We start from the raw sequence: 121,316 nt of genomic DNA on the forward strand, positions 1-121,316 counted from the left end.
TTTAATTCAAATTTCATTCTATTTAAATTCAATAGATTAAAAATTTTTTCTTTTTTTTTTTTTTTTATTTAATCATTTTTGCTTATATCTTAAGCATTACTATTATTTAACATTTATACAAATTTATATTATTAAATGATATTTGTTTGAATAAAATTGATTATATTAAAATATTTCTTTTTTTTTTTTCAAACTTAAAAAAATTAAAAAATTTGCAACATTTTGTTAAATTGTTTAATTTTAGAATGATTAAAAAAAATGAAACTGTAATCATTTATGAATGAATGATAAATGTAAGAATGAAATGATAATTTGATTAGCAAAAAAAAAAAAAAAAATACACAGCAAATAATTTATCAAATACCACAACTATTCATTTATCTTAAATAATTACTTTCACTTTTCTTTTTTTCTTTTTTAATTTACAATAAAACTAGTTTTTTAAGAGAAGTTTAAGTCTCTTCAATGCTATTTATACTTTCATTTATCGTTTCTTTTTTTTTTAGAAAAAAATTGTTTTTCATTTATATGAAGCAGTTAGTTGGTCATTGCATTTGTTTACTTATTACTTTAACTAGTTCTATAATTGTAATTAATTGTACATAACAAAAATGATTAATGATAAGATAAGACGAAGAATACTGAAGATGAAATTACTGATAACAATAGGTTAGTGATAATTAGTTGTAGTGCAAGTTATTGACTATTTGTAAATTTTAGCAATTTAGCAATAGTTATTAATTAATAGTTTAGTTAATTTTGTATGAATTTTAACATTAAAAAAAAAAAAGTTTATTTATCCAAAAAAAAAAAGAAATAAAAAATTAAAATTAAAAAAATTATATAAATTACAGAAATGAGTATTGATGTAGATGCTTTAACAAGTGCTGCTCGACTTGCTATGGATCGAGCATACTGTCCGTATAGCAAATTTACTGTTGGTGCTGCTTTATTAACCAAAGATGGTAAAATAATCACAGGAGGTATTTTAATTTTCTTTTCTCTGTTACTTAATGTTAAATAAAAAAAAAAAAAAAATTGATTAAAATTGCTAATTAAATTTTTTAATTATAAATATTTTTTATGTTAAAAAAACAAACACTCAACTTATTTATTAATTGTAAATAATAAAAATGAATAATTCTTATCTTTTAATCAATCAGCTATTATGTAATCTTTTTTTTTTTTTTTTTTTAAAAAAAAAAGATAAAATTATAGGAAATGTCGAGAATGCATCTTATGGTGGAACAATATGTGCGGAACGGAGTGCAGTAACACGTGCGGTAGCTGAAGGTTATCGTGAATTTCAAGCAGTTGCAGTTTGCGCAACACCAGCTGAGCCTACTGCTCCTTGCGGACTTTGTCGACAATTTCTTATTGAATTTGGTGACATGAAGGTGATAAATCTTTTTTTCTTTCTTTTTTTTTTTTTTTTTTTTTTTTCATCTTCTAATTTTAATTCAAACATATGAGCTCAATTGTTATGCGCATATAATAACATTTAATCAAATATGATTATTATTAATTCTTAATAATAATAATAATAATAATTCATAATAATAATAAGTAATAAATAATAATAATAATTCCTAATAATGATAATAAATAATAATAATAATTCCTAATAATAATAGTAATAATAAATAATAATAATAATTCCTAATAATAATAGTAATAATAAATAATAATAATAATTCCTAATAATAATAGTAATAATAAATAATAATAATAATTCCTAATAATAATAGTAATAATAAATAATAATAATAATTCCTAATAATAATATTAATAATAATTCCTAATGAAATATTCATGCAGATTCATTAATTAATATTTTTCAGGTAATAATGATATCATCAACTTCCAATAAACGAATAGAAATGCAACTTTCACAGCTAATACCACTATCATTTACAACAAAAGATTTGATACATTAAAATGTAATTACATTTTTGTTTTATTTCATTTTCATCTTTAACAAATAAATGAGAGCTTTTTTCTCATAATGTTCCAAATTTATCAAAATTTATTATTCAAAATCATAAAGTAATATCATATCAGATCATATCAGATTAGATCAGATCAGATCAGATCATGTCACCTTATGTCATATCATTAAAAATTTTCTGCAGGTAAAATGGTTCTGGAAGAATTGCGCCAAAAAAAAAAAAAAAAAAAGAGAAAAAAGAGCGAAAATTTCTCACAAATTATCTGTTCATGTTTAAATTTATCTTCCTAAACTATCAGTGATTCTTTTCCATATGTAAACAATTCTATCTACATAATTTCTTGCAAATTTTTAGCAATTTTTCGAAATTTAAATTAATCAACAATTGATAATGTTTTTCATTTATTTTAATAATTTCAATGAATAAATAATTTAATCATTATAATGTCGTCTGTTGTTCAAATGACTTCATAATAATTTTACTTTTTACATTTTACTGTTTACATCAATTTTTTTTTTTTTTTTTTGACATTTTACTGTTTCACTTTTTTTTTTTTTTTTTTTCAATTTCAATTAATTTTAAATCAAACATTTATTCTTACTGAAGTAAATTAAACCTGTTTTGAAAACAAAAATTGAATTAATACCATTTCTTGCATTTTATCTCTTTTTTTATTTTTTTGCAAAAACCAATGAAAATAATATCAAAATATAAACAATGTATAGTTTATCAATTCATTAATCTAAAAGCAAAAGTATCTTTATGAATTTTATTATATTCAAATTAAATTTAAAAATTATTATCACGAATAATACTCTTTCATTAATATTCATATGATTTCACTATATATAACACTTATTTGCTATAATAATCGTAATAAAATCCTAAATTTCGATTAGATTTACATTAGAATTTGGGACAATCAATAGTTCAACAAACTTCAAAGAATTATTATCAAATGACTATCAAAAATAATTATACCTCTAAATACAATTATTATTAATATCAAATCTTTATTTTAAAAATTTAAAAAAAAAAAAAATTGTCATTTAAAAACATCAATGCTAAAAAAATTTGTTGCACAGTTTAACTTTTTGAAATAAATTATTGCAATTTTAAGTTTCATTTTTTAACAAATTTTTCAGAAACTCATTTTATAAGCATTTGCGATTTTAAAATTAATCTTTGAAAAAAAAAAAAAACATTTTGTAACATATTTAAAACTAAATGCAATGCATTCAAATAAGAGATAGATATATAAAAAAGAAGTTGTAAATAAAATTTTGACGCCATTTATTTCTTTTTTTTTCTTTTCTTACTTTTAATAATTTTATGTTTGATTTCTTTGACATTTATTACTTATTAATTAAGCTTATTGTTTATCAGAATGTTTTTTTAACTATTTTATAAATATTCTAAATTACTTTTACAACCACAAAACAAATCTATCAATTTAGATATTTACTATTGTTTTTTTACAAAAAGTTCACTTTGCATTTATACTTCATTTTTAAAATCTCATACGATTCCTCTAACTTTAATTAATATTTTTTCACATATTTAAAGAAATAAATACCTGGTAGAAATATTCCTTTCCAAATTACAATATCATACGATTCCTCTAACTGTAATTAATATTTTTTCACATATTTAAAGAAATAAATACCTGGTAGAAATATTCCTTTCCAAATTTCAATATTTTAAAAATATCTTATCTTTTAAATGATTTTTTATCATTTTAAAATCACTTTTATACTATCAAATCTTTCCATTCTTCTATTTCATTACGATGCAATCAATATACATACAATATTTGATCATTTTCACGATTAAAATATTAGTTGGTTGATCAATTATTTGATTAACTAATTGTTGTCACAGCTGCAAAGACACATAAAAAAGAAAATAATCGTTTTTTTTTTTTTTTTCTTTTTTCTCTTCCTTTCCTAAAAAAATTATCTTTTTTACTTTCTCCTCAAATATTTGATTATTCTCTTTTTCCCTTTTTAATTTTTTCCCTTTTCTAATATTTCAAAAGATATTTCAGTTCAGGTTGGAAAATTTTCTTTCTTCATGTAATCTTCTCATTAATACAAACTACACTTTTTTTTTTTTCCTCCATTCTTTTTTAAATATTTATGAAAAAAACTTCTAGAATTTGAAATAATAATAAATTTTCAATTACACTAGAGATGAATTAATAATGATCAGTTTTGTTTTTTTATACCGGAAATTTCTTAATAACATTGTCAGAAGAAAAAAATAACGAATTATAAATACTAAATTATGAGATATAATTTCTTTTTTTTTTTTTTTTTTAACAAAAGTAATCAACCTCTATCATAATAATCCGTTTTTTCATTAATAATTTGATCCAATCTGTACTCCAAAAAAAAAAATCAATGAATATGTATTTGAGGACAACAAAAAATGACACTGAATAGAATAGAGAGTATGTGTCGATAATTTAATATTGTCAATTAAATTCATGTAAACAATTCTTTTATAAACAGTAAATAAAAATTTGAACAGTATTGAAAGAAAAAAAAAAAAAAAGAGAAAAGAAAAAAGAAAACAAATTATGCTTAACAATACTAATTTAATCACAATTATGCACTGAGTTTTTTATTTTTATTCTAGTATTGTAGTACTTTTCTACCTATTTATCCTTTTACTATATTTTAATTTTATAACAGCAAAAAGAGGTAGCAAAGATTAAGAAAAAATGTAAACAATATATGCTAAACAAAGAAGAGAAAGAAAAAGTTTTTGAAAAAAAAAAAAGAAATTATTTATTGAAAGAGTAATTTTACATTGAGAGCATTTTTTTTTTTTTATTATGGGCTTCACAAATTTAATAAAATTTTTCACTAACAGTAATAATAATAATAATAAAAATCAGAATAGTTTATCAATATAACATACTTTTTTTTTTTTTTTTAACTTTACTTTAATTTAAAAAAAAAAATTCAATATAACACATGCATACATACAGACACGTACGTAAACACACACACACACACACACACACACACACACACATACATACATACATACATATACATATGAAGGGATAATACTAGAAAATAACATCCCTAAGTCTGTATAAAATGCCTATGCATAATGATACTTGATGACTAAAGCTTTTCGTATAACTTATTTTGTTTATTTTTTGATTGTAAATCATTGAGAATCACTCAGTAAACAGAACAGATCAAAATTATCTTAACAGTTAGCTTTACTAAAAAAGAAAAATCAACATACAATCATATAGAAAGACACATACACATTTGGATTTCCTCATTTGTCGTACTTTTCTTTTTTCTTTTTTTTTTTTTGATTATCAAATTTTGAAAGAAACGATCTCTTGCTACCTTGCTCTTTTTTATATGACAAATAAATGCTCAACTAAAATGTTTCCATAAATTTTATAATGCTAAATTACTGGCAATGATAAAAAATGACAGTAATAATAGTGATAGTAATGAAGTAAATATTAATAACTAAATAATATAATTCATATAACATGTATAATTTTGTATTTACAAAAGAAGAGAGAGAACGAAATTATGCTACTTCTTTTTTTTCTAAACATCACTAAAAAAGAAAACAATATTCAATAAAGAAAAAAAAAAAATCCACTTTTATCGTTCAAGAAAAGATAATAATATTTTTGTTGCATCAAAAAAAAAAAAAAAAAAAAAAAAACTAAATAAGAAAATTATGCTATTAAATTGTCTGGCATAGCTGCTCGGCAAGGTAACAAGAAAGCTCGAACAGTGAGATAGAGGAGAATAAAATGAATGATGAAAAGAGGAGAATTTAAAAGTCCCATTCATTCTTTACAAATCACATCATATTCCGTAAGATGTTCTACGAAAAAGTGATAGGTCAAGAATTTTTAAAGCTAATTATAATCTAACCAAATTAAAATCATTCATCAACTATCAAGACAAATTTATTTGAAGAAGTTATTAAACAAATGAACTTTTGTACCTGTACATCGAGTGAAGATGAAGAAGCAAAACAAAACAAAGAAAAATGACAGTACAAAGTAAGGGAAAACCAATGTTTGGAAAAAATAACGATTAGATATATCGATTCAATAATATTCCTGGATGAATTTTCCACAATGCTTCACAGAAATGTTTATCATAAGTAACTTTAGTATTTCTTATTTTCGTCCAGCTTTTTCCATATAAAAATACAAACTTTACTTATTCCAATCTGAAATCAAAACTTCTTTATGTGCAATATTTAATTTAGCATTCTTTCATGATATAATCAAATTTTCCCTTCCTTCTTGTAATCAAGCGCTTCCATATAACCATACCATTTTTATTCCACTCAGTCAATCGTACTTTTATTGTTAAATGTATCCAGATAATCGATGACAGCTTTATAACAGAAAGCATATTGTTCCTAAAACAATAAAGTATCACCGTCAATAATTTGTACTGCTTAATTTTGACTTCTATTTTAAAAGAAATCTTCATAGATTCAAGAAATTGCGATAAATAGTGTTATGGTATTTTTGCATTATTATCCCAATCAACCATATTTTGCCAGATAATACTTCAAAAAAAAAAAAAGAATGGAGCATAAAAATTGCTGTAATAAGCTTTCACTCTTGCTTTAAAAAAGTAGATAAAATTCATAATCAGGGTTTTCAAAAAAAAAAAAAAAAAAACATACAAAGTTTGTGAACATAAGTGGTCGCTTTTGCTGCAAACTTCGAACAGTTTGAAATACATCGATACGATTTTCTGCTTTAAGTCTTTCAAGCAATAATGACACACAACAGTAAAGACCCGTTTTTAATGATCCATCTCTTGAATGAAATGAAAAAAAAAATAACAATTGAAACATTCTAATTATTGGAACAATTTATTTATTATTAAAATCTATCGAACTAGTGAGTAAACAATTAAGCAAGAAATTTGACACAGACAAGAATTTATCTTCTGAATTATCAAAAATAAAGCATCGATAAAAAAAAAAAACCTTGAATGCAGTATAATTGGACCTGCTTCTTGATGATCACTTTGTAAGGAAAGCACTCGACTTATTAAATCAATTATTGATTCAGTTGATTCGGGCAGTACTTTGTCTGCTGGCCAACATAAGTAAGCATACTGTATTATTTCGCGATATGTTTTTTCCTGGAAAGATTTGTTTCCTTTTTCCTTTTTTTTTGTCGTAAATGACGAAGATTTTAATTCGAAAAATTTTAACAAATTTTTGAGACAGCGATTTTCTCAATACCAAAAAAGAAAACATAAATTTATTGAAGACAAATTTTTAAAAAAAATCCAAATGTTAAAGCTATTAGAAACACATAAAAAAATATATAGGTAGAATCAATACTATTCAAAAACTTGGATTTGGTTAATGATAACAGCTTTGAAAACTTCAAGAAAATTGCGAAAAAAGAAAAATGCGAACTTTTGTAAATTTGTATGTAAACTTTCTAAGTGCAAATGTTGAGAACAATTCTTCTCCAATTAGTTTGATTGATACTTCACCATCGCGTCCGAAAGTTTTTATACATCCTACTTCACTCGGCCAATACTAAAATTTGAAACACATTAAAAAAAAAGAAAAAAAAAAAAAAAAAAGGCGCAAAGATTTGTTTTATTCCTTTCTCAACTTCCAAACTGTTTATACTTCAAGAGCATTTTCATTAAAATAAATCCAAACAATGGATAACTTACTTTTTCAGCTGGCATAAATTCAGATTCAGATGACAACATCACAACAGCTCGTGAATTTTGCTCACCAATCATACACCAAAAATCATAACATGTTTGCTCATCTAATGGATCCTGAGCTAGGATATATGGATAAAAATAACCCTGAAATCAGTAATAAACATTTGCACAATACATAAAAACTATATCTTCTTTATAGTGGTAAAGGAATACAAAATAAAAAAAAAAAAAACAAATGTTTGAAATTTCTCGAACTTACCACCTTTACGATAGTCACACATACTTTCACCACTTAAGTCTTACTTAAAATTGTTCGAAAATCATAAAACACAGTAACCTTAACTAAAGAAGCATTAATATAAGTTGAATCGTTAACACTTCCAATAATAACTGGCAAAACGATACGGCAATGATCGAATGGAACAGCATTCTCAACACGATTTTTTCTTAAATTCTCTGGTTTGTGCGCAAAATTACATGTTCGCCGTGGTTCAAGTGTACGCTCCAGTCGCTAAATAAATTAAAAATGAAATCTATAACTTTTTGCAAAGTAGGTTGTCAAACAATAGTTTTCACAAATCTTATAATTTTATACTTTCTAATTTTCCTTATTTAATTCTACATTTGTAATATAAAGTATAACTTTTTTTATAACACATTTTTCTTTCTTTAAAATATATTTATAATACCAAGCATAACCTATTACAATCATGATCAACATTGCTGATTAATTATAGCATGTTGAATGAATGTTACCGATCTAGAAATTCGATGCAAATCCAAATACCTTATATTCAGCTTGCATTGCAGTTGGTACTTTCTCGGTAATACAGGTATCATTGTTAACCTGGTGCAACTTTTGAGTTGGTCGTTTTAAAACAGCAGTAAATGCTGATCGATTAGTTGACGATTGATGTTCACGAAGCTGTGGCTCATTTAATTTACGATAATGTTCACGAAATTGACTCACTTCAATATCAGTTTCTCCAAACATATACCATTCAGCTAATGCTTTGTAAATAAAAAGATACTGCTCCTAAAATATATTTTCTTTTTATCCATGAGAAAAATCAAAAGTATTTCGACAAAAATTTTATCATTCTCATTATTTACTATATTTAATGATGTAGAAAAAAAAAAAAAAAAAAAAGGTGCAAAATTTGTTGAATAATAAAGCAATAAAAATAAAAAAATATATATTCTTAACTCTAGCAAACATTTAGAAAATATTACAATGTAATTAATAGCAAATAGAAACTTACAGCATTCTGAACCATAGTATTTCGTTGCTTTCTCATTTCTGACACAAAACCAAACACATCTGCTTTACCTTCCTCTATACATTGATCTAATAAACTATCAATTGCAATAAAAGTACCTGTACGACCAACACCAGCACTGCAATAACATATTTAGCTTGTTATGATTTTTTAAAACATCAAAGAATTTCTAAGCTCAAATATGAAATGAATTATAATATGAAATGATAATGTAATCTATGATATAATACCATATATGATTAGACTGCTCTTTTGTAATTATAATCAGACAAAAACAAATGTTTCTAATTTAATATACCTGCAATGAACAACAACAGGACCATGGATATAATTATCCAATTTACGCAATTTTGATAAAAAGCGTAGCAAACCAGTGGTACATTCAGGTGCTTGTAAATCATTCCATGAGGTATAGTGATATTGTACAACATGACGAACTTCTGTAAATAATATTTTCTTTTTCTTTTTTTTTTTATATTCCTAACAAGAATCATTTCTTCGTTGATAAAATCTGTAAACTGACAATTTTTCAAGAACACAAATATGATCGGTTAAATGTGATGTAAAAAAAAAAAAAAAAAAAAAAAAACAACAATAAAAACTTTTGTATTGAATTATAGAACGTCACCAAAAACATTTTGTAAAAAATTGCCTGATTTCATAGAGAAAACAATCTAAACTACCTGGAGTTTTAGTAACAAATTCCGTTTCTGCATGAATATCATTCAATTGTGTATTACTATAGCTACATCGTGAATTTCTTTTTGAATTCGAAGATACTTCATTAAGAATAGAATCAACTGAACCATGCGTTGATGATGAACGAGACCTGAAAATTTCAGTCAATAACAATAAAGAAATAAAAAAAAAGTGATGACTTGCAAAATAATTGATAGTCTACAGTTATCTTTAAACTAGAGTAATTCATTAAAATAGCTAGCTTACTTCATATTCACAATAACTGCAGAAGGATCGGCAACTGTATCACCAGTTATACTTGGAATTTCATATGAAATGATCGCAGGACTACCAGAGAGAGAACCATTTGCTACCGTTGGTTGAATACGACGTACTTCAAAATTGCGTATAGCATAATCAGAATAGTAAATCGAATCAACTGGACGAACTTCTAATTTATCATATGCTTTTGGCCCATCATCTGGCCAGTATTTCGCACATTGACACTAAAATTAACAAAACTATTAGACACATTTTTGTTTGATACAGTAAGCAATCAATCGTATACTAAGCTTTAGAATTCTGAACTAAGCTTTAAAATTCTGAAATGTAACAAATTTTAGAAAACATTGAAAAATTCAAAATTTGAAAAAAAAAAAAAAAATAATGAAATCACAAACTCGATTTCTTTCGTAGAGATTAGCAACCATGACTATAACTCGTACTTTATGCTCCCAAATCATACGCCAAAAATCATCCGTACTAGCATCTAGCGGACCTTGCGATGCAATGAACATTTTGCGACCTCTGTATCCCTAAAAAAAAAAGAAAAAAAAATAAGTGAAAACAAAACTTAGCAAATTGGTTTACACATGAAGAATAATATGTCATTTTTAAACAAAAGAAAAACACAACATCACAATCTAATGCAACACTGATAATTGTATTTTATTTTTTTTACAACAACTCAGTATGATTAAATAAATTAAAATATCATGAAAAGACTAACTAGCTGTGTCAACAAAACGCAAAAAATTACACTAAAAATAAAATTAACAAAACAGTTAGAGAAAAAAGAAAAATGAAATAAGAATTGATTAGTACTAGCATGGTAACCTTGACAAAATTAGCGTTGATATAATCAGTTGATGGATCATTTCCAATAATTGGTAATTTGACACGTGTAGCATCGAATGCCTTTACATCATTGTAACGATTTTTATGGGCATTCTCGAGACGTTCCGAAGCACTCGATTCCATTGAACGATAATTTGGCAAAGCCTATAGAAAAAAAAAAAAAAAAAAAAGAAATACTAAATAATATGAAAATGATAGAAAGATGGAATGCAAATAAAGAAAGGAGAAAAGAACTGTTAAGAGTAATAGAAAACAAACTGATATTATAACAAGTGATAAGATCATATTTCCCAAATAATTTTATAAAAAAGCGTAGAAAAAAAAAAAAAAAAAAAATAGTCAAACTATATTAAACATACATCAAATTCAGAGATGCATAAGTAATTGCTATCACGACGTCGAATAGTATATTCTTCGGGTAGATCATCAACGAGTGTTGCATGAAAATGAGGCTTTAGAAGTATACGATCCTTACTCATCGGACATAATTGCTTTATCATCCCACGTCTTAAAGCGTAACAGAGTGAAAGAAAAATAAAATAAATAAAAATAAGAAAACAATTTTCTGCCGTATCATTAAATATTCCTAACATAAAGTTCCATATAAGCATCCTCATATTGCAAATTTATAAAATAATAGTAATTGTTGTTTATTACAAAATTCAAAGATATCATTAGTGACGAATTATGATCACGGAAGTTCAATCATATATGTGAACTACTAGCTTAAAGATAATTTTCATAGAAATAAAGTTACAAACTGTACACATCAAAAAACGTTTCAAATATGTCATATTTAAAAGCATCAAAGTGAAGAAAATACCTGTGCAAAATATAGGTAACAAATGAAGAGACTAGCATGATGAATAAAACCAAAGAAAGCACGCTGAACAGTACTGTCATCCATGATTGGGCCCATTGCTCTGCAATTAATTATTTTAGCAATCATTCATTAACAGATCAATTGTTTTTGAGGAAAAAATCACCCCTTTTAATTTCGAAAAATTAATATGGATGACTAATGTCGACAAAAACTGAAGTTATACAACTTCTATTTTATTTTTTCTTACAATGCTACCGTTGACAGTATCAAAAGTATTTAATTATTTCTAAAATCTTCAGTATTAAACCTATTAATTTCTGTTATTGGAAGCAGTAGTCAAAGTTCAAATTTAACCAATAGAATTCAGAGATAATGATTTCTTACTTAATTAAAACTAAGCTAAGGAACAAATCATCGCTCAATTCTCTAAGAAATTTTACTTATAAACAATGCATTTAAAATATATACCATCAAAAGCTTCCAAGATTACAGGTTTAAAATATCCGCTAAAGCCATATGCTGGACCACTAACAATTAACTGCCGTGATGGTCGAAAATGACGTGGAAGTTCCGAATTCTCACGATAACTAAACCAACGACTTCGATCCAAAAATCTTTTTTCTATGTTCTGATGCAATCGCCTCCTAAAAAAAAAAAAATTACTGATCTATATCATAAAAATACAAATACTATTTAATGTATATACTAAATTTTACATACCACTCAATGATAAATAAAAAATTATAAGCAGAAAATTTAAGTCTAAGTAGAAACAAAAAAAAAAAAAAAAAAAAAAGAAATAATGATGTGTTTTATGCAACAATAATTGTCAAGTATAAGGAAAAAAAAAAAAAAAAAAAGCAACTTTATAAATTGAAGACATGAAATTTACCGTTTTCTTTTTATGAAAAAAAGATCATTATGTCGAAATGAATCACTACGTGAAGCATAATCACGATCAACACGTGCAATTAAGAAACCCGTATATTTTAGACCAGGCTTCAATGCTGGATCCTCCGGTCGATGACGACTCAAATATCTATAAATGGCTATGCAGAAAAAAAAAAAAAAAAAAACATTTTGATAAATATTTTGCTCATAAATATTATTAATGTGGAAGTTGAATAATTTTAGTAAGAATTAACAGAAAAAAAAGCAAAACATTTCCAAAATTTACAACGTTTTTATTGGAAAAGAAGAGATTAGAGGATTGATAAATGTTATCATTATTACAATTTCTATTATATGACATACAAAACATTGCAGGGTTCTACACCAGCTGTAGTATTACCATCACCAATAAGTGTTCTTTTCGGATACTGCATATAACTTTCTGCGATATATGCAAAGTAACGTTTTTGTTTCGTTTCCTGAAATTTTTTTTTAAAGTTTTTCTTTATACGATTATTTCCTCCACATGTTGCTCATAGATATTATCATATAAATTTTTTTTTGAATACTTTAAGCAAAAATTAACAGAAAGATAGCAAAAAAACATATTTCCGAATTTAAAAGAAGAGATTGGAGGATTGCTTATATTTCATCCGAAAAAAGTTTAAATATGTATCACAATCTTGCAATCACTTGACCTAAACAAGCTGCTAGAAACAACTAGGAAAAACCTACACTAAAGACAGAAAAGAAAAAAAAAAATAATCGTATATTAGTAATACTAAAGTACAGTGATGTATTAAAACTACGAAAAAAAAAGTAGACAAATTACTTGTTTTAGCTGTTCACTCTGTAAATTATTGCCCATTGCTTTCAGGAATGTGTCAACAATAAGTGAATCAGGTGCCGGCAAACTCTCAATAACAACATCTGGTGCAAGCGGAACAATTGCAACGTAGTAACATCTATAAAATGAGAATGGGAAAATTTACTCAGATTTGTTAAAATTTATTGCAAAGTTAAAAATAGCTGCTTGAAGGCTTCCATGTCTTTTTTGCATAAAGAAAAATCGCTCTAAAATTAAACAAATAAAATAATTTAAAGAGCAAAGTATATATATACATACCAAAATTAGTATAATGGATAAAATTTTGCATAAAAGCTAGTTCTAGTTTTCATTTATTAATATTTCATTTCGATGAGATGTGAAATTACTAAAAATTGAATAACAGCAAACTGAAATGTCTAAAATATCATAGTCATTTATGAATTAAAAATCACTTACGCTACAGGGCCGTTAACTTCATCCGGTTCGCTATTAAATGTCAAACCAAATACTGTCCCATTTTGCGACATTGAAGCTGGAGCATCGACGGCATCAGGTTGCGCAAAATCTGTTATACATTGCTCAGAAAATGTTGCATTTTCACTTCGACCAGCTCCATTCTCAGCCCATACGAATGCAGTATAATTTCGATTCGGCTGTAAGTTAAATATTTGGAATGAAATCCTAAAAAACTTTCAAATTATGAACTCCAGATATTCCCAAAAATTTAGTAAAGGCAAAAAAAAAAAAGCCTGGCTCAAAAAAAAAAATTTTATTAATGTAACTAATTTTTTTTTTTTTTTTAAACAATCTGTTAATTAAGATTTTATTCCCAAATTATATGCATAAAAAACAAAAAAAAATTGAATACTTTTAATGGTCCAAAACGACATGAATAAAAATCTGCAATAGCATCAGCACTCGTATAGCTACTATCATTATTATTGTAATTAGCACACTGATTTTTCTCTTCTGCTGGAAAATCATCATTTGATAAAATTCCACCGGGCGAAACATGTCGTATTTGACCTCGTACTGTTACCTGTTAAAATGTGATATTCAAACAAATTTTCAACATTTCCACTATTTAAACTAAGATAATATGATGTAGCTACAGGAAAGATGATTTTATTCAATATGAAAATCGATATAAACATACGTAATATTTAGTGATACGTCCATTTGGTGTTTTCGGTGGCATCCATTCAACTTCACAGTACAAACCACCCTGAAGATTGAGAATACGTATTTCACCCAGTGTTGGTGGTTCTGGAGCTAAAATACACAGAGAAAAAAAAAAGTGATATTGTAAAAATTTATCAAATTTAAAAAATGAAACTGAGATAACTTTAGATGCTATATACGATGGTTTTTTTTTTTTTTTTTCTATCCATCTTTTACTGTTAGTTAAGAGAAAGTACTGTAAGAATTAAAATTATAAAATTTTTTTCTGTAAATTTCAATGAAGGATATGACTTTCTTTTTTTTTTTTAAACTAGTGTGAATAAATTACAGTTGACATTTTCCAATCAAAAAAATTGATAACTTTTAATATGTCAAGTTTTATAGCTTAAAATATTCTCATCACATATTAATCACACGAATGCATTCATTTCTAATATTTCACTAAAATTACCGCTTTCAGATGTTGTAAAATGTTCGGTTATTTTGAATGGTTCATTTTGACCATCAAACACTGATATGAATAATGTATACGGCGTTGCTGGTAACAATTCTCCAATGACCACACCAGATTTTGCATTTATATCTGACCATACCTCTACTCCATCTGTTCGTCGCATTAATCTACAATATCATTAAAAGACTTATACTAATTTATTTTAAAATTTTACTTAGTTGAACAATTTCAATAAAATAAATTCCAATTAGATTTTCATTCAGTGCAAAAAATGCAATAATATCTTTTCTACTTTCACTTTAACATGCCTTTTTTTTTTCTTTGAAAGATTTAACAGTTGATAAATAAGGAAAAGATCTACTTGAAATCAATCTTTAACATTGGTCCATCATCTTGCGCATCCCATCGAATTTCCGCATGAGTTGCATTTGTTCTCACTGTCACATTTTGGATGATTCGTGGTGCTAGAAAAAAGTATAAAATGAAATTACTTACTGAAATGCATCATATTGATCAACAAATTTGCATACATGCAACACAACAAAAATCATGCAAATGATAACATAACATGCACATATCAGAAGATAAAAAAAAATTATAAATATCAAAAATCTGCTAGGAATGAAATTCTAAATTCTAAAATTTTAATCACAAATTCTGATAATAATTGTTGGAACAATGATATATTAATGCTAGACGTACGTTGTATAATGAATTTCAATTATAAAATTTCATATAAGAGTTTTGCTACAGTGGTGAATTCACTTCTGAATAAGCCCACTGAACAGATGACTGATAAATTCTTTTCCATAGGATATGTTAGATGAAATAATTGTTTTAAAAATGTCAACCAAAAACGCATTCCAGTATCTGCTTGACTTTTAGTATTCGAATAATTTATATCACCTATCTTTAGACTTGCATAGTTATAGAAAGCTTTTTAAGAATAACAATTTTTCAAGAATAACTAAAAATAAATAAATTACAGCCCTACATTTCGTTGAAGTTGATCGAAAACTTGAAAAGTGATAAAAAAAAAGAAAAGAAAGAAAGAAAGAAAAGATCCGCAAAACCAATTTAGCTATCACAATGAAAAAGACATAATAAATTTCCTATTTCTTGTACTATGAACTACTTCATCTGGCCCACATCGAATTGCTTTTTTTCTAATACATTGAATCTAAATTACCGTAAAATTGAAATCCACAAACCAAATAGCATGCATTAGAGAAGTCATAAAGTGATATTACATGCTAAATGTCCTACTAACTCACTTTTCTCCTCAATTTTCTTGGCTTTTCGTCGTTCAGCAAGCAGATCGAGAAATTTCAGTTTGGTGGATGAATAATCTCCAGTGGGAAGACTACCTTGATCTAGGATATTTAACAGATAATTTCCTCCGAACTAATTTCAGAATTCAACAAATTCCTCCTCATTGAAATGTCATCACGACAAACTTTTTTCCAGACTTCTTCCCAGTAAAAACTTTTGAAATTTTTAGTGATCAAGAAAAAACTCAACTGATCTTTTATTAAATTAAACGCACTTTACTTTTTCCGCATCTACATTATAAACAAAATAATTTGTAAGGGAAGAAAAATTAAACCCATTTTTTTAAGCATGGGTTTAATGATATTTTTCTTCTTAATATGTACTCAATTCAAACATTTATGATATCAAAATCTCTATCAAAAGGGTGGTTTGTAACAATGAAATTGAATGAATGTCATCAAAAACACCAAATGGACGTATCACCAAATGCTACATATATTTCTACAATTATACAACTACATCGACATTTGAAGAAAAAGATATTTGCAATTAAAATTAAGATTCTTTCTAAAATCCTATTTCTTCAATCTTATCTCATTACTTGACGATGCTGGTCCTGCACCTAAAATCTAGAACAATTTTTAAAATAAATGTCAAAATTAAAAATGAGAGGAAAATTATAAAGTGTAACTAAAATTATTCCTGAACATCTCTATCCCAATGAATTTGACTGGATATTTCGAATATAACAAATCCCATATTTCACAACAAATATGACTTATTTTTAGACAACATTGCATAAACTTAAAATCTGTCAACAATAAAATCAATCGATAAATAAATGATGAAACTGATCGTACCTTTAACGAAAAAATTGATCGTATGATTGGTGTTGATTTCGTGTTTACCGTTTGTTTTCACGTGACAAAGATATGTTCCGCTATCACTATATTGTGCATTCTTAATTTCCAGTGACCAGCAACGTGGTGGTTCAATGCCATCGGTGAAAACTTCATCGTATGGTGTATTGGTTGGTTCACGTATGATTGATGAATTTTGTATAAAATCCACCTAAAAATCCAATTTTTCCTCTCCTTACATTTGTAAAAACAAAATTAAAGGTCGCCAGATTAATCAACAATTTTTGCAAATTTTTAAGAACCGCATTTTCTATTTAGTATTATTAATCATCTATTCGCAAATATTCATTTAACTAATATATGAAAGCATTTCGAATGGATCACCCAACGATCTACATAAAACTATATTTCAGATATGTAATTCAAGAAAATCGAAAATCTTGCATCTAAAACATAGATCATGAAAAATTTTCCATAAATATTATTAACTATATGCTTCTCACAATATAATGAAAATGTTAAAGTTAGAAACAAAATTATGATAGTAAAATTTTGCGATATTTTTAAAATTAAATATAGCAAAAGATATTGAGGACACACTCCATCATCATCAATAAATGATCTCGGATCCATATTGATACAACAAAATAAACTGGCATCTGTGCCTTGATAAACAGAATCGGATGGAAGCGCCCGTCCCTGTACCATTAATTCTCCTGCAACTACTCCATTTCCAAAATTTAGGAATAATTAATCAATCACAAATAATTTTAAGAAATTTTTAAGGAAAAAAATGTATTTCAGAAAATAGAGCACATGTATGAGCTGTATGTTAGGAAATCAAAAAAGCTCTAATTAAACGATTAAAGTAAGCCCATTGTTCTCTTTTTATTTATATTAAATTCCTTATAATTTATCCTTAACATTATCATTTATCAATTTCGCTATCTCATATTATTTCCAGCATTGTAGCAATGTTATAATTTCAAATGAAAGCAGCAAATTCCAGAACAGATTAAATTTATTAATTCTTATGGAAAAATAAAAACATACTTCGATCACATTTGAAGGGAAGTAATTCAATAGCTCCTTCTAATCTCCACGGATCAAACATTGGAGGACAAACACAAATCCCCTGTAATGTACAGTGCTAAAAATTTAAAGAATAGTAATGTAAGTAAGTTCAATCTCGTATGAATGTAAATATCAATTTCCAAAAATCATTACTAATTCCTGAAAAGTTACTATCAGTTACAGACAATGAACAAGTATCAATGATAACAAAACTTGGATACAATGCATGTTCTTCTCCTAATCTTATTTCAGCTAGATTTTTTGATATTTCTGTGAAATGTACTGACAAACAATCTAAATGAAGCTAAGATCGAAAATAATTTCATTTCATTTCAAATCCCCATATTCATTTATGCATAAAGTTTGCTCTCAAATCTTCTTCACACTATCCATCGATTGATCAGAAATGCCTTTCTAATTAGTGATATTCAATGAACGAAATTAAATAAAACCACTTGACTTCGATTAACTCTAAGAATATGGAGATAACTCGAAACATCTCGAACATCTATAAGTCATTGGTGAAATAAGTCAGAATGACAGTAAGTCTTAATTTCAATAACGATTTCGGATTAAGTTCATCAACAAAAAGTAACTATCACAACTTATTAGTCTCGGATAAAAACAGCGAATTTAGCGCAAAAATTCATTTCCAAATATTTTCAAAAAACAATAATGATAGAAGAAACTAAATGATAAACAACTTTTACGAAACAAGTTCCGGTTTTAAACTTGCTCTTCTGGAATGTAAAATTCAACTATCTAATCGATTCATCAAACCATTAGAACTCAAGGTCAACATTCGGCAAATTGGTAAATTGAGCAATGTATTTGCTTTGAAATAATTAAGATTAAAACGTTCAGTTTCCGGTCATGAAATTTCAAAGTGTACTAATTTAGTAAAAATAGTTAGATCAGTAAAAGAAAACCGATATCTCTAACAGAATATAAGGAATGTTGCAGAATCCTTTGGGAGAGATAAGAATTTCAAACTAAATAAAAGGTTTTCTTTTTCATATTTTTCAAAAAGAAAAAAATGCCCATCCCTCAAATTACAATTTAAATTTTTAGAAAAGGCTGTAATTACATATAATTTATTAAAAATTATATGCAAATAAATTTATTTGTGAAGCATAACACCATAGCAATTATAACCACAACCATAAATGAACCATAAACCGGATGTTAAAATTTTTTACATTTATTCAGAATAATTTATATTTCTCAAGAAACAGATTTTCCACCGTATATATATTCAGTTTTTTTTTTTTTTTCACAACAAGGATCATGCGACCGTCTCATCTCACATACTGATCAAATTAAGTAAAAATAAAAATTTCAAAAAAAAAAAAATAGTTCTGAAAATGAGTAAAATAAAAATATAACAAACCATATGACAAGCAGGTTCCGGTAGTAGATACCTATCTCTGTAATCATCACTCATCGACATGCAATAATCATCCTGCCTGCCAGCACGGCATGACACCGGAATTGCTAAAATAAGCTGTAAGTTAAATCAATATCTATTCTAGAAATCCAAAAGATGAAAATATACTAGTAGTTCCTCGTTAGAATGAATATATAAAACAACATAACGTGTTATTCGATTTATCATTTAGAATAAAAAAATCTTTGCAAACAATTAGATTAGATAAAACTAAATCATATATGGTAAGCTACGAGATTCTTCACTAAATTGGTAACAATTGATAAAAAAATTTGGAAAAAAACCCACATGCCGGACAACTTGCTGGACAAAGACAAGATTTGTAACCATTTGAATCAGTAACGCATTTACCACCATATGCACAATCATTGATTGAATCTTCACATTCTGGTATCTCTGAAACATTTCTTTTGAAAAAAACTACTAAATTTCCATTATGGTTATCCTGAGAGAAAAACGAAAGACAATTTAATTTTGGTGATATGTTTGTTATAAAATTAAATTTTTTTAAAACAAATTAAAAAACAAAAGATGTTATAAAACAAAAGATGGAATAAAAATTTACTCAATTCGCTGGGTGTTTTAGGTTGTGGTTTAAGACGTGTTACACTAATATTCTCCGAATACCATATGCTTTTATCATTCATATTATCATTCTTATCACTGTTTACCATTCGTCTTACACCAAATTGCTGTAAAAATTTTATCAAATTTTTTTTTATTATTCTTACCATATATTTAATTTACAAAATTCCTAATACTAATTATTTATTAGAGTGATTCAAAAAGTGATTATTTTATCGTTCCAGATTATTACATTATCTTGTTGATTTTTCTTCTCATTTCAAATCTACTTCTTGAAATAAAAATTTATGACAACAAAGCTAAAAATAAACAATCATACTTTTGTAGCCCTAAGAAGAAGAAATATCAGAGTAGACCACCAAAGCCACTGTGTTGTTTTTCCAGTCATTGTTGGCTTCCAACAGATCATTATTGGGAACAGTTGCTTGTTGTATTATAATGAGGGATCACCAAACGGATCTCTCGTGATATCCGATGATAATCATTCCCTTTTACAGAAGTATACATTGCCAGCCAGAAAATACTGGGTACACACCAAACAACGGCTTTCTCCAAAATATCACAGAGCTTATCTAAAAAATTTCAGTACAGATTATTATCATTAATGTTATCACAAATTGCAATTACAATAAATAATCATTAGGGGAAGAATTATATTTGAATAAGAATCAAAAAAGTGATAAAAGTATGATAGCATAGAATGCCATATGTTGAGATTTAACAATGCAAAATTTCAATTCCACTTCTAACCAATAAGTCAATCCATTTTTTTTATCCAAATCAAAAATTATAATAACTGTTAACAGCTATACTTTTAGCAAATGCAAAATAAAGTTCAAAATATTATCAATAAAAATTAAATTTATATTCTTAATTATCCACTTTTTATATGCTAAATATAGCAAAACATGCTGTAAACAATTACCAGTACATTAATAATAACCTATTGATAACAAATTGATTACTGTTATTATTATCATATTCGTATCAGTAATTTTATCTCACCAATTTTAAAAATTGAAATTTGTTATATGAAGCATGAAAATAAACCATAATATGCTAAAATGCCTAAAGGAATACTTGTAATGAATAAGTCAGTTTGTAAGCAAATGCTCCTTATATTTAATTTAGATAATCTAATTTCCTTCAAATTTTCCGCTTTGTTTCACTTTTGGCAAACCAATGAGACAAATTCATAAAAATGAAACAATGTTTGAAGTACATTCACTCACACACACACACACACACACATTATATTATTTATAATTTTACTCAATTCTATTTCAAATATAACTTTATATATGCTAATTATTCATTTGCTTATATTAAAAACATTGATGCATTGCTATTTAATTATGATTTTTGTAAAAATGGACAATTCATTAAGTAAGCATGAAAATAAGAAAAATGGAAATGAAAAAGCGAAAAAGATTCATCGTAAAGTGTTCAGTTGAAATTAGTCAACACGAGCTAAACCACACAATCCTCCTCACTCATTGCAATCAGTCATTTCAGTCATTCCATCTGTCCAATAATACATCGATCCGTCTTGGTCATTTCACTCCGTTTCCCAATAATACATCGATCCGCTACGGTCATTTCATCCCGCCTGCCCAATAATACACCGATCCGTCTCCCAATAATACATCGATCCGTCACGGTCATTTCATTCCGTTTCCCAATAATACATCGATCCGCCCCGGTCATTTCATCCCGTCTGCCCAATAATACATCGATCCGTCTTGGTCATTTCACTCCGTTTCCCAATAATACATCGATCCGCCACGGTCATTTCATTCCGTCTCCCAATAATACATCGATCCGTCTTGGTCATTTCACTCCGTTTCCCAATAATACATCGATCCGCCACGGTCATTTCATCCCGTCTGCCCAATAATACATCGATCCGTCCTGGTCATTTCATTCCGTCTCCCAATAATACATCGATCCGTCTTGGTCATTTCATTCCGTCTCCCAATAATACATCGATCCGTCTTGGTCATTTCACTCCGTTTCCCAATAATACATCGATCCGCCACGGTCATTTCATCCCGTCTGCCCAATAATACATCGATCCGTCTTGGTCATTTCACTCCGTCTCCCAATAATACATCGATCCGTCTTGGTCATTTCACTCCGTCTCCCAATAATACATCGATCCGTCTTGGTCATTTCATTCCGTCTCCCAATAATACATCGATCCGTCTTGGTCATTTCATTCCGTCTCCCAATAATACATCGATCCGTCTTGGTCATTTCATTCCGTCTCCCAATAATACATCGATCCGTCTTGGTCATTTCATTCCGTCTCCCAGTAATACATCGATCCGTCTTGGTCATTTCATTCCGTCTCCCAATAATACATCGATCCGTCTTGGTCATTTCATTCCGTCTCCCAATAATACACCGATCCGTCTTGGTCATTTCACTCCGTTTCCCAATAATACATCGATCCGCCACGGTCATTTCATCCCGTCTGCCCAATAATACATCGATCCGTCTTGGTCATTTCACTCCGTCTCCCAATAATACATCGATCCGTCTTGGTCATTTCACTCCGTTTCCCAATAATACATCGATCCGTCTTGGTCATTTCACTCCGTCTCCCAATAATACATCGATCCGTCTTGGTCATTTCATTCCGTCTGTCCAATAATTACATCGATCCGTCCTGGTCATCTATAATGTCGACCAGATTGACCGATCATCGATTACACCATATGACCCCGTAGCAGATGCGATAGAACGAAAAGCAACAAAATGAAAATGAGAGAAATGGAAAGAATAAGGCCTAAAATCAGGCTAAAGGAGAGAGAGAGAGAGAGAGAGAGAGAGAGGGAGAGAGGGAGAAGAGTCTATGAAGAAGAGAAGAAGTAAAACAATAATAGTAATGGAGAATATTTCATGAAAATCAGAGAAATGAAAGAAAGTTATAATAAGAGTAAAAGAGATATTCTATTAGGCTTCTTTTTCATGAAAAGGGAACAAATGGATGTTGCAGTTAATTAGGCCCAAATGAAATGATTAGCTATTATTATTATAAAATACTCCCTTCTTTCTCTCTCCCTCTCTCTCTTCCTACCCTCTCTCTCTCTCTCTCTCTCTTTAAAATGCTTTCTGAAGGCTATTAAAATCCTTCTCCCTTTGTAACTAACTATTCCTATTTTATAGTCACAAAAATTAGCATTTAATCTAGTCGTATCATATTTCTACTTAATAATTTCATTCCTTCTTCACTCTTCCACCCACAAATTTTTAATTCAATAATCAATTAAAATTAAAAATGCTACCTTTTATTCAAATCATTCCTAAAATGATCTGAATAAGTTTAATCATTCCTAAAATTGATCTGAATAAAGTTTAATCATTCCTAAAATTGATCTGAATAAAGTTTAATCATTCCTAAAATTGATCTGAATAAAGTTTAATCATTCCTAAAATTGATCTGAATAAAGTTTAATCATTCCTAAAATTGATCTGAATAAAGTTTAATCATTCCTAAAATTGATCTTAATAAAGTTTAATCATTCCTAAAATTGATCTAAATAAAGTTTAATCATTCCTAAAATTAATTGGATAAGTTTTAATTATAACAGAATAATTAACTCGTTTCTTCATCATTGGATCATTTCCGATAAAATATCAATGAGTCATCATTGTATCGTAGTTTCTATGGATGATGCGGTAGTGTCATCTCTTCAAAAAAAAAAAAAAAATATAAATAATGCAATGATGATAGAAGGAACGATCATTTCCGCTCCATACGAACCTTTTTTGCATTCTTCAATTTTTCGTATAAAATTTTCTCTTCTATTTCACTCCATCAATGGCTATCCTATAACCCTCCCTCTTCTACCTCTTTCCTTTTTCCTCTCTCTCTTTTTTTTTTTTTTTTTTTTTTTTTTTTTTTAATTTCTTCATTTCTATTTAAACCACCTTTTCACTTAATTTTAACATAACTTCCCAAACAACTTTCAATTTCCGGTAATATAAACATGCTATATAACAGTGTTATATATAAAAAGTTTTCATTTTACATCTAAAATTTTCTCACTTCCTTTCTCGATTACTTCATTTTCATTTTATAATTTTTATTAATTTTTCTTTTTTTCTTTTTTTAAGACAGAAATTTCATGGTGACGTATGCATTCTTTCTTACAAATGTTTGAATGGATGGATGGATGACCTTTGAGAGAGTAATAAGAAAATTTGATGTGAAAGAAGAGAAAGCAGCAAATTGATGTATTTGTGAAAAGCAATTTCAAACTAAAACGAAACATTCATCCATGTTTTAAAAAAAAAAAAAAAAAAGGAAAAAAAAAAAGGAAAAGCCTATTATATCGATGCTAACAAAGCTAAACAGACATAAAACTAAAAGAAATTGAGAGGAAAAGGAAGCAAATAAACTAATATATTACACCAAAAGATGAATTCATAAATTACAATAGTGTCTAGTGGAAATTGCCATCCTTATTTTTCCGCAAAATTCTTGAATAAAAATGGATAACTTTATAAAACGAATTGTTTCCGCTACCGCATACATTGCTTTCCTCCGCAATAGCTTCCGTCATTAAAAAAAAAAAAAAAAAAAACTATCAAAACTCTAATATCATTTCCATACTAAAATATAATCAAAAATTGTATGTGAAACAAACAAACAAAAAGAGAAAAGTAAAAAATTTATTAAAATTAAAAAAAAAAAAAAATTTCAACCTAAGAAATGCTTAATATAATATTTTCAACACAAACGATTCATCATTCTGCTTTTACTACATAATCTTATAGTAGTATTTTTAGCAATTTAAAAAGTACCAAAATTAATTTTCATCTTTGGGTGTTTGTTTTTTTTCAAATATTATCAGTTAACATTGATAAAATGGTAGAGAGATAAACAAAAAAATCAATAATTCAGCTATGCATAAATAAATATTCAAATTGAATAATAATTATTGATAATAAGCATATCAAATGAAGATAACAAAACAGTTAGTTTGTTAGTTAAACTAATAGGAGGAAAAGCGTGGGTGGTTGCTATAGGCGTGGGCGGAAACGATGAGAGAGAGAGAGAGAGAGAGGGAGAGAGAGAGAAAGAGAGGTTAGATACGGTTAGAAAGAATTTCGCTGTCGTTGTTGCACCATTGATTTTAATATCAACCTAACCTAATGAAATGAGAATTTTTGCTCCAAACAGGATCACACATACACACACACACACACACACACACATACACATACATACATACACATACATACATACACATACATACACACACACACACACACATACATACATACGTACATACATACATACACATACATACAGATGGATATGATGAGTGCAAGCAATCCACTTACCCATCCACCTACCCACCCACCCACCCAACAATACTTGTTTGTTTCAATGGCCATTGGTGCAAATGGGACGTTGGAATTTTTCGTTTTTTTTTTTTCTCGATGAAATGGATGTGAAAACGATGAGAATGCGCTCTTTTTCCAGAAATTACTTCCTTTCCTGTATGAACATTTTTAGTATTAACAATTATAGTGATAAATTAATGATTATAATGATAAGCAATAGTGATAAATGATAAATGATAAGAGATATTGATTATGTTGTTATTATTATTATTATTGAAAATGGTACAAAGTACAAAACATTAATGTGATAGGTTTTGCCTATACTATTAAGTGTTAATAACAACATCAACCTCTCTCTCTCTCCCTCCCTCTCTCTCTCTCTCTCCCTCTCTCTCTCTCCCTCCCTCTCTCTCTCTCTTTGTACATTCTTGATGGTATTTCATTTATAAAAATACTGCCAAAATAATTAAGTGACATATTGATAAGAAATAGAAATGAAGAGTAATTTGAGTTAAAGTTATCAAAAAAAAGGTGTTAATTTCACAAACACACATACACACACATACACACATGTACACATACAGACACACACACACACATACACACACACACACACACATACACACACATACATACATACACATGCACACACACACACCTGTAAATATGTATAAAGCATGATTTGAGGACAGAAGACAGGTGGAAAGGATGAAAAAAGTGGGAAATACTGAAAAGAGAGAAGAGCCGGTTCTTTTCTCATTTCAATTTGCAATCGCACAAACTACTACTGACAACAATGCGTGTATGTATGTGCATGTATGTATGTGCATGTGTGTATGTGTATGTGTGTATGTGTATGTGTGTATGTGCATGTGTGTATGTGTATGTGTGTATGTGTATGTGTGTATGTGCATGTGTGTATGTGCATGTGTGTGTGTGTATGTGTGTATGTGTATGTGTGTATGTGCATGTATGTATGTGCATGTGTGTGTGTGCATGTGTGTATGTGTATGTGTGTATGTGTATGTGTATGTATGTATGTGCATGTACATATATGAATGATATTAATATGTGGTAGTAATATATTTTTATTGATAATAAAGATTTGAAAAAATATTATTTGTTTACTTTGTCGTTTTAATTTTAAATTATATTTAAAAAAAAAAAAATGGTAAAAGTGATGTGACATACAGAATTTCATTGGAAGAGAAATAATTTTAAAATATATTCAAAAGATACATTTTCATTTCATATTTACTGCAACATTCTATTCTCACATATAATTCATATGAGCATTTATCGAATGAATCAAATGATATCGTAATGACATGCCGATCAATCGATTAATTGATTAATCGATTAATTGATCAATCGATCAGTCAAATTAGCTAATAATTTTATCAAATTTCTTGATCTAAAGATAACTGATAATAATAGAAAAGAGATTTGTTGAGTAAAAATGATTTTGCAATGAGAATACAGTGAAACGAAATGATATTAATGTAAGAGAAATATGAAATATTGATAATATCGAATAATGGAAATGATAAAATGATAAAAAAGTATTAACAAATATGCAACAATTTTTGTATTATTCTATAAATATTATAAAATTTAACTAATAGTTGTTAATTTAAATTACTGAACTTTACTATTTAATTATTAATTAAAATTATAGAACTTTACTATTAATTAAAAATTAAAATGCAAACAATTAAAAATTTCCAAAATTACCAGAAAAAATCAATTGGCATTCAGTATTTGTTAATTAACTTTGCTAGTGATGCTAGTATACGAATAATCAATTCAGTGATAATAGAAATCCGGAATAAATTTTTCCGGAATAAATCATAAATTACATAGTTAAAATATTTGTATTCACATCTGTAAAAATTGAATAATTTTAATCACAATTTGTTTAACTATTTATATATAAATGATAATCATCAAATACATAATGAATGCAAAATATATTTAATCGAAAATGAAAATAAAAAAAAAAAAAAAAAAAAAACAAAATTATTATTTGTTAATTCATTTTAACATAATCGTAATAATAATAAAAAAAAAGCAAAAAAAAAAACGATGAATTTTGAACATTTAATAATGAATATACAAAATACATAATAAGAATAATGAAAATAATTCTCAGTCGTGACTTTAATCATTTCATTCAAAATTTATTGTTGAAATAAAGTAAAAAAAAAAAAAAAAAGACCACTATGAAGTATGATACTATTTCAGTGAAGAAGTTTATAAACATATCGTAGAATAATAATAATAATAATAATAATAATAATAACAATAATAATATCAATAATAACGATAAACAATAATAACAACTGAGAACAATAATAAATAAGAGTAATAATAATATTAATAACAATAATGATAAACAACAATAATAATAATAATAATAAGAGAATAAATGATAGTAGTAGTAGTGACACTAATAATGACAAGTAGCACTTCAAATATGTGTTACTTAGAAGAGAGTAATAATAGTAATATATTTCAGGTAAATAACTCTTCTCATTGTGATTTTTATTTGCATAGAACTTAATGTATACTTTACTTCAACAAAAGGTCAAACAATGATAACAAGAAAGTGGTAAGAAGTTGTCCACAACAAAATGTATATAAATATAAATAAAATTTTTACACTAAACGATACGAAAATTTTATTTTAATATATCTAATTTGTTGCTAACTAACTCAACATAACTAAAGTGAATAATTGTGATGCAAACGATACAACTAATATTTTCACTTCTATTTTTGTTATGTGTTATCGAAGGACAATTTTTTGGTGGTTGTGGATTTAGTATGATGCATGGATGTGGTGGTATGATTTAAATTATTTATTAATTAGTTGTATTAAATGACCAAACATTAAATCTTTTAAATAATTTGACTAAAGTAATAAAAATAAAAATATATACTACAATAATATTTAAATTTAACAATGTTAATTTATTATTTATAAAAGAATGATACAAATAAATCTGTTTATATTTATCTATTTATGGAAATTACTTTTTTTTTTTTAATATAAATGAATTGTTATGATTTAAATGTTCTCTTCTTGTTACATTGCCCAAAATTAAATTTAGGTTATGGTTACGGTTATGGTTATGGATACGGTTATGGGAATTACGGTGCAATTGGTGGTTATGGAGGTTACGGTGGCATCGGTGGCTATGGTTTATCTGGTATGGGAATGGGCGGTTATGGTATGGGTTGCTGCGGAATTGGCAGCTTCTATGGATGAAAGTAAACCTCAACTATATTCATATTTCTTTTAGCATCAACAATATAGTCAGGTTAATCACCATTAAAATTGATCACTCCCCAGTTGATTGACAATGTCAAAGAGAAATCAATCAATCAATCAATCAATCAATCAATCAATCAATCAATCAATCAATCAAATCAACAAAATTAAATGTAATGCTAATACAACAGGGGAAACCCTATTACGTATCATTTTGTTATTATCACTCATATCTATATTGCTCTAGTAAAATAAGATAAAAGATGTTAATTGATCAATCTATCTGATAATATCTATATGATCTACAAATTGGTCTGCAAATTAGAGAATTTACCTATCATATAAACAAAATAGATGTACATATACATCTAACTCTACGATATGTTAGCTAACCATAGATTAATAATGTAAGCCTTCAAAAATGATCTATAAATGTTGAGCTATTTTCAACAAACATTAACAAATAACAAATGATTTATTTAACGCTTAACTATTAACTCCCATAACAACATATCATACATAAGCATACATAAGGAAGAAATCAAACAGGTGAGCTATTGTTATTCCATGGTATTATTGATAGTGTAGGTGTACATAGTAGATTGCTATGTGCTACGATGAATTTTGAAAACTGTATGCCTAGAAGTAAATTTTATTAAAATAGTAAAATATGAGCGAGAAAGGGTAAAATGGAAATATTTCTTACCTCCAACTGTGATTTTATTTATTTAGCATTAAAATGTCGCTTTTAACAATTTTTGCATCGACTAGTTCTTGTTCAACTATATGGAGAGTGTAAATAAATTCATAATTTTGGTAAAAATAATTAATAGATCATTAGGAGAAATAACATGGCAGAAACTCATACTAATTGGTAACTAATGACACTACCATGTTTGACACACAAAAATATGAATCTTAATCCTCAAATGTTAACTCTATGAAAATTTGCAAAAAAAAAAAAAAAAAAAAAAAAAAAAGATATCGTTATTTGTTCTTTCATATTTGCTTAACATTTGAACTAATAATGAGTGTAAAACATAACAAAAGTAATGATGAGAATATAGCATACAGCATTTATAAGAATGTGGCACCCAAGAAACCAACTTTTTAACCATAATATAATAATTAATGGTGAAAAGCTAGTGATTCCTTTGTAACCAAAGTGATATGGTCCATGAGTAATTCAAAACAGCGAGAATTTCTAAGGAAGTGATTTAAACTGCAGTCAAAAAAAAAAAAAAAGGTATATAAAAATACCTTTTTTAAAATATTTGGTAGAGCGAAAATCATTGCACTTAAAACAGTGCAAAGGCGATAGGAAATGCATGGTAGAAGGAAAAATGCATAAAAAATGTAAGATAAATAGGCACTGAATGAATTGCATACAGAGTTATACAATTTCCCTTTAAAAAAAAAAAAAAAAAAAAAGGAAAAAAAAAAAAAGAATCATCTCATCAATTCTAAACTCTTCAATCTACAGAGTAAATAAGACTAAGTGCCTAAAAAGAATCACAACCGATTAACAGAAGCTGTGTTTCATAATAATTTTAAAGCAATTCCAATTAGAGGTTATAAATTATAATGCTCTACACGTTACAACAATATGATCAACCATTTTTCTTATTATTTCTAAATCATTTTAATACACAATTTAATAATATGTATTATAAGTGAAAGAAAAGGAGTAGCAAATAAATGAATAAAACACTGATTTAATCATCTTCGGTGATACTAGTCGATAACTGTATCCTCAGTGGTCTTTCTTTCCTTCGCGAAATCGTACCATCGCCGGGTTTTATAACGTTATCTTTGAATCTTAATGAACGTTTCTCCTTCTCTGTTAACTGCCGCACTTGCTCATAAGCTAATCTAAAATTTCAAAGAAAATTAAGAAAAAAAAAAGTATTATATCTTCAAAGATGTCAAAAAGTAACAACCAAACAACTTGATTTCAGTTTGTTCTCTCTTTCTTTCTCTCTGTCTTTGTTGATTGAATTGTAGCCATCTTTTCCATGCGACATATACGATGTTACAAAATCACAATGAAAATATTTAGATTGAATCTGATACTAGGCAAAATGCCTATTACTAAGATACCAATTACAACTATAAAATTTTAGAGCTATAAATTTAAGGATAGTAAGATTTTATACTTAAGGACTAGAAGAAAAAAATACAAAAATCTCACTTGAAATAGATGAGTTTCCCATTAAATGTTCCGTTAGATGGTGCTTCACCATTTGTAAAACTAACGTTTTCATATAAATCAACTCTATCCTTCGTATATGGCCACTTACTCCAAGCAGTTGTTGGAAATGCCTATAAAAATAACTTTTCTAAATTATGAAAAATGAAATTTAGATGATTTTTTTTTTAGTTTTTAAATTGCATAAAAGATAGCAACTTAACACTTTCAATTGTTAAAATAGTGATTAGTTGATTTTACATCTTTCATTTATTATTGCAAACTAGGTGCTAGTCAGATGATAGCTGATATAAGCAGAGAATGACAACTTATGGAATATTTTTTACCTCTGACAGTTGAATCTGATCAAATGGTACACGATAGTGAAAGGAGATCTGTTCTTTAAGTGCTGCTACCTGATTCTGCTTATCTACTGGTATCATTAGTTCAACCAAAGATGTTACTTCTGGCACTGATGATTTCCAACGTCTCACCATCACTGGATAAGATGCTGATGTATGCATTTTTGCTCGTGCAACTTCTTCATCTACAAAAAAAAAAAAAAAAATGCTGCACTGCACTGTATCACATATACTGAAATGTCTTAAAAGTTTATGTAAGTTCAAGTAAGTCAAAAAAAAAAAAAGTTTAATGTTTATTACATGAAATGTGTTTAACCTGAGAGAAATTGCAAATACAAATTTTTGTTCCAATCGTGACCACGTCTGCCGAGCTGGTCACCCAGAAACAATACTGGTGCTCCGCCACCAACAATCACTTCTCGTAATCGTAATCTTTGAAATAACAATAACATTATATGATATAAAAAAAGATATAAGAAAGATAACTTCATTAATAAACTATGAATTGTTGTCTGTTTGTCTATCATTACAGCATTATAAGATTAAACAGCTATATGATAAGTACTAAAATTGATGTTATGATTTCATGATTTATTTTCAAAAAATTTATTTGTGGTACAGTTAAAATTAATGCAAGACACGATTCAATAAACAAAATGGAATAATAATAATAATAGCAAATCTGTCATATATTTTTATAAGCCATATATAAGACAAATGATAGGAAGATTAATGGAATGAAATGATCAGTTTTTACTGGTTTATCTGATCTACCACTTACTGGTTGAGGTCGTATTTTGTAGCATACACCTTTTTCATCTGTTCCTGACAACGCATCAATAATGTACGTATTTGCATATCAACAGTAGTTGGAATACTGAACAATGTAGGCCACTTATCTAACTGAAATTCAAGTAAGATTTTGCTTTTTGTTTAAATAATATTCATGAATATGAATAATGCACACTGATGAAATTATTCTGAAAAACTCACATCAGCGTTTTCACGATCAAACCTGATAATCCGCATCAATTTTTCATTCTCTTTCAACGGCGAACGCAACTTCACCGACAGCTACAACACATTTTCTTTGACTTTGTTTAACTTTCCAAAAAAAAAAAAAAAAAAACTTCAGCTTAAAAAATTAAAAAAAATATCGAAAAGAGAAATATTCCCACATTTCAGCTTGAGTTCAGTTTTTCTTTCATATCAAGGATTTTGGATCTCCACAAGATAGGATAAACAGGAACCAGCATAAAATGAAGATGGATTATAATAACATATCAACAATAGATGTGCTACATTCAACATCAGATAGGTTTAACTTGATAGTTCCGCCCTCCCCTACCCACCCCAAAACCCTATGACCTTTATTTTAACAGTAGCAAATATTAAATTTAATTCATGTCATACTTTTTGAACAGCATAGTAAGCGTCATGAATAGTTTCCGTTTCGTTAATAATGCTTTCATAACCATCAGCGTCATCAGTACTGTAATGTTTGAGGACAACAAATTCATTCATATCAACTCCAATTACAGCTGATAACCATTGCTTCATGTGAATAACTAACTGTCGATCGTCTACATCTACTTCAACATCTAAACAGATAACATTACGATGAAACAATTGCTCCAAAGCATTAGTTTTATTCCAAATCGAATAATGTAGCTCTTGATTAATAATAATAACAACTATAGATAAGTCAATAATCAGATGTTAAAAATGGTTAAAGATCATGCTCTTTTTTTATTAAGAATCTATTAAAAACAAACACAAATTCTCAGCATTTCAAGCTAACCGTTGAGTGATTTCACTCGTGATTTTCCACGAATGATAATATCAAAACTAGATTGTGTTGTTCCGGAAATATATGTATGTGTGCCACCCACAAGTGTATCACCAGAGGAGCTTGCAATACTTGCTTCAACTTCTACTGTACTCTCCATTTCAAATAACCGTTTTTGTTCGGAAGCTGCCATGACTGCATCATACGTTCGCTGAAATAAAAGAACACAAGGAACCATTAAAATTTCCAAAATGAAATGATTCGAACTAAAGTTCCCGGAAAATCTCTCTAAAGAAAAGTTCAAATGAATGCAAAAATTAAATAGCAACAAAAGATTACTTCATAACGGCTTATTCGATCAACGGCGGAATCCCTAGCAGTAACATCAGCGGTATCATCACTATCAGATACAACCGGTGATACCATCGGAGTACATGCTGTGCTTACAGATTCCATATCACCATCACCGTCCTTAATTTTCATATTCAATAATACCTAAGAAAATAAATTATCGAAATTTGATCAAATATTATAGAATGCCTCATACGAATAAGCAAACTAATGCATATGTTCACCAAAATGAAATGATTCCTATTTCCACAAAAACTAAAGTATCTAAAAAATCTCTTTGTATAGAAATTCAAGGGATGCAAAAACTGATGAATTTATCATCAGAACTTCTAAAAATGTAAACAACTATATTCTATATATAGTTCTATCATCGGAAGACCACTTTACTGAAACATCCGTAGTCTAGCATTCATGGCCACTGTTATCTTCCTTATCACGAAACATAAAAAGTCATGCAAAGACTAATATGCTTTTAATCTAACTTATCTAAAAATGAATTATAAAAAACCAAAAACTTTTATGCCTTCATCTAAAAATGATAAATAAACTGTTCCATTGCAAAACAATACTGTGAAAGCAATTACTTACCAAGCACGGACTATTATTATCCTCCTCGGAAATTACCGATGACAAATGACTACTAGCCATTGAGGGAGTTGTCTGCTTCATTGTAAGCGTTTCTGGTATACCTGAAGCGGGAACACTACGTAGATCAATAACTGCTGAACAAGATCCTGATGTTGTCGTATTTGTATCAGCAGGCATACTACCTATCGGAGTTGTTGAACGACTGACATCATGCGAAAGTGATGGAATAATTCCAGCTTGTATATAATCATCTAAATTCATTCATTTCAATAGCTAATATAATATAAAATATATTAACTAAAAACAAAGATGCAAAATATAAAAGCGCATTTTATTTCAAAATAACTCTTTTCAGCTACTATGAAGGAAAAGAAAAATATAACAGAATTATGTAACATATATCTATGCTCCCCTCATCCAAAAAAAAAAAATGAATAAACGAAAATAACATACCTGGTGTTGGAAGACTTATTGTCAATATTTTTGCATGATTTCTTCTTTCTAAAAGTGCAAACATCTTTGACTTATCAAAGTCGATTTTTCGATCTTCATCCGTTGAATAACCACTCCCACCAACATCCACATACAACTGAATATTGAATGTTAGTAAAAAGTGGTAACAGTTTGCCCTTATAGATATAAAACTCTTGGTAATTTCATGTGCTTACTTTGACATTTGTGATATTAAGCAGAGCTTGTGCACAGGTAAAACTGTCATCATCAAGCAAAACCATTGTCGGTGATGCAGCAATTCCTTTATCAATTACCAAACGCATGTTGTCGGTTTTATCACCACAAATATGAAAAATCTAAAAATTTACTCTTCATCATATTGTAGAATTTCTGACAAAATTAATTATAAAAAACAACAAGAGTATATATTAACAAAGAGTATTAACGATCAAGTATAAAACAATGATACTTGATACCTGTCCCAATTTCTGCTTTATCATACTCATTGTTTCATTATCGTGATATTGCATTTGAAATGATGGCAGAAAGGTTCCATTTTCAATATTAAGTGCAATTAATTTTACTGTGCCAACTGATTCATCGTCATAAATATGATAAAACTGTTGTGCCTCAGACGGTTTAACATCTAACAGAAAATATACAATCGGGCGGTATAAACTCTTTACGGAACATCCAGGATATACTTCTTCCAATGTCTGGAAAAAAATTTTTTTTTGCTTATTATTATGATAAGCTTCCTAATTTGTTTCCTTCTTACTACATTCTCCTTAACTGCACAGCTTATTTATTCTCCAAAAAATTATTCAAATAAAGCTAAGAAGATATGTCAAAAGCAATAGCAATTATTTGCACAAGTGATAAGAATACTTATTTAGCATTTTGTGATAATAACCTTTTGCATTTCATTTTCTGTGAATGAACGTATAATTGAATAAGTGAAATCTTTGCACAACAGCAGCCGAACGTCAGAAACTGAAACAGAAGTCTTAGCACAAAATGCCTTAAGAATTGCATCGTAAATTTCGGATAATTTCGTTGTGTATGGAAATTTCATTGCTTCCGTTAGATTAGCAACATCTGGTATAATATGAGCTCCATTGAACATTATGTTAACCTGAAATTGAAACACATCTGTGCACCTTAACACTGATATAAATTCACAGTTTTTATAATACTTGCAGCATTTATAATTATCTGATCTACGAATTTGTATCATAATAGAGCAGTTAAACAGAGACGAACATATAAAACAGTTATAGTTTATCAATTTTACCGAAACAAGCGACTCTTTGTATTGTTTTTCTCGAAGTTTCTCTTCTTCTAGCTCCTCAAATCGCCTCAAACGCTCCAGAAGATGGTCCGCTAATTCACCAGTTTTTATAAATCTTGCATTTCGCTTACGATCAATCTGGAAAAAATCTATCTTATAAAATTTTCGGTTAAGAACTGATTGTTCGGTCTTGCTCATAACAAAAATGTTAAACAAAATTAATCATTCCTAAATTTCCAATTCTTCAGATATTAAAAAGAAGACAAAAACAAAACCTGTCTATACATCAACATATAAGCATTTGTATTTCCCGATGACCAACCACCACAAGAACCACCAAATGTACGATGTATATCTTCAATTGAAGCAGGAGTTACGTTACTGTCATTAAAGCAAAACCATTTATCTTGATCCATGTTCCTTAAAAAAATAGATAAAATGATGAGTTATTACTTGAAAATTATCATTATTCCATCAGCTAAAATATTTCATTCGTCATAATCGAGATAACTGCACAATATAAGTATTAGAATAACGATAAAAGGATAATATCACTAAAACAGATATTATTAAATCCCCGTAACCCGAATATTAATGCTGATCTACAATCATCTCATAAGAATCATAATGCAAAAAAGACAGAAATTAATGCAAATATTTGCTTCGCTGTCCAAGAAAATACTTCCCTTTAACGAATATCATTATTCCAAACAGCAGAACTATAAAACCCTAAAACTCACTTGATATATGCGAAATAATGGCCTCCTGAAGCACTCCCTTGATGTACCATAACCGAAAATAATTCATAGAGAAATGGACCATCTCTTTTAAGTAACATATCAACTTCTTGTTCGTCCAAATGACCATTATTCTGTTCCGCACGAGATACTAAGTAATTAAGACACAGTAATATATTAAAACATATCAATTATAAATAATTAAAATAGAAGAAAAAAAAAGACATTCTATAAAAAATATGTTATGTAACAGGCTGACAACTGTCCATAACTAGCATGAAAACCGCAACGTGAGGAGCACTAAATGGCTGAAGATTTCTAACAATGAATTCATAACTTCTCGACTCTTTCAAAAACTATTACCATAATCAGATAAATTTGGTTTTGATGTTGTTGGCTCATCTTTTTTCCTGCAACAATCAAAATGTGAAGAAACTTTCAATGACAATTATGTTAAACATAACATTATTACATAATAGCATAAATAACAGACATTTAAATGACTTGGTCCCATAACTAATAAGTTGAAACAGAAATAAAAAAAAACCTTGACACTGAGACTGCTGATGCCCAACTGATCTTCTTCGGTGGCTCACTTTTCGTTGCATCGTAAACGAATTCATTCAAATTTAGTAATGCTGGGAAGGTCATTCTAAAACAACTTGATAGGAAATTGCGGAATTAAGAGGTTAACATAAAAAATATAAACAGTCACCAAGACAACGGTATAGGGAAAAATAAATAAACGTACTTGTCGTTTAATTTGATACGATGAAGTGTATTGCAATCAAAATCAAAACGTTTAAGCTGGATTGACAGCAAATAGGGAAATTTTATTATTCGCAAACCCTATAACGGATTCCATAACGAATTTATGAATCAATAATACAAAAAACAGAAAGATATAATGCTACTATTACTTCGGTACAATTTTTTAGCTAGTACAGGCTCGGTTCAATATCATACACTATTGCTAGATGAAACAAGAAGGAAAAAAAAAACATGTAATTCATAGGAAAATAGCATGCTGGTAGGATGAAAGATCCTAAATGAAGAAATAAATTCATGAAAGAACAATCTATCACAACTAAGCTGTTAAAAGAATGTAGATAAAGAAATGAGACCACATGGATTACTTCATTTTATCATTACTAATTTCTCATTTTCAAAAGTTTAAATTCTTCCAAAACATTTAATGGATTACTGCTAATAGCTACTAAATCAATGTAATTGGTCGAAATTTTTTATGCACTTCGACTACTTCGGAATCAATAACTTTCTTGACATCTTACCTTTAACGCATTTTGCTTCCTTCTGCACCCTTCACAATAATACTGATTACTTCCTTCCAGCACTTCAGGTTTGATGAAAGCATGAAGTGCCTCTTCCTGCAAATATTTAATGAAGCAAATAATTAGATAAAAATGAGTCACGTAAAACTTACCACACTTTTGAAGGCATCAGTGGCACCAAATTGTTTCACTGCTAATGGCAAATCCAGAAATTCATCCTGCTTGATATTTTCCTTTTGACAGAAAAGACATTTGACAAAATCCTCCATATTACCCCTATAAAATCGATTATGTCTCAAAATTATTATTATGAAGTTTCAGATCTTCGAATCAAAGAACACAAGATATTCCGATGTTATTACCACACCTTTGACCGTATGATTACCTGTATAGTTCCTGAAAACTAGCGTCTGCTTTGCTCCATTTCTGTTTTAATGCATCAAACATTATTCTGCATAACTCCTGGATATCATGTTGCTCGTAAGCTACAAAAAAAATTTATTCGAGAAAAAAAAAAACGATAAGGTATTTTTAGCCTTAAATGTCCAAGGATCGTTAAAGCACAAAGTGTAATCAAAAAAACCATGTCAATAAGGTTTTCGAGAAAAAAACTGTAATTACTAGATAATTTATGGACTAACAATTCAAACATGAATATGAAAACTTACCCTCGGAATTACTCCAACCAAAAGATGCAGTCAAATCAATAGTTTCCAGCGATTCACGGTCACTGGTTTGCAGAAGCAAAAACAATTTTTGTAGTTGGCATGGAATGCTTCTAGCTTCCGCAGCTTCAGAACCGGTGAATTTCCACCTATCAAATATTACAGAAATGGTGAAGTACTTTAGCCATGCCAATTTCATTTTCTTATTAGAAATAAAAAAAAAAAAAAAAACCTTTAACTAACGATTTTCTTCACTTACCCATAAATTGCATTTCGGAATTCAGGTGTCATATATAACGTTTGTATTAGTGAATTCAGATAACAAGTCATAGCTTGATTGACTAAACCAACGTAACAATGATTGTTATCGTCTAAATTAGCCAACGGTCCTGTTGTATCCATTGTTGAAAGAACCGGTAATGGCAACAAAACTTCCGAGTCTGATTTACAAATAAAATGTAAACTTGACAAACGATATTATTTTCAAGAAATATAATTTAAGCTATGCAACTTCTACTAAAAGCAATATTCTCTGATGTGATTTGATATGTACAAAGAAAAGCATAATAAAAGGAAAATTTTAAGAAAATTTAAGGGAAATTTAAGTGTCAGATATTTTTTAAATTTTTTTGAAAATGAAAACTGCTCACTCAAATCAGCAGTTTCATCGGCAACCTGATGGATGCTGGAAGTGGACGGCTCACAGGGCATACTTTCGGGAGGAGAGCGATTTATATCGCCGCCTATTAAACGCAATATTAATTAAACAAGAATTCCCAAATCATTTTATATATGATATGTTTACGAAATACAAACACAAAAATTTTCTGGAGCTAATTTGGATGCAGTGATTACAGTTAGCTATTTTTCAAATGAATACGATCCATATCAAGAGATGAAGACAAGAGTGAGCAAGACGGTCACAAAGTGTTTCTTCGCAACAACAGAAGAGTCGTTCAATTCTACTTTTTTTTGATATGAAAAAGTAAAGAAATTCTGAGCAATTTCCATCATTAAAAAATAGAATTATCCTAATTTGTCATAAGCTTTATAAGCAAAATCCACCATACCAGGTAATGATGGTCCATTAAAGATTAGAGGACAGAGGCTTGTATTGGAATTACTTGAAGCTGTAACAGATGATCTCGTATAACTTGAAGTTGCATCATTTTGTTCACGTAGCGTTTTACAGCCATGCCGACGTTTACTTGATGTACCTTTTGACATCACAAATAAGCAGTTACTGCACCACTTATAGTTTTATTCGATATCTTTAACCTGAAAAATTAGAAATTCTATTCATCGTAAAAGAATAAACCTACAATTTTTTGTCTTAAACGCAAAAAATATCTACATTTAGCATCCTAAAAAGACGTAACATAGATGTTTAATCGTGTTTGTTAGATTTATCAACTGATGAAATAATTATTCGTATACTCCCAATCACGTTAGCATAATATTTTCTTACCTTGTTGAATGATACTAAATCAAATAATCATGTATACTTCGACCTACAGCCAATCAGGATTATTACCAACTTTGACTAACTTTTACCACAACTTTTTACCTATTCGTCTAACTCCTCTATAACATGCATATATTTCATAATCAAAAACGCATGAAATAGCATGATTTCAGTGAAAAATATAATATGCAAATTAAATTTAGTAACATTCAGTTCACAATTGCCACTCGCAATTTTAATAACATATAACACCTGCAATGGAAACCACCTCGTACACCACGTGATATGCTTATTCTGCTAGACACCCATCACTCCGTAATTTCTACGTTTTCCGGAATATGCATTTCCCTAAAGCACTCACCACAAACCAAACCTACCTCAACTAAACCACTATCCCAAAACTTCCTCGTTGACCTCTGACATCTATAATGGCTTGCTATTATCACAATTAAACGAGGACACAATTCAGGACGTTATGCTACACAAATTGTCCATTGCGTGGGTGGAGGTGAAAAGAAGGTAAAATTTGCTTTAATTAATGATAATTTTGTTTTCCTTATGCAGGGAATATGCTTCAGTATTGGTTATCCTGAAAATAGCTCGAATTATTCAGAATCCGGAAAACAGGTTTAAATATTCATTCAGATGATAATCTAATTTTCCATTTAGCTATCATTTGCATCATTATTGGCTTAAATTAAACGAAATTACTATTATGCTATTATTATCACTGATAAGAATTACTTCAAATCTCTCTCTAGAAGCTTACAACTATTGGATTAATTTCCTTCTTTTTTTTATCTTATCACTATCGTACATATTTACCACAAATTCATTTTCAAAATTGAAATTTTATTGATATATAATTCAATCATCTTTAGCTTATCTACTCTATATTATTCATACTATGGCATTTTTCTTCTTTTTCTGTCATATTTTTTGATAAAAGTTAACTTATTCATTGTGAAAAGCAAAATAATGATTGGGACAAAAATAAAAATAAAAAAATAAAAAAAAAAAAGAAAACAAAATTCCAAACCTAAATCATTTAATCTTTCCTACTGAATAAGGGAAATTAAAATTGAGAAGAAATAATGTCCTTTTTGTTAAATAACAAACCAATGAGCCATTATGATGTCTTCTTCAAAAATTTTTTTTTTTTTTTTTTTTTAAAGAAAATTTGAAATGATTGATAGAAATCTTAAGAGATTAGTAATAGAATGAATATTGATGTAATTGAAAAATACTTACCAAAAGAGACTATCCAATTTAGTCCTCAATTCATTTTTAGGAAAACTATATAAAATATTTTATTAAAATCAAATCTATCACTACTTTATTTATTATTTGATATTTTCATTGAATTATTTTATTGAGAGAAAAAAAAAAAAAAAAAAAAAGTAACTTTCAAAATTTAATATTTCCTGTAATTCAGAGTTCTTCTTCTTCTTCTTCTTTTTTTTTTCTTTTTCTTTATTATTTGCTTTTTTTTTTTTTTTTTTCTTAGCTCTTTTAAATTTTATTTTGATGATAGATAATAATTACAAAATAATTTCAATAATAGAAAAGTAAATGATTGGCAAACATTAAAAAGAAAAATAGAAAGAAAAAACTATACAAAATATTCAATTGTTATCGATTTTGAATTACAGAAATAGGAAAATTTTTCAATTTATTTCAAATTCCTTTCGAATAAGCAATCTTTCTTTTCTTTTTTTTTTTTTTTTTTCTTTTTCAAACACTAATACAAAGTAGAAGTTCTAGTTTTTTTTTTTTAAAAAAAAAAAATCTATTCATAAAGTTTTTAGTTGAGGAAAAAAAAAGAAGAAAGAAAGAAAGAAAGAAAGCCTATTCATAGTGATGTTAAAATTTTAATTCAATAATTATTGATAGATGATACATCATAGAATATAAGAGGAAGATTCAATCAAATATGTTAAATTTCATTTAAATATCATTCATCTTTGTAATAAATCTCTCTCTCCCTCTCCCTCCCTCTCCCTCTCTCTCTCTCTCTATTCGCACATTTCTAAGAAAGTCTAAATTTTTGCAATTTTTTTTCCTTTTTTTTTTTTTTTGATAAAAATAAACTTAGTTAAAATATATAAATTATTACATTATTGCATGAATGTATTGCTATCCGATTGAAAAATCTATAAAGTTGAAATGAAATTGAACAGAACAACAATATTTGAGATTGTAATCATTTGAAATTTCTATTATCTGTGAAAAATTTTGTCATTGCGAAGAGAATGAGACATCACATAGATGTGAACAAATATAACTAACAGCAATGATAATGATGAATAATGAAATGTAATAATAATAATAATAATAATTTGAAGCTCAATTCAACTTTTCAAAATTTAATGACATTTTACGAAAAAGATGTACCAAAATCATTGATGAAGCAAGCAAAACCAGTTTTCTTTCATAATGAATCATTGCTGCTAAATCAATTTGAAATGAAATATTGATGATAATTCAACTGATTGCTTCGTTTAAATAATGTAAAATAATTGTAAATATGGGAAGTTCAAAGTTTTAACATCTTTCTAAATTCTTATCATCTCTTTTTTTCGTTTTTTCGTTTTTTTTTTTTTTTTTTTTTGATCACAGATTCAACTTTTTTATCAATGCTAACAATAATAATAGAACTTATCGCAATAAAATTTCTATAAAATAAGTTAAACGTAATTTATAATTCTCTTTGCATATACAAAAAGAAATTAATTATTTCTTTTAGCATCCCATTAAGTAGATAAGAATGATAATGCTATCAAAAGAAGAATAACACAATGATAACAAAAAAAAAAAAAAAAAAAAGATTAACTTTGTAGAAATATATGGTAGGTCTCAATTAATACAGATATATTCACTAATAAGTTCTACAATTTACTTCAATGTAAATCATTAAATCGTTCAAAATGTTACCCAACAAACTACTGTTAAACATTTATTCATATTTAACAGCAGCAGATGGTTATGTGAGTTTTCATAGTTTGTTCTTCTCGAGAATTAAACTAATAAGCTTTATAAGAATCTCTAGACAGAGAAAAAAAAAAAAAGAACTCAGGCGCATTTATTCTGGATGAACTGGTTTTCTTGATAAATATTAATGTACTAATATGCATAAAGGTAATAAATTAGCTGAGATCTTTATTGCCAATAGGTAATAGATATGAAATTCGGTTGAAATGAATGAAAAATAAGCTAAAATTCTATACGGGTGAAAAAAATGATCTAATATCTTTCTTATATTCTTTCAGTGGTTTGCTATTCAATGAATGATATAATCTGATCATCTCTTCTGCATAGTCTCCTTCTGGTGTTTCTAGAATCATTGGTAAACCATCGAATCGCTGATCAGCTATAAGATTACGAAAAGCTGCTAACTTCAGTTTGCCTTTACCAATATTTGCATGACGATCCAATTTTGAACCAAGATCACCTAAATTGATTATTTTAGAATCTGTAAGTCTGAATCTATACTTTAGCTTAGTGTATCTCTGAAAGCTGATACTAATATGACATCCGACTTCCTTAAAAAGACTTATCAATTGCTTCCTATAGATATTTACTGCTTATAAATATGTAGAGCTAAACTTAAAATCATTTCAAATTTTATAGAATAAGTTTACCCATTGAATCATTAATATGGAAGGCACGAAGATACTGAAGGCCAATAGTATTCTCGAATTCACTGAAAGTTTCCTTATATCGATCTTCTGATCGTATGTCATAACCTAAATCTAATTGATATAAGCATTGATAATAATAATTGAAAAACATTATGGAAAATCATTATTGGTTTATAATAATACTTGATTCAAAAGATTACTTAGAGTCAAAAATTCGTATTTTTAATAAAACTTTAGAAATAAACAACAAAACATTCAGCACTGAATTAACAATTCTCCTGATGAACATATTGATGTCTTTAATAGAGAAGAGTTAGAATCCATTAGGAATTGGAGAAGGAGAGAGAGAGAGATTGGGAGAGAGGGAGAGAGGATTAGAGATTAGAAAGCAAATCAATAATACCCATATTCTCATTTTCAATATCAAATCAACCTATGACCTTTGTTTAATTTCATAGTTATAGGCAAACTGAACCTGACCACCATAAGGTGTGATATCTTTTGTTCTTCCAGAGAGAATAAAAGAATATTTAGCACATTCATGCCCTAATATAAATGATGATGAGACGTAAATACAAACTTTGAATAAAACTCTCAAAATTAAAATAAATTGAAATATTTGAAATAGTGATAAAGTTCATGTGATCGACTCATTACAAGGTTAAATTTTCTTTTTTTTAACAACGAACCCGCAGCAAAAATATGACAAGTATCAAAGCACACTCCCACACGCTTCTTATTTTTCACCAAATTAATAATTTGCTGTAATTCTTCAAACTTCCCACCAATAGTATTTCCCTGTCCAGCCATCGTTTCAACCACTAAAAAAAAAAAAAAAAATTTTTTTTTTTATGAGAAACATCGCAGAAAAAAAGAAAAAATCACTAACAATAACTTCTAAGTAAACTTCTCAATTGAAATAAGAAAAACAAACAAAAACAATTCCTACTATTTGCAAATTCAAATAGTCTTTGAAGATTCTTTCAACAGAAATAAAATTTCAGAAATTTGTCAAATTTGAAAAAAATTTTCAAAAACAAACAAATTGTAATATATTCAGTTTGATCTATAACATAATTCAAAGTAGCTGCAATTGTTTTGATGCATTCTTCACGTGTACACTTCCCTGCGGTAGATCCTAAAAATTAACCTGTTTGGTTATAAAATATAAAGCAAATTAAAAAAGAGGAAAAAAAAAAACATAAAGCAAATTAATAGGAAGCATTAATTATCTAATCACTAGAAAGCATTTTTCTCAATTTATCCATTATAGTTATGAGAGATCAAAGACAGAATAATTTTTGATTTGTTTAGAAATATTTCTCACACAATCATCTACAAATTCTATTCACAAATTAATTAACATAATATCAATTATAGTCATTTATCATAACAATGAGACAATTAAGTTAAAAATTGTATTTTGCTATAAAATAGGAAAGAAAATTATACCATTTCCATTGTTATAGTGAAATTTCCTGAAAAACCCAACAGCACAGTAAAAAAAAAAAAAAAATGAAGTAAAACTTAACATACCAGGATGAATATTGTAATAGATAATACCAAGTTGTTCACATCGCTTACATTCGTCTAACATACATGCTCGAGCTCGAGCTAATATTTCCATGTCACAACTACCACCATTTATCAAATATGATCCATGTACAACAATTTGATCCATTGGAAATTTTAATTTCTGCAATAAAAAAAAAAAAAAAAAAAGTTCAAAAAGAAAAGAAAGTTTATATTTCTTATTCAAACATTTTTTTTTTTCATATTCAATTTTCTTCTGAGCTTTTTCCTAGGATATTGCTATCGTGTATATGAAATGCAATATATCAGCAATTAGCCAATATCTAAAATAATAAAATAATTTTATAATTATTTTATAATAGTTATTAATTATTAAATAAACATACCTGTGCAGTTTCACGAAATGCTTGCACTACTTCAGCTTTTATAGGTGGACTATTCCATGAACGTTGATTTCGGACAAAAAATGCAAAAGATCGACATCCAATAGATAAAGCATTGTAAAAACTCTGTTCCAAACCACCTAAAATAAATTTTTTTTTATTCTTATTCAAATATTAGTATATGATAGACTTTATTTACTTTTTTTTATAATGGAATTTAATACACATATCCGATCGTTTAACTAACACAAATGATAATTTAATTCAACAGATCTAATAAATTGCTTACTTTCAATTATGTTTCCTTGAAATTTTAATCAAAAAAAAAGAGAGAGGGAGAGAGAGAGAAATAGTACCTGCTACACTGACATGTGCACCGAGCATTTTTTTTGATGTAGCAGCAGCTTGCATTACTTTTTGTGCAATAGGATCTATCGATGAACTATCGTCTTTCAAAGCTATTTTCATTGAATGTTTTCGTTTTGGTAGTGCAGAGTAGCCTGAAATATGAGGGTTAACGAATAAAAAATTATTATTTAATCATATTTCAATTAATATAATAAACATTTCAGATAGAAAATCAATCTTCCATTTATAAAATATTGAAATATTCTATACTAACTAAAAAATTATTTTGTTTAATTAACATTTTCTTCTCTTCTTTTCTTTTGATACTTCCATAATTTAAAATTATCTTAATAACAGAAGACTACTCCTATTTATTCATAATGTTGTTAAAGCAATACCTAAGTTAACAGAGGTCTCCGTGATAATCTGCTTATTTTCATTGCCGGAATCCGGTATCTTTGTCAATTTCCTATTTCTTGTTTTAACACTATTATCACTTCTTAACTCCTCTATCTTCTCCGTAATCAAATTTCTCGTTTTTTTTGATTTCATTCGGGTTGATTTTCGCTTCAATACTTCTTTCTTCAAATCATTTCCTCTCTCCAATTTGTTCGATTCATTTTCTTCTTTAACTTTTGCTTCATAATCATCTTGCAGAGTTTCAGTTAAAGAATTTCTCACGGTATCGATCACATTCAACGACGAATCCGGTAATGCTATTTTGCGTTTTACTCTTATACTATCCGGTTTTTTCTTAATATTTTTACTGATCACTGTTGATTTCAACTCCGTTGCGACACTTTGCTTCATTAGCTGAAAAAATAAATAAATATTACAGCATTGTGTGAAAATTATTCTCGAATTCTTATTTTCTGATCACAGTTTGATCAAATACAACTTGAAGATATAACATTCTATTGGTAAATTCTTCAAGAAAAAATGCTTTTTTTTTTTTTCAAACATACATTTAGAAAATGTAATCATAAAAAAAGTTTTACAATAGAATTAAAAAGAAAAAAAATAAATAAAAAATTGAGGAAAGAAACGAATAAGTACTCATACAAAAAGAGAATTGAGATTCACATATCTTAAGAATCAATCGACATTCTTGTGAAACAGAAAAACACAATATTGCTTCTTCACTTCTAAACTAACCTATAAGAATGACAAACATAATATTTTTATTAAAAAATAATAGATATGCACAATTTCATATATGCTTATAATAACTCTGTAAACATTGAGATTTCTTTAATATAATGCGTTCGACAAATACAATTTCCATATCAAATAAAAAATAACAAAACGAAATTTTATAGAACAAATATTTCCCGCAAATGTCTTGTAAGCAAAAAAAAAAAAAAAAAAAAATATAAAAATAAATTGATATCAAAGTTTGAAAAATTGAAATTTTAAATCAAATATTGTAAAAAAAAATTGAAATTTTAAGTATAAGTCAAATACAAATATTGTAAATCAAATACTAAAAGTACTCAAAATGAGGAATTAGTTTAACTGGTCCAAATGATCGGAATAAAACTAAACATAGAATATTGTAATAAACGACAGTCAATCCATTTTTTTAACTATCCAATCACCAGCTTCTTCCTGAAAATAATGCTCATTGATTAAATTTAACCATTATTTAACTTATTTTTCTTATCCTATACTTAAAAAAACCATTCCTACAATACTGTAAATAGCAACATACCTTTTTAAATTCATTGCTATTTGATTTCATTTTGATATTTGTTTTAAATGAGTTCTCACTTGCTGAAATAAGGTTAACTTGAAATAAGAAATAAGGTTTTTGTAATTTGAAAATGTAACAGAAAAAAAAAAAAAAAGCAAAAAATTCCTACTCATAATCATCAGAAATTTTAGAATGAATAATACTAATTTAGATGAAACTTAGCATATTATAAGTAACATAGCAAAAATAAACAACTAAACATAGTTACAGTATTTTCACATTATTTTAATGGCTGTATATAAAATAGAGAAGCTACTCAACCAATTGAATGTTTAAATTCAGGTAGAAAAAAAAAAAATGATTGCTAATACGGAAAGTAGAAAAAATGATTCCTAGAAAAAAATCGCTCAATCATCATTCGAATATTCGTTCAGGCGTTGAACAATGAAAAACCTTGAACAATCAAAAATTAATCTTTTTTTTTTTTTTTTTTCTTGGAGAAAAAAAATTTATGCTGTACTCATTCAATGCTTAAAGTTTATATTAGTGTCAACCCATTAAAATTCTGTTTATAATTGTTATAAATTCATACCTGCTGAAATCATTAATGATTTATACAACCATGAGAGTAGAATAATTGTAATCATAATCCAGTGTACATGAAAATAAACCGAATTCCAATAACGAATTGTATCACGCCATGTCAGTAATAAAAATCCTGATGCCATCAATGTAAAACCAAGCTGTCGTATAATGTACCAACTATAATAAAGTTAATAATACTAAAGCATAGAAATAAATTTAACAAAATTCACATTTTGGTTTATTTTGATTGTTATAATAATTATTACTTCATCTTCCATTTTTTCTTTAAACAAAATTTTAAAGAAAATATCAGTGCATAGCTTTTTTTTTTTTTATAAAGCAAGATTTTTGATATCTTGGAACGAAAAAATAGGTACTAAAAAAAAAAAAAAAAAAAAATAGGAATGCTAAGCAAACTGTCATTTTCATTTATTCTTCGGCAAATTTTTTTTTTTATTTTTTGTAATAGATTTGTAATATAATATACGATGTATTTCAAAATGTTATGTAAATTTTCATCGAATACTTACAAAACAGTAAAGGAAAGTGGTAATTTGCCATTAGAATCTTTCGGCACCAACGACAGAATATTATCCTCTGCTAATGTACACAAAGGGACTGTAAGAAATGACAGGAAATAACCTGGATGTACACCATGCCAAAATGCACTTACTAACATTGTCAATAACACTCTGAAATATTTCAATTAGTAATTTTTTTTTTTTTTTCGTTTCTTTAATTTTGTAAAATCCATAAAAAAGAAACAGAAAGATTATAAATTAGCAAATGCTTTTTCCTTTGCTTATTGATAAATTCTTTGCTATTTCATGCATTGTTTATTGTTTTTCATATTCAAAAACAAAAAAAAAATCATCAAAAAGAAATTAATTGAATATAGTTTACCCCATAGAACGTGGAACACGTTTATACACACAATTTGCTAGCCAGAATTGAACTGTACGATTCCAAGCTCTCATACCACCTCGAAATGAAGCATTCAATTCAATTGACCAAATATCCAAATTACGTATTGCTTCCGAATTATATTTTGTTCCCTTTCTATTTATTTGTTCTCTATAAAAATGAATAAATATTATTTTGTAAGAATTATAAAACTTTCTTCTACTTTTTCTATTATTTCAATTCATCATATGCTAGTAACAATCGCTGTGTTTTTAAAACTGTGAGCCAAATTAATTAGACCGTAGATGAACGGTAAATAAAAATTCACAAAAGATTTTATTTGAATTTAACTTCAAAATCACTTTAAAATGTCAATTCTGTTGGGTCCTTTTCCAGCTGATGGACAACTTTCCTCCGGATAAATTCCAATTCCATTTAGCACACAGATTGATTCAGCAACCATCCATGCGCTGTATACACGACATCGCATCCATAAAAATACTAGGAAACTAACCGATATTCGATAATAAACTGTCTCATCGAAAAATTCATCTTTACGCATCATCTATTAAAGAAATTTTGGCAATTAAGTCAAAATTTTGAAGAAATAATGGATAAAACAAAAAAGCTATTTAGTATTTCTTGAAAATATCATTTTTTATATTATTTATATTACTATTTTATGAATATAATAATTTCATTTTATGATTATAATAACATCAGAACGATTTGATATCTTCCTTTCTTATCTATCTAACTTGCAATGAATAGCATTATCATATAACAAACCTCAAGTGGAAAAGCATATAAAAGCAAAAGAAAAGCAGGTAATGACCAAGCAAAATTATATAAACGCCATTTAATATGTTCCCAAACGGATATTTCCATTATATCATCATTATCAATAACATCTCGATACATTGCATACGTATAGTATGGACCTTAAAAAATTATAAAATTATTAGAAAAAAGAAAAAATAATAATTTTCTATCACCAACCAACTTTTGCAAGTGTAAATTAAGCTAGGTATGATGATGAAAAATCTAATTTAAATATGCTATAGTAAATTCATTGAATGAAAGAAGAAGGATTAAAGGTTTATTAATTCAATTAATTTTCATTAAAATAAAAAACTTATGCAATGCTATAAAGATTGCACAATTATGATGTAAAATGAATTAAAGGTATTTGGATAGGTTATCAATAAGATCGTTTGCATGCAAACTTACATGAATCAATCATATTCAAATCAAAAAAAAAGAAAAATTGAAAAGGCTTACACCGTTAAAAAAAAAAAGTTTTAGAATATGAAACAGTTAAACATACCAGTAAAAAGACCTGGAAAATTATATGAATATAAAAATGTCTGCCACCATGACGGTTCTTCAATAAATCGTGTTTTAGTCAGATCAAATTTCATCTCATCTTTTCTTCTACTATCAGCAATTTCGAAACTTAAACCAACAAGCTGCAAATTAATGATTACAGTTTCAGAGAATTTCAAATTTTCTTATAAAAAAGAGAAAACCTTATTTTTATTTATCAATCAATCAATTTGCTCTTATTTTCATTTAATATTTTGTACGTTTGCATACAAAATTACACCAATAAATTATATTTCTCATTATTAAATATGAGAAATAATTTAATTTCTCATAATTTAATTCCATCAAATTGAAGAATCGTCACAGTGACAGACATTTTTTATAATTTTTACACTTTTTTTATACATTTCAACTTGATGGAATGCGCTAATTTAGAGAAAAAAATTTTTAAAAAAAGAAAAAAAGAACCATTTTAAGATAAAATAAGAATAATAATTCTTGCTTTAATAAAATCCGTTAATATAATGATTCAGATAAAATAAATTAACACAAAATATATAGGAAGTATCAAAAAATTTTTCTTTACATTTATCAATAAAATCTTTTAGATCCATAAAATCTTTCGTTCATTTATTTCTATTTTTAATTTTTCAAATAAAAATAACACTATTTTGTTAAATGTATTTTCCATGATATGATTATTATCATGAAATTATCATCAAAACATACTCTTAATGTCATAATTAGCTGAACAGCATTTGAATGTGAAACAAGAGCTGGAAAGCCAATTAGATGTATAATTCGAAGAAATCCCAAATAAACAAATGTGATAATAAAAGATGCCAATGGTAAATAGCTGAAAAATGTTTTATAGCTTAAAATGTATATATGACAAAACACTGCAACTATCTCATAATTCAATTCTCTAAAATGATATACCTAAATTTTTATAAAATATTGGTCAGTGTAACAATTTACCGATTCTTCATGACTGAATTTATGATAATATTTAAAATTACAATGATGAGCGAATACAATAGTTTCCAACCAATAAAATAATAAATTAATGAAACACCAATAAGTCCACCACATATTTCACGAACTATACCCCAACGAATCTAAAATTTTATTTGTTTCTAAATTACCTCTAATTTGAATATAACTAAAAATAGCACCTCTGTAATTCATTTCAAAATCCATTCGATACAATTTATGCTTAAGAATTTAAATTTATTACAAATTCTACAAAACAAACCAGAATTAACTTTGCATTCTTAGCAATAGTGCATATAATTAATTACCTGTCGCATAATCATAGAGAAAAAAAAAGAAATAATGAGCAATTGACTGTAGATTAAATCATCTATCCTCTCCAAAAGTAATTCAGATAAAGCTTCTCCCATACTGATTTTCATTTGAGTTGAAAATGATTTAGAAATCATTTAAAATGGACATCAAAGATCTGCAAATGATCATTTAAATGAAATGATAGTTTCTAGCAAACGATCAAATGTATAAACGATAAAAAGTTTCATCCTCAAATGTAGAACAATATAATTTTTCTTTTTTTTTTTTAAAAAAAAAACAATGTAAGACAAATTTTTTTTCAGCCTAGAAAAGTTCTTTTTTTTTTTTTGTGTATGTTTTTTCAAACTTTGCCATTTAAGTTAATTTACTCATCATTATTTTCGATAAGTAAATATCATGTTTTATGTTTAAATGTAGAATAATATAGTTGTAGTTTATATGTTATCATATTCGTCATTATACAATAATTGGATTATTAATAGAAATTAAAATTATATCCAACAAATTCTTAAAAATCTTGAGAAACTAAATTGGTCGATCATTTTATTTAGAAATTTATATTAAACTATTTGAAAGAGTTTTCCTTTTTTTTTTTTAATATCGTTTTTCTTTTTCTTTAAAATATGTAATGACAGTCGAAATTCGTGTTTCCATGAATTTACAAATCTTATAAAAATAATTCTGAAACATTTACAAACCATTACACATTAAACAATCAAGCTACAACTATGCTCTTCATGAAATATCATCAACTTTTAAAATCGGAATTTTCTGCAACACAATTTAAATTGATACATTAAAAAAAAAAAAAAAAAAAAAGAAACACGATAAAGGAATTCAGGAAAGTCATCCAAATAATTAATAGGGGAGTGAGAAAATTAGGATAAAAAAAAGTTCAAATCTCGCAAAACTATTTTCTAAGTTATTCCTCCCAAAAGTTATTTGGGTAGAATTAAGCAATTTCCTTACAAATCATATTCCCGAATCACCAAACAAATACTTGTCGATAAAAGTCCGATTCCAGAGTTAGGTATTCCACAACATTTGTTAAAAATTTTTAGAAAAACTTCATTGTAAAGCTTTCTGTGATAGATTTGTAAAAGTAACATAAATTCTTGGTTAACTTATATATGGCAGTAACTTTATCCAGAATTATAAATAAAAGAAAAGCAACAAATGTAACTTTTGCGTTGAAGTTTTAGAGAGAAAATTCCGAAAAATAAAAAAAAAAAAAAAGGACACAATGTATGAAAATTTTTACAATTATTTTTACAAAAAGATCAAAGATGATTATTGGAAAGAATACAACTGGTTTAGTAGATGACGCAGCTTTGTGACAAAATTTTTTTGTATCTTTTTCTATATGTACAACATAAATAGCAAACTTTTAAACATGAATTTAATTACTCAATTAAATTAAAGTGAAGATAAACTAATATTAGAAAAGTTTGTCAAAAAATCTAAACAAATACGCTTGCTTATATGAATATTCTACTTTCCTTGATTCAAAGCTTATAAAATACAACGATCGGACATATCGGAGTAAAAAGAAAAAAATTTATGAAACAATTATTATGAAAGCTATTTTAGACAAATATTTAAAATAATTCATTCAATCATTAATTTAAAAAAAAAAAAAAACACTACCGATTTATCTTAAGCAGACATCTTTCTGTACTTAGCTTTACTTCCACAATATAAATGAATTCTCTCTGCTTTTTTTTATAAAGGAAGAATACTTGATTTTCTTCAAGACAATTTCATAAAATCATGTCTCCAAAAATTTTTGAAAAGAAATTAAGCAATATTTCTAAAGAAAACAGTAGGAATAATACTAAGTAAATTTATTCTAACTAATTTCTAGTAAAAATTTTCATAATTGCTTAGAATTTGATTATTTATACAGAAGAACAGCGTAAAGATGAAATGTATTTTGATAAAGAAATATTCCAAAAAACATTTCTAAAAATTATCAATTTTATAAAATATTGCAAGAAGAGAAAAAATTGCGAAGACATTCGCAAATATGCAATATTAATAATTAATTCAGTCTAAATGCCATACGTTTTGTATATTAAAAAAAATGTCAAAATTACCTCAAAACAGTTATTCGTTCGATACCAAATTTTTGCCATTTTTGCCGCAGTATTTTTCCAAACTTCCATTATTGTTTCTTTTTTAACTACTCTTTGCGATCATATTAAGTTTACTGAAAAGTTGAACGATTCATTAATGTAAGTTTCATTTTTAACATTCTTCATATATATTAGCCAATGTGAAGTAAAAATTGTCAAATAGAAATTAATTTATATATATGTTTTAGTAGGTGAATAGTAAACTATGAAATACATAAAAACATTTGAGTTTATTTCAAAGCATCACACAAAAAAAAAAAAAAAAACTTTAAATTAAAAATGACAAGAAATATTTTGATGTTTAAAATTATTAATTGTGACAAATTCGAGATGAAAAATTGAAGAAACAACGTTTTCATGAAAAATATCAAATAAAATTACAGATAATTATTTTTTAAGATGTCGAATAAAATATTGCAAATATTAATGCATATATTAATGTCAAGCTTAGTAGTGTTTAAGGTCACGTTATAATTACGTGATGGTTTAGAAATATTAGGTATTAATGTTAAGCGTAATCGTGTTTAAGGTCACGTTATAATTACGTGAGTGGTTTAGAAATATTAGGTATTAATGTTAAGCGTAATCGTGTTTAAGGTCACGTTATAATTACGTGAATGGTTTAGAAATATTAGGTAATGAAGGGAAAGGTAAGGTAGTAGTAAAGAAGAGTTAGTAATATGTATATTCCGAGGACTTGAATCTCTCAGAAGAACCTGCTTATAAGATATTAAACCTTTACGGTGTAATTTAGACTTTCTTTCCGGAAGGACAAAAGTTGCGAGTTCAATAAAACCCTATGAGTACAAAGGGGTTCGTCCATTTCATCATTTCATCGTAGTTTCTGAGGTACTAATGGTGGTGGTTAAATCGTCTTGTGGTACCGACGTGGTATTAAATTCGTAGGAATTTAGATTAAATCTTCTCGACGTGACTCAGAAAATTGAAACCTATGAGTACAAGGGGGTTCGTCCATTTCATCATTTCATGGTAATTTTTGAGGTACCATCAGCGGTAGCTAAGTTGACCGTGGTACCGGCATTAGCATGGTATCGAATTTTCATGGTATTGGATTTCCCTCGTGGTTTTGACAAAAAAGTACAAAAAAGTTTTTTTTTTTTTTTTTAGTACGGTACTAAGTTGACCTGGGCATTAGCATGGTATCGAATTTTCATGGTATTGGATTTCCCTCGTGGTTTTGACAAAAAAGTACAAAAAAGTCCATTTCATCATTTTATCGCAGTTTCTGAGGTACCGTCGATGTTGGTTGAATTGTCCTGTGGTACCAGCAGCATGGTAACTGCTAGGTTTCTTCAGTACAGTGATAGATAGGTACCTTTTTATTTTAATAATGCTTATTTTTTCACACTAATATTTCGTTAAAGAATTCCGCAAAATCTTTCTTCTCGAAGAAGAGTGTTTAATTGAGGAATAATTTAAACGCAATATGGAATAATCTTGAATTAATTGATCAAATGAAAATGATCAATTTTCAAAAATCTAATAATTAGTGGATTTTCTAATTTCATTTTTTTTTTTAAATTGATTAATTCTAAAACAAAAACACCATATTATTATTCCATGTTTTTCCTTTTTTTTGAAAAAATTCTAATTGCTTTTTAATTTTTTAATTGTGAATTAGTTCTTAAACAAAAAAAAAATAAATAAAATATTCAAAGTAAAAAATTGTTTAACTGTTTTTTCTTTTTTCTTCTTTTTTACAATAAAACAAAATCATTACGTAGAAACATACATACAAATATGTAAATGCAATATAGTTGTCCCAAAAAAAAAAAAAAAAAAAAAAAAAAAAATCACAGAAAGAAAGTATCAATTTCACTAAAAATTGTTGCTAAAAGAAAATAATTTCAGAATAGTATTTCATATTTTTTGTAATCAATAAATTAACAATGTTTAATATATCTTAATTTAACTAATCAAATAATAGAAATATCAAGTAGTGCATTGTACGAATGTATATATGAATAATTTTTATTTTTCAGGGATATTCATTTCGAGAAAATACGAATTAATTTCAAAATGACAAGCAATTTCTGTAATGATCAATAAATATGGGCAAGGAAAAAAAAAAAAAGGAAAGGTTAGCTATAGAATATCATTATCATTGAGTTGAAGTAATTTCATCTGTGAATTCACCCAACTAGTGACAGCCCTAATTTTAGCATACACTCCAGGAATATTGTTTCGACCACATCCGTGACCCCAACTGACCACTCCCTGTAATTCCCATCGTTGACGTATACGACTGTAACACATTAACGGACCACCTGAATCACCCTAAAACGATTGATGATCGATTAGTTAGAAAATGCTATTTTAGTATTCTCATTTATCATTTTCACTTTTGAGTGAGATAATTCTTTTTTAAATTAAAAAAAAGCAAAACAAAAGATAAAAGTAAAACCTGACAAGCATCAGCACCACCGGAACCGGCACAAATCATGGATAATGGATCAACACGACCGAAATAGTGCAAAATACTGTTGCAAACAACGATTGGTATGATTGGAACGTGTGTCTCACGTAATTTTGATGAAAAACTACCACTTTCCTCTTGATAACCCCATCCTGTGGAAAAAAAGAATATATATACCAAGAAACCTGGTAAAGGTAAAGGTGAATTTTTGACATCAAATGACCTTTTATAGTTCTCTTATGTTACATTTAATTAGCAATATTATTCAATAGTACCGGTAACAATGCAACTATCTGCTGTTGATGGTTCCAGCATCGGTAAACATATTGGTAGTACATTTTCACTAAAATTTAATTTTCCATGTAACCTAAAAATATTAGATTATTAAGAGAGGTACAGAATATTTTGGTGACATGTTGGAATTTCTGTTGATTATTTGCATATATTTGAACTTCTAAGGGGGAATAATTAGCAAAATCGTAGCAAAATGAAATTTTCGGAAGAAATATTTTCACCTGGCAATGGCAACATCAAATGAACTTGGCATAAAAACGTTAAATAGTGGATGTATTGAAATATTACGAATCCGATAGCTTTCTCCGGAACCAATTTCATGACCACCAATAAGAACTGTATAACGTGCCGGATTACGACTAAAAACATTAACATTTCATTTCATTAAATCACCAATTTACATTAACATTTTATTCCATTGAATTATCAATTTTTGCTAGGTGAAATTATAAAGTTTCATTTAAATATTTCTTCTTTTTTTTTTTTTGCTGCTAAGCTTAAATAATAATACAAAATCTAAGTAGCAAAATCCTATACTAATAATAATAATACAAAATCTAAGTAGCAAAATCCTATACTAATAATAATAATACAAAATCTAAGTAGCAAAATCCTATACTAATAATAATAATACAAAATCTAAGTAGCAAAATCCTATACTAATAATAATAATACAAAATCTAAGTAGCAAAATCCTATACTAATAATAATAATACAAAATCTAAGATTAGCAGCAAAATCCAGTGAAGATAAATATTGCTAAAATTATCATTATTGTTTCGATTGTTTAAATTAATTCTACTATATATTTTAAAGTGATATTTGTTTATTTATTATTTTTCAGCAAAGATAAATGATAGTAAAATTATTTCTAACCTTTATTTTGATTGTTTAAATCAATTCTAGTATAAATTTCATCCAAGATTAATATAAACTTTTATTGATTGAGGAATTAGAAGTAAACCTTCGAGAGAAGCAATGTGCTGCAGTGATAATGATATCATCGCTCAAAAGCGCTGCACCACATCGATGAATTTTTGTTTCGGCGTAAATTAATTGTACGGTCCAAGGCCATACGTGTGGTGTGGACTCGTTACCTCCGACTACGCGACGCTGCTGCAACTGTATTAATCTTTCCGATCACGTATAAATTCACGTATGCAACAATTGCGATTAATTACGGATGAATGAGGGAAAGAATAGAAAGAATGAAAAATGAAAATAATGACAAATCTGTTTAATTGTCTTAGTTTTATATTTAGTTATATTTTACGTTTTTCACATTTATGTTTCGAAAAAAAAAAAAAAAAAAAAAAGCATTTATAATTGCTTATTGTCATCCTTTAAAATCTATTAAAATGCATATTTATTCCAAATTAATGGAATGTAAATGTTATTAAAATAAACCCAAAAAAATAGAAATTAAAATTTAGAATATAAACTAGAAATGAAGTTAAACTTTTCTAATTGTTTTAATTTTATATTTATATTTAGCTTTTTTCACACTTATGTTTCGAAAAATAAGAGATTAGCATAATTTGCTTATTGTTCTCATTTAAATTCTATTGAAATATATAATTTTATTGCACATTAAAGGAAATTAAATGTTAGTAAAATAAAAAAAAAAAGAAATTTTTTTTTTTTTTTTTTTTTAAATATAAAATTAAAACAAAAAGAAAGTAACATACAGTGATAACTCTACCATTATCGATAAGATTGTCTAAATTATGAGAACGACCACAAATTTCTGGTTGTGAATTTACAAATTGAACTAGTAATAAAATTAACACATGAAAGTTTCGCATTTTTGACCTGCAAATAATTGAATTTTAGATTAGAAATTAATAACTGGATAATATTTTGAATATATTTATGAAGGAATTTTATCACATATATCACAAATGTCTATATAATTTGAAAATGATAAAGTAGATTTTATTATTATTGTTTGTATTGTACCCAAAACTAACAATCCCACAAGAATGATAAGATCAATTTCTGGATGAATGATTGAACTCCTAAAATATGATCTTATCAGGCAGATCAGATATCATTAATTTTTTGTTATTTTATAAAAACAAAAAATAGTATTGATCAGTCAATTAATTGTATATGTCAAATTATCGCTTATAAAACTTTATTTGATTAAAATTAAATATTCTACTTTGAAAATTTTTCTTTAAAATCAAATCGAAATTGATGTGATAAGCAAGAAACAAATTATCATTTGGCATTTCTTAAATTAGTTTCATTAAATCTAAAAGTTTAAGATTTAATTTGATGGTAAACAACAGGCAAGTCAGTTAAAAGCGATCACTTGACAGTTAACATTTTGAATTATCAGTTAACTCAAGGAAGTCTGATAATGATATCTTTCAAAAAAAAAAAAGTTAAGGATGATCAAATTATCAAATCTCAAATTTAAATTTGATGTTAATAAGAATTGAAATGCAATGGGAACAATGGAAAAAAGTTTCATTTCTTTTCAAATTATAAACTTAATTAAGCATTATTCAATACAAATTACACTCTTTTATAATTTTCAGTTTTATATTATAAATAAACAAAAATAAAAAAGCAAATTAATCTAATTGAACAAGTAATTCGACAGTTAGCATAAAAATTTCAAATTTATTTTATTTAAAAGTATTGATGATTTCTGATAAATGCAAATCTCAGTTTGAATATTTTGCTTTTTCCATCATTTCAATATCATTAATTTCTATTAAAATTCTCATTTAAGAAATTCTCGTAATCAATTAATAAAATTTATATTTAAATGAAATATTTGAACTTTTGAATTTTAGTCTTTTAAAAAAAAAAAAAAAAAAATATTCTTCAACAAAATAATACAAACGCTGCAAAAATAAAAAAAGGTGACAAAGAGTAAAATAATTTTTGTGTCATTTGAAGAAAATAAATTTCACTGAAATTTCAGTGAAATTATCAAAATAAAATTAAGCATTTTCAATTCTTTATAAAATGTTAAATTGATAAAATAAAATTTTATATGAAAAATATATGCAAATTTCAAGATTTATTAGTGAAGAGTTAATAAATTGGTATTTAAGTAATTTTTTTATTTATTTAATAATTAAGAAATTGTAAATTGAAATATTAAATTAAAATTATGCTACAGTGATTTGAAAATGAGCTAACTTTTATTTATTTATTTTTTTTTTTTTTGGAATTAATTTATCGAATTTGAACAAAAAATAAAAATGCAATAATTCAGCAAAATTTTAATTCAATTTATTTATGCTTTCAACAACAATAAAAATGCAATTAAAAATAGAATTACTTTACTCATTTTATCATTAGTTATAATTAAATATTAATTAATTAAATATGAATTATATGTTCGAATTAAAATTAAATATGAATTAATTAAATATAAATTATATGTCTGAAGAAAAAAAAAATTAAATTAAATTTCTCTTATATTAAAACTATCAAACTATAAATTATCCATAATTAATTTATCGTAGTTTTGTGTTTATTTGCTTTCTTTTTTTAATTTATGTTTGTTTATCACATACCACAATGACAAAAGAAAAAAAAATTTTTTTTGAACTGATAAAAAAAATTAAAATTAAGCCAGTATCATTTTAATTTCTCATTTAAGTTAAATTAATTTTTCTGATTATCAATGTTTTTAATTCTCTATAAACTTAATTATTTATGTGTTTGAAATGATTTAATTTATAATGAATTTACGATTAAAATTATATTTGAACGCTAATGAAAACATTCTTCGTTAGCCATGCAAAAACTGCATAATAATACTTTAAAATTTTTAATACTGCAATTTAAATTATCAATTAGTAATTTTTATCTTCAATAGAAAAAAGTGATAGCATTTAATTAAAAAAAAAAAAAAAATTAAATATTGCGGGATTTTTATCTTCTTAACAGAGGATTAATCATTTCTGTCAACAAAATTAATACAAACATATTTATTCTCGATGCATTGTCGAGAATAAACTAAAGTATGTGAAAAAAAATTTTTGACATACTTTTGATATAGCAAATTTCTTGCAATAAATTTGATCTATGATTCAATGATACGTATTAATTAATGGTATTAATTTAAGTAAAAACTAATTAAATATTTAATTTATTCAATTTTTATTTTTTTAAAATTAAATTTTTCAATTTTTATTTTTTTAAAATTAAATTTTTTAAATTTTTATTTACTCATTTCTCTTCATCGTCATTAGTAGTTTTCCTTTTGAATAGATGATAGATTGTGATGGAATGATTGATGTGTGCCGAAAAGTGGAATGGATTTATTCCACTTTTCGGCACACATCAAATGAAATACTCTACAAATAAATTATTTAACAATTTAGCACAAAAAGAAATGTCACAACCATTAATTCATGTCTCATCCATTAGTCTTCTCAAATAAATAAACCAAAATGTTTTTAAATCGATAAATTTATAAAAATTTATTCAAATTATTTAAATATAAAATTTTTGTCAATTTCTGAACGCAAATATACTTACTTAATAAACATTTTAATTATAATAAATATCACAATTATTCATTGTTTTAATAAAAAGTAAAAAGTACAAAAAAAAAAAAAAATAGTATTATTTCATAAGTAAATGTAATGATTATAGATTATATTTAATAGTGATAACTATCTTATCAGTAAACTATCTAACTTTATCAGTAACTATTAAAGTAACCGAAAGTAATTTATCATCAAAAAACTTTTCCCTTTATTTGTAAATTATCTCTTTTGCTCTTAACTTTAATATTCTGTCGATGTTATATGCATTGATAGATCGTTAAATTATTACTTTACCGCTTCATTTATCATCAATTTTTCATTTGCAATTATCTTTTGAATATATAAAGAAAGAGAGAGAGAAAGAGAGAGAGAGGGCGAGAGAAAGAGAGAGAGAGAGAAATTAATTGCTGATATAATGCATTAAATAGAGCTTTTAGTAGAGAAAATATATAAATTACCTTGAAGGTAATTTATATATTTTCTTTCTCTCCCTCCCTCTTTCTCTCTTTCTCCCTCTCTCTCTCTCTCTTTATATACCCTAAACAGAATGGAATATGCAAATTAATCCTTTCTAATATTTTATCTTATCATTTATCATTATCTTTTATCATTAAATTTTAATAAATCATACATTTTATTAAATTTAATTTTTCAAATTATTACTGTGCTCAGATTTTGCAAAAAATTATAAAATTTTGTTGCAATATAGAAATTTCTTGAAATATTTTAGCATTACCCAACTTTACTAAATTTTAATGAAATACCCGAAATGATATTCTGGCGGGTAAATGAAATTTTGTCACATATGTAAATTGATAGCATTTTGAGTTACAAATAAAATTGTTAATTTATTTCTGTTGCGATAGAAATATGAAATTTGCCCAACGAAATGATCGTTGCCTAATTAACAGAGAAAAAAATATAAGTTAGTGAAAAGGTCAAAAAAATGGGTCAAAGTTTAATAAGAGGTCAAATTAACGGATAAATGGATTGAAATTTGTTACAATAATAATATGAGAATGACCATGGAAGATTTATCGATCTAAAGTTTTCCAATTTCAATATTCTTGATATTTCAGGAATTATTTTTCACATCAGTAGCATACCTTTAACCTCAACCTTTAACCCTAACCTTTAACCTCAACCTTTAAGCCTAACCTTTAACCTTGACATTTGTGATTTCTTTTAAATATATTTTATTGGAATAGGATAAATGGAGCAATATTAATGACAGATAAAGTATTACTTTTATTTTATCATTTAGCGTACTTTCTTAATGACAAGATTTAAGGACGTATTCGATACGTGATAACCTATTAACTTCTTACGTGACCTCACTTCACGTGCTGCAACCATTCCGGTCCAATGGATATCCGCGGTAAAGAAGCAACCAAATATGAAATTTATTGATTGTTGAGGAAACTGTTTAGTAAGTATAAAGTAATTCTTTCTCTCTTATTCATCACTATTAATCATTTCGTTTTTAAAATCCCAATCAGTCCGATTAAACGGAGGAGAATTACCGGATGGATAGCAATGAACAGTTAGTAACCGGAAGCAATTATCAGTTATTAATCTTACCGAAATAAGATTAAAATTTCTGATCTATTATTCGTGAAATGATATCTTGAAATATACGGAATGATCCATTGTTTCTTTTCAGATAGAATAACGAAAACAATGAAATCCGGTAGAATAATCGGATTTTAGTTTCAGGAAAACGCTTATAATGTTAATTTGTCAGTGATTTTGTACTGTCAGTGATTTTGTACTTGATTTTGTAATCAATGATTTTGTACTTTATCAGTTGACAGATATTTAATTTTGTTTTCTCAATGATATTCGTTTTACTCTGATCGAAATATGAATTATTGGAATGTTAAAATTAAATATTATTTAAATTTACAACAAATATTTTAAAATTTCAATATTTCATTTTTTACAAAATAATAAATCAATGAATTTTTAATTTTCTTGTTAACAAAGAATTCAAAAATTTGAAAATTAGCATTTGCCTGCTGAAAATATTCAATAAATAACTGTAAGAAGAAGCTGTTAATTTCTAAATGATATTTCTTGGAATATTCAATAATTTCATTTTTAAAACTTTAGAAGAATTTGTTAATAAATTTCACATAACAAATTGTTTACACTCTTAAATTATTTGGATTTTTTTTTTTTTTGATATAAATAAAAATTATTTTTGAAATCGTACAAATTTTAATATTCTGCAATTAATAAATCATATTTTACCTTTGGTTAATAATTCATTTTGTAGTTTGTTTAATTATTTACACAATTTTAGCTCACTTTTCATTCCTAACAACAATTTTTTGATCAATAATTGACACAAATCAAAGGTGTTTGTCAACAAATTCATTTTTTGATCAATAATTGACACAAATCAGAGGTGTTTGTCAACAAATTCATTTTTTGATCAATAATTGACACAAATCAGAGATGTTTGTCAACAAATTCATTTTTTGATCAATAATTGACACAAATCAGAGATGTTTGTCAACAAATTCATTTTTTGATCAATAATTGACACAAATCAGAGATGTTTGTCAACAAATTCATTTTTTGATCAATAATTGACACAAATCAGAGATGTTTGTCAACAAATTCATTTTTTGATCAATAATTGACACAAATCAGAGATGTTTGTCAACAAATTCATTTTTTGATCAATAATTGACACAAATCAAAGGTGTTTGTCAACAAATTCATTTTTTGATCAATAATTGACACAAATCAAAGGTGTTTGTCAACAAATTCATTTTTTGATCAATAATTGACACAAATCAGAGATGTTTGTCAACAAATTCATTTTTTGATCAATAATTGACACAAATCAGAGATGTTTGTCAACAAATTCATTTTTTGATCAATAATTGACACAAATCAGAGATGTTTGTCAACAAATTCATTTTTTGATCAATAATTGACACAAATCAGAGGTGTTTGTCAACAAATTCATTTTTTGATCAATAATTGACACAAATCAAAGGTGTTTGTCAACGGCATCAGATCCTATAATCTAGTGGTTGACATTTTTAGTGCTAACAAAATTAGATGACACTTTGCAGTTATGTATGATAATGTTTTGTTATTCATGCAAAAAAATAAATAAATAAAAATGAAAAAATAAAGAAATAATAGCGCTTTATTTTGATGATTAAAAAATTGTACCTTTTTATAAAAATGATTAAAAGTAATCAAATTATTTTCTTATCACAATAATATTGTAAATGATTTTATTACATTTTGATTTATTATTTGCTATGAATTAATTTGTTCATTTTATGAAGTTTTTTTTTTTTTTTTAATTTTTTTTTGTAAAATTTAATCATTTACATTTATGGGCGGAAATGACTTATGAATCATTGCGCTTCTGCATTTGATAATCATTGTACTGTAATCATGCATTACGTATAGCAATTAATTAACAAAAAAATGATCAAATATTACTTTAAATATTCAAATTAAATTTTCATAAAATTTTTCCTAAAAAATTTTCTCAAATGTTTACGAAACGAAATTTAAGAAAGAAATGCATTTTTTTGCACTTATCAATAAGTAATTAAATTACTTTTTCTTCTTACTTATCAGAAATTCAACATATATTTTTAATTACTAATAAAAATAAAAATATGCGATAGCAAAATTTGTTATATTTAAATTATTAATATTATTTTGAATTGCCGAAAATACTTTTGAAAAATTGTCAAAATATCAAAGAGCGATGAAATGTTATCTAAGAATTTCACAAAAAGTATTTTATTAAATTATTTATTATAATTATTTCTAATTTTATTTTCCAGAAATAAAAAGTAAGAAACCTTTTATTAGCAAAGAAAAAATTATTTACCCAATAAATGCAATAAAATTGTGATAAAGAATTGATCTAAGAGATCATAATGTAATCATAGAAGTGAAATAAATTTTAAAAGCTTTTATTTTATTTCAAAAAGAATAAAAAAACTTTTGAAGAAAATCCTTTAATCAACTAAAAAATTTATTTACCTAAGAAAATAAAACTAAGAAAATAAAATTATTGGCTGAGAGAAAAATAAAATAAAAAAAAGAAATTCCGTAGTTAATCAAAGAAATGTAAAATAATCTCTGAGAAATTGATATCAATGATATCAATTTTCAATGTTTGTTTTAAAGATATGTAATTCCAGAAGTAAAAAATTTGTTGCATTTTAACTTTTGTTTACCTTCCGAAAACTTTTATTTACTTCTAGAAAATAAAAAATTCATTTCTATTATACAAAGGGAAATTTTATTTCTTACCCTCCGAGTTGGGTAGTATTTTATGGGAAGATAAACCCCAAAACAATGGGTAGAAAATCTAATAATAGGTATTTGAGTTACAAAATAAATAGAAATAATAATTATTGTATGATTAACTAAAGTGTTGTAATAGTTATTTATTTATTTATTTATTTTTATTTATTTATTGTAACTATTTTCATTCTTTTTCATTTTCTTTTTTTTGCTTTAATACATATATTATTTAAATCAAAATAAAATTTAATGTTTTTTTTTTTTTCTTAAATTTTAGCCTAAAATTGAAGTAAATAAATTTGTTTGCACAAAATGCTTAGCATTGTTAAATTTTTTTTTTTTTTAAAAAAAAAAAAAAAAGAAAATGCTCAATTTTTGTTGTAATGCTCGAAAAATTGTCGAACTTTGTTCGATATTAGCTGAAGAAAGAAGCTATTAACGACATTTCATTCTTTTTCAATCTTCGCTGCCACACTAATAGCTCAGTTTCCGAATTTATAAATTATATTTCTGTTTGTTAGCTCAAATTTTGATATAATATTTTGCACATTCCATTTTGAATTAATTTATATTTTCATTATTATTATTAATTAATTTAATTTATCAATAAGTTATAGATGATCATTGATTTTCTTTCTTCTTTTTTTTTTTTTTTTTTCAAATGAATTTATCGATTGATTAATTAGTTAATTGAAATAGAACAAAATTAAAATTTGTGATAAGTTTGGGCTTTATCAGTGATAAAAATTTGAATTTTAGGAGGAATAGAAAGAGCAATCAGATGCAGATTATGGATAAACGTAATATATGGAATTTAGTAAAAGATAATCCACACGAGAAATCATTAACTCAACAGCCTACAACACGATCCTTCTTTGATTATGATGTAATTATTTAATTAATTAATTGATTAATTAATTAATTAAGTTAATTATTTTGTTATATTAGCTGAACTATTCAGTAATGCTAATCATTTACATTTATTAAATTCCATAAAAATAATTAGTAATAATAGTTGAGAAAAAAAAAGTAAAAATCATTGATAGGTAAGTTAAATAATAATATAATTGCATATTTACCCAATCATTTATTGATTTACAATGATTGATAGAGAGAAATCGAAATTTAAATGAAATTCTTATATTAATCTTATTTAATTTTAGTATTTAGCTACATATTATCACTATTAATTAATTAATTAGCAATTAGCTACATGTTATTACTATTAATTGGTTAATTAGTAATTAGCTAGATATTATCACAATTAATTAATTAGCTACATATTATCACTATTAATTAATTAAGCAGTAATTAGCCACATATTATCACCATTAATTAATTAATTAGTAATTAGCTACATATTATCACTATTAATTAATTAAATAGTAATTAGCTACATATTATCACCATTAATTGATTAATTAGTAATTAGCTACATATTATCACTTAAAATGATATAAATAAAATGAAATGATAATAAATTGTTAAAATATTTAAATTACTATTTGTAACTTTGAAAAATTAAAAAAAAAAAAAAAAAAAAAATTACCATCAATTTTAGTTTAATCAACAATTGGTTGATGTTGAAACGGTAGCTGATGCAGCTGAATTACCGCCGGAAAAAATTTCCGAAATACTTGATGAAATGGTTCGCAAGGAATCGGAGAGAAAAAATATTATGCAAGTTTAAGGATATTTTTTTATTGATAATAATTATGATACTGAAATTGAACTTGAAAGTATCTATCATCTAATTACTTAATTACTTATTTATTTCCTATGTACTACTCTTTACTTAATTACTTATTTCATTTATTTCCAATATACTACTCTTTACTTAATTACTTATTTCATTTATTTCCTATATACTACTCTTTACTTAATTACTTATTTCATTTATTTCCTATGTACTACTCTTTACTTAATTACTTATTTCATTTATTTCCTATATACTACGCTTTACTTAATTACTTATTTCATTTATTTCCTATATACTACTCTTTACTTAATTACTTATTTCATTTATTTCCAATATACTACTCTTTACTTAATTACTTATTTCATTTATTTCCTATATACTACTCTTTACTTAATTACTTATTTCATTTATTTCCTATGTACTACTCTTTACTTAATTACTTATTTCATTTATTTCCTATATACTACGCTTTACTTAATTACTTATTTCATTTATTTCCTATATACTACTCTTTACTTAATTACTTATTTCATTTATTTCCTATATACTACGCTTTACTTAATTACTTATTTCATTTATTTCCTATGTACTACTCTTTACTTAATTACTTATTTCATTTATTTCCTATGTACTACTCTTTACTTAATTACTTATTTCATTTATTTCCTATATACTACGCTTTACTTAATTACTTATTTCATTTATTTCCTATATACTACTCTTTACTTAATTACTTATTTCATTTATTTCCTATATACTACTCTTTACTTAATTACTTATTTCATTTATTTCCTATATACTACTCTTTACTTAATTACTTATTTCATTTATTTCCTATATACTACGCTTTACTTAATTACTTATTTCATTTATTTCCTATGTACTACTCTTTACTTAATTACTTATTTCATTTATTTCCAATATACTACTCTTTACTTAATTACTTATTTCATTTATTTCCTATGTACTACTCTTTACTTAATTACTTATTTCATTTATTTCCTATATACTACGCTTTACTTAATTACTTATTTCATTTATTTCCTATATACTACTCTTTACTTAATTACTTATTTCATTTATTTCCTATATACTACTCTTTACTTAATTACTTATTTCATTTATTTCCTATATACTACTCTTTACTTAATTACTTATTTCATTTATTTCCTATATACTACTCTTTACTTAATTACTTATTTCATTTATTTCCTATGTACTACTCTTTACTTAATTACTTATTTCATTTATTTCCTATATACTACTCTTTACTTAATTACTTATTTCATTTATTTCCTATATACTACTCTTTACTTAATTACTTATTTCATTTATTTCCTATATACTACTCTTTACTTAATTACTTATTTCATTTATTTCCTATATACTACGCTTTCCAGATTATAACATAAGAGCATTTAAGATGTTAAATTCAATCATTTTGAATTAATCTTTGAAAATAAAAAATAAAAAACTTTGAATGTTATTATTTGAGTTTTTTAACTTAATTATTAAATGGAAAGATTAATCCTAATTTATCGTAACTGTCAACTTTTTCTTTCTTTTTTCTTTTTATCAATTTAAATATTTTTTATATTCTTATTTGAAAAATTTTGCAAATGCTTTATTAAAGGTTTGGAATTCGCAAAATGAGTAGCAAATTAATGAATAAATTAAAAATTGGACATTCTAAAAGTACTAATATTATTGTGGATCAAACATCAAAAGTTTCGGAATTATCGTCACCAATTTTGAAGACATCATTGTCACATCATCATCAACATTCAATCACCACTAGATCATCGGAAAAACCAATTTTTACAATTGATGAGCAATCATCCGGTTTATCATCACCGCCATTATCGGTAGCTAAACCGGCATCCAACTATCAATCATCTTTTCGTGAAAATGAAATTAACACTAAATGGTATTTGTTAATTTCTAAAAATTTTATTCTTAAATTAAATCTTAAAAAATTAATCTTTTAAATTTTTCACTAATTTAGAAAACGCTAACAAAACGTGTATTTCAAATGAATGAAAATTTCATATTTCTTTAGTGCTTATTTATTTCGTGGTGATTCACTGTACAACAGTAAACAACCGGATCCGGATCCTGAATCGTTGGACAATCAAGTTGAACGTGTTTATGTCTATGATCCATTTTGTCCAATTCATGGCTCAAGACGTCGTATGATTAGCAGAAGGACAAGAATACGAGATTTTGATTATCATTTAACCAGTATTGAATCAGTTGATGATACGGAACCATCAGGAGTTATCTTACTCAGGAATGAAAATTTATATTTCAATTTTTCAATTTATAAAATTTATAAAATAAGCAAAAAATAAAACTCAAAATTTGAAATGAATTTGAAATATTATAAATTAATTTTTAGCCAAGGTTTTGCTGCAAAATTAATTCGAAAAAGACGCCGTGCGCTTTTGTCTGGCTCCGAGAAATATCGTTCTGATAAAGCAAAAAGAAAAATTCGAGTAAATTTATGGATTGTTAGCTTAGCATTTTTATTTCTTTTTACTGCTTTTCATGGTTTACAAAATTTACAATCATCAATTAATGGTCGTTTGGGAACAGATAGCCTTTCGTATGTTTCTATTTATTTATTTTTTTTTTTTTTTATAATTTTATATTAAATTTAATTTATAATATTTTTTTTTTATCAAAGAAAACATTTTACTAGCACACTGATAGCATCATTAATTAATCTAACATCAAATATTTTTTTGTTTTGAAAACATTAAAATTATTTGAAATAAAATTTTTTTTTTTTTGGTTTTGGTTTTTTAAAGTTTTATTAAGAATTTTTAGAATCTTTTATATCAGCTTATCATTATCATATTTATTTGTTCCATCATTCATTTTGAATCGTCTTGGATGTAAACGTACGTTAATCGCATCATCAGGAATATTTATGATTTATATGCTTTCAAATTTTCTACCTAAGTAAGTTTTTATTAAAATTAGCATAAAATAATTTATATAAAAGAAAATTAAAATATATCAAGAAAATAGCAATGTTTATCATATCATATCATATCATTTCATTCTTATCAAAGTTTTTTTTTTTAAGTTTTTTTTTTTTTTATTATTTGTGTATTCAATTAAATATTTTATTTTATCCAATATTCTTTAATAATAAATAGAAAATAGAAATACTTTAAAAATTAAAAAAAAAACATTTATATAATTATATAACATCTTTTATAGATATTACTCGCTTATTCCAGCCTCTATTCTTGCCGGATGTGCCGGAAGTTGTCTTTGGGCAGCAAAATGTGTTTACATTTTAGAATGTGGAACAAAATATGCGCAATTAAATATTGAAGCGCAGAATGTCGTTATTATTAGGTATTATTACTTATAATCGACAAATTTCTCGGAATAAAATATAAATCATTCTTGAAATCGGAAAATCAATTATTAAATTAGCATTGTAGTTATAATTTTATTAAAATTGTACTAAAATATTTGAAATCGATTATTAAATAAATAAAGTGGCAAAGCATTGTAATTATAACTTTGTATTAAAATACTGGAAATCAATTATTATATAATTAAAATGATACAGGCATTATAATTATAATTTTGTATTAAAATATTGGAAATCAATTATTAAATAAATAAAATGGCAAAGCATTGTAATTATAATTTTGTATTAAAATACTGGAAATCAATTATTATATAATTAAAATGTTACAGGCATTATAATTATAATTTTTGTATTAAAATATTTCAGGTTTTTTGGCTACTTCTTTATGGTACTACATTTAGGCCAGGTAATTGGTAATCTTATTTCATCCTTTATTCTTACCGCTTCAACCGGTTATTATCAATTAGAAGATCAGGTGCAAAAATGGTATCAAATTTTTTTCATTCTTTTATTTCTTCAATTTTAACATTTTTTTTTTTTTTTTATTTTCTGTAACTTTTCGATGGCATAGCTTTAAATTTTTGTATATTAGTTTTATTAATATTTATTTATTTATTTTTTGATTAGTCATTTTTTAAATGTAAATTTATCTCCTTCTTTTTAAATTAAAATTATTTTTGCTTACAAAAAAAAAAAAAAAATTGTTGAATTAATCAAAATTAATATTTGAAATATGCAAATTTCAGTTGTGGTCATTTATTTCGTGATAATATATCATACCTAAGTAAGCAAGCAATTGAAAATTTACAGCGCCCGGCGCAAAGTGTTTATTTGTCACTTTGTGGCATTTATTTCTGTTGCACAATTGTTGCACTTATGATTGTGCTACTTTTTTTGAATTCACTAAGAAAAGATGAAATTTCCAGGTTTGAAATATTTCACTTCTTTTTCCGTTTTTCTTGTCAAACGGAACGATGTAATATTTCCGGAAATGTTAAGCATAATTTAACCAAAAATGTTAAATTAAATCGAAAAATAAAAAGTACTCGCATTTTGGAAATGTTAAATTAAATTATTTCAAATACATATAAATTAATTAGTTAAAATATGACCGAAAATATTAAATTAAATCAAAAAATAAAAAGTACTCGCATATTTGGAAATGTTAAATTAAATTATTTCAAATACTAATAAATTAATTAATTAGAATAAATAAAACCAATGTTAAAGTTAATATCGGCAAAATACTTATAATATTATTTCGAATAACCCAAAAGTCTGTGGAATAGTTTTTTTTTTAAAAAAAAAAAAATGCGTTTACAAATATTTTATAAAAATTTTTTGTAAAATAATTGATTGTTCAAAAAGTATAAAGAATTACTAGCAGATAATAAAATTATCAGTGAAACAAAAAATATTTGATAAAAGAAAATGCTGGAAAAAGTTCAATGATTTTCTAATATTTACTTATCAATTAATAAAATTTAAATTAAAAATTTTTTATCATACAACTTTCCATTATTTTTCTTTTAGTCTAAACTATGCTCATTAATACAAATTGTGATAAATTACCAAAAAATAAATAAATAAATAAATAAAAATGTAATTGGAAATTTTGTGAATAAATAATAATTTAATTAACATTTTTATAATTGAGCGATTAATAGTATTCCAAACAAAAAAAAAAATTTTCGTTTAACTTTTTTGAAAATTTAAAAAGATTTCTTCTAAAAAAAAAAAAAAAAAGTTATAAATAAAATTACTTTAAAAATTTTTAAATGATAAAATTATTGAATTACAGATTAAATGCACCATTCTTTTCAACAGATATTTGTAAAGCAATATTTCGGAATCTTACTTATCCTAAATCACTGCTACTTGTACCTTTGACACTTTTTAGCGGTGTTGAACAAGCATTTGTTGTAGGCCTCTATACAAAAGTAATTTTTAGTTCTATTTCTAATTTTTTTTTTTATTTTTATTTATTTATTTTTTTTTTTTTTTTAGAAATTATAGTTCTTGTTTTATTGACAAATGAAATTTCCTTGTCAAATAATAAAATTAGTTAATTGTTTTATTGACAAATGAAATTTCTTCGCCAAATAATAAAAATTAATTAATTGTTTTATTGACAGATGAAATTTCCTCGCCAAATAATAAAAATTAATTAATTGTTTTATTGACAGATGAAATTTCCTTGTCAGATAAAAAAATTAATTAGTACATTTTTTTTTAAATTATTGTTTTATTGAGAGATGATAGTTTTCATGCTAGTTTCATGATAGATAATAAAGTTAATAAACCAATTAATTGTTTTATTGACAGATGAAATTTCCTTTACCAAATAATGAAATTAGTTAATTGTTTTATTGACAGATGAAATTTCCTTGTCAAATAATAAAAATTAATTTACTGTTTTATTGATAGATGAAATTTCCTTGTCAGATAATAAAATTAATTAGTACATTTTTTTAAAATTATTGTTTTATTGAAAGATGATAGTTTCATGGTAGACAATAAAGTTAATTAATAGAGATTTTTTCTTTAGTTCTTTTGTTGACAGATGAAAATTTTCTTGTCAAATAATCAAATTAATCAATTAACAATTACTTTTTTTAAAGGCTTACATTGGCTGTGGCCTTGGTATTGGCCAAATTGGATTCGTAATGACAGGATTTGGTGTAGCAGATGCTGTTTGTAGCCTAGTTTTTGGGCCATTGATGAAATTATTTGGACGAATGCCTTTATTTGTTTTTGGTGCTGTTATCAGTATGCTTGTATCATTAACACTTCTGATAAGTTTCATTTATCAAATTTTAATTTGATGAAAAAAGTATGAAATTATCAAAAAGTACAACTTTCCCAACTTTTAAAATCATTTTTTTTTCTTTTTCATTTTATTTTTCAATTTCATATCATTATCATTTTTTGATTGCTGAAGAAAATGATAATGATAATTGCTTAATTTAAAATGAATAAATATCTGATCCGGTAACAATATAATCCGGTAACAAAAATCCGGTTTAATATTAATCTTTTCAATTCAATTTTCATTTTCAAACTTTAACATTATTATTAATTTTAGATTTGGCCTTTAAATCCTGGTGATACATCATTATTCTATGCTATTGTTGGTGTTTTAGGCATGGCTGATGGTGTCTGGAACACTCAGATTAGTGGTTGGAATTTTTATTTCTTTAATTTATTTGATAAATAATTAAAACTTTTTTTTTTTTTTTTTAAATTAAATCTTAAAGAACGAAAAAAAAAAAAAACAATGACAAAAAAGAGAAAAGTGAAGAAGAAAAGGGAAAACGAAAGGAATCGGGAAAAAAAAAATTAAAAATGAAAAATTGATAATTAATTTAAATTATAGGATTATGGATAGCACTATCTTCTAGTCATCTTGAAGCTGCATTTGCTAATTATCGATTCTGGGAATCAACCGGTTTTGGTTTAGGACTTATCCTGATCCGTTTTACAAATATCACACAATTTTTACTTATTTCATTAGGAATGCTATTGATTGGAATGCTCTGTTATTTGAGTATCGAATTTTATGATAATATCAGTGTATGTTAAATTTTAATTAACAATGATAAGCTTTTAATATGACAAAATTCTTAGTGATTCCCTAATTAGCAATTATCAATCTATCCATTAGCTATTGATAGTTGTTGATTCTCTCGAGAATTTTCTCTCGAGAAAAAATGCTAATCACATCACATTCCTAAAATTAGTCTTACTTTGTTTTTTGCTTTTTTTTTTTTTTACTGTTAAAATAAATTCGCTAACAAAAATTTCTAAAAACTTCAAAAAATTTTTTTTTCCTCAAAAAGTAATTCGATTAATTTTAAGCATTTTTCATAAACTTTTACAACTGAGTGTTTATTATCATTGAAATAATAAAAAGTTCACTCAAAAATTTTTTTTAGACTTTTTTAGACTAAAATCACAATGTTTTTTTTTTTTTTTCAGCTATATGGTAGACGAATGGTTGATATGTGTCGAATTAGACATAAAAATCAGCTTGGCAATAAACCGCTTTCATCAATGGAAACATCATTAATTAGTGCGACAAGTGCGCCAGAAAAAGTATGAGATAAAGCTGCTGTAAAATGATTGAAAACGATAGAAAACATTATGATAAGCATTAATAGAATTCTTTGTTGACAAAAAAAAAAAAAAAAAACTATTTCAAAATTCACACATCTAAATTCTTTTAAAATAAAAAGATTTCTTGAGCTGTTTTTTTTTTCTCTTTTTTTGGCAAATAGTTTTAATTTTTTATGTTTTAATTTTGCAAATATAATATTTGAAAATTTGAAATGAAATTATTTAATTTCATTTTGCTAATCTTTCTTATTCAACTTTGCGGCGAATAATTTAAAAAGCAATTTACAATAAAGTTTTATTAAATTTATTGAATTACTAAATGAGATATATTGCATTTTAGATATATGTTATCAGAGCATGAAGCAATTGATAAATAACAATTCTTATTTCTTATCACAAACATAATTCGAAAAATTTCCTAAATTATCAATAGATAATTGAACTGAAATTCTTTGGCAATAAAATAAAATAAAATAAAATTCAAACTTTATTCTACTAAAGAACACAGCCATCTACTTTACACAAATTATTACAGTGAATTATTTGTTGAATATTAGAGAAAATTTTTAAAAATCATTAAAATAAGAAAGGATTCATTCCAGTTCACTTACTGCTTAATTGATGAATTGAAATTGTACGGGTAAATCAAATGGGTAAATTTCAAAACCATTCTTCCCTAACCAGTTGGGTAAATTAAAGTAGTTGTTTTCTAATTAAACTTTCATAGAATAGAAATAAGTTAATACAAAAATATGCATTAATTCTTTATGAATAAAATTTAGTGATTAAACTATAGGTAAGTAAATAAGTAATAAATAAAGTATTCATAATATGCTAATTTTTTAAATTACAAATTTTATTCTATTCATTGACTATGTTTACATTAAAAATACAAATATATTGGATAACAAATGCATATTTTTTTTAAAAAAAAAGACAAAAACTTTTAAATTAATGAGTTAATTAAACAAATGAATAAATATTTTTATTATGAAATGAAATTTTGATTGCAATTTTTGAATTGAAAATTTTCTATTTTAATCTAACTAATTTAACTAAATGTTTAATTTTAACTAAATTTAACTAAATGAGTAATTAAGTAAGTAAGTATTTCAATGTTTAAACAATATTATATATAAAGTGTTTTAATATTTAAACAATATTATATCAAATCCACAAGCATATAATCCAAATGTTGATAAATCAGAAATGAAAAACAACAATGACTTACGCAGTTACTTATACTTGCTTTGGGATGCAAAAAGTTGCACAGTGGCTCGGGGAAGAAATTTAAATTTAAAAATGAATTGAAAAGTTAGACCGTTAATTGTGAGAATTATGGTTGTTTAGCTGTCGATGTATTTGATTGATCAGACGGATACGTGCATGCCGGAAGTTCTTGTACGGGAATTTCAGGAACACTTTTGATCTAACCGGATTAGTGATTTCATTACAACTTCTAGACTACATCAACTATTACATTTATTACTTCGAACGGTTCAGGTTGCAAAGTAATGTTCGCTTCAACATTGAATCATGCGGAAGCATTTCTGAAAAGTATATGCTGTGATCAATGGTATTTACTATAATCAATCAAATGATACATAAATTTCTTGTTTATTTTAATTTCTCACTAATTTTCTAGAAATTGAAATTTTTCTTTTTCAAAATAATTATATTTAATTTAAAATGTAGAAGTGAGTAATTGTCAGTTGAATTTTTGAAATTTAGTAGATTATTGCGATAAAATATCTAGTTCAACGAATGATTGTAAATTCATCAAATTATTATACGAATTTGTTGAATTATTGTTAAATTTTGCAAATTTCAGTCATCAGCTATCGGATAAGTTACAGTTTATTGGATCATCATGCAAGCATGTTTTTTGCTGGTAAATTTCTTGTTTAGCTTTACAATAATTTCGAAATTTCGCTCTAGGACAAAGTGTTTTAAAACTAGAAACTCAAGGAAAATTTTTTTCATAAAATTTCCGAGATACCAATGATTCCCAAATTTTTATCGTTTAATATACTATTTAGAAAATGTATGTCCGACTTGTAGATAGATTATTGGAAGCGCTGAATAAAACTGACTTTTCCACAACTTAAAATCAAAGCGGCAAATATATTTAATGCTACCTAATAACCCTCAAATTTTCACTCCCTGTCAAATGATAACTGACATTCCATTGTCACCAGTTTTTAATAAAAAATGCCAGGTCTCACACTGTCCACATAATGATTTCTGGTGATGCTAATTTTGATACTTTTGAAATCCTACGAAAGGTGAAGAAATATTTTCCTGAGGCCACGAAAAAAAAAACCCCACCCAAAAAAAGCACCACAAAATCCAGGTGTGAGTTATTCGGAATATAGAAGTGTGTGAAGTGTTTAAATTTTGTCTTGATGAATACATGTGAGTAAAACAGTTATCCATGCATTTTTCAGGACATGTGTCAACACAATTTGCGATGGAAAGTCTTTCCCATTATGTCCACAGTGTTTACTACCCGTTGGATTACAGCATATGAAGTCCGCCACTTTTGCTGATCAGCTTTTCCAAAATCTTTTATCTCTGAAAGAAACTCTATCTGACGTTAGTTCTCCTTCTGTGCAGTTTATTTTAAAGCATGAAAAAAATAAATAGATGTAAAATTATTTCTTTGATAAGAAATACTGGTAAATTTTATTTGCAATGATATTTGACAGAAATAAGGTGGTAGTAACATGCTTATATTTTAAATTATTTTCTATATTTTAAGTTGTTTCATATCAGATCTTCAATTATGTTGCAATCTTAAAGCACTGAACATTATTCTTGGCGTCATCATGTTCAAAGTTATGTTGTTTAATGGTATCAATATATCGATATTTTAATTTCTGATACACACTCAGTTGAAAGAGGCAGCAATATTGGATAATATTTTTAGTTTACCATTTCCCAGTATGATCGACAACTTATGCTTAGTCTAGTTGAAACAGATAAACAGCCAAGAACTGTGGAAGAGTTTTGTTCTACGCAGGAATGTGTTAAAATCGAAGACGATGTTAATCATACGAACATAAATGAGCAACGTAATGGATTACCGTCAGAGTAAGTCTTTGCATTGTTTGGTTTTTCTGAAATATAGGTTCAACGTCATATTTTGCTAATTTCGATTTTTCTGGATTGAATTTACTTTGATTTTCAGCAATAATAAAAAACCATTTTGTTTTTCAATAAAGATTTTTGGTGAAGAATTGAATTAATTTACCGGTTCTTAGAACATCTCCTGTTTCGAGTGGTAATGTTTTGGACCTTGTTTCGCTATCAGGCGATGTTACACCATCCACGAAACTAAATGATACTGTTATTGCTAGAACTTCTATCCAAAATGATGTTGTAATGACTCAGCAATTACGTGTTTATGATGAACCAGAGAAATTTCAATTCTTCAAGGAACCACCCCGAAATACTTTTGGTAGAGCTGTAGCAAAGAAAAGGACGGTATGTTTTTGAAAATCATATCTCTATTAATGTTTGAATCTGTAAATTAATCATAAGTGAGTTTTACCACTGAAAGCTATAAGTAGCATGATTCGGAAGAGTAATTTCCTCAGTGAATTTCAGTGTTACAATATCCTGCATGTATTCTGACACTTGAATATTTCTCATTCAAAGGAAATTTTCAGTCAATTGATTCTGAACTTGGATTGAAAAATTGGGGCGCTAAAAATCTAGGTGCAATCCCATTAAAAACAACAATAGCACAAAATTCTCATAAATCACCAGTTCAACGATATGAATATAATCTAGTGAATGCAACTATACGCGGATCAAAAAAAAAGCTTTTGGAAGCTTTAAAGGTGGTTATTCTTTATTGTAACATGATAAATAGAAATGATATGAGGATTATAATGAAGGAATGTATGACTTTCTTCTGCTGAGAGATAATAACGATGTCATATTTCATTTTTTTTTTTTTTTTTTAAATCATAGAATGGAGAAGATGCTAATGAAAGTGACAATCTTGGTTTCACGGCGCTTTATCATGCTGCAGCTCATAATTACACTGAAATTTGCAAAATTTTGATTGAAAATGGTGCTCTCATCGATGCGCATGGTAGAGTATGATTTTTGGAATTTAAAATAACTTCAGTAAATTATGCTGAAAAAAGTTGAGATTATTTTTGATCGTTTTGTCAAATTTGTTGAAACGAAGTAATCTGACATCAGCGGCATAATAAATCTCGTTTGAGAGATTGTTAGCATAATTGGTTTAAAAAATTTCGATCATATTTCAACTGGAAGGTGTACTGAATTGGATGATCGAGTATTTCCTTTTTATGTGATAGTTTACTAAATGTCAGCATGAAGGCATAATTAACTTCGAAAATTTTAATTAATCAAAATTAACGTAGGTGGAGAGCTATGCGAAACAGCTCTTCACGCAGCTGTGCGTTGGCAGGCTGTTGATGTTGTAGAATACTTGTTATCAAAGGGAGCAAATAGACGAGCGCGTAACTTGAAAGTAAGCTTAATTTAATTGTTCTAAACCATTAAATGGTTTAACCCAGCTAATTCTTTTTGATTTTGCTAGTTGTCTTCAGTATATATATTGTAAATATTGAAAATTTTAGAAAATAGAGGAATGAATTTTGGATTATAGGATGAAACACCAATGGATTTGATTAAAGATGATGAAATGCGAGCAGTTTTTGGCAGAATTTCCCATCCGATTCAAATGGGTACGATTAACTTAGCCCGTTCAAAAAATGGCCATGATGAAGTGTATAGTTTTAGAGTAGATCAATAACGAAGACATGTTCTCTTAATATAATTTACTGAGACTTCAATGTCTGGATAAATTTGTTATGAATCAGAAAGGAAAGTATTTTTTTTTTACGGCACCAATCGGGACAAATTTGATCTGGTATTTGAAATAATAAGTAAAAATTTACTCGTAAATTTTCACGTTTAGGAAATAATGTATTTAAAACAGTGATTTTTAATAATGCAATATATTCTTTGCAGTATATCCTTCTCGAAAATCCAAAAAATATTCTGTCTTCCTATCGACAACATTACCGAATTTAAACATTGAACGTGGCAAACTTTCATTCAGTGATCTGTTACAAAATACTATGAATTTAGAAAATGCCACACATTTTGTTGTTCAAGCAGGGAAAAACCGAGGAACAGAAATCAGTGGTAAGGTCTATTTAAAAATTTTGCAGTTTCAGAGCTTCAGGTCAACCAGAATGATAAACTCGTGAGAATTAAAAGTAGAAAGTGAGAAAATTAATAGTTTTTATAGTTGAAATTTTGGAAGCTATGCTGCGTGGACAATATATTTTAACCAGTGAATGGTTGAATGCATGTTTGGAAGCAAATGACATCGTAGATGAAGAGATGTATGAAATTTCAACAATTATTCGTAATGGTCAACTGCTTGCTAAAAATTCATGTTCTACAGCCAGAATAAATTATGCTAGAATGGTTTGTTTGCCTGTGTAGTTATTTTTTAATTACGATGATAATTTTTGACAGTGATACAACATCAGTCTTCAATTTATTCCTGTCTTCGATATTATTATTTGTTTAAAATATGCAGTACAGAACAAATTTCCAGACGTTTCTGTCACTGATAATTTTTCCCTTCTCTGTTTATCAGCAGATGAAATGAAATTAGTTCTCAGTGACTTGCTTCTAATGATTTTCTTAAACAGCAATCATTTTTGTTAATTTCAGAAAAGAAAAAAAGATAAGAGAAATGAAATTTGTTCTTATTTTTTGTCTTATTCCTCTTTGTACTACAGTCCTGCGCTGTTATGCAAATTTACGACTTTTGTTTTGTTATGTTAAGTCTAACTGACGATTTTGTGCAGTGAATCCATCTTAAAGAATTTTGTAAAAATGGTCAACTATTAAGTGAATTTCGTTGACTTATCAGTTAGTGAACTAAAGATAATTCAGCAATGCCTTGTGGAATCATTGGAAGTCTCAAAAAATTTTCACTTTGGGATCATGTAATCATTTAATCACATTGGGATGGGAGATGTAGATCAAATTTATTAGTGAAATAGAAATATTGAAAGAATTTTAAGTTTCTATATGAATTTTACGAACATTTTCGAAGTTATGTATTTTCAGGAGCCAGAGCTTTTTCGAGGATGTCACTTTTATTTTTGCAAGCATAAATACTTACCATATCGAGAAAATGAAGTCAAGAAACTAGTTCGATTAGCTGGAGGTGTAATACTTGGAAGAGAACCCAAAATAGAGGAATATATCGAGAGTGGACTAAGGCCATATCATGCGAAAAGAGCAGGAAATAATTTGAATGAGGTAAGAAGGCGCATCACTGTTGGCAAAACTATGGGAATTTGAATCTACTGAATTTTTGTAAATTAATTCTCTTTTTTAATCCAAGAAACCAGGGTTACGGCAAATTTTCTTATGTATGGTCACATACTAGAAAATAACTTTCAGGAATTTGTTTTTATAGGTTTTTCTATAATTTCAATATTTTAGCTGTTTGGTTTATTCGTAGTGTATATGCCAGGCCAGTCTATTCCACAACGGGTTACGAAGCAAAAATTTATCAGCCTTATTACGCCAATTTGGATAATGGAATGTATCGCGAAATTTACACTTTTGCGACCCGAAGATCAATGAAATATTTCTCCATCAAATGTTCCTATTCTGTACAGATACTTAATAGGAACTATTAAGGATTGAAGTTAATAATTCTTATATCTTTGAATCTCTCTCGAAATGTTAAAAATAGAACACGTCAGTATCCTAAACTCATTAATTACGGCCATCTTGTAACTCACTTAGACTGCCCAGTTATTCCATTTTACCTTTGTGATTAGATTAACAATAATAGCTTTAGTGATGTTTTAATCAAATTGGTATTGAATCTTGATTTGCTTGGACTTTTCATGAATTCCTGTACTTACACTCAAGCAATACTGTACAGTGATAGTAATATTATCAATCATATCGAATTCCGTTTCAGGAAAACGAACACTTGGTTTCAGCTCCATTAAAACTTGTGATCTGAAATCTAAACACTTTAAGGGATCAAAAGTGTTCCCCGGTCAAAAATAAATCGGTTATATTGTTATAAGTATTTTCCATGCTTTTCCATATGTGATATCTCAGGATATAACATGCTTTATAGCTCTAACATTCAAGAATGTACAGCAAAATGAAATGGTTGCTTTTGTGTTTACCTGATATAGATAAAGTTGTATACCACCATTATTTTTTGGATTCTTGAAGCTTTAAATACAAAACAAACATTGTCAAGGTGAAGAAAGCTGCGAAAATTAAACATGAGAAAATATACAGCAAATTAATAAAATATATTTGCACAGCAAACACCTTGCACATGTATGTGATACAAAGAAGCTTGCGCTTGCGCACAAAATAATTTAAATGTTATTGTGGTTATAGATCACATTAAATGTATCTAAAAATTCACTGAATTTCGAAAGGAACAAAGCTAAAGATGCTAGAACAGGTAGTTAAATTTTTTATCTAAAAGCAAACACTGAAATCCAAAGAGTTTTGGAATATTTCCCTTTCCGCTGTTATATGTTTCGTTTTAATATGTTCAAATTAAGCTGAGGATCTCTCAACCTACGTATAATCCTTTTTCATTATCATTATTATATATTCTTCATCCCAAAATTTTAAAATACAAATGCTGCTTACCATAAGTGGAATACATTAAATTTCAAATCTGATCTGATATTTTCAAAATGAAGCCCTATAGCATGAAGTATGATGAAGTTCGCGAATACTAGCTTCAAAAATGATAGTGTCAAAAAACAATATATCGAGATAATTCAACAGGAACGTAATAATGAAAGCGTAGAAAAGGAAAGGAAAATATTTCACCAAAGTGACATATCTTGTGAGCCATCTTCGCTGAACACTTTGAAATATATCCAAACTGCACCAAAACAAACAATATTGGCGAGAAACACGAAAAAATACGACAGACCAGATATCTGTAATCGGTAAAAATTGTTGCCCAATAATAAAAAGAATGAAAGTATATACTGAGAAAATAAGTAAGTCAATAAATAACAAACAAATTTTCTAATAATTCATTTTCAATAAAACTAATATGTTAGTTATTTAATACTTAAAAAAGAAGTGTAAGAGACGCTTTAGAACTATTATCAGCTGAAACACATGCGAAATAATGACATGTAACTCTGTAAGTAATACAATATGCATATAAGTGCTTTAAACTAATAACTAATAAATGAAGAATGTGGTTTTTTTTTTTTTTTTTTTTGATCCAGATTAGGATCTAATACAATTCTGAATTTTCAGAAAAATAGTGTACAGATCAAATATAGAAGCAAAATAGCCTTGTTCCCACATTTTTATTCATCTTAAATCTAATCTCGAATTTCTAAATGCAGACAGAAATTTTGACTTCTAAATCTCTTTTGATAAAAAACACACAATATACAAATATTAGCACTTTACGACATTTCATTCTTCGAAAAATGATTGCTAATCACACTAAACATCTAAAGACAACGTAAATTAAACACTGAGAACAATGAAAGCCTATGAAATATGCATGTCTTCTTATCAAAAGGCAAGCTGACGAAAAGAATAAATTTCGAAAATTTTACTGTTCACATTAAGTCAACAGATATTTCTGAACTTTGCTAGTTACAACAAAATCCCTTAAAACGAGAAACATGTGAAGAAAAAAGCAAACTCATGCATTTATTGATCAAATCGACTGATCCTAAGATAGGCTAACAATTGAAACATTAAACAAGCTATAAAAAGTACCTTTTTGACAGCACATTACTTCTTCAGTGAATTAAAAAAAAAAATGAAAACCTAAAATTTTCGGATTTTATCAGTAAAAAATCTTGCAAATGAAAAGTACAACATGCATTACCACTTTTCACTCAATATAATCCATTTCCACAACGATTTTCCAAAGTATCAATCAAAAGAGTGTTTGGTTCCATCCACTACCATCGTCTTCCCGATGTAAATAAAAATAACTAAGAATCGTCAAAAACATCACCAAAGAACCAAGATTTGCGCATAAACATGCCAACCATTTAATCTAAATTAATAAAAAGTAGCACGCACACAACAACATTTACTATTACAGGAGGACACACATACATTTAATACCTTTGAACTTTTAATTGCAATAGATTTAAATCTAAGAAAATCAAAAGTTTAGGCACTAGATATAAATTGAAGATGTACCTATAAGTGTGAGAATAACAAGTAACTTACCAACCAGTTAATTGTTAAGTGGACTGCTTATTGACAAATAATATTTAAAAAAAGCACTCACCGTCCTCAATTAACAACATAACGAGAAATAAACTAGTCTCACCGATAAGTAATCCTTATTTACGGACTCCAAGAAAAAAAAAAATTTTTTTTCTACGATACTCCAAAGAACATAACTTAGATGATGTAAAAAAATTTTTTTACAAAGAGAAAAGGAAAGAAATTGCAAGTTTTTGGGCAAATTATATTTTCAGATGATTATATCTATCAGCTACACATCTTTTATCAAAATAATTCCTATGACTAATCAATACATATACATACTTCATTCAATTAAAGAGAGACAAAATTCATGCAAATCATGCATTTCTCAACAACTAAAAATTCACCAGACATGCAAAATTTTTGAAAAACAAAACCATTCCAAACAAAACAAAGAAAATAACATGAAGTATGTCACGTGGCACTGTCCTAATTTCGAATGAATCCTTCCGTAAAAGTTAAATCTCCAGTACATCCTTTATACGCTTTCGATGATTAATAGCAACAGCAAAATCTCAGATAAATTCCTAAAAAACTTACCACTCCAGCATGTGCAAGGACCATCGGTAATGCAAACGCTGATACAACAATGCCGGTTGTTATGAACAATGCAAACTCAATACATGCTGAAGTACCAGTCATGTCAACGTGAGATCGCCGAGCTATTGATAACGGTATTGGAGCCAATACATAGAAAATTACGACAAACAATGGCCACCAAATACTAAACAAAAACTTCTTTCAATAGACCACCAGATTTTTTTACAATTAAAAGTCTAAAAGTTATGATTAATTTGATTTTATTTATACAAAAAATAACATGTAATATAAGTAATATTAAAAATTATTCTAAATTTACTTCCTTACCCAAACATTGGCAATGCACATCCCAGAACAAGCAGCGTAAGACCAACCACACCAGATAACGCTAAGAGTACAACCGCTAAAACTATATTTTCTTCGATAAGTGACAAGATGAACTGTTTCATGATAATGATAACATAATAAATAACTACATTTGTGGTTATTTCGAGCTTTTCAATGTTTTAAGGATTAAACCGTTATTTAATACAAAAAAAAAAAAAAAAAAAAGAAAGATAAAAGCACGATAAGACAAAAGATATTTTTAAATTAAGGGATGTTGAAGGATGAATCAAACAAATGAACGATTAGCTATAATAATTTTCCCTTAATCAATACTTCCTTTGGTAAGAACTTCACCTATTACGATCAAAGGAGAATACGGTGAATCTTTATTACTAGCATTATTATTTTATGTAAATCTGCTACTATTCCCATTTCTGATACTATTACTGTAATTTCAGAAGTACAAGGGTTACTACTATTACAGTATTGACTGCAGCATTATATTGTTACAGTACTACTATCACTAGTAAGAATAATGGAAAAGTATAAATTCGAGTATTACCTCTGACTCCTGCCATTGATCAGTGTGACAAAGAGACCACGGTAGAACTCTCCTAATGGTTGATGTCAGTAGCAATAATCACTTCTGGTGCTTTCTTCCAAAATTACCTAGTCTTGAAAGATTCAAAGAAACCTGGAAGCACGATTAAGTTATGCAATATCTTAGTATATAATGCCTAATACCCAGGTGAGTTTATTTGGCAGAATTTGTTTTTTTTTTTTTCTAATTTAATTAGAACTAATAAAAATTCCTTTCACACTTTTGTTTATTATGAGAACTCAATTATTGAAATTAAAACTACTGCGATTAGCATATCCATCAATTCTAAAATACTATCGGCTACAGCAAAAATTTCCAAAAACTTGCAAACAAAATGAGAAATTTACAAGTTTTTCGTATACGACAATTGGAGCATTTCGAAACGATTACTAATTTATCATATTTTAAATGCCTTTTTCTGTTTTAATGTAAATATACTAATTAAAATTTTGACTGTCCACGTGAACTTTAAAGTCTACTTACACAAAGATCTAATATAATTCTTTATAAGTGTCGACACTTTTTCACGTAAATTTTGATTCTAATGCATCCTTGCATCTACGTCTATTTTCCACATACACTTGTTATCTCTTAAACTAAGTTCTAGATTCTAATATTCCTCAAAATATCACTTTTCTATACAAATAGAAATACTGCTCAACTAAGATCCTCACGTATCCTCAAGTAAGTCTCGAATAGATTTTCGAGACTTACTTGAGGATACGATTCCCTTGTTTCTCACTCACTCATTCATTTATCTGTTTTTCCCCTCGGATAAATACTCTCTCAGTCACTCACTCATCTGCTTTTCTCCGCGGGTAAGTATTTTCTTATCCATTCACTTACCTGACTTTCTCCGCGGGCAAGTACTTTCGCACCCACTCATTTATCTGCCTTCCCCCGCGGGTAAGTAAAAAAAGAAATCTAATTACCAAGCATCTACCCACCATTGCGAATATTATTAGCAGGATGAATGAAAATGGTCACCTACGCATCCGAATTTTGTTTTGCACGAAGAATTCAGAGATAAGTGGGTCGAAATGGAGCTTCGATAGCAACCAGATTTGTCTTATCGGTAAATCTCGGGGGAATGTCAGTAAGTCTCGGAGGAATCCATGGTATCGGTTATGTTTCTGATTGCATTTTTATTCGAATTTTAAGTTAGTTTGTATATATATATATGCGTTACGATTTTGAAATTCGTATATCATGTTTAATTTATCTGTAAGTACCAATGTTTATGATTTATTTAATATGAAACATTTGTGAATTACAGATTTTCAGGTCATTTAAGAAACTAAATGAAAATTTTATTTTCAACCTTTAACATAGTAATTTATATTTTGAAGGAATTTGTGGCTACGCATAATTATTAATTGTTATTATCCAGCAGTTCAGTATTTTTTCACGACTGAAAAATATGTTGATATATTAAGGATTTTTCATTTTGAATTTCTACTGCTTATAAGAATTCCATCTATTTGCTACAATTTGTTAATTCATAATTTTAATGATATGAGTGACAATGATCCACCACCAGTACTTACAAAGCAAACTACATGTGATATCACCTCGACTACGGACATTTCACTATCAACTGTGACAACATGTACTGCTGCTACTACTACTAATAATAATAATAATACTACTATTGCATCAGCATCTAACAGCAATGATTCTTTTACAAAAGCAGCAACTGTTGTCACACCTTCATCATCATCTTCTTCAGTTTCCGATTCAATGCAGGTTACTTCAGGTTGTGGTTCATTTCATACAAATTGTAATTGCTAATTCGTCTTTATCCTATGTTAACCTGAACTTTCTCTGTAATAAATTACAGTGATAAATTGCTAATGACTTTAAACATAGCGTTTAAATTTTAGTTCCTGATTTCAATTTTGATATAATGGAAGTTTTTTAATTTAACATAAAAAATATTCCATTAAATATCACTTTTTTTAAAATTGTTTTTTTTTTTTTGCTTTTAATTAATCATTCGTAGTATTTCATTCAGTCCAAGTTTTAGTTATAAGCAGGAATTTAGATGCAGTGTAGTCCTGTATATCTTTGTAATGATTAACATTTATAAACAATCAGGGAATAATTCAAATTTATTTATGCTTCAGCCTCTTCTAACATATCTGTGTCATCATCGAGTAAGAGCGTAATATCGGATACCAAAAATGCAGCTAATGTTAGCGCTGAAGGTAGTGCAGCAGCTGCAACAGCAACAACAATATCAGCAAGTAGTAGCAATGCCGAGACGGCTTCTTCAACATCATCAACACCACAACCAGCGCCAAAAAGTCGCCGTAAACCAACATCTCGTAGTAAAAAGGACTCCACTGATAAGACAAAGTAAGACTTCAGCTTTGGTTTTAAGTTTACAATATGGAGTTGCAGCAGTTTTATTAGTTAAAATTGATGTAGCTTCATGGTGAACTAATCATGATATAAATTTGAAAGGAAAAATTTATCGTAGAAAATTTTAAAATGATTTACTTATTATATTCATTGCATAGTCCCATTACTGCTTTGCATATCCACGTGGTTTGAATCCTAGTGGTACAGTACGGGTTTCTAACTAACGTTCTCATTTCATATTTAGTTATTTCACAATATACTTCGGAACTTTTTTGATTTGCACCGACGAATAAAGATTTTTATCAGAGTAGTTGAAGAAAATATAGTGCTATTACCAGTTAATCAGGACAGTGGTGCTTTGATAATACTAACTTTAGATTTAGCTTAAATTTAATAAATAAATTTGATTGAGTTTGTACTGCAAGGCCGCTTCATATTCTTAGTTTATATTCTCTTTTTTAGAACTTCGACCGCAGTCGTCAGTTCATCTTCTGCTACTCAAATGGTTCCGCAAGCACCGTTAATGCTAACTTCTGCGTCGGTAATTTTCTTGTCAAATTGCGTGAACAGTTTTTAAAAGTTTGATTTCAATTAAATTCAATCCACTGGTAGCTTTTTTGAATATTTTCTATTTCCATATCCAATCCGCAATTTTTGGTATATTTTCTATTTTCAAGTAGTGCCGCTTAAGGTACAACTAATATTATGCTAATGTTAAGGTTCTATTAGTTTATTTGGTCTGACGCTAATTTTACTAACTAAAAAGGCATAGAACTTCAACAGCTGGGATTAGCATAACATTCTTAATTATCTTGTCATAAGGAACTGGAAGTGCAAATCGGGGGTTTAGTTGTTTATTAGCAAAGATTACGTAATATTCAGCCTGGACAGTTCATGCTTGTTCACCATAATGGCCAATGCTATATGATGTCGGCAACACAATATTTCGGTACAAATCAACAAATTGCAGCTGTTAGACCGGTAATTCTGAACTAGCCATTTTCCAATGATCAAAATTGGAATATGTCTCTTATTTTTAATATCTGTGCACCATATACCTTCGTTTCCTTTCAATTTCCACAGAGCTTTTGTTATTCTAGTGTTCTTTTTATGATTTCCATTCTTTTTATATTTAGTTTTCTGCAAAGTTAGCCCTAACGTTTACCGTTTACAATTTGAAATTCTTCTTCACTACTCCTCTTCTCTTCATCTTCTTTCCTGTATTTTTGTTTTTCTTTTTTATTAATTTAGTTCTCACTTCATTTGCAGCAGCAACAACAGCAACAGCAGCAACAACAACAGATTTCTGCACCAACAACATCATGCACTACCACCATTACCACTTCGGCACAGGATTTTTTCAAAGTAATACAACAGCAACAAGCACAGTCGGTTCAAAATTCGACAAATGTAGTAGCTGCTGCCCAGCAGTTCTATTCACAGCAACAGTATCGTCATATGCACCCGGCATGGATTTGGTTTTTCCCATTTTTGTTTCGCTTCCATCATCACTTCTTGCACGCTTTTTTTTTTTTTTTGATTCAGTTCTTGTTCAATTTTTATTGTTTGGTTTGAAGTTTCGATTTACACAACATAAATGATACATCATACACCATTACTTTTTGTAAATGATACACTTTTTTTTGCCTCTCAGCAATAAAAAAGTGCTGAAGGAGTGGTGTTAAATAAAATTAAAGATAAAAGTGGAAGTATGATGTTATATTTACGTTCGGATGCGACCTTTGTCCAATTTCTGCCAAGTAACTGTCGGATATAGACAAGTGCATGCGTTGGTATGAGTTTTTTTTTTTTGATTTTACTTGAATCTTTATTAAATATTGATGTTTTCTGACAGATTTTAACTTACTTCGTTAAACCCTTTCTTTCTGTATTTTTTTTTTTGTCAATGTTAGCATCGTTTCTGTGTGTCTTAATTCTTGTGTTAAGATTATTCTGCTTCTTTTCCAATTCTAATACTTTGTTCTTGTTGTTTGTCATCCAAATACTTTTCTTGGTGCACTTTTCTTTTTCTGTTTTTTTTTTTTTTTTTTTTTTTTTTTTTTTTTTTTTTTTTTTGAGGATATTAAAATCTTGATTTGTAAGTTTATATTCCTAGACCGTAATTCAAAATCTGAGCTTTTGAAACATAGTCTTAAATGACAGAATGAATCTTTAACGGTAGCGTTGCTGCAATCATTTACCAGATAAATTTTGAAGATTTCTGGAAGTTTCATGTTGTGTGCACAAATTAAATACCAAAATTTTACCAATAACTTATCTATTCTGATTTTACAGATGCCTTCACAGCAGCAATACGTGCAACCAGGTTTTGTGACTAATAGCGCAACGTTGGGACAGCTTGCACGAAGTCTGGCACCAAAGCCAGCATTACCAGGACCAGGTATAGTCTTATATGATTTTCTACATATCAAATTTGAATGTGAGATCATCTAGTTTGCAAGTTGTTTGACTTACTGTTATTTGGCGCAATAAATGACTTGAGAATTTTACATATTCAGAGTTTTAGTTGCTTCATTAAGAAAGTTGGAGCGGTAGATAAGTAGATAGATCTGGACAGGGCGATGATTATGCTGAAAATTTGGATAATTTTGATAGGAATATCATAACTGTTGGTAATTATTTTTGTTTTTATTTTTATTTTTTTTTTTAGGCATTATTTTTATTACACTACTTAGATACTGAAAGAAAGGTAAAATATAAGTATTATAATTTTGATTAGTTCTCTCATATATTTATATAGAAGAAAATACTCTGTTATGGGTGAGATTTCGAAATTCACTGGCAAAAATTCTATGTTTATCAATGTGCGGAAGAGCGATTTAAGAAAAATTTTTTTAGTTGCCGTAGTAGCGACCAGTACACATATGCCATCAACTGCAATAACGACAACAACTACTACAACATCATCCACTGTTGGACAAGGAAATGATGGATGCCTAAAACGATCAGGTCAACAGCAACAATCCCCGCAACAATTGGGAACCGCATCAGTGCAGCAAATGCAACCATCAATGTTTCCTCAAGGTATACATCCTTGTAGATGAATTTCGTTATTCGTTTTGATATGTTGTTTGATTTATAATGAACTGATTTTCTTCGTCTTTGACTTTTAAATTGCCAAATGCCAATTTGTAGTGTATGTCTAACATTTGAGATATGTAATAAAGAATCTGATAGCTGATAGTTAGTTAGTCTTTACAGCAGTCCCAGCATTTATTCGGAATTAATTTATAGGAATCCAACTCCGTACACCACCAGGTTCATCAGGTATTGTCTTCCAAATGCCATCCGGAGCATATACATATGTTCATCGTGAGTTCACTTCATTTTTATTTTTTATTCTTTAGTTTTCTGTGCACTGTCATCAGGTGTTCTTTTTTTTATTCTCCCAAGGTTTCGATTTCTTCGTCTCATCTTCGGATTTAAATTTGAATTAATGGTCGAAATTCAGAGTTGGTTACCCCTCAACAGCGCACTTCTACTGCGATACCTCAACAACAAACAATTCCAGCTTGTATTGGACAAGCGGTGGCACCAAGTCAGTCACAAAACCAACAACAACAGCAACCTTCTCCTGCTAGTTCACCCACTCAAAAACTTGTTGCTTCAGCTACAGTCGAATCGAAAAATAAGCAGACATCAAGCAACGTCGGCAAGGAATCTGCAGCCGAAGAACAAGAAGACAGTAATGCTTCGCCAACTGCTGACAGAGGTTTTAATCTTTGATCAATCAGTTTTATGATTCAAGCTTAAAATAGGTAAAAACGCGAGATTTGGATTTTATTCAGATGGTTTTTACTGAAATTATGTTCAGTATTTTTTCTCGAAATTTAAATAAAGAATTTCGAGGTATTTCCTTGAGAATGTTTTCTGGCCAACTCTTCGTTAGGAAAATGCTTGATAATTCGATACAGCTTTCACAAGGGAATCTTGTTTCTCGCAGAATGTTACTTGGTTGAAATCCATTTGTAAATTTCTGAATATGGACATAATTTCAGAAAGTCATCCACTGATTGAGATGGTTTCAGTTCCGAATAAGCCATCAACAACATCTGTCAAAAGCAGTGAAACTTCATCAAAGAATGTTCGAGGTGGTACTAAACACTCGGGAAATGGACGAAAAACTGGCGCAGTGAAAAGTTGGTTCTTTTTTTTATATATATATTAATTTAAAATATACTGATTACTTGTTTTCCTGGTTAACACATATTCGGAAGGTCTTGTCTGCTTCGCAATTTAATTTCTCTGTTTGTGTTTCTGTGCTATTCTACGTTTATAAAGTTAAATGGAACCTAGCTAAATTCTTGCAGCTTAACATACAGCTTGATGGAAATAGGTGAAATGATGGCAATTAAGAAGAAATGAAGTATTAAAGTCTGGTACTGTTAGGTTTATTTTAGTCGCGACACCTCAACCAATAGCTCCTACAAATTTGGTACCAGTTGGTGCTCCAGTTCCTATGATGGTAATGTCTGCTCCAATGCCTCAGCTAAGTTCTTTTGGGGGACATGCAGCAGTACCATTCATGGCACCAAATGGACAAATCATACATCAACAACTGATCGCAAATCCACCCGTACCAACGCAGATGATACCGGTATTTCAACAACATCAGCAAACTACTCACTTTCCAGTTTCCCAGTCAGCAGCCCAAGGTTTTTCTTAAATTTTCGAGCAAATGTTTGTCTTTGTGTAATTTCTGTGGTTCATGATTCATACTACTCTGGTTTTCGTCTTTTTAAAATTTTATAGTAATGTTTTTGTCAAAATCGTATTTAAAGAAACTTTTGTTGTAGTTAGAGGACGATTTGTAGACTCAGCTTCTCATGATTCTCACAAAACAGTTGCGGATGATGACAGTGGTTATGTTGATCCTGGGATCGAAAATGAGCCTCCACCGCTTCTTGTTCAGGGTACTCTTTTTTTGTCTTTCTTTTTTTTTTTTTTTTTTCAATTCTCAAATTAGATATAAATGAATCATTTGTATTCAGAAGATGTTAATTATTGCTAATTAATTGCTAGTGCCCCATGTGAAGTGAAAAAGGTTGAATTTTGTTAGCAGATTGAATTTGAGTATCTCACAGAAATGAAGAGGGTCAGAGCTTATCTTCCTCCATTGCTTCTGATTTTCAAAATCAAGCAGACACCATACCAGAAGAATAAAGAACTGTTATAGTTAGGTAATATGAAGCATTTTCTAGAACTTAAGTAATACTCCTGTTAAAATTGTGTCAAAGTTGTCATATTATTACTTTACTCCCAATTTATTTGTCATTATTTACCTAATTTTATGATTGGACTAGTCGTTAAATTTTAGGAGAATCGAAAGATGCTCTCGATATTCATATGATGTTCACGAAAGAAGCCGAAAGATATTATCAAAAAATGGGACGAAAAGGCAAAATTGTTCATTTAATCGAAGGATTTGAAATTGAGGTAACACGAATCGGTCGTTCAGGAAAGTAGTTTATTTTATTGGAATTTCGGTAATTGAGAAAAATTCTGTATTTTCAGGAATCAGATGAGCCTTTTCCATGTGATCCACCTTGCCGTTTAAGTGATTGGCTTTTATCCGAAATAGAAGATAAGAATGGGAGAAAGGTGTCCAAAGAATGTAAATGGAGCACATGTATGTTTGTAATAATAGAAACTAATAGAGATGAAACATATGTGAGTAGTACAATGGCCCAAACAAGTATTATTGGATACTTATGATGAAAGTAAGAAAGGGACAATCACTGAATTGATAATTCTGATGTCTTAGAAGTATTTTATGCAAATGACTTTAAATCGTTTGGTTTAGTGTTAATCATACTTTAAGTATAGAAATTAAAATCCAACAGGTTATTTTTGCAGCATCAAAGAAATTAGTCGGTGAGAAAGACACAGAACCAACATTAGAAATAAGCACTGAAAAAGTGGAGGTTAAAAAAGGACGCGCAAAGTAAGAATATTTGAAATCATTCATACTTATAGTATGTCAGTTGTTGTTGCATGATCTTAGATCTTTCTCATTCTGTTAGAATCGAGATAAAATGGCAATGGTTTTTATTATCCAAAGGCAGATCATGATCACTATGTTAAGTTTTTATATTGGTGTCGACTGTTAAAGTTTCTTTTGAATTTTGCAGAACATCTCCAACAAAATCTGAAGCGTCTAGTGAAAAAACAGAAAAGAAAACTCGTAAACGTAAAACAAACGAGGTTTGCTTATTTCTTTATTTTTTTTTTTTCGTATTGCTGTTAAATTTGAAAATCGCAATGGATTAGCATGCAGTAACGTTTTCAAGCGGCAGCGGTTGATTGTGAAGGACAGAACGTTGCCGGATGTGCAACGATATTACAATAGAAGTGACTGATGAAGCGAAACAAGAATTTATCAGATTAGCTACTTTACAGCTGGATCGATTACTACAAATGGATTTTGGACCATCTCATGGTCGTCTTTCTGATATTATGCAAAAATCAGTTTATAAGCCAACCAAAGAAAGCAAAGAAACTCTGCCGCCCCCTCCACTACCACCGCCAACAAAGAGTTGTTTGACAAAGCCAAAAGGACGACCACCATCTTCATCGGTGGATAAGCAAAAACTGGAAAAAATTGAAGTGAGTGAACCGGTAATGGAAAGATTCATAATTGAGGATGCTGTGGATATCTCACCAAAAGTTGTAACTAAAAAGTGTGAAGGTATTTCTGTTTTTTATTGAAATGTGTTTTAGTTTTTACTCTAGACCATCAAGCAATAAGTTTTATAAATTATTCGTTAATCTGCCAATAATAAAATTGATTATATTTTATTAGCTATCTAATAAATAAGTATGCTGACATGAAATGATATAAGCATATCAACAAATAGGGCAATAGCTGAGTATTATTAAACTGGATTTTTGCGAACTATCATTACTAATGATTTAATAGTTTTGATGATACGCTATAGAATATTAATTGGTTTAATCAATTCTTGAAGTGTGCTTTAAATTTAGTTTGAATTGAAAATTTAAGTGGTACAAGATTTTTTAGAAAGTCCAGCAACTGCAGATCAGTCGTTGAATTCTTCATCAAAAAGTAGTGCTGATACAGCTACTGGCAGTTTGTTAGTGAGTTTTTCGGATGAAGAGCTTGACACTGAAAGATGTAACTACTGCAACGGTTTGCTGCGTCTTAAACGTCTGGAAAATCATCCGCAGTATTGCTCGAAAAAATGTCGTAAATTATGGAAGAAGAATCCAACAATTAGTGAAGAGCAAGGTTTGATCTTGATCTTTCTTCATTGCCTAGAGCAAATTGTGTCGAAGATAGTATAATTAGCGTTTTTTATTTCTTCCTGTTAATACTTTAAATTCTAAATTCTGCACTTATAATACATTAGTAAGTGAGTCAGCTTTACCTAAAAATTAAGATCTATTTTTTTTTTATTTTTTTTTTTTTTGAAGGTTAATTGTTTTTCTTAGCAACGAAAAGATATATAGATTACTCTCTTCACATCATCACTGTCCTTTTTTTGAACAACTCCAATCTTTTGATGAGATGTTTGGTTTGAATGATTAGTTTAAGTTCTTCCATTTAGTCATTGCTGTTGTTTTTTTTTTTTTTACAGTTGGGCGCTCATTCAATGCATCACCACGACTACCATTTATTCGTTCAACGGATACATCACCCATTAATAAAGATATCAGTCCTACAGTAACAGTGCATAATCTTAGTATAGTTTCAGAGCCATCCTCTTCAGGTTTCTGAAAATTTTTCATAATTTATTTATATATTTATAATTTTTATAGTTTATTTTTATAATATTTTATAATTTATAATTTTTTAAAAAAAATTTTTTTTATAATTTGTACTGATATTGTCGTTTTACATTCCTAATTAGAGTAGGGTGGAGAGAAATAAGACCGAAATAAAAATTCTTAAAATACAACTGTACATAGTAGCATTAATAGCCTGATTAGTTGAATAAAGCAAGATGCCTCTTTTACATTTTTCAAAAAAGAGTTTATAGAAGGGTTAATCAACTTTACCGCCTTTTTTTTTTCATTAATAAAGTGATGAATAGCTTGCTAACATGAAATCGCACTTCAAAAATTTTAGTTTTGAAAATACACGTGGACGTAAAATATGATGTAAATATGGCAATGAATAGATATAGTTAAAATTTAAAATTTTCAGGTAGGTATAGTTAAAATTTCAGGTAGTACCATTGATTTGCAGCAGCGAACACCTCCAACATTAACGCTAAAAATGGTCTCACCTCAACAGGCAGAAATTGTAAAATCTCCTCGGGGGTTGTCCACTTCGTACTCGTTAGGTGAGTGCAGTAAAGTGCCGTCGACGTCGGTTTCTCCAGCTATTGCTTTAGCTTCAACGGTTGATCATGCACCGATGGATTTCCTTTCTAGGCCAACAAAAACATGGACTGTAAGTAACTTTTTTTTTTTTTTTTGTGACTGATAACGAATTTGATTTATATTGAATTTATATTGCTGTGTTTGTTAGATAAGCGTTATTTGTGGTGCAATTTCTTCTGTAGCTAATTTCTTAATCATTATTCTTACTTGCCATTTCCTAAAAGTTAGAGTAGCTAAAAGACTAGAGGGAAGACAATATCTTCGATCCTTTGTTTTATCGGTATTATGCGAATGTTAGCATTATGGGATGAATGGTTTAGGTACATTTTTATATTGCTAACATGAAATCTTATTTATGACATACAGTATAAAAGATTAAGTTTGAGATTAATTGGTATGTTTTGAAATTTAATAAGTAGCAATTTTCCTCTTATTTTAGTGTGATGAAGTGGCAAGCTGGGTATCGTCAGTAACCGGTAATGAGGATTGTGCGAATACTTTTCGTAATCAGGATATAGACGGCCAGTCTCTGTTGTTACTGCCAGATAATGCTCATAATAATTTGGTAACGCTACTGGGATTGAAACTTGGCCCAGTAGTGAAAATTTTGAATGCACTCAAAGAATTATCAAGCAAAAGTATCAATGCCACATAATGACTTCAATGTTTGTTTTATGCATAAAAGTTTTAAAAATTGAAAATGATTCATTTAAAAATCTTAAAAAATTGACATTTCATTCCAAAACATTTTGCTATTACTAATCTTATTTTGGAAGCTTTATTGAAAAGTGCTGATTGTATAGAATTGATGATTTTTTACCATTAGCTATTTCATTTATCAGTTATTCACGATGTTTATTTGTTTATCTATCAGCTCTTTCTATTTCTTTATCGCATTAATTTTGTCGTAATGAATTGCGAATACAAAATTTGCATTATTATATGATTGTTGGTTAATTGAACTTTTTTTTTTTTGATCTTTTGTTCTTCCTTCAGGAATTTTTCAATTATAATTGTCTCTCCTAAAAGATTTTTTTATATTGAAATTCCAGAAGAAGAAGAGAAATCGAGAGCGAAATTACGTTTTTTTTTTTTTTCACATCTCGATTTATTGCTATTTATTCTTTATTGATTTCCTTGAATTGTATCCAAGATTCATTTGAACACATTTATCATGACCAATGTATATGCATTTCATTGTAGCATATGTACCTCATTAGCATAAAGTTCTATTATAGCTAATGAATTTTGAGCTTTGGTTTAGGACAAAAGTTAAATTTTGTGGACTTAAAAAGTGAAAGCATTCCTATCAAGCATCTGTTCTGCTCCGCATAATGTGCTTTATTTCCAGCTTTATGAGAACTAGAATATAATTTTACTCCTCAGCATTAAAAGTCTCTTTCTTTTCCAACCTTTTAGAATTCCCTTATTTTACTACTGTTTCACTTTGGCATACTCTACTTTAAGATATTTTTATTTACTACCCTTTATTATGTCTACAGTCGTTTAATATCCATGGTTAGTTTATTCATAGTGCTGTTTCTTTTGATTTTGCATATTTTTAAATTTATGATTTTTCATTTGGTTAGAATTGCTATTGTCAATTATCAATGATAATACTTTCTAGAGAAAAAAATTGTATTTGTAAAAATTCAATTTTGTATTGCTCATAAAAAATTTTGAAATTTTTAAAGTGTAGAAATACATTTAATTGTTATGCTAACATTCTATGAAATACTAAAAAAGAAAAAAAAAAAATGTTAAAGAAGCAAAATACCAAACATAATAAACATTAACAGAGTGAAACTAGAAAAAATAAAAAGTGCAACAATTTTATGAAAATTGTAAATTAGTAACGATTGAAATTGTTTATTTTGATTTTATGTTTTTTCTTTTGTTTTATACTTATGTCAAGTAAATCTGAGAAATTTTTTATTTCAACTTAGAAATGTTGGATAATCTTTAATATTTTTCAATTAAACTATAAATGCAAATTAATATCTTAGCTAGTTCCTGATGTATTTGATTTTTCAATTGAGAATTTCTAGGTTTTTAGAAAGAGAAAATAATGAGCTACAAAATTTCCATCATCAGATGCTTGTAAATGTTATTTTATGGTATATTTGATGGAACAGTTTATCTATTAACTTCAAAAAGTTAAGATTTGATAAATGATAATAATTGATAGGAATTTGCTGTATTTATTTTATAAAAATAATAACATCTACGAATTCTATTTTTGAATTATCTTGATTTCATCGAAGTCTAATGAAATCTAAATAATCACATCAATTGCTTTTCATTAAACTTCAAAATTACATTAGCAACATAATATTTGAACATATTTCTTTCTTATTAAATAAAAAATCTTTTAAATACCATTTAATGATATGATAACACATCGTTATCATTATCAGATTATTGAGTGAAATAATTTGTTGCTTTGAGAATGTTTAATAATTTTTGATTTAATAATTTAGTCATATATGCCATTTAATAGTTCATTCTATATTTGAAATCAAGAATTAATTGTGGTTTTAAATTACATCTAAAAAATTTACACATAAATTTAATATACTAAAAATACATACAGAGGTAGACACATGAAATGAAAGAAAAAAGATTCATTCAATAAGAAAAAAATGGAATTACAAAATTTATGAAAAAAAAAATTTTCTATCTTCAATTTTCTATTAAAATTTTTAAAAAAAAAAAAAGGAAATTTAAGCTAACAAATAAAAACTATCTGCTTTTGATTACAGTAGCAAAGTATATCTAAAACATATCTAAAAATTTGCAACTTTTTTTTTTGATTTCAATTCTACCATTAACAAATTTTATTGTTTGATAAGTAACTGATGGATTATTATTCTTGAATTAGTTCAAATTAATTTTTGATGAATGATTTTACACAAATATGAAATTTGGTTTTTAAATTTTTTTTTTTTTTTTTTTTTTTTTTTTCATAATTTTTATCATTTTTTTTTTAATTGTACTAGAAAAGAGAATAATAGCTTCTAGAATTAAAGTAAAATTTTCGTCAAATCTCTCACAAATGGAAATCATCCATTTTTTTTATTGGTTGTCACCAACACAATGACTGACAATTTTAATTTCACTTCCTGTTTGTCGCAAAAAATTTTGCTCTCTTTTCTTGTTATTTCTTTTTTTACCTAAAATATTATTGCATTGATTAATTCAAATCTAATTTGCGTAGTGCACAAGTAATTGTAATTTTAATTTGAAATTAAAATTTTTATAATGAAATTATAATTTGATATTGGACAAAATGTCTTTTCTAATTGAAATATCAGTTTAATCAATAATTGAAATTTATTTAGTATTAAGCTTACTTTTGGTGGTGAATTAAAATGATTAAAAAATACATATATTTTATACAGAATTTTTTTTTTTTTTTTTAAATTCGCTCTCTAATTAGTGTTTTTATAAATCTTATTATTTTACTATAATCAAAAAAGGTAACAAACATAATTCTTTTGCTACTAATTAACCGATCATATCAATTCGATTTAATTAATTAACTTAATCCATTAATTCATTTTATCGTTTCATTTATGTTTCATTTTTGCAAATTTTCATATATTATTTCACATTCACTGCATATTATTTTACTGTTCTTTTATCATTATTAACAGATTTAACACAATTAACATTTTCCGGTTTATCCTAAATATTTAAAATTGTATTCTATATTTAGCACAATTAACATTTTCCGGTTTATCCTAAATATTTAAAATTATATTCTATATTTAGCATTACCAATCAATCATTTATACAATGAAAATAATTCTATAAATGAAAAAATCCTAAAATTATTTTTACTCCTTAAAATTAATTAAAAATTTCAAATTTTGTTATGGAAAATAAAAACATGAATTACCGCTTACAATCGATGGTTGTTTCATCGATATTATAATCATCTATGTTGTAGAAGTAAAAAAAAAAAAAAAAAAAAGATGAGAAAGATATGAATAAACAAATTTTAAATGAGTAAACAAATTTTAAAATTGAAAACAGTGAGTCATTCTCTTTAAGCAATAACTCATAGAAAAACAATGAGTCATCGACTCTCTTTTATCATTAAATTCTGAATTTTGTGTTTTACAAACATGAAATCTGATCCAAATGAAAATTTATAAGCAAAGTAAGGATTAGAGAAAATGAAATTTTGGGTGAATTGAAATTTTAACTTCGATTAATTTAATGATAAACAGCAATTGAGATGATGACTGTATACCAGTGGAAAAGTTTTTATCACTCATCTCTTATGGAATTAATGTTTAACCGACTCCGGCATATATTTCTACCGGATTATCATCATATTATATCGTCTATTCGTGCATAGTTGACATTTTATGAAATTATTCAAAAAGGATGTAAGATATTTTAATCATAAATGTATATTTAATGATACAATGAATGACTGAGAACAATTGGAGAATAATCTTATCATATCATATCAATCTTATCATTTTCTTAAAATCTTTTCTTTTTTTTTATAAACTTTTTTTTGTATATAAAGCAAAAAGCGAATAAAAATGAACTATCATTCAATTTTACAAACTTTTTCATTAACAATTGTAATAATATTAATAGATTCGTACAATTTTAATAATTATAATAAATTCATTTAACATTTAACAATTTATACATAAATTTCATTACTGTAAAGATATTTTCATATCTAAATATAAGTAAAACTAAAAGTTGAATTTTAAAATTTTTAATAAAAAAAAACATTTTAATTTAAACTTTCATTTCCTCCTTCATTCTTCTATGTAATTCTTTTTTTAAATAAAAAAAAAAATAGTACCAAAGATAAACATTCTTCGTTATATTTCACTCTCTATCAATGCAAATCTATCGTTGACATTTTGCTAACATTACTTTAGTCATCGTTTTAGTCATTTCACAAACGAAAGTATTTACTTTGATAAGAAAATTACATCATATAACATTTACTTTTTTTAATATTAAATAATTTTAGTAAATAAGTAAGTAAGTAAGAAGTAAGTAAGTAATGAGTTTCAGGAATTGTATATGAGTACCATGGTTGTTCCAGAAATTTTTCAAAATTGTTCGTCTGAATATCGTATCAAAGATATTAAATATATTCAATGTCATATACCTATGAATGTAAATCCATGTAAATTATTAAAGGTTAGCTATTGTTTTTATAATCTTTAAAATAATTAATATAAAAAAAAAAAACTTTTTTTGAAATAGAATTATTTTTTACCATTTTTATTTTTTTATTTTCTTCTAAAAAGTTTATTCTGTTTTAAATTGTTTCTTTTTTTTTTCTCTTTTTTTTTCAAGACATTTCCTTGAATTATCTCTGATATATTTTAATGTTTTATTAGTTTTAATAAATTAATAATTTCAAATAATAAGTAAATTTATTTTAGTCTTCAGGATAAGCACAATTATTTCCTGTTTCTTTTCAGGAATTACATGAAGCCAAAGATATTCGAAAGTATCTTTTTGCTACAATTCCACTTATACTCGCAACAATTGCTATTTTGATAAATATTACTTATGGTATATTGATAATAGAGTTATGGCGAAGGAAAAAACTTGGGTAATTTCTTTTTTGCATTATATTTTTTGAGAATATAAAAGCCAAATAAAAATGTGTTGGGGATTTTTACAATAGAAATTTGTAAGAATGATAAAGTTAGACTAATTTATAAATAGATAGAATAATTAGACTAATTTATAAACGGGATAATTAAACCAAGTTATAAACCGATACAAGAATTAGACTAATCTGTGAACCGACAGGATAATTAGACTAATTTGTGAACCGGTAGGATAATTAGACCAAGTTATAAATCGGTGAGATAATTAGACAATTCGTAAGCCGGTAAGATAATTAGACTAATTTATAAACCGGTAGGATTAATAAGACCAAGTTATAAATCGGTAGGATAATAAGACCAAATTATAAACGAGTAGAATAATTAGACTAATTTATAAACCGGTAGGTTAATAAGACCAAGTTATAAACGAGTAGAATAATTAGACTAATTTATAAACCGGTAGGATTAATAAGACCAAGTTATAAATCGGTAGGATAATAAGACCAAATTATAAACGAGTAGAATAATTAGACTAATTTATAAACCGGTAGGTTAATAAGACCAAGTTATAAACGAGTAGAATAATTAGACTAATTTATAAACCGGTAGGATTAATAAGACCAAGTTATAAATCGGTAGGATAATAAGACCAAATTATAAACGAGTAGAATAATTAGACTAATTTATAAACCGGTAGGTTAATAAGACCAAGTTATAAACGAGTAGAATAATTAGACTAATTTATAAACCGGTAGGATTAATAAGACCAAGTTATAAATCGGTAGGATAATAAGACCAAATTATAAACGAGTAGAATAATTAGACTAATTTATAAACCGGTAGGATAATAAGACCAAGTTATAAACGAGTAGAATAATTAGACTAATTTATAAACCGGTAGGTTAATTAAACCAAGTTATAAACCGGTAGAACAATTCGACTAATTTGTAAAAATGATAGAAAAAAGAGAAAATAAAAAAAAAAAAAAAAAAGTGAAGACGAAATATGCGGAAATTTTAGTATGTAATTATATCTTTTAGTATGATAAAAATAATTATTATTCGTTGATTTTTTTTTTTTTTTTTCATTTTATCTACTACATTAAATTTTAATCAATTTAAAATTTTAAAATTTCGATTGAAATCTTTTTTTTTTTTTTTTTTTTTTTTTAGCTCATTGTGTCGATATAGCTTTCTGATAAGTAGAACGATAAGCAGTATTCTTGCACTGATTCTTTTATACATTGTTTTAATTGCATGGAAATTTGAAATATTTCGATATGCATCTGCTGCTGCATTCATTTTAATCGGATCAATATCATTCTTAACATTAGCTGGTAATTTTTAAATTTTTTTTTTTTTTTTTAAATTTCAGTTTTTCACGTTTTTTTTTTTTTTAAATTTCAGTTTTTCATGTTTTTTTTTTTTTAAATTTCAGCTTTTCATGTTTTTTTTTTTTTTAAATTTCAGTTTTTCATGTTTTTTTTAATGTGCAAAATTTGATTCAATATTATAGCATATGAAAAAAACTTTTCACGTTTTTTTTTTTTTACTTTCTATCAATTTTTTGACTTTATTTTTAGCTAACTTTAAATCAATCATTTGTTTCACTTTTTTTCTTTCTCTACTTTAAATGATTAAAAATTTCAAATTTCACTTCTTTAAAAAAAAAAAAAAAATTTCAAGTTTCTATTAAACTATAAGGTTATTTTTTTTACAGGTACTTATGTTGCAATGACAGCATTACTTTATTTAGCAATTGTTCATCCATTAAAATATTTGTATTTGGTTAATGTTAAACGATGTTTTATTGTTATTGCAATTCTATGGCTTATTTCCATTGCTTTTTCGGTAATATTTGCTAAAATAAAAATCATTTTCTTTTTTTTTTTTTTTTTTTCGGATTTTTTAATTAATATTTGTAAAAAAATTTTTATATTAGCCTTTTGTTTCAACTTTTTAAAAATGTTGGATAAAAAAATTTAAATACATTTCGAATCATTGTAAAATTTCCTAAAATTCATAAATCAATCATATTTAGTAAAAAATATATGGGAAATTGCATTCAATAAAAAAAGTTTAAAAAATATTTAAATAATTTTTTAAAAAAAAAAAAAAAAAAAAAAAAACAAAAAATTATTTATTAATTTTAACCGATTTAATGAGTGAAAATTTCTAATAAATATTTTAGAAAATTTATGTTTAAATTTAGCTTTTTCTTGGTTTTTATGGTGCTACATTGTTTTATCCGCAAACAGCGCCAATTTATTGCTCATTTAATCGATGTCAACAGCCTATTGCTATATTTATTGTTTTTATGCTTTGTGTTTTTTTTATTATTGTCATTGCATTTTATCTAATTATACTTTATTTTATTCACAATCGTGATCGAACTAATCAATTGGTCAAATTTTTTAAATATTTCATTCATTTATTTGAGTTTTAAAATTATTAATTTACAAAAAATGAGTTAGATTATGGTTAGATTAAATGTAAACAAAGCAAGAAAAGCAAAAATCAATCATTTATAGATAAAGGAAATTAAAATATAAATATCTGATATTATCAATATATTTCATCCTCATTAATTTGATTAATACTGATAAGAGCAAATCAATCATTTATAAATGATATAATAGAGGAAATTAAAGTATAAATATCTGATATTATCAATATATTTCATCCTCATTAATTTGATTAATACTGATAAGAGCAAATCAATCATTTATAGATGATATAATAGAGGAAATTAAAGTATAAATATCTGATATTATCAATATATTTCATTTTCATTAATTTGATTAATACTGATAAGAGCAAATTTTTATTTATCATTTTTTTTTCCTTTGCCAATTTTTAAATAATAATTTACAGTTCAGTTATTGAAATGAAGAAAAATTTTGCAGAATATTGATTGTTTGTTAAATAGCTGAATGAAAAATGAGAAAAGAAAAAATTTTTATCTTTTATAGATTATACAGAAAAAAATAGTTAATTTTATTTTATGCAAAATCTAATAGAGAATTGAAATTGAAAATAAAAATATATGAAAAAATAGAAAAAAAAAAAAAAAAAACGTATATGTTTAATCCGGAAGTATCCGTAAAAATTTCTGAAAATTTCAGGATACTGATATAACAATAAGAAATAATGTACGAACAATGAATAGATTAGCATTAAATATGGTGACATTTACTATTGGTTCATTACCGATTCTTATTGTTGCAGCAATTGCAACAGCTAATTTAAAAAATCTAACTATTTTAGGTAAACTTATATTTTATCATTTTTTTTTTTTCTTTTTTTCATTCATACCGACTATAATTTTTTTCGGAAAAATAACAGAAATAAGATTCATACCGATTTTTTCGGAAATTTCGGAAATGTATTACTTAAAATTCGAATTAAATAAACATTGTTTCTACAATTAGATGATGAACAAATCTTCTAACAATAAATTATTCAATAAGGATAATTTTACAAGCAAACTATGCGCTACTATTGTAATTCGATTGGATGATAGAATTTTAAAATTCATTTTAATTTATTTAATACAATTATTATTTATATATTTGATTAAAACTTAAAATGTATATATTACACTTACTTACTTACTTACTTACTTACAGGTTTGGGTGATAAATCATCGTGTAAAACATTCCTTCATGGAAGACTCTTCTTACAAGTGGAAATTTTAGCTTGTACGGCGGCAATTGTTTGGGTATTAGCAATGATCTTTGATCCAATTATTAATTTTTTCGCTGACCCAAATTTCATCGATTCAATTCGATCATGGTTTTCATGTATTAAATTTCAAATTCCACCACTACGGCTATTATTTTTGCATAAATCAAACAGTAACAGTTGAACAAAGTGGACATTTCATCTATGTCACATTAATTTCTAAAAATTTATTACCTTTTTAGAAATTAATCTTATCAAATTAATCATTATCATCGTTTATTTGTTATCAGTGCAACAATAGCAATCAAAATTTTGATTATTTGTTAATATTCAAATTATATATGTAACTTATTAGTCATCGATTTGTTGTTTAATAATTCAAATTTGAAAAATTAATTTTGTTTTTCTTTTTCTTTTTCAAAAAATTTGACCTTTACAATTTTATAAAGTTTGTATTTTATTAAATAATATAATTTTTTCTTAACGATCAAAATTATTGCTGTTTAAATGTAGTTATTTTAATTTTATATTCGTAAATGAAATTATTTTGTTGAAAAATGCTTTAGTTCTTGTTTTACTATTTTTTTAAAATTAGAATTATTTATATTTTATAATTTTATTTTGCAGCTGAATAAATTGCAATAATTTTGTTTGATTAGCATACAATTTAACAAATTCTATGGGAATTTTACTCGTTGAGAGATCAATTATTGATGATTCATGTATGTAATCACCATTTACTCGTTATGATCATACTGTTAAAAATAATTAAAGAATTATCAATAATTCTTTCTCTCTCCCTCTCCCTCCCTCTCTCTCTCCCTCTCTCCCTCCCTCTCTCCCTCTCCCTCTCTCTCTCCTACCTGTTTATATATTATTCATAATATCAATTATTGATGAATCATGTATATAATCACAATTTACTCGTTATGATCATACTGTTAAAAATAATTGAAAGAATTATCAATACTTCTCTCTCTCCCTCTCTCTCTCTCTCTCCCTCTCTCTCTTCTACCCGTTTATATATTATTAATAATATCAATTATTGATGAATCATGTATATAATCACAATTTTCCAATTCATATAAGCACAATATAACGATAAATTACAATGATACACTTGGAATATCACAAATAAATCAAAAATGTAACAATTTGGAAAGAATAAATCAATGATTCATTGATAAAATTGATGAATCATTTTATGATAATATCATCCTAATACATGTCATTTTCTGTTCATTCTTGTTTTAATTAAAAGATTTTATTCTTTTATTTTTAGATTTTATTTTTTTACTTCTTTAAAAATGATCTGTAATTTATAATTTTTTGTATGGATTGATTAAATTTAACTAAAATTAATAATTAATTTCAATTTAAGCAACGTAAAAGATTGAAAATATTTTTTTAATGCTAATGGAAATATAAGATTAAAGATAAAAGATACATACAAAATGTATAAGTGATATCAAAAATTGTTATTTATCAAATTTTTTTTTAAAAAAAAAAAAAAAATAAAATAAAATAAAGGAGAAAAAAAGAGGAAAACATGGAGAAGTAGCAATTTAGTATGTGACAAAGATTTTTGAAAATTAGAAATTTTATTATTTTTTTATTTTCAAAAAAAAAAAAAAGAAATTAATAAATAAAATCAAACAGATGTGCTAAGGGTGATATAATGACTAAATTGTTAATAAATTAATTAATGGAAAAAGAATTATTAAATTTATTTAAAAAGTACAAAGATTACTGTAAACTGAACTTGAAAAAAATATTTTTGAAGAAGAAATTAGAAAAAGAAAAATTTGTCAAAATAGTTTTACTGATTGATTTTTTGAACATATCAACCTAGAAATGCTTCATTAATTTTCTTCATTCCTTTTTCTTATCAAATACATTCTTCCCTTCTTCTCTTTCTTATCACTTATCAGTGCACAATTTTATTTATTTACAAAGTGATAAGATGAGAAAATGCTATATGCTTTTTTATAAATTTATATTTGTAAGGTTTATGTGACTATTTATTATTGTTTATTACTTGATAAAATTTATTCTCACCTAACTTATTTAGAAAGTAATTGTTAATTACTAATTAATTTAAATGGATTGTTACTCGTATTGATTTAAACCTGTTTGATAAATTGTAAATAACAACATTTTTCCTTTCACATCTTCAACACAATTTAAATTTACTAAATTTCAATGCAATAATTACTAGCCATTTTAAAAGAAATATATTTTACAAATAAGTTAGAAAAAATTTTTATGTTTTATTTTTATTTTTTAAATTAATAAAAATCAAAATTTGAAAAGAAAAAGCAATAGCGAATTATTGTTAATTATGTTAGGAAGAATTGATGGAAAGAATCAAACAAATTGATAAGAATGATAAAGTTTAAGTAAATAATATTCAATCATTATTACCTTTTATGGCAAGAGGATAGAAACTTATATTATTTATTGTATATTTTAAAAAAATAAAAATTTCCTTTCTCATTTTTTGTTTGTCGTTTTTATGATAGTTTAAAAATAAAATGTAAAATTATTACAATAACATAAAACAGTTATCGATTAAGAAATAATTAGCATATTTGAATTATATTAAAATAATTTAGAGTTGTTGACAAAGTGATAAAGATATATTATCATAATAAGCTTATTGTTTCATTTGCTTATTTATTTGTTTATTCACTTCGTTATACTTTCTTAAAACTATCAAAAATTTTTGAAAGAAATAATATTACGCAAAGTAATCAAATTTGTAAAAAAAAAAAAATTATTTTCCCTTTCAGTTCTAAATTAGTATGAAAATTTCAATAAATATAAAAGTAAATAAAATGATGCATTTATTATTTTATTTGTTTGTTATCATGAAATGTCGCATTTCTAAATTCCTCCTACTTTTTTCTACTAATCTAATTTATGTTTGTCATTTAGGGGGGGAAAGAAAAAAGAGGATAAAAGAGTGCTTTATGATTTAAATCAAATTTCTCTATTAATTCTGAAATTTACAATTTTCTAAAAATTTCTATTTTTGCTAAGTTTTAATTTTTCCATTGCTTCAATTTTTGCTAAATTTCAGTTTTCTTTTTTTTTTTTTTATTAAAAAAATAAAACATAACAATACTGTAGCTTCTTCTTTACTGTAAATTGGAACCGGATAATTTAAATTCAGATTTAAAAGGTATAGAAATTTCAAATTTTAACGAACGCAGTTTGTGTTTTTTTCTGTCATATTAACATTTTGAAAAATTCAAAAAAAAAAAAAGAAAAAATTCGATTTAATGGACAATTATATTCTATAATAATTATATTCACAGTGAACTGCTTTTATTTTCAGGTTTTTGTCATTCAGGAAAAATTGTGGAATACTTTCCTTTGTGCACAATGATTGATATTGTTGTTTACGGAAGTATTGCACAAGATTTAGTAAGGTAATTTGAAATTTTAAGAAAAAAAAAATTATAAGAAATATAAAATGTACAAAATTTTGAGATGTTAGTTTGTAATAATCATAACTAATCTATTAAGCTATCTTCAATAAGTAAAATCGTAATCATTTTTCTTTTCCATAAATTTACATTGATTTCTTATTATTGAGCAGGATGCATTTACCGGAATGATTTTATCATTTTCCGATAATTATTACCTGTAAAAGACTAAATTATTTCCTAGCATAAATTCAGTATTTTATTTCGTTTCATTTTTCTTTCATCAAACTTATTTCATTATCATCGTTTCTCTCAGAATGAACTATTAATTAAAAAATTTTAAGTTATACGGATCAATTTCCACGACCAGGTGAAACGATAAAAGGTATATTTGAGACATCATCAGGTGGAAAAGGTGCTAATCAAGCTGCTCAAGCTGCTATGTTAGGTGCTACAGTATACATCATTGGAAAAGTAAGTGATTTATTATTATTATTATTATTATTATTATTAATACTACTACTATTACTACTACTACTACTATTATTAATATTATTATTGTTATTATTATTTCATTATATCATTTTATCAGAAAGAAGAAGTGCTATATAAGAACTTTAAAAACTTTTGGCGTAATAAACGTAATCCATTTTAACTTTTTATGGTTTTTTTTTTTTTTTTTTTTCCTAATGAGAAATAATAATAATAATAAAAAAAAAAAAAAAAAAACGTTATGATAATGAGTGATATAAATGAGAAATGGCTAATGATTCATTGATATATTAAATCCATTTAAATTATGCAAATTATCCAATCATTCAATCACTGTGATTTACGATCGTTAATTTATCCTAACAAATTATAATTGCATTTTAAGGTTGGCAAAGATGTATTTGGAGTAAGTAATGTGGAAAATTTAAAAACTTTTGGTGTAAATACTAAATATATTGAAATGAGTGAGAGCAGAAAAACTGGCTGTGCTACAATAATTGTTACAAAAGATGGTATATAATATTGTATTATTGTTCTTTTTCTTTTTTTTATATATATTTTTCAATAATAAATTCGCTTATTACATACAAAATGTTACAGTGAATTCTGCATGAGAAATTTACCTCTGAAAGCATTTGAAAAATTTAAGGTGAAAATTCGATAGTAATTGCACCAGGTGCAAATTTGGAATCTTTATCATTACCAATTGATGAATTGGATGAAATTATCGCTAACACAAAATTGGTACTTTGTCAAAATGAAACAATCTATGAATCTGTACGAAGAATATTTGAATTAGCTAGGAAGCATAATGGTTTGGAGTTCTTTTTTTTTGAACTATTTTAACAATTACTGAAAGTTATTTCAAAAATTATTTCGTCGTATAAGTCATAAATAATAGTAAAATTTCAAAATTGTTTTAATTTCAACGTTTCAAAATCTTCCAAAGATTGAAAAGTTGAAAAATTTAAAAAAAAAAATGAGTATGTTTTCAGTGCAAACATTTCTCAATTATGCACCAGTTGAAGTGACTTTCGCTAAAAGTATTTTAAAATTGGCAGATATATTATGCACAAATGAAATTGAGGTAGACCTGAAACGATAAGTTTACAATCTCAATTAATAATAATACGTTGACCGACTACCTATTTATTACTAATAATAAATGATATAGCTTTGAAATATATATATGGAATTACCTAAAATTTATACTTAATATTGGATTACGTATAAATGTCACAAAGAAATTAAAGCCAAAAACTTTTTCAAATACTTCATCTTCACCTATCTTTTATAAAATTTTTGATCTTAAACTTCTCTCAATTACATTCCTCAAAATTTTTGCATCGTTTCAGACGGAATATCTCGCAGATCAACGTATTGAAACTATTGAAGATGCTCAAGAAAGTGCCAAAAAATTACTACAAGCAGGTCCATCAATTGTCATTTTAACGCTTGGTGCAAAAGGTGTCACATATGCTACCAAACAAGGTGACTCAGGTCATATAACAGTACCAACAGTTAAAGTTGTTGAAACTACGGTAAGAATTATACAAAACATATATTTTCCAAATGAAATTTGTCTATATTGCAATTAGTGTTGAGCAGCAATTCGAATTATTAAATACACCTTGTAGGGTGCTGGTGATAGTTTCTGTGGCGCATTTGCATATTTCTTCGTGAAACGACCTGAATTGAAATTAAAAGAACAGATTCGACGTGCTGCATATATTTCTACTCTTTCGGTACAACGAAAAGGTAGCCGTGATTCATATCTGTGGCCAAAAGATTTACCTCCTGACTTACTCACATAAGCTTCAAAACTTTACCCATTCCCAACATTTGCTAATTTTTCAAAATTAATCAAAAGAAAAAAAAAAAAAAAAAAACTGAAAATAAATACTTGCTTCTTCTCGTCAATCTTTCAAGTGCATCAACAAAATATAATCAAACATCAAATTCGTTCTTCAAAATGACTAGATATTCAACTTTTAACTTCAATATTAACACATAATGGTACACCTCAAGCAAGTAACGATGCAAATCAGTTAGAATACTGCTACATCTGCACTGATTGCCGTAAATTCACTTATCTGTCAAGAAGTACAACAATAACTGACACATAATACAGCTAATCTTTTAGTAGTAATACAAATAAAACAACCATAAAACAATGATATTAAAAATATATTTTTTTTATAATAATTTGGAACAAAATGATGAGCAAAAGTTATGCCCTGGCATTATGATTTATATCTATTTGATCTTGTATTATCGGTTCCATTATTTTTTTTATTAGAAATAAACTATGAAAATTTCGTCTTAACTTGTTTTCTACGATAATATTATATTTCATTTGTTTTAGCATATAAAATGAATGATATTACTAATGCTTGTGAATGTAACCTACTTCATTCACTTATTTATTTCCAGAAACTGTCGCGTCCATAAACATTTCAAACTTTTTCCTTTCAATTTTCACATCAAGTTTAACAATGATCCTCCTTGCACAGATAATTTCAAATTACTTCTCTCTCTCTCTCTCTCTCTCTCTCTCTCTCTCTCTCTCTCCTGTTTTTACTTCTATTACACTCAGTTATAAAGCAATCAAATATGTAATACAAGAAGGAGAGAAAAAAAAAAAAAAACCTTAACATATACAGTAGACAGCAAATAATCTTATTCAAATCACGAAGGATTTATTCAAAAATAAAGATTAATTGTCAATACTCCATCAAGTAAAATAATCTTCTATGAAGAATAATTTTTTTTCAGCAAACAATGTACCAAACGAATTTTTGACTAATTTTCATTTTTTGAACAAAATTTTTAGAATTGACATAAAAAAAACGTCACTTGAGAAATGTATCAATTAAAATGAGATCGTAGCAAAAATCAAAAAAACTGAAACAATAACAGCAAAAAAGAAAACTATTCTAAATCCAATTATAAAATTTAAAAGAAATACAAGAAAACAAGGATCGGAGATACGAAAGATCTAAAAAAAAAAAAAAAAAAACATTATTCAAATTTTATCGCCATGCTTCATATGTTTCAGCAGAGTTGCCACCTTGTGGTTGAGTATATCTAAAGGTTGAAAAACTCGATTTCATCAATAAAGTTTTGGGAACAGAAAACTTATTTGCATATATCAGCCATAAAACATTTCCGTCATTTCTTACTCTTTTTTGATTTTCATCAACCTAACATTTTTTTCTCGTCCATTTTATTCCTATTTCCTTCAATCTACTTCAGTTTTCTATTAAACAACTGCACAGCCTACCAGACATCATCAGTCTAAATTTCGGAATTCTTTTCCTAGAATTTACTTACTTTAAAATCAAATTAAAATCCAATTAGAATAAGATGTTTGTCAAGTAATCAAAGAATTATAAAAGAAAATGATTGTTAATATCAATTACTATGTAGTAATTTTTTTTGTGACTGATAAAACTATTTTTTTGCTTATGCGACTGATAAAACTATTAAAATCTTATGTCCAAATCCAAAAACTTAAAGCAGAAGTCAGAAATCATCATTATCTTTCCAAACGATAATAATTACAGAGTATATATTATTGAAACTGATTCTCACGTCTTAATCCTGAAAAGCCATCCAATATAAATAGTGATAATTCTTTTTTTTTTTCTCCCTATTTTTTTATTTAATTTCTTTCTTTTTTTGCCTCACACTGTTTATTTCTTTCGGAAAAGAATATGAACATTGAGTGCCAAAGTCCCAAAAATCAATTAAAAACATCTGATAGGCAGTGCAAACGAAACGGTTTACCGTATCAAAGTTCTGCTTTCAGCGAAGGGATGATTTCGGGACTTACATCGACGGTGTCACCCAGGCTGGCATCTTATTTGTGGCACTTCCTGCTGCTGCTGCTGCTGATAATGATGATGTTGATGGTGTTTGCACAATTGCATACGGATCATTCATTTCTGGTCTTCTCATGTAATCTGGTGCAGTGTTTTGTGAAGATAACTTTTTCGCAAGATCGCTACAAGTAATTAAAAACTTAAAAAATATTTTTTCAATCAATCACTAAAAATTTAGCTATTCTTGCAGTATTTTTACTTACTACTAAACTGCTATTAATAATGTCCTTCGCAAATTTTGAATAACTTATGATTAATTCCGAACTTGATAGCAAAAACCCAAAGTGAAAGTAATTTTTTTTTTGAACCAAATTTCTTTTCGGAAACATTTAAATTTTTAAAGTCTTGAGTGAAATTTTTTAAAGATGACTGAAAGTCAGGACAAGATAAATTACAAAATAAAATCGGAAGAACTACGCGAGAAAAAAGGAATAAGATTTGTAAGTGCTTTTAAAAAAATGATGAAGAACAAAACATTTGCAGATTAGAATTGGAATTCTAAGGAGTGCCTAAAATCATAAAATTATGAAATCTACCTAATAAAGAACAGAGAATGAATATAAGTATCGCACTGTTTGAATAAAAGATGAAGCAAATGTAAACATGAAATTAATAATCAAAAATGAAAATCTGAAAAACTTACTCAATAACTTTTTGTTGACGTAAAATATGCTCTTGCAAATCCATTTCTTTTCTCCGTTCCATAGCACCACTCACTAAAAGTGATGAATAAACTATAATAAAGAAAAATATACATATAATAACTTATGTATTTCATCTTTCCGTATTATTAAATATGGATAATTTGTAAGTGATTATTACCTATTAAGAAATGATGAAGCGTCTGATCATAAACGGATACTGTATTGCACGGACCCAAGTTGAACTTTGAACCTCCGAATCACTCTGATTTTTGATTAAAATTTTTTGCTAATAAGTCAAAATAACTTCTACTTAAAAAAGAAAAAACACAAAAAAACAGCATTACATGGAACAGTGGGACGTGACAAAGGTGGAGCCACATCCGGTACGGCAACGTCCATCACGGGCAATTTGCCCGGTGGTTTCCTTCGCCTGGCATCTGCGTAACCATACGAATCAAAACCAGGGCCGTATGGATATGGAGCTGGCTGTGGTGGACGTCTCCAACTGAAAATGACACTGACTCTTAAGTTTGCCTGCTTAGCAAACAACAATGTCAAAAAGCAGAGATGACAGCAACCTTTGATATACAAAGGCACTTTACTTCCCCTTTCCCCAAGGTAAGTGATCGAATGAATCCGTAAGAAGACATGTACTTATACTTCTCATAAAAATTAAGAGAAGCATGACACGTAAAATACAAAGCAGTTTTTTTTTTTTTTTTCGTTAAATAAAAAGCCGTACGGTTCTACTCTGTAGCCTCCTCCGTACCGCGGTGGAACTGGTGGCATTGAATACGATGGAATTGATCGAAATGAATCAGATCGACTGTATCGTCGTCTTCTATACCTACCTGCTCTATAAAAGAAAAGAACTTTCCTCAAAAAACTAGTGAAGAAACAACTGCTTGTGGTTAACAAGGATTGAAAATATGCAAAATTCTGAAAACATCAAAATTTCTCTTAAATCCGACAAAGATTTCCTCTATTAACAGTATACAATAATCTCCAATTCTTTTTTGTCTGATAAGTAAATTACGCATTTGCATTACGTAAATTTCTTAATATCTTAACAATTAACCTCCGCCGTTTTCGAGACGGCCCACTACCATCATCCTCTGTTATTCTTTTCGCATCACCGCAAGATTGATTTTTTTTTGGAAACGTTGGTTTCGACTGCAGATTTCTCAGTCCAACATTTTTCTCAGCCGGCTTAATGCTCTCGCAACCATGTGCAACACTGCATTCAGTATTAGTACTACCACCACTTTCGATAATATCCGTTTCTAATGTACGCTTTCGATCCTGCACCGTTTTTTCATTTCGGATATGCTTTGCTTCCATTATTGCTGATGCTTTCGATAATTTTTCATGTTCTTGCTCAATCTTTTTGGATTGTGTGTATGAGATGAATTCTTTATAGGTTAATAAACAATACATATCGGTTTCTGGTGTTGGTACAATAAGACGATCCCAACCATGGAAATCCACTGAAATCTTTTTTTTTTTTTTTTTTTAAATTGGGAAAAATTCTCCTTAGCTTTTAAGAAAAGTAAAATTTAAGACAGAGATTATAAGAAGATTATAGTAGATCATTTCAGTTACAAACACCTCATTCTAGTGCATAAAGGAGACTAAACATTTCCAAGATACCAGGAAATGAAGTAATGTTAAGTTGTGAAGTTATATAAAATTGATAGCAATAAATGATTTGAGAAATAACTTCTAGTTCTACAAATTGAAGCAGAAGTCTATTATTATATCAATATGTTACCTTTGTAACGATGGGGTAATCAATAAAGATAAATATAACTGTCAAGCCTAATCAAAACGTTATATTTACATAAAACCAGCCATGCCGCATCATGAATAACTTACCATTCGGGAAATATACTTTGATATAATTACTCGGCACATTTCGTGCACCGACATGAATAAAATCATTATTAGAATGAGCCGCTACAGCTTCCCGAGCAGTTGGGAACAATAAAATTGCCATACGCTGCCTACAAATTTTATGTTCGAAGAATTGAAACTTCTAAATATAATTTTGTGGGTTTCGGTTGTATCTTAGATTGCTAAGTAAGATAAAAATAGATTGCCAACTTAGCTGATTAAAATTTTTGTAAAAACAACAAAGTGTTACCTTACTTTGTCCGCCTTAAAGGTAAACTGCATTAATTTGAAAAAAAAAAAAAAAAAAAAGCTGAAATTCAAAACTGTATGAATTTTTACACTTACCCTAACATATCTCTTTCAAAACGTACACTCTCGATTGGATAATTTTTAAAACAAGTTTCACGAATTTGCTTTTCCGTTACTTCGCTATTTACAGGTTTCACGATCAAATAACGCATACTTTCCATCGGTTCTCGCATTCGACCCAAACGACTTTCCAGTATTTCCTTGTATTTTCGTACCCATTTTGCTAAATTTGTAACATTCTGTAGGAAAGAAAACTTTATAAAGGAGAAAATGAAAATGAAATGGTGCTGGGCAAACAAAATTTAGTGAAGCTCACATAAAGTTTACATAAAGTTAGACAAGCAAAAAAAAACATCTCAATTCTACTGAAGGAAAAGAAGCACCATTACCGGAACTCTAGACAGTAGACACTGGAGAGATTTAACCGTTTACTTGCAATATTAACATCGAGAATAAAAGGCACAAATGTGAAAATTAGTGAAATAAAACTATTGAGGAGGGGGAACGGGAAGGACGGGAGGCAGGACCCACATTGATGTAAACATGAATAAAAGAAAAAAAAAAAAAACATAAATAAACATAAAACAGAAGTTTGCAATAAAATTTTTTCTGCTTCAGAAAACAAAAAAATAGAATCTTACTTTGCGGCAAATAGATTTTCACCCGATGTGCACCAGTTCGTATATGAATGAGGTTGTTTACAGCACAGTATGCAATAGGATGATCACTTTGGAAATATCCTTCAATTCGTCTGGAATAAACATCACAGGATATTAACAAAACTAGAATACTGTTGCATTTCTGAAAGAGATTTATTTTTAAAATCAATCATTATGCAGTGAAATTCTCAGAAACAACACCTACCCATATAAATGGTTAAAATCTGCATCAATTTTCCCAGCTGAGAGCGGGAATTCCATAATAACTCGTTTACAGCGAAGAAGTGCAGTGTAAAACCAAGGATTGTGCATATCTGCTGGTAAAACATTTTCAAAAATTACCACACGTCTATCTGATTCATCCTTGCACACTGCAAAAGTTTTATCCAATGAAAAATTGAAGTAAACTGGGTGTAAGGATCGGGAATTTCTAGATGATTTCTAGATATCACATCCTTTGACCAGTATAACAATAAATCTACAGTGAAGAAATCAGGTTAATATTACTTTATGCTAACAAACTTTAAAAAAAAATTCACCAACTAATGGACGAAGTAAAACAATGAAATTCTTCGAAAAGCTCCATTAGTTACAATACTGAGTCGCAAATGATCAGACAAAGGAATGACGTTTATGTTACAAGTAGTGTGAAACTTACGCCTCCACTGAAATTCTGGAGCACCATCCCAATCAACCGGAAGTGTTTTATAATATTCCGCCATAATCATTTTGTTGGTTAATTTGTCAGGACCCGTTTCTTCACCCAAACTTCTCACTGTTATATTTTTTAAACTTTCCACTACGGCAAGAACAATTTCAACGTCCGTTTCATCAGTGACATTTGCAGCTGTTCTTTCTTTATTTTCTGAAAAATATGAAAAGTGTCAACGACATTTGCCAAACAAATTATTTCACCTTTTTTATTTGTGAAATTCAAACATTTTCGGGTGAAATTAAAATTTTATTTATCAAAAGTTTAAGGATTATTGCAGAATGAACAGAAACAAAAACAATTCTTTTATCCAGCTAGAAAACATAATCCCAAGTTTTAAAACTTAAAAGTAAGTCAATTTCCTTCAATACTTTAAATCGAAAACATTCACTTTTACTAATTAATGTGCCAGTCTTTTGGGATTCATTTTTTGAAAAAGAGAAAAAAGTTTGATAGTTCACTTCCTTCAGATGTTTGCTCCCAGAATTTATAAAACAGAAAAGTGATTCAAACATTTGTGATTATCTTTCGCAATGGCTAAGAATATATCCTTCAATGCAAGTGCAAGTGTATACACATGAATCTCTATAAACATACTCCCTCACCTTAGCAGCTTTGCAAAACATGCAGTGATAATTACAGAATGATCAGAAATGACAAAGACATATCCAGTCCGTATTAGGAACGGTAATGCTCAGTGGCTTCTTAACTTCAGCAAGCAAAGTAAGAGGCCAACCGTTTTTTCCGTCTTTGCCGACTATCGGTCTCGATGCATCGCCGTCACCACATGCAACAGCGACATTATCTTGCTCTGATGCCATAGGAGCTACTGGAATAATCGGTACATCAGTACTTACAATACTCTGAGCTCCAATATCGGCATCAACAGCAACAGTATCAGTCGGATTACTGTTACATTCATCAGCCATTTCAAAATTTGTCGGAGCTGCTACTGCTTCGAATTCTGCTTCACCGCTCAACTCTTTCGGAGGTTCAGTGATTGCATCAACCGTTGTTGGCGGGTCAAGCTGATTTTTTTGCGAGATAACACGATCTCGATACACTCGTGAATAGAATGAAACCAAACACTTCACACCAAGCTCCTGAAGTGATTGATTAGGTTACGGTGGAGTGGTAACCCGGAAGAAACAGAGTACACGCGAGGAATCACGATGTCTCCAACATGTGACTGTAACGTCAGAGACATGTTCGACATGCTGAGAGAGTGTAAAATTGTTTATGAAAGAATCGGAAAACGTGGAGAAATACTGACCCAGTGCAATTGAATTATGCTCTAATTGTAATAGCGAATTATGCAATTATGCAATGAGTAACAAAGTCTTAAAGAGCCTCTACTCATACAAGAATAAATGAGTAAATTAATCATTAGATTTGACTAATCAACGAATAATGTCAAAAAGAAAGCAACTTAGGCTTAGAAAACAATGCAACAACTCAGAGTTAGATATGAAATCTTTTGTAAAAGAATTTTCCCACCCTTCCGATCTTTAATCAATAAAGTGGATTTATCTCTACCAAAATGGAAAAATTAAATACAGAAGAAAGAATGAAAATATAACAAATTCTACTTAAATGTATAGAAAAGATCAAGTCAACTACGTAAGTTAAAAATACGGCAGCAATTATCACCATTCTGATATAAAATAAATCTTAGTAAAGTTACACATCCACAAAAACCTAGTAAGTTATCTAATTTTTTATTGGATAGAAAGCAAAGCAGAAAGAAAAAAAAAAAAAAAAACTGCGAAAATTTCAGTGGCTCATAGGTTCATATATCAAAAATAAAAAAGACTTTTGTTCGGTCATAGACCTCCTTATCATAATACGACAATAAGATCATGAGCTGCTAAAGCATAATATATTCGAGAAAATCCCGCCACAAATCTTCTAATCATACAATTGAGCATTCCATTCACATAAAAAAAGTGAAAACACTTTACAAACATACAGCAATGATTTCGATAGTGCAAGAGCTAACATAAAATGCCCATTAAAACTATGGTTATAGAATATGCGATCTCTCTTCACCAGGATAGACCATTCACGCAGTTGCTATCAACAACTATGCACACTGACACATACGCAATACATATAAGTTGGAAATGTATGAAGACTATATCTGACTGATGTTCAAAAACGCCAATCATCAACTAAACTCGTTTAACCGAAGAATGTTAATGATGATTTTATGTCTGATGCCTTGTAAACCCACGTGTGTTTTGTTGTTACATGATAACTTATAATACGTAAAAGAGTTCAAAGTACATACATGTCCGCTAATTTGATGATACCAATACCTATAAAAAGTAAGAAATCATCCGAGCTTGCAAAACACTGTGATAACTATCATAAAATACCCATTAAAAACTGTGGTCACAGAATATACGATCTCTCTTCACCAGGATTAATAGAGATCTTTTCTTGTCAATCTCATTTTTGGTAAGTGAAAAATGAGTAACCTGATTTGGAATACTCTCAATCAATGGGTAACGAATAATACGGTCGATGACGTCATTTCCAAGATTAAATTTCAAATTGATCAAGCGAAAAATTGTTTGATTAAATTGCTTTTGTGATTCAAATTGCAGTTCAATTGGTAAGGTGCTGATAATGACCACTCGGTTGAAATCCAACTTTTCCGTTTTTGCACCATATGTTGTTAATTCTTCCATCATCGCCTTGGTTTTTAAAAACTGCAATTTATGTCATTTTTTAAATTTTGAAAACACACATGCTACATTTTTCAGCGAAATATCACAGAAATTTTGCATGATTTTAATGCAGAAGAAGTGATATTATGATGTGATTTTTCCCGTAACAAATATGAAAATCATCTTTTTGTATATAAAATCAATATATAAATCATATTTTCATTAAAGTAATGAAAAAAGTTATCGTTACCAATTCGGTTAGAAAAAAGAAATGCGACAGACTCCCACAAAATTAAAGCAAACACTCAAACGCAGCGCCTGCACGCCTCGCATTTAGCTAAATCTTGAAGTCATTCCGACCAAACCGGAACAACAATTCGGCCACACGTAATCGCTGCGAAATCTTCACATCCCACGTGGGTATTACAATGAGAAATATAGTTGTAATATAATGGTAATTATGTAATTATATTGCAAGTAATATGGTATAATGTTGTAATAATGGTAATATAATTATATTACGGTGATAATACTGCTACGGTAACACATAATTATATAGCCAAAATAATATTGCAATATCACAAGTATGATTATAATTTCACTATAATAATAGTACAATCTTTTACTTTTGACAAGCATAACTTGAGTAAACTGTCACATTGTCACTTCGATTTTTCCACTTCAAAAAGATGACTAAATAATTGGATGGAATTTCGAACATAAGTTTGAGATATGGCTCAATTTGAGACATGGTTCAATCGTTTAGTCATCCAAAGTTACGAGTTTATTTGCTGTTAGCTATATTATACTCAATTAATACACTCAATTAGAGCTGTAAAGTGTAATACAGTAATTTGTCATTAAATGATATTTCACCTCATTTATTCGTTTTTTTTTTTTTTTTCAAAAGCACTTGAAATCATTTCAAAAATTCTAAAAAATTTCATAAACTGTGATTCGAGGAAGTAACCAGAAAAAGTTTAGAAGATTGTGATTAGTTCTTATTTAGAGTAAAATTATTATCACAAAAAGTCTTTCTTTTTTTTCATCCTAATCATAAACGGTATACGGTAGCCTACAGTACCCATTCTTCTCTTTCTTCAAACATACGGTAGGCTGTCTACAGTACCATCTCTTCTTCTCTTTCTTGAGGTATACGGTAGGCTGTCTACAGTACGATCCCTTCTTCTCTTTCTTAGAGCATACGGTAGGAAATCTATTGCGCGA

At 27.2% G+C, this 121,316-nt stretch overlaps 15 protein-coding genes, 1 non-coding gene and 1 further gene across 21 annotated transcripts; 8 read left to right on the forward strand and 9 right to left on the reverse strand.

Annotated features, from left to right (window-relative positions):
• Window positions 1–856: 856 nt before the first annotated feature.
• On the forward strand, window positions 857–1,937 carry Bm8594 (cytidine deaminase, identical; the record flags this gene model as incomplete). Its single annotated transcript, XM_001893726.2, has 3 exons — window positions 857–983; window positions 1,219–1,397; window positions 1,842–1,937. 3 exons carry the CDS (start codon window positions 857–859, stop codon window positions 1,935–1,937), a joined length of 402 nt encoding a protein of 133 aa, XP_001893761.2.
• Window positions 1,938–6,296: 4,359 nt separating this feature from the next.
• Bma-clr-1 (Uncharacterized protein) lies at window positions 6,297–20,560 on the reverse strand (the record flags this gene model as incomplete). 2 transcript variants are annotated; one of them, XM_001895922.2, is made up of 32 exons in its annotated part: window positions 6,297–6,371; window positions 6,645–6,780; window positions 6,954–7,111; window positions 7,395–7,520; window positions 7,664–7,804; window positions 7,998–8,171; window positions 8,448–8,696; window positions 8,923–9,058; window positions 9,239–9,380; window positions 9,624–9,769; window positions 9,886–10,124; window positions 10,299–10,433; window positions 10,735–10,899; window positions 11,115–11,262; window positions 11,579–11,678; window positions 12,047–12,222; window positions 12,471–12,617; window positions 12,833–12,948; window positions 13,302–13,434; window positions 13,755–13,951; window positions 14,167–14,337; window positions 14,455–14,570; window positions 14,932–15,101; window positions 15,296–15,398; window positions 16,209–16,307; window positions 17,067–17,277; window positions 17,667–17,782; window positions 18,120–18,201; window positions 19,531–19,634; window positions 19,876–19,983; window positions 20,153–20,279; window positions 20,492–20,560. In XM_001895922.2, the coding sequence occupies 32 exons, from the start codon at window positions 20,558–20,560 to the stop codon at window positions 6,297–6,299; spliced, it is 4,515 nt and encodes a 1,504-aa protein (XP_001895957.2). The 2 variants fall into 2 exon arrangements, with proteins under 2 accessions (XP_001895957.2, XP_042934022.1); XM_043078088.1 differs by lacking the exon at window positions 16,209–16,307.
• A 7,799-nt stretch (window positions 20,561–28,359) lies between these two features.
• Window positions 28,360–28,801, forward strand: Bm8855 (Glycine-rich cell wall structural protein 2 precursor, putative; the record flags this gene model as incomplete). Its single annotated transcript, XM_043078089.1, has 2 exons — window positions 28,360–28,375; window positions 28,650–28,801. 2 exons carry the CDS (start codon window positions 28,360–28,362, stop codon window positions 28,799–28,801), a joined length of 168 nt encoding a protein of 55 aa, XP_042934023.1.
• Window positions 28,802–30,519: 1,718 nt separating this feature from the next.
• Window positions 30,520–39,747, reverse strand: Bm18201 (Uncharacterized protein; the record flags this gene model as incomplete). The annotated part of the gene is made up of 27 exons (XM_043078090.1): window positions 30,520–30,676; window positions 30,996–31,126; window positions 31,340–31,539; window positions 31,671–31,786; window positions 32,136–32,257; window positions 32,348–32,428; window positions 32,768–32,955; window positions 33,156–33,354; window positions 33,483–33,614; window positions 34,083–34,333; window positions 34,536–34,671; window positions 34,751–34,891; window positions 35,012–35,251; window positions 35,449–35,670; window positions 35,830–35,964; window positions 36,102–36,246; window positions 36,567–36,714; window positions 36,927–36,973; window positions 37,111–37,215; window positions 37,315–37,412; window positions 37,856–37,951; window positions 38,008–38,131; window positions 38,241–38,340; window positions 38,524–38,669; window positions 38,780–38,960; window positions 39,171–39,263; window positions 39,591–39,747. 27 exons carry the CDS (start codon window positions 39,745–39,747, stop codon window positions 30,520–30,522), a joined length of 3,891 nt encoding a protein of 1,296 aa, XP_042934024.1.
• A 3,459-nt stretch (window positions 39,748–43,206) lies between these two features.
• Window positions 43,207–46,700, reverse strand: Bma-apn-1 (Protein-tyrosine phosphatase containing protein; the record flags this gene model as incomplete). Its single annotated transcript, XM_043078091.1, has 8 exons — window positions 43,207–43,436; window positions 43,627–43,731; window positions 44,316–44,447; window positions 44,669–44,764; window positions 45,163–45,322; window positions 45,546–45,682; window positions 45,899–46,042; window positions 46,289–46,700. 8 exons carry the CDS (start codon window positions 46,698–46,700, stop codon window positions 43,207–43,209), a joined length of 1,416 nt encoding a protein of 471 aa, XP_042934025.1.
• Window positions 46,701–47,459: 759 nt separating this feature from the next.
• Window positions 47,460–51,839, reverse strand: Bma-mboa-7 (MBOAT family protein; the record flags this gene model as incomplete). Its single annotated transcript, XM_043078092.1, has 11 exons — window positions 47,460–47,498; window positions 47,602–47,663; window positions 48,176–48,345; window positions 48,699–48,860; window positions 49,072–49,242; window positions 49,434–49,636; window positions 49,861–50,012; window positions 50,399–50,540; window positions 51,127–51,253; window positions 51,376–51,515; window positions 51,699–51,839. The coding sequence occupies 11 exons, from the start codon at window positions 51,837–51,839 to the stop codon at window positions 47,460–47,462; spliced, it is 1,509 nt and encodes a 502-aa protein (XP_042934026.1).
• Window positions 51,840–54,695: 2,856 nt separating this feature from the next.
• On the forward strand, window positions 54,696–55,172 carry Bm8854 (Uncharacterized protein; the record flags this gene model as incomplete). The annotated part of the gene is made up of 3 exons (XM_043078093.1): window positions 54,696–54,731; window positions 54,843–54,905; window positions 54,969–55,172. The coding sequence occupies 3 exons, from the start codon at window positions 54,696–54,698 to the stop codon at window positions 55,170–55,172; spliced, it is 303 nt and encodes a 100-aa protein (XP_042934027.1).
• Window positions 55,173–55,946: 774 nt separating this feature from the next.
• On the reverse strand, window positions 55,947–58,376 carry Bma-try-1 (Trypsin family protein; the record flags this gene model as incomplete). Of its 2 annotated transcripts, none has more annotated exons than XM_001895327.2 (6): window positions 55,947–56,138; window positions 56,266–56,429; window positions 56,553–56,644; window positions 56,793–56,930; window positions 57,536–57,687; window positions 58,260–58,376. In XM_001895327.2, 6 exons carry the CDS (start codon window positions 58,374–58,376, stop codon window positions 55,947–55,949), a joined length of 855 nt encoding a protein of 284 aa, XP_001895362.2. The 2 variants fall into 2 exon arrangements, with proteins under 2 accessions (XP_001895362.2, XP_042934028.1); XM_043078094.1 differs by having other exon boundaries at window positions 57,536–57,693.
• Window positions 58,377–61,433: 3,057 nt separating this feature from the next.
• Window positions 61,434–61,628, forward strand: Bm16465. Its single transcript, XR_006228062.1, has one exon. The product of XR_006228062.1 is annotated as a pre-microRNA Bm16465 (primary transcript).
• A 4,537-nt stretch (window positions 61,629–66,165) lies between these two features.
• Bma-unc-93 (protein 2, putative) lies at window positions 66,166–81,247 on the forward strand (the record flags this gene model as incomplete). Its single annotated transcript, XM_043078095.1, has 27 exons — window positions 66,166–66,270; window positions 66,946–67,064; window positions 68,717–69,010; window positions 69,143–69,324; window positions 69,487–69,688; window positions 69,913–70,047; window positions 70,312–70,452; window positions 70,841–70,960; window positions 71,221–71,400; window positions 72,276–72,414; window positions 73,096–73,251; window positions 73,560–73,653; window positions 73,851–74,047; window positions 74,453–74,569; window positions 76,054–76,166; window positions 76,422–76,481; window positions 77,038–77,185; window positions 77,520–77,683; window positions 77,854–78,076; window positions 78,262–78,435; window positions 78,569–78,692; window positions 78,991–79,100; window positions 79,239–79,317; window positions 79,604–79,780; window positions 79,887–80,068; window positions 80,723–80,917; window positions 81,104–81,247. 27 exons carry the CDS (start codon window positions 66,166–66,168, stop codon window positions 81,245–81,247), a joined length of 4,074 nt encoding a protein of 1,357 aa, XP_042934029.1.
• Window positions 81,248–82,476: 1,229 nt separating this feature from the next.
• On the reverse strand, window positions 82,477–85,353 carry Bm2478 (vacuolar protein sorting 55, putative; the record flags this gene model as incomplete). The annotated part of the gene is made up of 4 exons (XM_043078096.1): window positions 82,477–82,593; window positions 84,449–84,632; window positions 84,776–84,857; window positions 85,338–85,353. The coding sequence occupies 4 exons, from the start codon at window positions 85,351–85,353 to the stop codon at window positions 82,477–82,479; spliced, it is 399 nt and encodes a 132-aa protein (XP_042934030.1).
• A 673-nt stretch (window positions 85,354–86,026) lies between these two features.
• Window positions 86,027–86,125, reverse strand: Bma-mir-5877. The gene has a single exon (XR_006228200.1). It is a non-coding gene; the product is annotated as a pre-microRNA Bma-mir-5877 (primary transcript).
• Window positions 86,126–86,891: 766 nt separating this feature from the next.
• Bm8853 lies at window positions 86,892–96,762 on the forward strand (the record flags this gene model as incomplete). 3 transcript variants are annotated; one of them, XM_043078098.1, is made up of 21 exons in its annotated part: window positions 86,892–87,132; window positions 87,503–87,734; window positions 88,203–88,281; window positions 88,623–88,721; window positions 89,010–89,207; window positions 90,036–90,141; window positions 90,600–90,785; window positions 90,996–91,073; window positions 91,213–91,473; window positions 91,760–91,900; window positions 92,162–92,416; window positions 92,558–92,674; window positions 93,079–93,197; window positions 93,276–93,390; window positions 93,618–93,705; window positions 93,893–93,965; window positions 94,161–94,449; window positions 94,783–95,010; window positions 95,360–95,491; window positions 95,951–96,177; window positions 96,547–96,762. In XM_043078098.1, the coding sequence occupies 21 exons, from the start codon at window positions 86,892–86,894 to the stop codon at window positions 96,760–96,762; spliced, it is 3,480 nt and encodes a 1,159-aa protein (XP_042934032.1). The 3 variants fall into 3 exon arrangements, with proteins under 3 accessions (XP_042934032.1, XP_001891773.2, XP_042934031.1); XM_001891738.2 differs by lacking the exon at window positions 89,010–89,207; XM_043078097.1 differs by lacking the exon at window positions 89,010–89,207 and having other exon boundaries at window positions 91,273–91,473; window positions 91,790–91,900.
• On the reverse strand, window positions 94,216–94,335 carry Bm1172 (Uncharacterized protein; the record flags this gene model as incomplete). Its single annotated transcript, XM_043078099.1, has 1 exon — window positions 94,216–94,335. The coding sequence occupies one exon, from the start codon at window positions 94,333–94,335 to the stop codon at window positions 94,216–94,218; it is 120 nt and encodes a 39-aa protein (XP_042934033.1).
• Window positions 96,763–101,168: 4,406 nt separating the features above from the next.
• Bm13993 (Ribokinase, putative) lies at window positions 101,169–105,577 on the forward strand (the record flags this gene model as incomplete). The annotated part of the gene is made up of 7 exons (XM_043078100.1): window positions 101,169–101,288; window positions 101,576–101,709; window positions 102,883–103,046; window positions 103,430–103,560; window positions 103,922–104,113; window positions 104,835–104,976; window positions 105,339–105,577. The coding sequence occupies 7 exons, from the start codon at window positions 101,169–101,171 to the stop codon at window positions 105,575–105,577; spliced, it is 1,122 nt and encodes a 373-aa protein (XP_042934034.1).
• Window positions 105,578–108,780: 3,203 nt separating this feature from the next.
• On the forward strand, window positions 108,781–111,130 carry Bm18203 (Uncharacterized protein; the record flags this gene model as incomplete). The annotated part of the gene is made up of 7 exons (XM_043078101.1): window positions 108,781–108,827; window positions 109,169–109,298; window positions 109,702–109,828; window positions 109,966–110,130; window positions 110,312–110,403; window positions 110,672–110,857; window positions 110,954–111,130. The coding sequence occupies 7 exons, from the start codon at window positions 108,781–108,783 to the stop codon at window positions 111,128–111,130; spliced, it is 924 nt and encodes a 307-aa protein (XP_042934035.1).
• Window positions 111,131–112,348: 1,218 nt separating this feature from the next.
• On the reverse strand, window positions 112,349–118,346 carry Bma-hrpu-2 (Uncharacterized protein; the record flags this gene model as incomplete). Its single annotated transcript, XM_043078102.1, has 12 exons — window positions 112,349–112,403; window positions 113,152–113,322; window positions 113,844–113,916; window positions 114,189–114,349; window positions 114,587–114,700; window positions 114,923–115,331; window positions 115,720–115,847; window positions 116,083–116,269; window positions 116,688–116,797; window positions 116,911–117,076; window positions 117,364–117,570; window positions 118,154–118,346. 12 exons carry the CDS (start codon window positions 118,344–118,346, stop codon window positions 112,349–112,351), a joined length of 1,974 nt encoding a protein of 657 aa, XP_042934036.1.
• Between the last annotated feature and the right edge of the window lie 2,970 nt (window positions 118,347–121,316).

This window comes from Brugia malayi, assembly GCF_000002995.4.
Source record: "Brugia malayi strain FR3 genome assembly, contig: Bm_v4_Chr2_contig_001, whole genome shotgun sequence".
Lineage (NCBI taxonomy): Eukaryota > Metazoa > Nematoda > Chromadorea > Rhabditida > Onchocercidae > Brugia > Brugia malayi.